The following is a 142,681-nucleotide window of genomic DNA, read 5'->3' on the forward strand; positions in this document are numbered from 1 at the left end:
AGCCTGTGTGACTGATAGGGTTTCCTAACACGGCAGATCAGACTGTGTCTCTGTTCTGGCTCAGTGTGTGTGTGTGTGTGTGTGTGTGTGTGTGTGTGTGTGTGTGTGTGTGTGTGTGTGTGTGCGTGTGTGTGCGTGTGTGTGCGTGCATGTGTGACATGCTGGTTTCTGCTCATTCAATCGTTTGATTTCTCTTTTTACCATTTCATTTCTTTCCTCTTTCCGTCTCTTTTGTTTATTCTTGACATTTTTTCTTCTTCTCATGTCTTATATTTGTTAGATCTCGCTTCTGTCTCTTTCCCCCCTCGTTTGTTCTTTCTCGTCCTTCTTTCCATCTCCTTCATCTCTCATTCGTTTTTTTCTTTCCTCCTCCGTTTCTTTCTTCCGTCATGTTTCCTTCCATCCTTTTCTTCTCTCGTCTCTAATCTCCCTTATTGCTTTTCCTGCTATCTGCCTCTCCCATTTACACCCCTCTCTCTTTCTGTCTGACAGTACACCTCTCTCCTCTTTCATGCTCCGTCTATCCCCCCACCTCCCTCCCTCCCTTCCTCCTTCCCTCCCTCTCTCCCTCCCTCATTATTCGGTATAATCGGTTGTCTAGACAGAAACTCCCCACACAGATCACACCTGAGAGAGAGAGAGATGGAGGGAGCAGAGAAAAAGAAGAGACAGAGGAGGAAATGAGATGGAAGAGACGGAGGAAAGAGGTGATAAAATCATTTGCCTCCAAGTGTGCAAAGCTGTCTGAGACATAAAACACAGATTGAAGGAGAGAGATAGAGAGAGACAGAAGAAAAAGGGAGAGTAGAAAAGAAGAATAAGAAAGACTTAAGAGTTTGACAAACACACACACACTCACACACACTCACAGGCCCTCAGAGACACTGCAGCTTGGCAATATGAAATACATTCATTAGTTTTCAGTCTAGACGGGTTGAGTGTTTGTGTTTGTGTGTGTGCGTGTGTGTGTGTGTGTGTGTGTGTGTGTGTGTGTGTGTGTGTGTGTGTGTGCACTTCTATCATTGAGGGGACCACTTTGCTGTCGGGACATTTTAAACCACGTTGACAGCTGATATTACCGCAACACACGTTCCGTATCTAGATATACGTATGTCGATAAAGAAAAATGCATGATAAAGGAATAGTTTGACATTTTAGAAAATATGCTTATTTGCTTTCTTGCCTTGAGTTAGATGAGAAGCACTGTCATGGTGCTGTTTTTTTGTGTATTGAGCTGGACCCAACAGGTGGAGAGACTCTAGTCTAGACAGACCAATGCCTCCTCCTGAGTTCATAGCATGTTCACTACTTTGGTGGTCTTTGGTGGAGGTGCCAGAGAGGAGGAAACTACACAGTATTTTTGGACAATACCTGGAGGAGCCATTAGTTATGTCTGTGTATTATATGTTTGAATTAGGAGCCTATCTCAGGTTGACCACGGGTGGCAGTGTGGAGTATTGCGGCAGGTAATTAATATATGGGGCACAGGTGCAACAGACAGGTGATGATGCATGGGTGACGGGGAGATCGCACGGTTTTTACCGCAAGCCAGACACACCAGAGGGAGACCAGGAAGATAAGTGGTATCCTATTGTATATGTGAACACTAATTAAATGGGAACCTCACCCAAAAGTGTGAAACGCCTGGAATCTCTTTGTTGTAGCGAGTAAAGAACAGGATCTTCTCCCGCACCCAGCCGAGTGGCTAGTTGCTGGAATCAGTCACTACAATACCTCTCATCCCCTGCACACCACACCAGAGCACCTTCAGCCGTAGACTGAGACCACCGAGGTGCACCACAGAACTCCACAGGGGTTCATTTCTACCAATGGCACGTGCAATACTTTGAGTATCATGTGCAATACTTTTAATATAATGTGCAATACTTTGAACAACATGTGCAATACTTTAATGTCACGTGCAATACTTTGAACATCATGTATACTTTGAGTATCATGTGCAATACTTTCAATATTATGTGGAATACTTTTAAGGATTCAAGGACTATTTATTGTCATTATGAAACACAGGGATGCAAAACGATATGCAGTATTAGCTCTTTTATAACATAAGAAAAGCATGACAAACAAAACAAAACAAAAACAGTAGTGCACTCCCGTAGGACATTTTTTGAATTTGCATCATAAGGATGTTGACAGAAGCAACAAAAACATTTCTCGAGGCAGATAATATGGCCGACATCCTAACGCCAACTACGGTCCGCCCGCCAATTCAATATTACCTTTCAATATAATATGCCATATTACTTTCTATTACTTTATCAATATCATTGCCAATACTACTTAGTATTCAATATTATGCACAATATTATTTTTTTTAATTTAAGTTTACTTTTTGTTCTAAATGTATCCTACTTTATTCTACCAGGCACTAATGTTAGAACAACTTCTTACACACTTTATATTTTTTACACCAGTGTTTATTCCTAAATTTTGTAATTTTGTAAAAATGTTATTTTATCGAATCTCTGACACAAAAACTTCCTTCAGAATGAATAAAGTTATATCTTATTTTATCGAATCTCGTCGTTCTGCTATCAATCCCAAAATCCAATGTGTTATAATTTATAGAAACTAAACTATTTGAAAGTTGTCCAAGTGCAAAAAAAAGCAGGCAATTTATTGTCGAAGACGACAACCTACAACTTCAAATATGAACTGCTGATCAACAGAGCAACTCAATGCAAATCATCCCACTTCTCTCTTCTTCTTTCTCAAACACACACACACACACACACACACACACACACACACACACACACACTTCCTGTTGACGTAACTCGCCCGTGTCTCTCTACACATCACATCTCTGCATCCAACTGATGCTTTGATGACTTTGACCGTCATCAGCCCAGTGTGAGCGTCTACATCAGTGTCCAGTGAAAGACATCTGACATGGGGCAGAAACTACAAGTGCACGTTGCCCCCTGATGGTCTTTAGAGGTACTGCACAAACATTTTCAACCTAAAAACCAACATCATTCTTTACTAAGATAAATCAGGCAACTTCTACATTTGTTACAAGAAATACACTCCCAATGCTGACCTTTTCATCTCCACTGAGAAGCTGTGTTGATTTAAGGAGTTGTTTTTTAGTAAGTCAATTAAATGTCCACAAGCATTTCTGTAAGAGGTTGATTTATATTTTAAGTATTTTATTTGTACTCAAGTACAGTTTAAATGTTTTCTTAAAAATGAATTTATTATTTCTGCTAAAAGCTGCTTCTACCAATCGCATTTACTTCTGCTTCTTACTTGTTTTTTCCCCCTCTTAAGACAACTTCCTGGTTAAGTCTCCGGCTACAAACATTCTACCCAGCAACATCGGTGTAATCGTATCTGACTGGCTGGTTGAAGCTCAACTGTTTGAGGTTCCTCTTTCAGACGTTTTTGTTCTCTGAGTCAAAGGGTTTGGATTGGAGATGACTCTGCCTGTGATCCTACTGATCGTATTCACTGGAGCTGTTTGTACTTCTGCAGCAAGTAAGACATGACCTGAGTCCATTTGGCTTTTTGTGAGTAACTCAACAAATGTAAAGTAAAGGTATGAAGGGAAGGGGTGTAGTCTACATTTTCTTTAGGAAGCAGGAGAAGCTTTTCTTTAAGTCTGACTCACGTCGGATTTATATTTTTATGTCAGTCACCTCTTGTGAGATGAATTGTAAAAATAAAATTGTTGGCTTTTGTGTGTTCCACGGATCTTAAAGATGCATATTTCCACATGCTTGCATTGTTGTTGTAGAGTTTTACCTCTCTGTGCCTGAAACAGTTCTTGTAGACATATTCCACTTTAGACCTCAGACACAGCTTCTTTCACCGGCCAAAAAGGTCGGGAACCATTGACCAGCTGTCTTTATACTTTCTGGTACAGGAATAAGTGGATTTCATATGAATTGATTTCGTGGGGTATCAAGACATTACAACGCATTCATTTCCATATAGCTTTAGCTACAAACTCTGTATGAGATCAGCCTGTGAAAACCTGCATATTATGGTGCATAGCATGCATGAACGTGCAGTAAACTTAAGGGTCCCCGTTTGACACAAGATTGATATCAATGTTGAGGTATATCTCAACAAGAAAGCAAATAAGGGTATTTCAGAAACCGCTGAACTATGCCTTCCACTATAAGTTGGATTTCATGTATCATTGGTTTCAATCAATCTTAGTACAATATGAGTCTTTAAACTGCTTCCATCTTGTTTCAGCTCCTGCTTTTTCAGCGCCCTCCCATGACTTCCACTACATCTATGGATGCTATGAATCCGGCGAGGTGCGGGTGGACGTCCTCATTGACGGGGACGTGGTCGCATATGCTGATTTCAGCAAGAAAGAAGTGGTGTTTTTGATACCTCGGCTGCCACAGTCTGTCAAAGACTTAAAGAAAAGGGCTTATGAAGTTGCCGAATCTAGCATTACTCACTGTCGGAGTGTTTTGGGCAAAGCGGAAAAGGTTTCTCCTGGTGTAACCATACCGCAAGGTATCGAGTTTATCCAACCATTTTTCAGACTAATGGAACAACATTTTAAATATCCCTTAAAAAAAGGCTCTCAGTCACTTGTCTATATTCTTTTCTGATGTATTTACTCATTGATCAGAGGCTCCAGACATCTCCATCTACAGCCGGCACGAGGGCCACAACGGTGTGGTGAACACGCTCTTCTGTTTGGCCGATCACTTCTACCCCCCCTCCATCAACTTCACGTGGACAAAGAACGGGGCGAAGGTCACAGACGGGGTATCGAACCTGTATTACAGCCACAACAGTGACGGGACGTTCCACAGAATTTCAACACTGAGTTTCACCCCTCGGGAGGGAGACGTTTACTCCTGTTCGGTGAAGCATCAAGCCTCACATCGGTCCCTCGCCAGCAGCTGGGGTAAGACAAAGGGCTGTTATAAGTATTATTATAAAGACAAGATGCTGTTCAAATCCAAAATATCTCTCTTTGAGACATTTTAGGAGGTTCAAGATGAATATCGGGCTGTGAGAACTACCCATCATGCACCTGTTATCTGCACCTGCAGCACCAGAACTGAATGATGTTTTGAGTCATCCCTGTCTCCTAGAAATTAGGTTCCCTTATAACGAAGTTGCTTTGTGAAATATGTTTCAAGGGAAATGTGTTTTGTCGTGGATTACGTTTGCGTTTGACGAATCGCAAATAAGTTTCAAATGAGAAGATAGAAGGTAGGGGTGGAGATCAAGATGGTGGATGGGTTGAAAAACACAGGTCTTAAGCCAAGGAGACCACTGTTGTGTCCCATGTAGACCATGTAGACTAAACATAAACAAGTAGTTTTGTTGAATAACATAACTAAGTGCTTTTGTTGTATTTTTGTTTTCAACTTCGTAGTAATTTTAAGCTAAACCACGATGTTTGACTAAACCTAACAACATTTTTGTTTCATTTTATACCGTTAACCACGTGTTTCAAACTGTTTCAAACTGCTCTGTGTATCAGTGGGGGCGGAGCTTAAGCTCTGCTGACTCATTCATTTCAGCCTTTACAGACTGCGGCTTATTGACTGCAGTTCACTGTTGCTGCTAGATGTTGGATATACGTTACAGCTAAACTCTTCTTCACTTCCCTGGAGTCAACGAGCAGTCTTGGACTTGTCTCGGTCTCGATCAGACAACAAGCCAATGCTGAAGTGCCTAAAACTTGAATTCTCTCTAATGGCCATCAGGGGGCGACTCCTCTGGTTGCAAAAAGAAGTCAGATTGTATAGAAGTCTATGACTCTATTTGTCTCTTGATTTATTACCTCAGTAAACATTGTAAACATGAGTTTATGGTCTCAATCTCTAGTTTCAAGCCTTCTTCAATACAGCATGATGTTCATTTATGGACCATTTAGAGTCAAATGGACCATAAAACAGGGCATGCTTTAGGGCGGGGCTACGTTGTGATTGACAGGTTGCTACCTCTACCAGTATACGGTGTCACTCTTCCCCAGTCCAATTATGGTAACTTCCATGCAGTAGTTGCAAGATGGAGACGACCAAAATCCAAGAAAGCATCAGCCAAAATGTCAAACTCGAGGCTTGAAAACCGCTGTCTATAAACCAGTTATGTCCATTTCTTACATACAGTCTATGGCAGAGGTCTTCAACAGGGGGTCCGCGGAAGTACTGCAGGGGGTCTGCGAAATTTTTGGTTGACTAGACAATTTTTTTTCTCTAAACATGAATCTGTCCATTATTTTAATAGTTCAGTATTGTCTGCAAGATAACAGGTATCTTTATGCATGGCAGTGGCACTAATAGGCCATCACTCATTTTTTGTTTCCACATTTATGTTTAAAATGAAAACGTCTATTTGAATAGCTTATATGCATGATTATCATGCAATGAACAGACAATGTTGATATTGGTATCAGTTGACAAGGTATGTTTATGAATGGCAGTAGTACGGCCTCCCTACTCACTGTACCTTGCACATGTTTAAAATAAAAACATGAATATATGAACCTGTGTATTATTTGAATAGCTTAGTGTTGAATGCACAATAAAGAGGTATACATGGCACTAGGCCCATTTAATATAAAACACATTTTTATACAATATATATAGTCGGGGGTCCCTGCTCCATCTCTCTATGAGTTTGGGGGTCCTTGGCCTGAAAAACATTGAAGACCCCTGGTCTATGGTCTCGATACACTCGGGTCTTGGTCAGGACTTGGTCCCGGTGTAGGTGGTCTTGGCTGCAACACTGGCTGCAGGTTTAAACAGTTCCCATACATGTTGTGCCTTAAAAAATGTGTTTGTTCCATCCACAGAGCTGAAGGAGAGTCCGAGCCGAGTGAGTCCAGCAGCTGGATTCTTCGGTGCGAGTCTCGTTTTGTGCCTGATCGGAATCGGGACCGGAGCCTATTTCTTCACCAAGCAGCCAGATTAATGCCTTCACATTAGGGGTTTTTACTGAGAGCAGCTCGATCAGCATTCAGCTAAGCACTTGTGTGTTTTATATATAACGCTTCTCTTTGATTTGTTTGTTTGCATTCTTAAACACAGACAGTTTTTTATTGTTATTTCAGCAGGTTTGTTAAAAATCTCAGCCTCCTCTCCTCAACGAGGGTGGTTTTCTATGTATGTTAAAGAGCTTCTAACTGGTTCTGAACCTGTCTCAGTTTAATCCTGATCCTCTATATGACCTACATAAGAAAACCATTGAGACCATCAGTGAGAAGATGGTCTATTTCCACATAGTTATTCTTAACGCTTGTCATCGGTGCCACCGTGTTAGATTCTGCGCAAAATCAGATGAAATCCTGCAGGTTCACCAGAAACTACTTCAGCTCAGACTTTAGCGGGGCCTCCAGCAGAGACCGGTCCACCGTGGACAGACCCAGATCCTCCAGCAGAGGCCGGTCCACCGTGGACAGACCCAGATCCTCCAGCAGAGGCCGGTCCACCGTGGACAGACTCAGATCCGGCTTCGCTACCGCCTTCAACCTGCAGTCGGATGCTCCGGCGGGAGGAAGAGAGCTCAGCTCCCGGCAGCAGAGCTTCACCTTGCTGCTCCTCCGGTCCCCGCTGGGAGCCAACACCGACACCACGCTGCTGGAGACCCAGGCCCTATTGCCGGATCTGCTGGAGGTAGTGAGGCCCGGGAGAACCAAAACCAGGACTACGCTTAGCAGACTGTCAGACCCTGCTACAGTAAAATTATAGGTTTTCTAAAGGGACCAGTTTTGTCCACAGGGGCCGCCAAAATCTACACAAAGGGAAAGTTCCTGTTAACTTTGAAATAATTTAAACCACAAAAACACTTGACCAAAATGTTTTAATTAAGTACATTGCACATATTACTTGTGTACAAACTACTGGACGTATAATCAGTGATTCACAGATGTGTATTTACTTTGCAACTTGTTGTATATTCTCTTTTCTTCACATGAATGACATCTCATTTATATTGTTTGGTGTTTAATAAAGAGATAATTATTGGATAATGTGCAACATTATATGTTTATGTAAGATGGAAGGATGATAATATACATACAGTCGGATAATATGGGCAACCCTTTACAGCTCAGTCAATTATCACAATCGATCAACTTGTGCTTTACGTTAAAATAAAGCAGACCTAGCATAACAAATACAGGGCTACTATTCACCAATACTTTATTGGTGATTAAACAAGAATCCTAAATCATAATCAGTTCTAACTCCCCTATCCTGCCAGCCCGGTTGATCCTGAATGTCTTTGGAAGGTGGGGGGGAACCGGAGCAGCCAACGGTATATATATATGTATATATATATGTATATATATATACATATATATATCTTAAATAAGATAAGCCCACAATCAATTATTTAATTATTTCAAGCACAGTAATTGATTCGGTCTCCACTTGTAATACTCTGTATTCACCACCAGGTGTCACTAAAACCCTTTACTGCAGTGTCGGTCCTTCCTTTATAATTGTCCCCGGCTCAACTTCCGGTTCTTCTGTAGTTCCACAACACGCATGTATCAAGCTGTTCAACTAACGTTGGTGTCATGAGTGCTGATAATTGTGGTGAAAACGTGTCTCTGCCTTTACGAAATCTCCTGAACTCCATCCAGTGTATCAGAGACCGAGTCAGAGGTATTTATGACGCATTAGGTGTGACGCCTTTAACCGAGATAACGTTGATATGTGTGCATGCTAGCGTGTGTCAAGCTCACGCTGAAAGTGCCAACTGTCGCTTTTTAACTGGCGTTAAACTACATTAGTTCAGCGGTTAACGTTGTTATTTTAAATGCACACTGGGTCCGGTTTGTCTGCTATGATTGTATTGTTTTGTTTTAATGAGTTGTATGCTTCAGTGTTGCCTTCCTGTTTGTTTTGCTGAACCAAATCTGAAGTCTCTGGAGCAGCTTCACGTAAACATTAAACCTCTCCAACTAAACCTGGCAACCGTTATTCAATCAATACTATTTAAATAGCTCCTTTTATGAAGGTTTTAATGTTCAGTTTTTCTAGATATTGTTTCAGGGACGTTTGGGATTTTAATTCATCGTCATTTTGGAGGCTGTGCTGTTAGTTTTTGGTGCTATTATTATTATTATTATTAAGTGTTTTTATATGCAGTCATTCCTCAGTGATTTAACTGGGATGGATAAAACCACCTGTTTTATTAAATACAGTTTAACAGCACAAACTAGTCTCAAACTTACTATAAAGTTGAATCAACACCTCTAAATATAGTTTGTGTTGAACTGTTTCTTTTAATTAGCTACTGAGTGTGTTTGACTGGATAAAATATGTACAGTACATGTGATTCATTTGTGAGGTTAATATATGTGTATATACACACACATACACATATAATAATAATATGTATTATAATCCAGTATGTTTTCTGGATAAAACATTTGACACACTGTTTATGGATAAAATAAGCAGGTGGTATGTCTGTTTTTGTTTATTTTTTAAGTGACGTAAACAAATGATGACACTGAAGTGCACCTCCACCAAGAAATATCATATAACTGGTACGATATGAGCAATGTGGCGATATATCTGACTATATACAAATTGGATGCAAAAGAACACAAAATGGACAAAAGCGTGCAATCATCATAATTATTACATATTTATTCAGAAACAGACAACAAAGGAAAACAGCCTACAAAAGACAAAGATGTTGGAGATTAATGTTCAATATTGCCAAACTGCCATAAACTATAAACGACGTACATGTTTCAAGTCTTTAGCACCGGAGCAGCCTGTAGGACTGCAACTAATGACTTGTTTTCATTAGTAATTAACGCTGATCTGTTTATTTTTTAACTATCGTCTATAAAATGTCAGAAAAAGTGACACGTGCGAATCAAAAGTTCCAGTTTTAATCGTCATAACTTAAGTATAAAAATACAAATTTGGAGACATTGCCTTTAAAAATGATAGAAGTTAATTTGTTCTTATTTTTCATACGTTTTAGACATTAACTTACTAAATCAGTGACCGAACAAGTCTTCTGTTTTTTACTCTGCATTTTAATGTTATTATTCCTGGAAGAGGGAACACGCGTCTAACCGAACGCTCATTTTCCGCCACAGATGGCGAATCCAACGAGTCAGACGGAGCGTTCAACCTCACCAACTTCTGGGACTCTCTGAGTTGAGTATAGTTCCTCATGATCGTCTTCTTCCTACTGGTGCCGATCTGCTTCTATGAAGGAACAGCAACGTGTCCCCCTAGATTCAGCACCACCCATCATCATCCTCATCATCCTCCTCTTCATTAAGTGGGTCCCTTTAATGTGACTGTCTCTTCTGTCCTCAGACCAGGCGGTGAAGGCCGTGTCCCATGAAGCCACTAAACTCAGCCTGGCCTTCTCCAAACCCCCGCTGCCTTCACAACAGGTCGGATTATTAGTGGCATCATCAGAGTTTATTTTGTACCAGTTATGATCCACAATAAGACACCTTTGTAAAAGCACCATGGTTAGAGCTGTGGAGGAGCGTGACAAACAACATAAGGACCCTCAAAGAGTTGATAAATATGGAGCCTGCTGGCCAATCACTGAGCCCAATCACTGCAGAACCTTTTTCATTTTTTCATTCTACAAAATTGAGCCCCAAAAATATTGATACGGTTCAAATCTACAATATATGACAGAAAATATAACCAGGTTAACGGTAAGGATCGTAGATATTTATGAGTTTGTAAGAAGTTGTTAAAGAAAGTATACTCACACAAACTTTCTGTTGAAATTCACAACATATTTATGTGTTTTCTTCGTCTCTGCAGGACGTAGAGAAGTTATCAGAGTCCACCCTGAAGAGTGTCCTGAGTCTGTCCACAGTGTATTACTGGCTACCTAAGAGCCAAGGTGAGGCCCCCACAACAGTCCAGGAACAGAGATGCACCGACCGAAACCAGGCGGCTTTCAGCCTGTTGACCCGCCGATCACTTTCATATCTTTATTTCATATATTTTATATAAAAAGAAAGGTAATCTGGAGCCTTGCTCTCAATTTTTGCCAATTTAAAGGAATTGTGATATCGTCAGGCTTTATGAATTAATTTATTATCAAATTGCAGAGTCAAACAGGATGATGTCAACGTAATTGTAAAGTGTAATTTATATTTGGCTTTCAGACTCAAAGTTGCTGAAAAGTATTGAAATAGACGCTCCGCTAGAGAGAAACGTAGGTTTGAATAACAGCAGACTGTTGTCACGTGACTCCCACGACCGGTCTGGACCGCTCGTACGTTGTGTTCTTACCTAAGAGAGGATTTAAAGGGACAGTGTTTAGGATTTAGTGGCATCTAGTGGTGGAGTTGAAGGTCTTATTCCAAGCTAATGAAAACCTGATTCCTAGTTTCAGGTGATGACACAATAATGAAGACATAGTTGTGAGTATTATATTCCATCTCTGCTAATAAATCCCCTAAAATGCTACAGTGTTCATTAAAAATACGATTAAAGTGGTGAATTCAGCTAATTCTCCTAAATCCCTCGAACAAGCAACTTAAGAATGTTGGTACGAGTTGTTCCAGTTTACACATTCAGTGAAATGTGGTTGGATGGATAGTTGGTATCAATAACTAGTAGAAGATGAAATGAATGGAAGTCAATGGCAGCAGCGTGACTTGTCGTCCCTCTCGGTGTCTCAGGTGTCAGTCTGCGTCGACACGTCAGAGACGCCACAGTCGAGGTTCTGGAGGGCGTCGCACAGCTGGTGGAGGTCATCCTGAGCTCACCGCTCCAGAGGTACACACACACACACACACACACACACACACACACTCTTCACTATCGTTATACTTATACTATAGAAAGTATTCGCCCCCTTAACTTATGCAAACATGTTTTTTGTTTGTTGTAAAGATCTGTTCACTTTGACGCTGAAAGATAATTTTCTGTTCATTAATGTCAAAACAGTGTCGCATTAAATCTACTTTGATTCAGATTTTGAACAATAATAAAACTTAGATGGAATAGATTGAATCAAATACAATAATAATGATTAAATATTAATTAAATCTTTTTTATAGGAACATGTTGTCCAGGAGTCTTTATGTTCACTGTATTGTGAGGTATCTCTCTCTCTCTCTCTCTCTCTCTCTCTCTCTCTCTCTCTCTCTCTCTCTCTCTCTCTTTTATTTTAATCTGACCTCCCCTCTTCTTCCTCCTCTTCTACCTCATCCTCTTCTTCCTCTGCTCCCCTCCAGTCTGTCCCAGGACCAGTTGACATCAACAGGAGGTGTGTGGTCAGCCTGCGACCACTTTGCCCGGTTGCCACGAGGTCAGTAGACTTTCTGTAGACACAGATTTGGATTTGATGAGTGGATTAGTTACTGGAGTCAGATACAATAACACACAAGTTAAAGTAGCAGTAGAGGTAGTAGAGTAAGGAGCTTCAGCAGTGGTGTTACTGGCAGCCTGCAGGTGGTGATGTTGAACTGAAAGTCTCATTATACATTTCTGTGTACAACATGAAGTGTAAAGTACAGTAATATATAGTTTCTTTACACTTTATTTTATTCAAACAAGTAGCAGTCAGATCATCCTCATTTAGTAAAGAGACTGTGTGTGAATGGGAGAGTTTACATTAGGCTATGTATATACATATATATATATATATATATATATATATATATATATATATGTATATACATATACATATATATATATATATGTATATATATATATATATATATATGTATATACATATACATATATATATATATATGTATATACATATATATATAGTATATGCGTAGACTCACGTACTCGCCGATTCCCGGTCCAACATGTTAGGCTATAATGGAGGCGTTTCTGATTGTGGTGTCAGAATAACTCTAATACAGGAAGTTGTTTAGTTATGTCAGGCTTTATAAACAAGTAAACTGACTTTAAAATCAGTTCTACAGTTGTAGTCGGGTTCATTCGGTTCTTCTTCACACTGACTTGTTACAAACGAACGAAGACGAGTAAATATGAAGCCAGACAGGCAACTCCTTGATGTCTATAATTATGCATTTTGATGAACACCTAATTAAAAGCATTATGTGGTACTAGACTGCGAATCAACCGCATGTGATGATTGACAACTAACCGGCAGAAACAAACAGGAGGCGTCCTGTACGGACATGATTCACGGCGTTTTATTGTGAAATCGCTGTCACTTATTGACTAAATCAACTTACACAGATTCATTGAGCAATTTTAACACCTGTGGACCTTTTGATCATGGATTAATTAGTAGCTTAGCTTCATGCTACAATCACACATCTGCTGTCATAAAGAAAAGGTTGATTTGTCTGCTTTCACACCACAAACCCGTCACTCTGGCTGCTGGACAAGTGGAGACGAAACATGCAGAGCTGCATGTGTGAGGAGGACCGGTTGATCCGGTTTAATGCATGAGAGTGTTTGACTCTTTCCAGAGCTGAATGTGGTCACAGTGAATCAACCCAAAATATAAGTTTTATTAGCGCTTTATAAAGGCTCGCAGAGAATCCTCAGATGTGGAAGCTTTACTGTTGTGAAGCAACATCATGTCAGACGACTGATATCAAGCAAAAATCCAAACATCAGCTTCTCAGATTTCACAGTTTTTGCTGCTTTTATCTGTTTATTTTAAATTGAGCGTCTTTGGCGTTTTGGACTGTTGTGATCAGGACTTTCCAGAAGGATGTGGAGCAGCCAGCCAGTTCCGTAATACTCCATCATATACACTGATTTTGATTATTGCATATTTTAATTTGCCTAAACGATTGTACACATGTAGTTAAATTATTGTGAAGGACAACTTGGTGTTTTGTGCGTTTGAGCCCACACAGTCTGTAAATAGCTCTTTATATTTAAAACCACGCCCTCTCCTGACTGATCAGAACTATTAAGAATCATTAGACATTATTCATTATTTATTTATTTATTTAATGATGCTGTCAGTTTATCAAGAGATTATAAAATGTAATTTAACGTTATTAAACACAATGAGTTTGCAGTTATTTCTAAGATGATTTGATACAGATGAGTCTGTATAAGTGAGAACTGTGAATATGATAATATATGATTATGTTTAAGTGTATTTTCATGTTATTTCTTTGTGTTTTGCAAGATTTTAATTATGGAAAAACCTGTGTGTGTGTGTGTGTGTGTGTGTGTGTGTGTGTGTGTGTGTGTGTGTGTGTGTGTGTGTGTGTGTGTGTGTGTGTGTGTGTGTGTGTGTGTGTGTGTGTGTGTGTGTGCGTGTGTGTGTGTGTGTGTGTGTGTGTTACAGATAATAAGGCGGCTGTGTTGATGGTTCTGTCTGATCAGATTGGAGTTGTGAAGGATGCCATAGAGGAAATAGAGCAGGTACACACACACACACACACGCACACACAGACTTGTATTAGAGAACTTAATGCCCCAATTAGCTCTGTTGTATAAGTTATTATCTCATCACGTTCTAGTGAGATCTTGATCTGCTCCTTCATTCCTCCATTGTTATTGTCAATAAATATCACCAGCCTTATGCTTTAATCCACACTGGATTTATTATTTATCAGCTGTCATAACATTCATTTTCACAATAATGCAGCTCTTACTTTATTTATGTGGATACGTATTACATCTTGACAGATTTACTGAATGTTGCCCCCCCCCCCCCCCCCCCCCCCCCCAGGCGTTGTCCGAGGACCAGGACCCGTTCAGTGACGTCCTCGACAACGACCAGGAGCCTCGAGGCAACCAGGACACCTACTGGTCAGAGAAGGACCGGCGCGTGATTGGTCCGTGCCAAGGGCTGATGAAGGCGGCGGCGGCGTGCCTGAGGAAGCTGACGCCGGCCGTCAAAGCCAACGGCGACGTCGCCACGTCTCAGAATCTCGCTCAGCTCGACGACCTGGCTGATGTCACCAAGGAAATCAGTCCTGGGTAGGAACACACACACACACACACACACACACACACACACGCACACACAAATGAGACGTTGGACGTTTTTATGGATCCATACTGATGTTCCTGCTGTTTGTGATTGGTTTCTGGTTTCAAAAAGCCAAGATGGCAAAAGATTAAAGAGAAAACATGTTGATTTAAAATATTGATGTCGACACATTTTCAGCTTCGACGTCATGGATAATGCCGACTAATTACAGCAGCCCTACATCGGACCCTCGCCAGCAATAAACTGTTTTTATTTTGTTTTCTTCATTATCAAAGTGGAATACAAATTTTGACAAAATTAAACACTCATGACAACAAATCTCTGTCTGTTGCTGTCTTTTAGTCTTGATGATCTGGCTCTGTGCCTCTACCCACCAATGGACTACAGCGGAGTGGAGAACAACGTAAGACACACCCTCGCACACACACACACACACACACACACACACACACACACACAGAAAAAGTTGCATGGGATGGTCTGATGAGCCCCTTTATGAAGCAAATCACTACAAATCACCTGCGGTCTCATTGATAACCGTTGCATACGCACTAAACGGGGTCTGAAAGAAATCTTCACCACCTGCACATAACGATTGTGTAAATGAGCAAAGTCTGGAAATAAAGCCAGTGACAGCTCTCCTACGATCACTGCATATCTTCATTATCAGTCTTAATCATAATGCTGTAAGAAAACATCAGAAAATAGATTGTGATATCCAGCGTGGTGGATACAATGATTGTCGCGATCATTTTGGACTCAAACAGTCTGACTGCTGTAAACATGTGAATACTACGGTGAGACTCGTGATGTGTTATGTCGCACGATAGGCAAGGTTTTATAAATCTGAATATTTTTTTGGCGTACGTGCATTTCCTCTTTGGAACGTACTCAAACATTTAGTTTGGTTCCCACGCACTGTTTTGTAAAACCGCTGAATTATTTTTAGTAATCAGTGAATATTTTCGAGATGCCTCATCTTGTTGTTGTGCATCACTCGAGGCCGCTTTAGCTTGAATGTGACGGCGTGTCGCCTGGAGCGACAGGTCTGCAGAGGAGTCCAAAGAAACTCACCTAGCTCAGACTAAGACACAGTAAAACACTGGAAGACAATCAAACGTGTGAATGTTAGACTCACAATACAAAATGCAATGAAATGTCTTTTTATTCATCAACCATGTAAATGATCAATCATTTATTAATCGTCATAATGCAATATTTAGACGATAGAGAGGGGCAGAATTACCCAAATGAACTAGGTACAGTGTTTGAGTCGCTCAATATTACTACTCCTGTTACTCATCAAACGACCAAACAAAAGTCTTAGATTTAGAAAGATTGAACGTAATGAATTTGTATTTGTTTAAAATGTAAAATAGGCTGCTATCTCCTGCAGCAGACCGGCACCTTACTAGTTGTTCTTTGATCATTTTGGCATTTCTCTTTGTTAGCTGGAACTCCTCTGTAATAAAAAACAAAACAAAAGAATTGGCAGATAAGTTTGTGCAGTTAGAAAGGGCAAAAACAGTAGATTTACCTCGCAGTACTCAGGCTGCCTCGGTCTGTTAGCTTGTGTTATTGTCTGACTTTAGGGTTTTTAAGGGGTTGGTTTGGATTCACCAAAAGTCACACAATAACACTAACTCACCAACCGACGCAGCAATAGACCAGCAACTTCTGTGTTCTGCAATGTAAAATCACTGGTTTGAAGAGAGCATGGAATGGATATAACTGCTTCTGTCCCCCGTCAGAACGGGCCGCCTGACAGCAAGGTAAAGCGGTGGAAACTGTCTAAATATAGCGCACACGTTTTTTCTGCATAGCTAGAAAATGTTTTGCTGCCGTCCTCGTCTACAGCAGTACTTTGCTTTGCCAGCGTGCTGGTACTCCTGACCGCTTCTCCAAACTGGGGACTATCCGACCGCCGTCTACTGTAGATAAAACACTGACTATAGATAAGTATCTCACACAACCCCACTTTAAAAAATACAAACTATCACTTTAAGCAAACTTCACAAACGTTTGCTGTGAGAATTTAATGCATTTCTCACGTTTGGGGGCCGGCTCTCCCTCTAAATGGCGGCGTCTTTGTCTTTTGGTTTAATTAAAGGCATTGATTTGAAAGGAATCTGCTGTGTTGTTTGCATTGTTCTTTATTATTATGGAATAAAACACATTTTCCATTTCATATGTTTTATTTCATGTTTGTAGTCCAGAGGGATAAAAAAAATTACATCAACGAAAATCAGAATCCCAACATTGAAAACCGAATACAAACCCAACGAACAAATAGTTGAATATTTGGGTTCAGCCCCAGTTGCAGCCATCACTTTTTTAAAATTATATTAAAGCTATTATTTCCCACCTGATCCAAATCATATTGTTTACTTCTGCACGGTGCTTTTTAATGTACCGGTAAATCTCAAAAAAATTACCTGCGCAAAAGTTTTCTTTTACAGGATCAATTCACCCCAAAATTAGAAAATGACGTCATCTCTTACTCTTTTCTAGTCGTACACAGAAACGCAGATCGTTTTGGTTTATTTGACGTGAATGGTATTTCATTTGTAGAACTTCTATTATTATATATCCAACAGGAGTCTCAGCTTTCAGAAACAATGTCCACAATGTTCAGGATAATCCACAAAATACACTGTCAGTGTTTTTCTACAGGGGACTATTTCTTCTGTAGAAAGTAGTTCCGGGGAAAAGCTGTTCACAGTGTTAGAATCATCCACAGCTCTCCGTGACCTTATTAAAGTCACACGGAGGCCAAAATGGTCCAACTCATGTTGAAGCAGAATCCGACGTGTGTTGCAGAAAGATGAAGTGGTGGTTGTGTGGATTCAGTGTCAAACAACATGAAGCAATTGTGCCAACTGCTAATGTAGTCACACGCCCCGACCTGTCTGGTTTCAATACAAGCCCTTGTAGGAAATGTAAATATGAAGGGATTACTTTTAGGGCAGCTGAAGGTAGGCATTAACGTTCTCTAAACATAACATATATGTATCTTTACAGGTGTCTAAATTGGCGTCATTGTTGAAGAAGGTTCTGGGGATCATCAGGTAAGATCGATTGATAATGACCATTCTCACACATCATAAAAACGTCAGACTAGGGTCGCGTAGTTCAGGGAATATTCACGGTGGAAACTTTGCAGTGGAATTAAGAGGAATTTATGGGAATAAAATCGAGATAGAGGGTTTATTTGCTCTGGTTTTATTTACCATGTCATAAGCAGATAGAAACAAACCTTTCACCGGATCATAAGCAGACATAATAGTCTCCTTATGACAGACAAGTACGTCTGCTTATGGGCTGTGGTTCAGAGGCAGAGCAGGTCGTCCTCCAGTTGGAAGGACGGCAGTTCGATCCCTGGCTCCATGTCGAAGTGTCCTTGGCCAAGACACTGAACCCCAAATTGAAGACTAGAGAGGGGCTATACAATTTATAGTCAATTTATCATTTTACCCTTTTAATACAAAAAACATCTACTATTTAGAAAAAAAACCTCCAAAATAAAAGTCTTTTCTCCAAAACAGAATGTTCCTCTCAGGCCTCCACATCCTCTCCATGACGTCCTGTGTGTGACTGAAGTGTGCAGCCCACTGCATGGTCACAATTAAATTGAATTGGCAATTTTTTAACCAAAACATGCCATAAGACCTGCTTTTGTTTTTTTATGTGTTTTATCCTCCTAAATAAGTTCACTATTAAAAGGTAGGATTTTTATATTGAAATTCCTAAACTTAACTTGAAATGGCTTCAAATCGACTCCGTCAGCCAATTCTGCTTCCAGCGATCAGTGAATTCTAAATTCCTGATGGGCGCACCTCTATCTGGAATCAGAGTGTGAGGAGCATGTGGGTGGTGTGTTTGTACATTGGCTCATCTTATCAGATCAGATTAAAAAAACAAGTTTCCTTCTGTGACTGATGGGAGCTGACGATGGTCGGCTTTTAAACTTTTTTTTTCAAATCACGGATGTCTTTATTGTCTTTATTCTTTATCTTTATCTTTTTCTCTACTTATTCCCACCTGAACAGGTCCAGTCATGTGTGTGGAGAATCACAGCTGACCTGGGTTCAGTTCTTAGATGGAGCCGTCGATCACAACCTGCAGAAAGCTAAAGACCTCATTCAGCAGGACAGCTAGTGTGTGTGTGTGTGTGTGTGTGTGTGTGTGTGTGTGTGTGTGTGTGTGTGTGTGTGTGTGTGTGTGTGTGTGTGTGTGTGTGTGTGTGTGACGTATATAAGACAAAAAGGAGAAGTTTAACATCCGTCCAATAAGTTGAAAACCTTCTTCTAAATATGGACAAAATCATTCGATTTTCATTCTAACCATATTTTTGTACGTTTGGGGAGGATGCCAAGGCATCGGTTGCGAAGAGTAACTACTTTAAAATTAATTACTACAAAGTTGCTACACGAAGTCCACCTGCAGTATCTCAAAATTAGAAAATGAAATGAAAGAGTAAATTAAATTTATGGACCAAATAACAGATACAATAACTTGAAAAAATGATGAGTAATCTATTAAAATCAAACCTCTATTTATTTACACAAACAGAAAGGAAACTCCAATAGAAACCAGGACAACATGTTCATGTTTTCTGCACTTAAAAACCTGCAGAGCTTCTTTTAAGGTGTAGGCTATATAATTTAATGTGACATCATAATGCCCACGCATAAACTGTCACCACCATCCAAGTGAGAACGCCGTTTAGTAAATGGGAACTTAATGTTGTAGGAGACGGGGCTTTTTACTGAATTGAAGTAATCAATAATGCAACTTACTGATCACACAAAAGGAACGGGTACCGTTGAAAACAATGTGACAGTGTGAAAGAGGTCGCTTTCAGTGATGACCCTACAAAGATGTATCACCTGAATCTGCAGCTCTCTTCTATTTCGAAAAAAACCCTCCAAAATAAAAGTCTTTTCTCCAAAACAGAATGTTCCTCTCAGGCCTCCACATCCTCTCCATGACGTCCTGTGTGTGACTGAAGTGTGCAGCCCACTGCATGGTCACAATTAAATTGAATTGGCAAATTTTTAACCAAAACATGCCATAAGACCTGCTTTTGTTTTTTTATGTTTTATCCTCCTAAATAAGTTCACTATTAAAAGGTAGGATTTTTTTATTGAAATTCCTAAACTTAACTTGAAATGGCTTCAAGTCGACTCCGTCAGCCAATTCTGCTTCCAGCGATCAGTGACTTCTAAATTCCTGATGGACGCACCTTTATCTGGAATCAGAGTGTGAGGAGCATGTGGGTGGTGTGTTTGTACATTGGCTCATCTTATCAGATCAGATTAAAAAAACAAGTTTCCTTCTGTGACTGATGGGAGCTGACGATGGTCGGCTTTAAACTTTTTTTTTCAAATCACGGATGTCTTTATTGTCTTTATTCTTTATCTTTATCTTTTTCTCTACTTATTCCCACCTGAACAGGTCCAGTCATGTGTGTGGAGAATCACAGCTGACCTGGGTTCAGTTCTTAGATGGAGCCGTCGATCACAACCTGCAGAAAGCTAAAGACCTCATTCAGCAGGACAGCTAGTGTGTGTGTGTGTGTGTGTGTGTGCGTGTGTGTGTGTGTGTGTGTGTGTGTGTGTGTGTGTGTGTGTGTGTGTGTGTGTGCGTGTGTGTGTGTGTGTGTGTGTGTGTGTGTGTGTGTGTGTGTGTGTGTGTGTGACGTATATAAGACAAAAAGGAGAAGTTTAACATCCGTCCAATAAGTTGAAAACCTTCTTCTAAATATGGACAAAATCATTCGATTTTCATTCTAACCATATTTTTGTACGTTTGGGGAGGATGCCAAGGCATCGGTTGCGAAGAGTAACTACTTTAAAATTAATTACTACAAAGTTGCTACACGAAGTCCACCTGCAGTATCTCAAAATTAGAAAATGAAATGAAAGAGTAAATTAAATTTATGGACCAAATAACAGATACAATAACTTGAAAAAATGATGAGTAATCTATTAAAATCAAACCTCTATTTATTTACACAAACAGAAAGGAAACTCCAATAGAAACCAGGACAACATGTTCATGTTTTCTGCACTTAAAAACCTGCAGAGCTTCTTTTAAGGTGTAGGCTATATAATTTAATGTGACATCATAATGCCCACGCATAAACTGTCACCACCATCCAAGTGAGAACGCCGTTTAGTAAATGGGAACTTAATGTTGTAGGAGACGGGGCTTTTTACTGAATTGAAGTAATCAATAATGCAACTTACTGATCACACAAAAGGAACGGGTACCGTTGAAAACAATGTGACAGTGTGAAAGAGGTCGCTTTCAGTGATGACCCTACAAAGATGTATCACCTGAATCTGCAGCTCTCTTCTATTTCGAAAAAAACCCTCCAAAATAAAAGTCTTTTCTCCAAAACAGAATGTTCCTCTCAGGCCTCCACATCCTCTCCATGACGTCCTGTGTGTGACTGAAGTGTGCAGCCCACTGCATGGTCACAATTAAATTGAATTGGCAAATTTTTAACCAAAACATGCCATAAGACCTGCTTTTGTTTTTTTATGTTTTATCCTCCTAAATAAGTTCACTATTAAAAGGTAGGATTTTTTTATTGAAATTCCTAAACTTAACTTGAAATGGCTTCAAGTCGACTCCGTCAGCCAATTCTGCTTCCAGCGATCAGTGACTTCTAAATTCCTGATGGACGCACCTTTATCTGGAATCAGAGTGTGAGGAGCATGTGGGTGGTGTGTTTGTACATTGGCTCATCTTATCAGATCAGATTAAAAAAAACAAGTTTCCTTCTGTGACTGATGGGAGCTGACGATGGTCGGCTTTAAACTTTTTTTTTCAAATCACGGATGTCTTTATTGTCTTTATTCTTTATCTTTATCTTTTTCTCTACTTATTCCCACCTGAACAGGTCCAGTCATGTGTGTGGAGAATCACAGCTGACCTGGGTTCAGTTCTTAGATGGAGCCGTCGATCACAACCTGCAGAAAGCTAAAGACCTCATTCAGCAGGACAGCTAGTGTGTGTGTGTGTGTGTGTGTGTGTGTGTGTGTGTGTGTGTGTGTGTGTGTGTGTGTGTGTGTGTGTGTGTGTGTGTGTGTGTGTGTGTGTGTGTGTGTGTGTGTGTGTGTGTGTGTGTGACGTATATGAGGTGAGGATTTCTAAAAGAGTGACTGCGTTTATAAGCACATGCATGTACAGCATATGAGAATTAAAAGGAAGGACTGCTGTCCTCACATGAACTCCTTGTGTCTCTTGTCTTCACAGTGAATCTACAGTCGACTGCTCGCTAAATGCAAACACAACCTGTTACAGTTTACCTATACGAGGGTTAGTTATAATAACAAGCAAATAGCTTTGAACTGTGCGTGAAGAATAACTGAACAGTAAGGAAACCATGTCACCAGATCTGGAGAGAGTCAGACCAGACATGGGTAGAACCAGACATAATAGATCTGGTAGAAGACGAGACTGATTATTGAGCTAAAGAGTTGCTGATGAAGATCAGCTCCTCCCAGTCCACTCACCATTGATAAATAGTCCATCCATCCATTTTCCTCCGCTTATCCGGGGTCGGGTCGCGGTGGCAACAGGCCAAGCAGGCTGACCCAGACCTCCCTCTCACCGGCAACATGTTCAAGCTCATTCTGGGGGATCCCGAGGCGTTCCCAGGCCAGCTGGGAGATGTAATCCCTCCAGCGTGTTCTGGGTCTTCCCCGGGGTCTCTTCCCAGTTGGACGTGCCTGGAAAACCTCCAGTGGGAGGCGTCCAGGAGGCATCCTAATTAGATGCCCGAACCACCTCAGCTGACTCCTTTCGACGCGAAGGAGTAGCGGCTCGACTCCAAGCTCCCTCCTGATGACCGAGCTCCTTACCCTATCTCTAAGGCTGAGCCCGGCCACCCTACGGAGGAAACTCATTTCGGCCGCTTGTAGCCGCGACCTTGTCCTTTCGGTCACGACCCAGAGTTCGTGACCATAGGTGAGGGTAGGAACGTAGACCGAGTGGTAAATTGAGAGCTTTGCCTTCCGGCTCAGCTCCCTCTTCACCAAGACGGTCCGGTGCAGCGCCTGCTTTACTGCTGCAGCCGCACCGATCCGTCTGTCGATCTCCCGCTCCATCTTACCCTCACTCGTGAACAAGACCCCGAGATACTTAAACTCCTTCGCTTGAGGTAGGCACTCCGTCCCCACCTGGAGGGAGCAATCCACCGGTTTCCGGCAGAGCACCATGGCCTCAGATTTGGAGGTGCTAACTCTCATCCCCGCTGCTTCACACTCGGCTGCAAACCGCCCCAGTGAATGCTGGAGGTCACGATCCGAGGAGGCTAACAGGACCACATCATCTGCAAACAGCAGAGAGGCGATCCCGAGACCCCCGAACCTGACGTTCTCCACCCCCCGGCTGCGCCTAGATATCCTGTCCATGAAAGTCACGAACAGGACCGGAGACAAAGGGCAGCCCTGGCGGAGGCCAACACCCACCGGGAACGTGTCTGACTTATTGCCGAGAATGCGGACACAGCTCCTACTGCAGTCGTACAGAGACCGGATCGCTCGTTGTAATGGGTCCGGCACCCCATACTCCCGCAGCACCCCCCACAAGAACCCCCGAGGGACCCGGTCGAAAGCCTTCTCCAAGTCCACAAAACACATGTAGACTGGTTGGGCAAACTCCCAGAACCCCTCCAGTAGTCTTGCGAGGGTAAAGAGCTGGTCCACTGTTCCACGGCCGGGACGGAATCCGCATTGCTCCTCTTGAATCTGAGGTTCGACAAACGGTCGGAGCCTCCTTTCCAGCACCCTGGCATAAGCCTTCCCCGGGAGGCTGAGTAGTGTGATACCCCGGTCACAGAAAATAAATAAATAGTCACAGAACATTGTTACCACTGGGAGTTTCCCAGTGACCAACAGTGCGGAACAAAGCATTTAATGTCATGTCATCACTAAAAAACGGTTGAAAACATTTCGGCAATGTTGCACAATTGAGGTAAGCGTCATTGTGGACATGAAGGAAATTAATGCAGAACAACAATCAAAAGCAATATTAGACAGATTCACATCCTACGTTTATATCAGCGTCGTAATCTTTTAAGTGGACTCCTAACCCTAACCTCACAGGCGGGGGGGGAGATTAACATAACTAAAAAATGATGCAAATCATTGCTGGAGACAAAAAGGAGAAGTTTAACATCCGTCCAATAAGTTGAAAACCTATTAAATTCTTCTAAATATGGACAAAATCATTCGATTTTCATTCTAACCATATTGTTGTACGTTTGGGGAGGATGCCAAGGCATCGGTTGCGAAGAGTAACTACTTTAAAATGAATTACTACAAAGTTGCTACACGAAGTCCACCTGCAGTATCTCAAAATTAGAAAATTAAATGAAAGAGTAAATTAAATTTATGGACCAAATAACAGATACAATAACTTGAAAAAATGATGAGTAATCTATTAAAATCAAACCTCTATTTATTTACACAAACAGATCAGAAACTCCAATAGAAACCAGGACAACATGTTCATGTTTTCTGCACTTAAAAACCTGCAGAGCTTCTTTTAAGGTGTAGGCTATATAATTTAATGTGACATCATATTGCCCACGCATAAACTGTCACCACCATCCAAGTGAGAACGCCGTTTAGTAAATGGGAACTTAATGTTGTAGGAGACGGGGCTTCTTACTGAATTGAAGTAATCAATAATGTAACTTACTGATCACCTGAATCTGCAGCTCTCTTCAGATTTAAAGAGCTGTTTAGTTTCAGTTCACTGTTTAGCTGTCAAGCCACAACTTCACTCTCAACGCTTTCATAGCGTCTTTCCGTTAAAACAGCAGGAAGCTGTTTTAAAAATATCTGTAACACAGCACACTTCCTGCTCAGCATCAAACAGCAGACAGACACAGTTAGAGACCAGCTGCTGAACATAATGGAGCATTTAGCAGCTAAAGAGACAGAAATCTCTCTCAAGAGTAGGTGGAGACCAAAAATGGAGCTAAAACAGAGTGAATATTGGACTCACGTTTATCAGGTCGACACAAACACGACTCCAAATGAAAGATCGTGTTGCTGGCTAACTGCTGGATGTGTAGATCAGCAAATGTTTGTTAACAAGTTCGGCATATCAGCTTAAAGGGGTTAGAGGTTAGAGGTTGAAATCTTCCCCTATGAACTGAAACTACCCTTCAAAATACTGATACGTTGTCAATTGCGATGTGCAAAAACAGACGTGACGAGCCACTTCATGACAGAACAGCGGTTCTCTGTCGGCTAGCAACCCCGCGTTCCTACCCTGCCAGAGGAGCGGTGACAAGTGCGGCGACTTCACTGCTGGACAAAAGTTAAATTTCGGGCGTCACATGCCATCGACGGGGGGGAAATGCGACATAGAAATATGTTAAATGCAGGACTGTGATGCACAAATCAGCCTTATTACAATGTTGTAACGTTAGCCAGCAGGAGCGTTTTGTTGTTTTCTTGCGTTTTTTATGCTTGTTATAAATAAAAGGTATATAATACATTAAAACGACATGAAACTAATATAATACTATGTTATCATAGTTTTTAAACCTTTGCTTTGGAGTGTACCTTTGAAAAATCCTCCATTTGGAGGCCGCTATCCCGATCACTTCGCCCTCAAGCCTATAACAGTAACAGGAATCGGGACATGCCCATGTGTGAACAAGCACAACGGTATGAAGCAGTTTAGACTCCTCTTTAAAAAAGTAAATGATGCATGCAAATGTACGGATACAAGACAATGTAATCCTTGTCATTCCTGTGGGAGTTTCCACTGCATAAGGATAAACCAGTTTAGTAAGGCTTGGCAGTAGTTTGGCAACCCCAGCATTACCATCTAAAATGCCATTTAGCAATGCAACGCTGCCAGGAAGTGATTAACAATGTAAGTCACGATACCTGTTGCGTTTATCTGATGTCTGTCTGATGTTTATCTGATGTCTGGGTTGGGCTTGTGAGGTCTTTTAAATACAGTGAAACCCTAGAGGTCACTTATCAGTGCGCCGCTGACTGTCTGCCAGAGTGCACTTCACCGTCTTCACACCTACTGTTCTCAGAGGGGAACTTTTGGAAAGATGACAGAGGAAACTAAAGAATCTAGTAAGTACACAAAGGTTATCTGTTTTGCCTAATTTATACTTTATATGCTTCCACAGAGATGATTTGCAGAGACGCACCTCCTTAAATAACTGTACGCTTCAGTACCTCACATCCTGTAAAACAACAACCCTACTTGTAGGCCCATGAGCTCCTCATCATCATCTAATGTTAACTCTTTCATATCTCGTTTTTTTTGCAGCCATGGAGTTGTGTTGTGCTAAACTTTTATGCAACTATTAAAACACTCTTATCACATTAATCAAACACCGCCTGACAGAGGATTTTGCAACCGCGGGTCCGAATCAAAAAGAAATGCGTCAGTTCTATATGTAGCTGTATTTAGGTTGTTGTTTTCTGCCTGAGGGACATGTTTGGTTCTTGAGCTGCTTGATTCTGCACCATGTTCAACACCTAGTTTGCGTCTGTGTTGTTTGGTACTGAGCAGGACACGTGCAGCAGGCTCATCAAAGTTTGTTTAATTGAAAACGTATGCTCCTGTGAGTATGCTTATGATGATGGTGAGACTGAAAGCCAAAAGAAAAAAGCAATGAGCTGAGGCTAAAATGCTCCATAGAAGTGAAAAGTGAGGTGATCATTATCTGTAGGTTCGTCACAGCAGAGCATCTGTCGTGTTAAACTTAGACTACATCCACACTAAACACTTTTTTTTTAAATGCTACAATCTCCATACGCACAAGTGTTTAAGCACCGTTTTAGAAATTAGCTCGGTCCATAACTATATATTGTATATATAAGTGGACGTTGTCATCGTGACGTCACCCATTGGTTTGTGGACTGCTGTTTTGAAGACTCGAGTTTGGCGATTTCACAGTGGCCATCTTGGCTTTTTTGCAACCGATGAACTGAGGTTACCATATTTGGAATGCGGAGGAGTGATGTAGAGACGGCGTATACGTCTCTGGTAGCGGTAGCAACCTGTCAATCACAGCAAGTCCGCCCTAAAGCATCCCCTGCTTTATGGTCTATTTGACTCTAAATGGACCATAATGTACTAAATGAACATCATGCTGTATTGAAGAAGACTTGAAACTAGAGATTGAGACCATAATCTCATGTTTACAATGTTTACTGAGGTAATAAATCAAGAGAGAAGTAGAGTCATTTTCTCATAGACTTCTATACAACCAGAGGAGTCGCCCCCTGCTGGTCAGTAGAGAGAATGCAAGTTTTAAGACACTTACATTGGCTTTACTCAGCAGAACCGGAGGTTGTCGCCTGATAAAAAGGTCCATACTAATGCCTGAAAAAGCTTATCGCATGACCATTCACGTTCACGACCATTCTAGTTTCAAGTCTTCTTCAATACAGCATGATGTTCATTTAGTAACTTATGGTCCATTTAGAGTCAAACAGACCATAAAGCAGGGGATGCTTTAGGGCGGGCTATCCTTGTGATTGACAGGTCTCTATCACGGTGTTATCTGGTCTGTGAGTTATCCGTGTTTTTGTCTTACAACTTCAATCCTTTCACAGTGTGTTTTCCGTAACATTTTGGTTCACTAAAATTGTCTTATTTAGCATTTGGTGTACTTGGTTCCATTTTTCATCAGTTGAGCGAATGCTACAGTGCTGAAAAATCATCACAAATTTCTGTTAACCTGTTCATGTTTGTGTGTTTTTATTTTCTTTCAGTCTTTGAAGGAGTGGACCTCCACCCTAAAGTCAACAACTCTGTGCACCACACCAGTGAAGTCTCACTGGATCAGCTGATTGTGCGGCGAGGCCAATCCTTCAAAGTGACCCTTCATCTGAGTCAACCTTTCAACCTAAACCTTTACCCACTCGCCATCTTTGCAGCAACAGGTCGGTCTTTCATGAAATGAGTTGTTTTTATTAGTTGTTGAAGCTTCCCATTAGCACAAAACTCATTTTGTTTGTCGATACTGTTTCCCCTGAACATTCATTCTTCAATACTTCTGTAATAATTTCCTGAAAATGTAACCATATTTGCACCTAACGTAATCGAAAAATCAAACAAAACCCAATAATGTAATAATTCTACCGATAATGTAATAAAATGGCCTGACTGATAACACAAAAACTTTATAGATGATGATGAAATATAATGTAATACCTTTCAGGTATATTTTGTTACTTTTATGAAGAAAAAAAAGTTATCCTTAACATTTAATTACATTTAAAATTAGAAACTTTTAGATTTTGACTTGTGTTGGGAAACGTACTGTCAGATTCCTGTGAGCGCACACCCTAGTTGTTTTGTCAAGTTCTGGAAAATGTAATTAGGTATTACATAATCAGTAAACATGTTATTAAAATATCAGTCGGGACATTCTGTTGCATTACTGGGTTTAATTACATTTTCGATCAAGTTAAATGCAAATGTGGGAATCATTACGTAAAGACAGGTCTTCTTTGGGCTAGCCGGAAAGCTTTACCCTGTTTTCTCTTTTTTTGGTATTTTCAAGGGATTTCTGTCCAGTACGTGAACTATTGCGTCAGTGTTTTAACTTGTATTGATTAGTTATAAATATATAGCAGTATTGTTACAACAGTGAATATATGTCTGACAGGAAAAGATCCGACCGAGAAGCAGGGGACGCTGTCGTTCTTCAGTATCCCAGGTCTCAAGAAACCTTCTCCATCAGCAAAGGCTGTGTGGAAGGTAGAGCTTCACAAGGAGGCCTCCCCGCCGAAAGGCCTCCTGGTCCTCACCATCACCCCGCCGGCTGACACCCCCATCGGGGCGTTCAACCTGGTTGTGAAACACCGGGACGAGGAGAAGCCGCTGCCAACGCTGGTGGTGCTCTACAACCCCTGGTGCTCCGGTAGGTCTAGTACTAAAAACCACACCGTTAAAACGCTCTGTTACAAGACAAAGCCCTGCATGGAAATGTTGTAAGTTGTAGTTAAACTTGAAACAAAGCATTATGTTTTATAAAATCATATCTTTTTTTGTAGAAAATCTTGATTCGTAAAGTAGCTAGTAATTAAAGAAAATGTATTGAAGTTAAAAGGTGCTATTAATATTTCCCTCTGAGATGTCGTTAAGAAGAAGTAGAATGTTGCATGAAAAGAAAACACTGAAGTCAAGTACAAGTACCTCAATTTTAAACGTAAGCACAGTACTTGCGTAAATGTAGTGTACTTTCTGTAGTTGCAGTCCAACACTGCTTGTCTGTTACTTTTGATACGTTAAGTACATTTTGCTGATAATGATCATGTCTTTTTTGCCTCAGTAAGATTTTAAAATGCAGAAGTTTTTGAATACTACTAACCCTGTAAACTGAATAATATCCGTCTGTATGAATTCACTCTCTCTGTAGATGACTGGGTGTATATGAAGGAAGAGAAGGAGATAAATGAGTATGTGATGAATGAAAGAGGAGTCATCTACAGAGGAAGTAGTAACTACATCTTCCCTCTTGACTGGGACTACGGGCAGGTACTCTTAAACACACACACACACACACAGTCGTGTTTCCATCACTTCAGAGGACGTTCCATTGACTTACATTAATTTCCCGGAGATTTTGCCTAACCCTAACCATAAACGCTACTTGCCTAATCCTAACCCTAAACCTAACGTTTACCTTAACCTAACCCTAAACCAAGTCTTCACCTAAATGTAATGATTTATGTTATGGGGACATCCATTTAGTCCCCAAAGGGAAGGTGAGTCCCCACAATGTGACTGTGTAAACAGATGTATGTCCTCACAACATTAGTAATACATGCACACACACACACACACGGATACTTTTCATGGAAGCAATGGCCAAAAATATGTAATCACTACCGAATGCTTAATGTTGAAATTTAAATATCACTGAATTCATGGCCCTGAATTATTTTGTATATAATATACAATATTTCAGAATTCATAAATCTAGATTTAAAATTCCGATACTGAACAGTAAGTACTCAACATTCAGGGTTATCTTTGGTACCTTGGATGTTGAGTTTTGAATTCTGTATCCTAAACTTTAATCTTATTGTACTGTACTGCCAAGAGCAGATGATGTCTCTTGTAAAGTTTAAATCATATTCCCATCTGTACCGACGTAAAGAAGATACAATTCAAGAGCGTCTCCTCTCATTCCTTCTGTTCAGTTTGAGGACAAGATGGTGGACATTTGTTTGAAGATGTTGGACCTCAACCACAAACACTTCATTGACCCAGCTGACGACGTCTCTGCTCGCTGTAACCCCATCTACGTCGGCCGCGTGATCAGCGCCATGGTAGGACGCGCTCTCTGTGTCCACACACCTTTATAGCAGCAAAGCATTTATGGGCGGACACTTACCAAAATCCAGAGATGTTTTAGTTTTTAAAAATCTTTTTTTGCTTATTAGAAAGTTAGAAACTAATGACCCTGTGTGACTGACATTCACAGCTTAACGCAGACTTAATCGATTTTTAGAAAGAAACCATAAACCATTATTTTCTCACTTTATAATTAACCATCAGGTCAATTTTTGCAAAGCCGTCAGTTTAACTTTGAAATCAAATAGAATTTCCTTGTTTTCTTTCAGATCAACAGTCACGATGACAGCGGAGTCCTGGTGGGACGCTGGGACGGTTCATATCATGACGGGTTCAGACCGACTCACTGGACCGGCAGTCACGCCATCCTTAAGCGCTGGTTCGACAACAGCTGCCAGAGAGTCAAGTACGGGCAATGCTGGGTGTTCGCCGGTGTGATGTGTTCAGGTAACGTCTGTCTTTGCAGGTTCTCACACCTGAAACAACATCTGTAAAGTAGAATAGTAGCTCTGAAACAATTGATCGATTTGTCTGTCAGAGAACATTTTTGATACGTCAGCAAATAGCCCTCTAGTGAATTTTGAAGGTTTCACGTCTTAAAAAAAGTCAACAAGTGACTACTAATATTGTCTGTTCATGCTTCAAAAATCATAAAAATGCTGTTCATTTGTGAAGATTAACTTCCTGAAGAAAACATACAGGTATCATAAACGTTTGTTTGTCACACAACTTATTTTCTGCAATATTCCAAAACCCTAAATAAAAATTCCCATTGGCTTTTTGTGGAGGGAAGCATGAGTGAGGCCACCTTAAATACTTCATACCTGCAGCACTCTATATTGTAACGAACGACGGAGAGCTGCAATAAAAAATATCTTCTGACTCATAATGTTGACACAGATCACGTGACTCTTTTGGAGGATTTCTGGATATAGTAGCTAAATCCCATTAATAACAGCCGCCTCCCGAGTGTCTCTGACAACTCTATTTTTCCCCTCATTAGGCGTGTTAGCTCTGAAGCAGTGTTCTCTGTGGTTCAATGAAGCATGCTGTTGAATCTTTGTCAGTTCATGATCTTGTGCGTGTGTGTGTGTGTGTGTGTGTGTGTGTGTGTTTCGAGTAAAGCACACTTGCCGAGCAGGAAAAAAACTGTATCTGAATGTGTCTTTGTTGCTTTGACAGTAAATGGTCATGATTCCGGCACTGTGGCAGCTTAGCAAAGAGGTTACAACATGCAACAACAAAGAGAAAACTAAACTAGTTTATATTTAGGTAAATGTCTAGTTAGGTTTAAACAAAAGAAGGGCATTGTTTCTCTACCAGAAAGGTGTCATGTTGCTTGTTTGAGTGACTCAAATCTTCATGTTTGGTTTCAGTGATGCGCCTGCTGGGCATTCCGTGCCGCGTGGTCAGCAACTTCCAGTCCGCCCACGACACCGACAAGAATCTGAGCATCGACGTTTATCACGCCGACTACGGAGTCCGAGAGAGGCCATCCCCCGACAGTGTTTGGTGAGACACAGAGGCTTCAATATCTTAAGCCCCTTAAAGTTAAAACACGTCACACAACTCTTACCCAGTACACCACAATATCCCTTTAACATTGTGGCCATGCAGTTGGTGTTGTAGGATTTTGAAATTGGGTGGTTTTGCACCAGAGATAGTAGTAGCTGTCTGAGGGCGAAATAAAACGCATTTTTCCCATTCCAAAATTTTACTAGAATAACACAGTTCAAATTTAAACAAAAAAAAAGCAAATTTTAATTTGACTTTAAACCTTCAATAACTCACTTTTTTTGGCCATTTTAGTTAACAGAAACTGATATTTTATGATCTTTTCAGTCAATATGGCACATCCAGCAGTTACATATCAAAGTGATCATTCATTTTGGAGGAGTTGTGTTTTAACCTGATGAATCTACGAACAATATTCACTTTATTTTTAGCTCCGTTTTGTTCTTGCTCTGCCTGCTGCAGCTGAAAAACAAGGCTATAAAAGAGCTCAGGTGAAAATTCTCGGTGTGTTTTTGACATAAAACTGGTCATGTGATCTGTTGTTAAGATATTGACTAAAGTCGTGCAAAGAATAAATAGATTTCGTGAACTGATTATGCCAACGGTCAAATGGCGACCTGCCAACTTGTGAACTGAAAGGAGAAGCCAGTTTTATTTGATCAGGTAAGATATTAAACCCATTCTCAGGCCTATCATCACGCCAACATCTCGGCTCATTATAACTGCAACTACAATAACAGTCTGGTGTTGTTTGGGTGTGGCGACTCGCCCTGAGAGCTTTTTATCCGCCAATAATAGAATGATGTTATGTGTTTCACTTTTAGACTGTGATCTGTGTCCTTTAACTTCTATCTTCTTTATGAAGCTTTTACAGTATATACCTCAAAACATGAGTCAAAGAGTGACACACTGTGGTCTATCGGGACTAGATGCTAACATCGAGAACTTCATCTTTTAACAAAAAGAAGAACATATCAGTCCAGTGCTGCAGAATGAATCCAGTGTTCTAGTTTGAGTGGTTTATCTTTATTCCAGGAAGAACTTGATATTTGTTTTTACAAAATCAAAATTCTAAAAATTTTCTTTGTTTTCCATATTTCAGAATCAACCTGTTAAACCATTTACATAACTTATTATTGTACATTTTAGTTACTTAATTAAAGACATTTTTAACAAGGAAATAGAACCATAGACAGATTATTATTATTATGTATTTGTATGTCTTAAAACATGTCCAAAAGGGATCTTAAAAGAATATTCCAGACTATTATTGTTTAATATAATACTCCAGTGGTGTGTTTCAGATCTACTGCACTGCTGCAGATTCTGAATGTTGTTTTGTGTTTTAGGAACTTCCACGTGTGGGTGGAGGCGTGGATGAGGAGACCAGACCTGGCAGAAGACGGCAAATATGACGGCTGGCAAGTTCTGGATCCAACACCACAAGAGACAAGCGGCGGTACAGACTCTCTTGTTTAAACCGGATTTGCTGGTTTCTATTTTATCTCCTGCACCTGCAGCAACACACACACATATCCAAATGTGAAATCCTCAAATGTTTAGGTTTGTTCCACCAACAGTCCGAACTCTAAAGATATTTAGCTTACTAACACATATGACAAAGAAAACACACTCACATGTTAGAAGCTGGAACCAACAAATGTTTGGCATTTCACTAAAACACGTATATCAAAATAGTTGCAGATCAATTTTCTGTCGATTAATCAACTTATTGTTTTAGTTCTGCACATGCATGCAACGCAGCCCCTTCAATTCATTGATTTTGTTGTGAAAGCCCCTTTAAACTACTATATGCATGTATACAAGCATACATTTTAGTTGTGATAGAAATGAAACATTTCCTTGTTGCTTTCATCGCGGTGTCTGTCAACGAACAGATGGCATTTTAAAATCCTACAGATGTCTTTAAATCGCATTATACCAAACTACTCTGTGTGAGTTGAGAAGTTTGTTACTTTATTTTAATATTTTAACGTCTCTCCTCCTGTAGGTGTATACTGCTGCGGTCCAGCTCCAGTCACAGCCGTCCGGAGCGGACAGACAGACCTCAAATATGACATCCCGTTTGTCTTCGCTGAGGTCAATGCCGACTGTATTCGCTGGCGGGTCAGTAAGCAGATTTACAGCCAAATCTCAACGTCACATTTAGTGATTTAGTGTAAAAAAAAAAAGAGGGCCAGCCGAAGCCTAATGTATTTTTGTTGTTTCTATTGTCTGTGTTTGTGTGTTGTATCAGGTGAAAGCTGACGATTCAATGGTGAAAATCTTTTCTGACACCTCGAAAGTCGGTCAGAATATCTCCACCAAGACTGTCGGCTCAGACAAGAGGAATAACATCACCGACAACTACAAACACAGAGAGGGTTGGTTCACCTGTCAAACACCTGTTTATGCTGCACTATAGACCTCTGCTCTGTTAGGAAACACGATGTAGTATTTTTGATTCTCTGAGCATGTTAGTTAAGCAAGTTTTATTGGCTTGTTATTTTGTAGTCACTCAAGAAAATACCAGTCTGGGCTCACTTTCTACAAGCAGTGTATAGTTAGCATGAAAGCATGGTGGAATTAGCATGGTAGCTAGGTAACTAGCCAGCCGTTAAAAAGGCGGAATTTGCAAGCTAGCTAAGTAGCCAGCTGTCCGCTAGTTAGCGTGGTAATTCCACCATGCTTTAATGCTACACTGGTTAGGCCAAGTTCACACTTTATGACTTTCAAAGTCATCCGATAGCTCTACTGTTCACACTACATATTTTGCTGTCTTGTAATTGGGAGTCATGAAGTCGTCGTGGTTTTCCCTGATGAGGTCTCTGAAATAAGTTTTGTAATGAAAACACATGCTAGAAGTGACACGGGCGTAGCATAGCCTTCTGCGTGAGTGTGCTGTGGTACAGCCATGTCGGCTGAGGAGGTTAGCAGAAGGCTATGCTAAACTATGAGCAGCATTTTGACGCTGGCTGTAAAGGGTGTCTATAGTAGCTTAGGAAATTGATTGAATCCCCATAATTACAGGATCAGATAAGGAGAGGTCTGTCTTTGAAATCGCCATCACCAGAGACTACTCCAGTGTTGATGAAGAGAAGGAGGAGGAGGACGACGAGAATGAAGAGATGGAAGAAAAAGGCGAGAATGAGGAGAGCGGGGAGAACATTAAGGTTGAAGAGACGGAGGAGGGCTCAGAGAATGAAGAGACGGACGAAGAAAATGAGAGTGCTGACGAGGCGGAGAATGAGACCACAGTACCCTGCGTCAGCCCCCTACAGCCAACTCTGCCACCACAAGTGTTTATGCATTTTGAAGAGGTGCGTCACAGAAACTAAAGTTTCCCTTTAGACTATTGAATAGGATGTCTTGTATGTTATTTTGATTTTTGGCTATTTTGATTTAAAACAAAACTTAGACGAGGTCCTGGTAGGGTTTAAGTTTGAGCATGAACTGCAACATCCACACTTCGAAACCCGTTGGGGACCTTTGTTGCTGTTTCCAATCTTCCACATGTCTATTGCCTTTTCCTAATGAAAGCAAAAATGGCAAAAATACTAACCATCGAAATATCAACTTTCTTTTTTTCTGCTTTGTTGTGAATAAGTCACACCTCAATTATCACCCCTAAAAAAACTGCACCTTGGGAAAAGTCACAATACTCGATTTTAGGGCCACTGCTCTTCAGAATATATCAATCAATATATCAATGATCTGTTATCCGTGTGCAATGATGTCGAAATCATGATGTTTGGAGATGACACCATATTATACACTCACAGGACAAACGCATCAGAAGTCACCATGAAATTAAATCAGGAAATGTCTCACTCTAAAGACAGTAACTACTTTTCCAACAGATACAAGCTTTGGGATTATCCTGACATCTGCATAAATAGCAAAAATAAATAAAAATCGTATGTGGAAGAAGTACAACAAAAAGACAAAATACCAAAAAATGATCTGCTTTTACCTTTGATTGCGGTGGCAGTCATCACTTTATCCTCTTTTAATCAAACCATAATTTATTTTTCTTTGATTTTAAATGGCCACATTTTTTTATTTTATTCAAAATATAATCAGTAATGGCAAGGTTAAACTTCAACAACCCAGATATTTTAAACCTAAACAAACACATATCTTGTAACTGTTGTTACCTGTTATTAACTACTTGATCAAAGACTAATTCCTTTGGATTTCTTTCAATACGTTTATTTTGGTCTTTTATCAATGTCTCATTGTGTGGTGCTGCAGGTGACCCCACCGACGAACGGTAAGAACGTGAGATTGAAGCTGGTGCTGCAGAGTAAGAGCACTGCTGCCAGGCCGTTGTCCATCAACATCAGGGTCCAAGCCATGAGGTACAACGGTGAATCGGGTGTGAACATCCGGAATGAGGTGAAGGAGAAGACGCTGCAGCCTGGGATAGGTGAATCTTCTTCTGTGAACATGTAACTGTTGAATTTTGGAGGCAGATACCTCAAAAGGTTCACAAATATAACCAAAACTATGTGTATGGAAAACCGTATGTTTTTGTTGAATTTGTTGTGAACCGACTCTTCTCTTCCTCTGTCTCTTGGAGATCTGGTCATCCCTATCCGGATCCCGTTCTCGGACTACCGTAAACCCATGTTGGAGTGCGACAGCATTAAGGTTTCAGCTGTGGTCACGGACAAAGAGAAGCCAGACTACTCATACCTGGCTGAGGATGATGTCGTGCTGCTTGACCCTCCCATCACCATCAACGTCAGTAAAAACAAATCTCAAATCATAAAGACATGTCGTCCAGCTTTGTTCAGCTGTCTGTCACACAGCTGTTTGTGTCTCTTTTCACATTCAAAGTCTAGCATTAAAGTTCCAAAATGAACAAAATGATAAAAGTATATATAACGAGACTCCAGCCAAGCTATCGGTACTGTGACGCCGTACATAGGCCCAGTGGTGCTTTGGGCTAAATACTCATGTCAGCATGGTAACATGCTCACAATGACAAATTTAACATATATGTGTTTACCATCTTAGTGTAGTGTGTTAGCATGCAAACGTTCCCTAATTGGCAATAAACTACAGCTGATGGAAATGTCATGAGCAGGTATTTAAGTAATAAATGTAGTAAACGCTCGTCCAAATCACTGCTGACGCCGCACCAAACTGCCTGTCTATCTCTGGGCGTTAAAAATGATATGTAAATAAATATATTATATGTATTATTAATATATAAATACAATTTTTAAATCTATATTGTGTGTCAAATTATTGATTTCTTTAATAAGCAGCCGTGTAATAAGCAGGATAATGTCATTATTGTGCAATAATAACCACCTCAATGTACATTATTACTTACGTAAAACAACGACAGGAAACATTTTATTGCACAATAAGTGCAGGACGTTCGGTTGTCGAGGAGCATTTTAAGTGCAGAATAAGTACTTTTACTTAAATAAAAGATATAATTATTAGTTCCTCCACCTCTGCCTTTATGTGGGATATTATTATTTGAGCCATTGTCATGTCATTACATGGATAGAGTCTGGGAGACAATAAAATTACTATTACATTAATACAATTTGTTTACAGTCATGTGTAAAAAGTTGTAACCTTACATTTTAAACTCCTTGGCATAAAAACTTACAAACCTTTTTATTTTGCCTTTTCTTTCCTCTCTTGGTGCATGATGGGTAGTTGTTTCAACAAGTTCAGTTGCCTGACTGAATGTATTTGAATAATCTGTTCAAATGTGTGTTTCAGATTCCCAAAAAGGGCAGACTGTACCGTCAGGTAATAGTGGAGGTGATTTTCAAGAACCCAGTCAACGAGACGCTGACGCAGTGCTCTCTGACTCTCACTGGAAGCGGCCTACTGCGTGACGAGGTTAAACTCGAGTGAGTATGTGTGTGTGTGTGTGTGTGTGTGTGTGTGTGTGTGTGTGTGTGTGTGTGTGTGATTGTGTGTGTGTGTGTGTTTGTCTAACATAGCCTGGCTGGGATGATGAATGCTTTTCATGGTGTTAGGCTGGTTACAGTAAAGGTGAAAATAACAAATAGTTATTTTATTACAATATGTATTAACAATAGTTTTGATTGTCAATCACAAAATACTATAGAGCACAAAAAATATGCATAATCTTAGTTTGATATATGCAACCACACATTTATAGTATTCTTAGAAAGTATTCTTAACGATATGAAAACAAATTAAAGCTGCAACCAGCAAGTTTCAGGCATTTTTATTGATAAATGTCAAATGCAATTAAGATCAAAATACATTTATACGATTTGTTTTAGTGATGCGTGTGTTTGTGATTAAGCCTTAGAGTTGAGATGTTTCAATACCAATCTGAAATATAAACCGACACCAAAACGTTTTGGTCACCATACCTAAAATATAAAAAAAACTTTTTTTATTGAACAAAATGTTAAAATGTTGTCCAAACACAAGCAGTGCACAACAACATTATCTCAATAAAACTCATATCAGCAACATTTTGACCTAAATCAGGAACTGTCTGATCAAAGGATAAGATTGAGATTATGAACCCGATGAGGCATTTGATGCCAACATACTTGATGGTTTTTAATACTTTTAATATTTATTTTCTGCACCAAAAGGGTGCTTCGAATACCCAGGCCTAGTCTGGTACGTTTTAATGCACAACACTGCATCAGTTAAAAGAAATGTCGCCTATCATAACACCAGGCAACGTAAATATACCCACAAACGTCACTCTTTGTTACCCCACAGGATTCCAGATCTTAAGAAAAACAACCAAATGCGCGTGCACTTCCCGCTCACTCCCTACAAGATCGGTAAGAAGACTCTCGTGGCCGACTTCGACTGCTCCACCTTCAGAGACATCAAGGGCCACTGCACCATCAATGTCAAGCCGTCCATTTATTGAGCGCTTAGTAAGAGTTACATACCTTCACTCAGAAACGAAAGTGTCGGAGTTAAAACTCTTAATGTGCCATTTTCTAAAAGAAAGACTATAAGGTTGTTGTTTTCAATCAAATGTGGTGGTGGTGTATAATAACAGCTGCTGCATTTTTTTCTGCCACTATACTCCTACTCCTGTGTGGTGTTGTGTAATATGAGGGCTGTAGAAAGAAGCCATTGTGCCACATTTAATGAAAGCAGGGTATTTTACACTTTAACCAAACACATATTCTTTGATGAATCACCAATATCTACTCAGTTGTGACGCTGCACAACAAACTCGTTTGCCGCAGTGATTTCCAGCTGACAGTGGAACCTGCTGGAGAAACGTTGTGTTGCCGATGCTTTTAGCTTTAGCTGCAACCAAACAAAAATCAATCCGTTGATTCTCTTTACATGCTTGGTGCTGCTTCTTGGAGGAGGTGAGCTGCTGCTAAAGTTTCTCCGTGTGCTTAAAAAAAAGAATGAGACCAAATGATGTGTAAGCTGGACTGTCTTTGTCTTTATTTACACGTTTTTATGGTTTTATTGAAAATGTCAGTAATATGCACAAATAAAGTGTTACTGAAAGCCATGTGGCCTTTGTGTCTTTAATGGTGACGCTGCAGATCATTATACTGTATAATCATACTGTGATAATTAAATGTGTTGCTTCAGGGAGAAGAAAGACAAAAATGATTCATGTAACACAATATCACGTCTATTCATACAGACTTGTGTATCGTTTTTGCATTTGTCATGTCAAATATTAGATAGTTTTAGCTCTTTGTCCACAGTAAGATCCCAACATGATGAGGTTAACACAAATCCAAAAAGACAAATCTAAAGTCCCTGATACACAATATAAAACCTTTACAGCATGGTCGGATGATAAGACAATGGGCCCCTATGCACAGACATGCAAAAGGCCCCGCCACTACTCCTATATAGGAGCACAACACACAGACTTTATAGTTGTTTATCCTCTTTTTGTAGTTCTTTTAAGTCTCTTTGTAGTTGTTATACATCTCTCTTTGTAGTTGTTCTGTTTCATTTTGGAATTGGTTTCATTTTTGTAGCTATTTTTTGTCTGAGGTTGTTTAGCTTTTTTTGTAGTTGTGTGTCTCTCTGTAGTCATTTTAAGCCTCTTTGTAGACGTTTTGCATCTCTTTGTAGTCATTTTGAGCCTCTGTAGTTTGTTTGCCCTTTTTCACAGTCATTGTGAGTCAATTTGTGGTGTCTTTGTGTCTCTTTGCAGCTGCTTTGCATCCATTTGTTGTTGTTTTGGTCTCTGTGGAGTCTTTTTGAGTCTCTTTGCAGTCGATTAAACAAAGGACACTAAGAAATGACACAAAATAAATTCATTACTAATTCAGGTGAAACAGCAGTTTTGCTTTAGATTTGAAAAAAAGCGAGATTTGCTTGTAAACACCAGAAGAAACTCCCTTTTCTCTGAAATAGAAACCAAACACATGCTGCTCTCAGTCTGATGATGCGTTCACTGCTGTGGGAAAGATGGATGTTTGCTCCTAATGAAATAGCTGATTGCTGACACCAAAAATATTAATACCAAAGTATATTATTAGCTACTCCACCAGTGGACTGCAGCTCAGTGCATTTAGTTAAGTAAGAGGACTTAAGTTTATATTTCATGCTATTTTGTTTCTGCTCCGCAACATTTTAGTGGGAGATTTTACACACAAAACTTAAGATCAGTTTACCACAAATGATGCACAAGTATGTGAACACATACAAGGAAATTGACTCCAGTTTTGAGTTACTCTCCATATACTTACACATAGTTCCAAGTACAGTAAGATAAAAACATATACTGTATACATAAGGACAAAAAAGCTGAACAAAGATAAATATATTAAAATTAAAATAAGTATAAACGTATGCAAGCCAAGTGTTTCTAACAAATCATAGACACATATAAACAGTGCAAAATAATACATATTGGGTATTTTAATATATATATATGTAATTATATAATATATAGAGTGTGCAGGATTTATAGTCAACAACGCTGGATGATATGTAGAATACAACAGAGTGTATATTAAACTGTAAATATTATTCTGTAGGTAGTGGATCTTTTAGTATTACAGGCTTATTGACACTATGTGACTGATTTAACTGTTTGTTGTTGTGACGGCCTGTGGAAAGAAAAGGTTCTTATGTCTGGTTGTTTGGGCTCTATAGCGCCCACCAGAGGGGGAGAGAACAATCCAATAACCTAATAATGACTTCTGTATTTTTTGGAATCATTAATCAGGTTTAAGGTCCAGGGACAGAGTGTCCAATGCTGTACAGGTTATAAAGCCCTCTTAGGCAGTTTTGTGATTAGTGATATTGGGCTATATGAATACAAATGACTTGACAGGTAAGTTATCACATTCAGGGAATTTGATTTGATGTTTTGGTGCAAAATAAACATAGCGAGAGAAAAGTGAAATGCTTATACTGTTGTATTCTGACATTGTATTATTTCTCCTTTAACTTCTTTGTAAATATATATTTTTATTCATCCTTTAACTAGCCAGGAAGGTCTCATTGAGATACAAAATCTCTTCTTCCAGGGACACAAGCAATACATGAGGCATACAGTCCATACCATAACACACTCCAACTGAGTCAAGGATTATATGAAACAGCATCATGTTTTCATTTTCCCTCCAGTCTGTCCCAGGACCAGTTGACATCAACAGGAGGTGTGTGGTCAGCCTGCGACCACTTTGCCCGGTTGCCACGAGGTCAGTAGACTTTCTGTAGACACAGATTTGGATTTGATGAGTGGATTAGTTACTGGAGTCAGATACAATAACAGGCGCTTGTATTTTCAAGTTAAAGTAACAGTAGAGTAAGAAGCAGCAGCAGCAGTGGTGTTACTGGCAGCCTGCAGGTGGGGATGTTGAACTGAAAGTCTCATTATACATTTCTGCGTATGTGTGTTTCAGGTACACACACACACACACACACACACACAGACACACACACACACACACACACACACACACACACACACACACACAGACACACACCCTCACTTGTCAGTGGCTTTATTGATCTCAACTGCTCAGATTCATGACTTGATCTGCTCCTTTATTCATACCTGCAAACGTGTCACCGTTTTGAATCAAAAATATGTCATCCACGTGAATCGTGTAGATCCGTAGAGTTTTGTTTCTTTTGGAGGGGAGGGGGGGGGGGGGGGGTCAACTGGCCAGCCAGCGTTTCTCAGATTGGAGTGGACTGAATTTGGGATTTTCCTTAGTTGTCAGTTATAATCATCAAAATTAAAAGAAATAAACATTTGAAATATATCAGTCTGTGTGTAATGAATGAATATAATAGACAAGTTTCACTTTTTGAATGGAATTAGTGAAATAAATCAACTTTTTGATGATATTCTAATTATATGACCAGCACCTGTATATATATATGTGTATATATATATGTGTATATATATATGTATATATATATATATGTATATATATATATATATCTTAAATAAGATAAGCCCACAATGTCCATATCAATTATTTAATTATTTCAAGCACAGTAATTGATTCGGTCTCCACTTGTAATACTCTGTATTCACCACCAGGTGTCACTAAAACCCTTTACTGCAGTGTCGGTCCTTCCTTTATAATTGTCCCCGGCTCAACTTCCGGTTCTTCTGTAGTTCCACAACACGCATGTATCAAGCTGTTCAACTAACGTTGGTGTCATGAGTGCTGATAATTGTGGTGAAAACGTGTCTCTGCCTTTACGAAATCTCCTGAACTCCATCCAGTGTATCAGAGACCGAGTCAGAGGTATTTATGACGCATTAGGTGTGACGCCTTTAACCGAGATAACGTTGATATGTGTGCATGCTAGCGTGTGTCAAGCTCACGCTGAAAGTGCCAACTGTCGCTTTTTAACTGGCGTTAAACTACATTAGTTCAGCGGTTAACGTTGTTATTTTAAATGCACACTGGGTCCGGTTTGTCTGCTATGATTGTATTGTTTTGTTTTAATGAGTTGTATGCTTCAGTGTTGCCTTCCTGTTTGTTTTGCTGAACCAAATCTGAAGTCTCTGGAGCAGCTTCACGTAAACATTAAACCTCTCCAACTAAACCTGGCAACCGTTATTCAATCAATACTATTTAAATAGCTCCTTTTATGAAGGTTTTAATGTTCAGTTTTTCTAGATATTGTTTCAGGGACGTTTGGGATTTTAATTCATCGTCATTTTGGAGGCTGTGCTGTTAGTTTTTGGTGCTATTATTATTATTATTATTATTATTAAGTGTTTTTATATGCAGTCATTCCTCAGTGATTTAACTGGGATGGATAAAACCACCTGTTTTATTAAATACAGTTTAACAGCACAAACTAGTCTCAAACTTACTATAAAGTTGAATCAACACCTCTAAATATAGTTTGTGTTGAACTGTTTCTTTTAATTAGCTACTGAGTGTGTTTGACTGGATAAAATATGTACAGTACATGTGATTCATTTGTGAGGTTAATATATGTGTATATACACACACATACACATATAATAATAATATGTATTATAATCCAGTATGTTTTCTGGATAAAACATTTGACACACTGTTTATGGATAAAATAAGCAGGTGGTATGTCTGTTTTTGTTTATTTTTTAAGTGACGTAAACAAATGATGACACTGAAGTGCACCTCCACCAAGAAATATCATATAACTGGTACGATATGAGCAATGTGGCGATATATCTGACTATATACAAATTGGATGCAAAAGAACACAAAATGGACAAAAGCGTGCAATCATCATAATTATTACATATTTATTCAGAAACAGACAACAAAGGAAAACAGCCTACAAAAGACAAAGATGTTGGAGATTAATGTTCAATATTGCCAAACTGCCATAAACTATAAACGACGTACATGTTTCAAGTCTTTAGCACCGGAGCAGCCTGTAGGACTGCAACTAATGACTTGTTTTCATTAGTAATTAACGCTGATCTGTTTATTTTTTAACTATCGTCTATAAAATGTCAGAAAAAGTGACACGTGCGAATCAAAAGTTCCAGTTTTAATCGTCATAACTTAAGTATAAAAATACAAATTTGGAGACATTGCCTTTAAAAATGATAGAAGTTAATTTGTTCTTATTTTTCATACGTTTTAGACATTAACTTACTAAATCAGTGACCGAACAAGTCTTCTGTTTTTTACTCTGCATTTTAATGTTATTATTCCTGGAAGAGGGAACACGCGTCTAACCGAACGCTCATTTTCCGCCACAGATGGCGAATCCAACGAGTCAGACGGAGCGTTCAACCTCACCAACTTCTGGGACTCTCTGAGTTGAGTATAGTTCCTCATGATCGTCTTCTTCCTACTGGTGCCGATCTGCTTCTATGAAGGAACAGCAACGTGTCCCCCTAGATTCAGCACCACCCATCATCATCCTCATCATCCTCCTCTTCATTAAGTGGGTCCCTTTAATGTGACTGTCTCTTCTGTCCTCAGACCAGGCGGTGAAGGCCGTGTCCCATGAAGCCACTAAACTCAGCCTGGCCTTCTCCAAACCCCCGCTGCCTTCACAACAGGTCGGATTATTAGTGGCATCATCAGAGTTTATTTTGTACCAGTTATGATCCACAATAAGACACCTTTGTAAAAGCACCATGGTTAGAGCTGTGGAGGAGCGTGACAAACAACATAAGGACCCTCAAAGAGTTGATAAATATGGAGCCTGCTGGCCAATCACTGAGCCCAATCACTGCAGAACCTTTTTCATTTTTTCATTCTACAAAATTGAGCCCCAAAAATATTGATACGGTTCAAATCTACAATATATGACAGAAAATATAACCAGGTTAACGGTAAGGATCGTAGATATTTATGAGTTTGTAAGAAGTTGTTAAAGAAAGTATACTCACACAAACTTTCTGTTGTAATTCACAACATATTTATGTGTTTTCTTCGTCTCTGCAGGACGTAGAGAAGTTATCAGAGTCCACCCTGAAGAGTGTCCTGAGTCTGTCCACAGTGTATTACTGGCTACCTAAGAGCCAAGGTGAGGCCCCCACAACAGTCCAGGAACAGAGATGCACCGACCGAAACCAGGCGGCTTTCAGCCTGTTGACCCGCCGATCACTTTCATATCTTTATTTCATATATTTTATATAAAAAGAAAGGTAATCTGGAGCCTTGCTCTCAATTTTTGCCAATTTAAAGGAATTGTGATATCGTCAGGCTTTATGAATTAATTTATTATCAAATTGCAGAGTCAAACAGGATGATGTCAACGTAATTGTAAAGTGTAATTTATATTTGGCTTTCAGACTCAAAGTTGCTGAAAAGTATTGAAATAGACGCTCCGCTAGAGAGAAACGTAGGTTTGAATAACAGCAGACTGTTGTCACGTGACTCCCACGACCGGTCTGGACCGCTCGTACGTTGTGTTCTTACCTAAGAGAGGATTTAAAGGGACAGTGTTTAGGATTTAGTGGCATCTAGTGGTGGAGTTGAAGGTCTTATTCCAAGCTAATGAAAACCTGATTCCTAGTTTCAGGTGATGACACAATAATGAAGACATAGTTGTGAGTATTATATTCCATCTCTGCTAATAAATCCCCTAAAATGCTACAGTGTTCATTAAAAATACGATTAAAGTGGTGAATTCAGCTAATTCTCCTAAATCCCTCGAACAAGCAACTTAAGAATGTTGGTACGAGTTGTTCCAGTTTACACATTCAGTGAAATGTGGTTGGATGGATAGTTGGTATCAATAACTAGTAGAAGATGAAATGAATGGAAGTCAATGGCAGCAGCGTGACTTGTCGTCCCTCTCGGTGTCTCAGGTGTCAGTCTGCGTCGACACGTCAGAGACGCCACAGTCGAGGTTCTGGAGGGCGTCGCACAGCTGGTGGAGGTCATCCTGAGCTCACCGCTCCAGAGGTACACACACACACACACACACACACACACACACTCTTCACTATCGTTATACTTATACTATAGAAAGTATTCGCCCCCTTAACTTATGCAAACATGTTTTTTGTTTGTTGTAAAGATCTGTTCACTTTGACGCTGAAAGATAATTTTCTGTTCATTAATGTCAAAACAGTGTCGCATTAAATCTACTTTGATTCAGATTTTGAACAATAATAAAACTTAGATGGAATAGATTGAATCAAATACAATAATAATGATTAAATATTAATTAAATCTTTTTTATAGGAACATGTTGTCCAGGAGTCTTTATGTTCACTGTATTGTGAGGTATCTCTCTCTCTCTCTCTCTCTCTCTCTCTCTCTCTCTCTCTCTCTCTCTCTCTCTCTCTCTCTCTCTTTTATTTTAATCTGACCTCCCCTCTTCTTCCTCCTCTTCTACCTCATCCTCTTCTTCCTCTGCTCCCCTCCAGTCTGTCCCAGGACCAGTTGACATCAACAGGAGGTGTGTGGTCAGCCTGCGACCACTTTGCCCGGTTGCCACGAGGTCAGTAGACTTTCTGTAGACACAGATTTGGATTTGATGAGTGGATTAGTTACTGGAGTCAGATACAATAACACACAAGTTAAAGTAGCAGTAGAGGTAGTAGAGTAAGGAGCTTCAGCAGTGGTGTTACTGGCAGCCTGCAGGTGGTGATGTTGAACTGAAAGTCTCATTATACATTTCTGTGTACAACATGAAGTGTAAAGTACAGTAATATATAGTTTCTTTACACTTTATTTTATTCAAACAAGTAGCAGTCAGATCATCCTCATTTAGTAAAGAGACTGTGTGTGAATGGGAGAGTTTACATTAGGCTATGTATATACATATATATATATATATATATATATATATATATGTATATACATATACATATATATATATATATGTATATACATATATATATAGTATATGCGTAGACTCACGTACTCGCCGATTCCCGGTCCAACATGTTAGGCTATAATGGAGGCGTTTCTGATTGTGGTGTCAGAATAACTCTAATACAGGAAGTTGTTTAGTTATGTCAGGCTTTATAAACAAGTAAACTGACTTTAAAATCAGTTCTACAGTTGTAGTCGGGTTCATTCGGTTCTTCTTCACACTGACTTGTTACAAACGAACGAAGACGAGTAAATATGAAGCCAGACAGGCAACTCCTTGATGTCTATAATTATGCATTTTGATGAACACCTAATTAAAAGCATTATGTGGTACTAGACTGCGAATCAACCGCATGTGATGATTGACAACTAACCGGCAGAAACAAACAGGAGGCGTCCTGTACGGACATGATTCACGGCGTTTTATTGTGAAATCGCTGTCACTTATTGACTAAATCAACTTACACAGATTCATTGAGCAATTTTAACACCTGTGGACCTTTTGATCATGGATTAATTAGTAGCTTAGCTTCATGCTACAATCACACATCTGCTGTCATAAAGAAAAGGTTGATTTGTCTGCTTTCACACCACAAACCCGTCACTCTGGCTGCTGGACAAGTGGAGACGAAACATGCAGAGCTGCATGTGTGAGGAGGACCGGTTGATCCGGTTTAATGCATGAGAGTGTTTGACTCTTTCCAGAGCTGAATGTGGTCACAGTGAATCAACCCAAAATATAAGTTTTATTAGCGCTTTATAAAGGCTCGCAGAGAATCCTCAGATGTGGAAGCTTTACTGTTGTGAAGCAACATCATGTCAGACGACTGATATCAAGCAAAAATCCAAACATCAGCTTCTTCCAGCTTCTCAGATTTCACAGTTTTTGCTGCTTTTATCTGTTTATTTTAAATTGAGCGTCTTTGGCGTTTTGGACTGTTGTGATCAGGACTTTCCAGAAGGATGTGGAGCAGCCAGCCAGTTCCGTAATACTCCATCATATACACTGATTTTGATTATTGCATATTTTAATTTGCCTAAACGATTGTACACATGTAGTTAAATTATTGTGAAGGACAACTTGGTGTTTTGTGCGTTTGAGCCCACACAGTCTGTAAATAGCTCTTTATATTTAAAACCACGCCCTCTCCTGACTGATCAGAACTATTAAGAATCATTAGACATTATTCATTATTTATTTATTTATTTAATGATGCTGTCAGTTTATCAAGAGATTATAAAATGTAATTTAACGTTATTAAACACAATGAGTTTGCAGTTATTTCTAAGATGATTTGATACAGATGAGTCTGTATAAGTGAGAACTGTGAATATGATAATATATGATTATGTTTAAGTGTATTTTTATGTTATTTCTTTGTGTTTTGCAAGATTTTAATTATGGAAAAACCTGTGTGTGTGTGTGTGTGTGTGTGTGTGTGTGTGTGTGTGTGTGTGTGTGTGTGTGTGTGTGTGTGTGTGTGTGTGTGTGTGTGTGTGTGTGTGTGTGTGTGTGTGTTACAGATAATAAGGCGGCTGTGTTGATGGTTCTGTCTGATCAGATTGGAGTTGTGAAGGATGCCATAGAGGAAATAGAGCAGGTACACACACACACACACACGCACACACAGACTTGTATTAGAGAACTTAATGCCCCAATTAGCTCTGTTGTATAAGTTATTATCTCATCACGTTCTAGTGAGATCTTGATCTGCTCCTTCATTCCTCCATTGTTATTGTCAATAAATATCACCAGCCTTATGCTTTAATCCACACTGGATTTATTATTTATCAGCTGTCATAACATTCATTTTCACAATAATGCAGCTCTTACTTTATTTATGTGGATACGTATTACATCTTGACAGATTTACTGAATGTTGCCCCCCCCCCCCCCCCCCAGGCGTTGTCCGAGGACCAGGACCCGTTCAGTGACGTCCTCGACAACGACCAGGAGCCTCGAGGCAACCAGGACACCTACTGGTCAGAGAAGGACCGGCGCGTGATTGGTCCGTGCCAAGGGCTGATGAAGGCGGCGGCGGCGTGCCTGAGGAAGCTGACGCCGGCCGTCAAAGCCAACGGCGACGTCGCCACGTCTCAGAATCTCGCTCAGCTCGACGACCTGGCTGATGTCACCAAGGAAATCAGTCCTGGGTAGGAGCACACACGCACACACACGCACACACACGCACACACACGCACACACACACACACGCACACACAAATGAGACGTTGGACGTTTTTATGGATCCATACTGATGTTCCTGCTGTTTGTGATTGGTTTCTGGTTTCAAAAAGCCAAGATGGCAAAAGATTAAAGAGAAAACATGTTGATTTAAAATATTGACGTCGACACATTTTCAGCTTCGACGTCATGGATAATGCCGACTAATTACAGCAGCCCTACATCGGACCCTCGCCAGCAATAAACTGTTTTTATTTTGTTTTCTTCATTATCAAAGTGGAATACAAATTTTGACAAAATTAAACACTCATGACAACAAATCTCTGTCTGTTGCTGTCTTTTAGTCTTGATGATCTGGCTCTGTGCCTCTACCCACCAATGGACTACAGCGGAGTGGAGAACAACGTAAGACACACCCTCGCACACACACACACACACACACACACACACACAGAAAAAGTTGCATGGGATGGTCTGATGAGCCCCTTTATGAAGCAAATCACTACAAATCACCTGCGGTCTCATTGATAACCGTTGCATACGCACTAAACGGGGTCTGAAAGAAATCTTCACCACCTGCACATAACGATTGTGTAAATGAGCAAAGTCTGGAAATAAAGCCAGTGACAGCTCTCCTACGATCACTGCATATCTTCATTATCAGTCTTAATCATAATGCTGTAAGAAAACATCAGAAAATAGATTGTGATATCCAGCGTGGTGGATACAATGATTGTCGCGATCATTTTGGACTCAAACAGTCTGACTGCTGTAAACATGTGAATACTACGGTGAGACTCGTGATGTGTTATGTCGCACGATAGGCAAGGTTTTATAAATCTGAATATTTTTTTGGCGTACGTGCATTTCCTCTTTGGAACGTACTCAAACATTTAGTTTGGTTCCCACGCACTGTTTTGTAAAACCGCTGAATTATTTTTAGTAATCAGTGAATATTTTCGAGATGCCTCATCTTGTTGTTGTGCATCACTCGAGGCCGCTTTAGCTTGAATGTGACGGCGTGTCGCCTGGAGCGACAGGTCTGCAGAGGAGTCCAAAGAAACTCACCTAGCTCAGACTAAGACACAGTAAAACACTGGAAGACAATCAAACGTGTGAATGTTAGACTCACAATACAAAATGCAATGAAATGTCTTTTTATTCATCAACCATGTAAATGATCAATCATTTATTAATCGTCATAATGCAATATTTAGACGATAGAGAGGGGCAGAATTACCCAAATGAACTAGGTACAGTGTTTGAGTCGCTCAATATTACTACTCCTGTTACTCATCAAACGACCAAACAAAAGTCTTAGATTTAGAAAGATTGAACGTAATGAATTTGTATTTGTTTAAAATGTAAAATAGGCTGCTATCTCCTGCAGCAGACCGGCACCTTACTAGTTGTTCTTTGATCATTTTGGCATTTCTCTTTGTTAGCTGGAACTCCTCTGTAATAAAAAACAAAACAAAAGAATTGGCAGATAAGTTTGTGCAGTTAGAAAGGGCAAAAACAGTAGATTTACCTCGCAGTACTCAGGCTGCCTCGGTCTGTTAGCTTGTGTTATTGTCTGACTTTAGGGTTTTTAAGGGGTTGGTTTGGATTCACCAAAAGTCACACAATAACACTAACTCACCAACCGACGCAGCAATAGACCAGCAACTTCTGTGTTCTGCAATGTAAAATCACTGGTTTGAAGAGAGCATGGAATGGATATAACTGCTTCTGTCCCCCGTCAGAACGGGCCGCCTGACAGCAAGGTAAAGCGGTGGAAACTGTCTAAATATAGCGCACACGTTTTTTCTGCATAGCTAGAAAATGTTTTGCTGCCGTCCTCGTCTACAGCAGTACTTTGCTTTGCCAGCGTGCTGGTACTCCTGACCGCTTCTCCAAACTGGGGACTATCCGACCGCCGTCTACTGTAGATAAAACACTGACTATAGATAAGTATCTCACACAACCCCACTTTAAAAAATACAAACTATCACTTTAAGCAAACTTCACAAACGTTTGCTGTGAGAATTTAATGCATTTCTCACGTTTGGGGGCCGGCTCTCCCTCTAAATGGCGGCGTCTTTGTCTTTTGGTTTAATTAAAGGCATTGATTTGAAAGGAATCTGCTGTGTTGTTTGCATTGTTCTTTATTATTATGGAATAAAACACATTTTCCATTTCATATGTTTTATTTCATGTTTGTAGTCCAGAGGGATAAAAAAAATTACATCAACGAAAATCAGAATCCCAACATTGAAAACCGAATACAAACCCAACGAACAAATAGTTGAATATTTGGGTTCAGCCCGTTGCAGCCATCACTTTTTTTTAATTACATTAAAGCTATTATTTCCCACCTGATCCAAATCATATTGTTTACTTCTGCACGGTGCTTTTTTAATGTACCGGTAAATCTCAAAAAAATTACCTGCGCAAAAGTTTTCTTTTACAGGATCAATTCACCCCAAAATTAGAAAATGACGTCATCTCTTACTCTTTTCTAGTCGTACACAGAAACGCAGATCGTTTTGGTTTATTTGACGTGAATGGTATTTCATTTGTAGAACTTCTATTATTATATATCCAACAGGAGTCTCAGCTTTCAGAAACAATGTCCACAATGTTCAGGATAATCCACAAAATACACTGTCAGTGTTTTTCTACAGGGGACTATTTCTTCTGTAGAAAGTAGTTCCGGGGAAAAGCTGTTCACAGTGTTAGAATCATCCACAGCTCTCCGTGACCTTATTAAAGTCACACAGAGGCCAAAATGGTCCAACTCATGTTGAAGCAGAATCCGACGTGTGTTGCAGAAAGATGAAGTGGTGGTTGTGTGGATTCAGTGTCAAACAACATGAAGCGATTGTGCCAACTGCTAATGTAGTCACACGCCCCGACCTGTCTGGTTTCAATACAAGCCCTTGTAGGAAATGTAAATATGAAGGGATTACTTTTAGGGCAGCTGAAGGTAGGCATTAACGTTCTCTAAACATAACATATATGTATCTTTACAGGTGTCTAAATTGGCGTCATTGTTGAAGAAGGTTCTGGGGATCATCAGGTAAGATCGATTGATAATGACCATTCTCACACATCAGAAAAACGTCAGACTAGGGTCGCGTAGTTCAGGGAATATTCACGGTGGAAACTTTGCAGTGGAATTAAGAGGAATTTATGGGAATAAAATCGAGATAGAGGGTTTATTTGCTCTGGTTTTATTTACCATGTCATAAGCAGATAGAAACAAACCTTTCACCGGATCATAAGCAGACATAATAGTCTCCTTATGACAGACAAGTACGTCTGCTTATGGGCTGTGGTTCAGAGGCAGAGCAGGTCGTCCTCCAGTTGGAAGGACGGCAGTTCGATCCCTGGCTCCATGTCGAAGTGTCCTTGGCCAAGACACTGAACCCCAAATTGAAGACTAGAGAGGGGCTATACAATTTATAGTCAATTTATCATTTTACCCTTTTAATACAAAAAAAATCTACTATTTAGGAAAAAAAACTCCAAAATAAAACGCTTTTCTCCAAAACAGAATGTTCCTCTCAGGCCTCCACATCCTCTCCATGACGTCCTGTGTGTGACTGAAGTGTGCAGCCCACTGCATGGTCACAATTAAATTGAATTGGCAATTTTTTAACCAAAACGTGCCATAAGACCTGCTTTTGTTTTTTTATGTGTTTTATCCTCCTAAATAAGTTCACTATTAAAAGGTAGGATTTTTATATTGAAATTCCTAAACTTAACTTGAAATGGCTTCAAATCGACTCCGTCAGCCAATTCTGCTTCCAGCGATCAGTGACTTCTAAATTCCTGATGGGCGCACCTTTATCTGGAATCAGAGTGTGAGGAGCATGTGGGTGGTGTGTTTGTACATTGGCTCATCTGATCAGATCAGATTAAAAAAAACAAGTTTCCTTCTGTGACTGATGGGAGCTGACGATGGTCGGCTTTTAAACTTTTTTTTTCAAATCACGGATGTCTTTATTGTCTTTGTTCTTTATCTTTATCTTTTTCTCTACTTATTCCCACCTGAACAGGTCCAGTCATGTGTGTGGAGAATCACAGCTGACCTGGGTTCAGTTCTTAGATGGAGCCGTCGATCACAACCTGCAGAAAGCTAAAGACCTCATTCAGCAGGACAGCTAGTGTGTGTGTGTGTGTGTGTGTGTGTGTGTGTGTGTGTGTGTGTGTGTGTGTGTGTGTGTGTGTGTGTGTGTGTGTGTGTGTGTGTGTGTGTGTGTGTGTGTGTGTGTGTGTGTGTGTGTGTGTGTGTGACGTATATGAGGTGAGGATTTCTAAAAGAGTGACTGCGTTTATAAGCACATGCATGTACAGCATATGAGAATTAAAAGGAAGGACTGCTGTCCTCACATGAACTCCTTGTGTCTCTTGTCTTCACAGTGAATCTACAGTCGACTGCTCGCTAAATGCAAACACAACCTGTTACAGTTTACCTATACGAGGGTTAGTTATAATAACAAGCAAATAGCTTTGAACTGTGCGTGAAGAATAACTGAACAGTAAGGAAACCATGTCACCAGATCTGGAGAGAGTCAGACCAGACATGGGTAGAACCAGACATAATAGATCTGGTAGAAGACGAGACTGATTATTGAGCTAAAGAGTTGCTGATGAAGATCAGCTCCTCCCAGTCCACTCACCATTGATAAATAGTCACAGAACATTGTTACCACTGGGAGTTTCCCAGTGACCAACAGTGCGGAACAAAGCATTTAATGTCATGTCATCACTAAAAAACGGTTGAAAACATTTCGGCAATGTTGCACAATTGAGGTAAGTGTCATTGTGGACAAGAAGGAAATTAATGCAGAACAACAATCAAAAGCAATATTAGACAGATTCACATCCTACGTTTATATCAGCGTCGTAATCTTTTAAGTGGACTCCTAACCCTAACCTCACAGGCGGGGGGGGGGGGGGGGGGGGGGGGGGGGGGGGATTAACATAACTAAAAAATGATGCAAATCATTGCTGGAGACAAAAAGAAGAAGTTTAACATCCGTCCAATAAGTTGAAAACCTATTAAATTCTTCTAAATATGGACAAAATCATTCGATTTTCATTCTAACCATATTTTTGTACGTTTGGGGAGGATGCCAAGGCATCGGTTGCGAAGAGTAACTACTTTAAAATTAATTACTACAAAGTTGCTACACGAAGTCCACCTGCAGTATCTCAAAATTAGAAAATTAAATGAAAGAGTAAATTAAATTTATGGACCAAATAACAGATACAATAACTTGAAAAAATGATGAGTAATCTATTAAAATCAAACCTCTATTTACACAAACAGAAAGGAAACTCCAATAGAAACCAGGACAACATGTTCATGTTTTCTGCACTTAAAAACCTGCAGAGCTTCTTTTAAGGTGTAGGCTATATAATTTAATGTGACATCATAATGCCCACGCATAAACTGTCACCACCATCCAAGTGAGAACGCCGTTTAGTAAATGGGAACTTAATGTTGTAGGAGACGGGGCTTCTTACTGAATTGAAGTAATCAATAATGTAACTTACTGATCACCTGAATCTGCAGCTCTCTTCAGATTTAAAGAGCTGTTTAGTTTCAGTTCACTGTTTAGCTGTCAAGCCACAACTTCACTCTCAACGCTTTCATAGCGTCTTTCCGTTAAAACAGCAGGAAGCTGTTTTAAAAATATCTGTAACACAGCACACTTCCTGCTCAGCATCAAACAGCAGACAGACACAGTTAGAGACCAGCTGCTGAACATAATGGAGCATTTAGCAGCTAAAGAGACAGAAATCTCTCTCAAGAGTAGGTGGAGACCAAAAATGGAGCTAAAACAGAGTGAATATTGGACTCACGTTTATCAGGTCGACACAAACACGACTCCAAATGAAAGATCGTGTTGCTGGCTAACTGCTGGATGTGTAGATCAGCAAATGTTTGTTAACAAGTTCGGCATATCAGCTTAAAGGGGTTAGAGGTTAGAGGTTGAAATCTTCCCCTATGAACTGAAACTACCCTTCAAAATACTGATACGTTGTCAATTGCGATGTGCAAAAACAGACGTGACGAGCCACTTCATGACAGAACAGCGGTTCTCTGTCGGCTAGCAACCCCGCGTTCCTACCCTGCCAGAGGAGCGGTGACAAGTGCGGCGACTTCACTGCTGGACAAAAGTTAAATTTCGGGCGTCACATGCCATCGACGGGGGGGAAATGCGACATAGAAATATGTTAAATGCAGGACTGTGATGCACAAATCAGCCTTATTACAATGTTGTAACGTTAGCCAGCAGGAGCGTTTTGTTGTTTTCTTGCGTTTTTTATGCTTGTTATAAATAAAAGGTATATAATACATTAAAACGACATGAAACTAAGATAATACTATGTTATCATAGTTTTTAAACCTTTGCTTTGGAGTGTACCTTTGAAAAATTGGAGGCCGCTATCCCGATCACTTCGCCCTGAAGCCTTTAACAGTAACAGGAATCGGGACATGCCCATGTGTGAACAAGCACAACGGTTTGAAGCAGTTTAGACTCCTCTTTAAAAAAGTAAATGATGCATGCAAATGTACGGATACAAGACAATGTAATCCTTGTCAATCCTGTGGGAGTTTCCACTGCATAAGGATAAACCAGTTTAGTAAGGCTTGGCAGTAGTTTGGCAACCCCAGCATTACCATCTAAAATGCCATTTAGCAATGCAACGCTGCCAAGAAGTGATTAACATTGTAAGTCACGATACCTGTTGCGTGTTTAACTGATGTCTGGGTTGGGCTTGTGAGGTCTTTTAAATACAGTGAAACCCTAGAGGTCACTTATCAGTGCGCCGCTGACTGTCTGCCAGAGTGCACTTCACCGTCTTCACACCTACTGTTCTCAGAGGGGAACTTTTGGAAAGATGACAGAGGAAACTAAAAAATCTAGTAAGTACACAAAGGTTATCTGTTTTGCCTAATTTATACTTTATATGCTTCCACAGAGATGATTTGCAGAGACGCACCTCCTTAAATAACTGTACGCTTCAGTACCTCACATCCTGTAAAACAACAACCCTACTTGTAGGCCCATGAGCTCCTCATCATCTAATGTTAACTCTTTCATATCTCGTTTTTTTTCCAGCCATGGAGTTGTGTTGTGCTAAACTTTTATGCAACTATTAAAACACTCTTATCACATTAATCAAACACCGCCTGACAGAGGATTTTGCAACCGCGGGTCCGAATCAAAAAGAAATGCGTCAGTTCTATATGTAGCTGTATTTAGGTTGTTGTTTTCTGCCTGAGGGACATGTTTGGTTCTTGAGCTGCTTGATTCTGCACCATGTTCAACACCTAGTTTGCGTCTGTGTTGTTTGGTACTGAGCAGGACACGTGCAGCAGGCTCATCAAAGTTTGTTTAATTGAAAACGTATGCTCCTGTGAGTATGCTTATGATGATGGTGAGACTGAAAGCCAAAAGAAAAAAGCAATGAGCTGAGGCTAAAATGCTCCATAGAAGTGAAAAGTGAGGTGATCATTATCTGTAGGTTCGTCACAGCAGAGCATCTGTCGTGTTAAACTTAGACTACATCCACACTAAACACTTTTTAAAAAATGCTACAATCTCCTTACGCACAAGTGTTTAAGCACCGTTTTAGAAATTAGCTCGGTCCATAACTATATATTGTATATATAAGTGGACGTTGTCATCGTGACATCACCCATTGGTTTATGGACTGCTGTTTTGAAGACTCGAGTTTGGCAATTTCACAGTGGCCATCTTGGCTTTTTTGCAACCGATGAACTGAGGTTACCATATTTGGAATGCGGAGGAGTGATGTAGAGACGGCGTATACGTCTCTGGTAGCGGTAGCAACCTGTCAATCACAGCAAGTCCGCCCTAAAGCATCCCCTGCTTTATGGTCTATTTGACTCTAAATGGACCATAATTTACTAAATGAACATCATGCTGTATTGAAGAAGACTTGAAACTAGAGATTGAGACCATAAACTCCTCTGGTTGTATAGAAGTCTATGAGAAAATGACTCTACTTCTCTCTTGATTTATTACCTCAGTAAACATTGTAAACATGAGTTTATGGTCTCAATCTCTAGTTTCAAGTCTTCTTCAATACAGCATGATGTTCATTTAGTAACTTATGGTCCATTTAGAGTCAAACAGACCATAAAGCAGGGGATGCTTTAGGGCGGGCTATCCTTGTGATTGACAGGTCTCTATCACGGTGTTATCTGGTCTGTGAGTTATCCGTGTTTTTGACTTACAACTTCAATCCTTTCACAGTGTGTTTTCCGAAACATTTTGGTTCACTAAAATTGTCTTATTTAGCATTTGGTGTACTTAGTTCCATTTTTCATCAGTTTCATCAGTTTCATCAAATGCTACAGTGCTGAAAAATCATCACAAATTTCTGTTAACCTGTTCATGTTTGTGTGTATTTATTTTCTTTCAGTCTTTGAAGGAGTGGACCTCCACCCTAAAGTCAACAACGTTGTGCATCACACCAGTGAAGTCTCACTGGATCAGCTGATTGTGCGGCGAGGCCAACCCTTCAAAGTGACCCTTCATCTGAGTCAACCTTTCAACCTAAACCTTTACCCACTCGCCATCTGGGCAGCGACAGGTCGGTCTTTCATGAAATGAGTTGTTTTTATTAGTTGTTGAAGCTTCCCATTAGCACAAAACTCATTTTGTTTGTCGATACTGTTTCCCCTGAACATTCATTCTTCAATACTTCTGTAATAATTTCCTGAAAATGTAACCATATTTGCACCTAACGTAATCGAAAAATCAAACAAAACCCAATAATGTAATAATTCTACCGATAATGTAATAAAATGGCCTGACTGATAATACAAAAACTTTATAGATGATGATGAAATATAATGTAATACCTTTCAGGTATATTTTGTTACTTTTATGAAGAAAAAAAAGTTATCCTTAACATTTAATTACATTTAAAATTAGAAACTTTTAGATTTTGACTTGTGTTGGGAAACGTACTGTCAGATTCCTGTGAGCGCACACCCTAGTTGTTTTGTCAAGTTCTGGAAAATGTAATTAGGTATTACATAATCAGTAAACATGTTATTAAAATATTAGTCGGGACATTCTGTTGCATTACTGGGTTTAATTACATTTTCGATCAAGTTAAATGCAAATGTGGGAATCATTACGTAAAGACAGGTCTTCTTTGGGCTAGCCGGAAAGCTTTACCCTGTTTTCTCTTTTTTTGGTATTTTCAAGGGATTTCTGTCCAGAACTATTGCGTCAGTGTTTTAACTTGTATTGATTAGTTATAAATATATAGCAGTATTGTTACAACAGTGAATATATGTCTGACAGGAAAAGATCCGACCGAGAAGCAGGGGACGCTGTCGTTCTTCAGTATCCCAGGTCTCAAGAAATCTTCTCCATCAGCAAAGGCTGTGTGGAAGGTAGAGCTTCACAAGGAGGCCTCCCCGCCGAAAGGCCTCCTGGTCCTCACCATCACCCCGCCGGCTGACACCCCCATCGGGGCGTTCAACCTGGTTGTGAAACACCGGGACGAGGAGAAGCCGCTGCCAACGCTGGTGGTGCTCTACAACCCCTGGTGCTCCGGTAGGTCTAGTACTAAAAACCACACCGTTAAAACGCTCTGTTACAAGACAAAGCCCTGCATGGAAATGTTGTAAGTTGTAGTTAAACTTGAAACAAAGCATTATGTTTTATAAAATCATATCTTTTTTTGTAGAAAATCTTGATTCGTAAAGTAGCTAGTAATTAAAGAAAATGTATTGAAGTTAAAAGGTGCTATTAATATTTCCCTCTGAGATGTCGTTAAGAAGAAGTAGAATGTTGCATGAAAAGAAAACACTGAAGTAAAGTACAAGTACCTCAATTTTAAATGTAAGCACAGTACTTGCGTAAATGTAGTGTACTTTCTGTAGTTGCAGTCCAACCCTGCTTGTCTGTTACTTTTGATACGTTAAGTACATTTTGCTGATAATGATCATGTCTTTTTTGCCTCAGTAAGATTTTAAAATGCAGAAGTTTTTGAATACTACTAACCCTGTAAACTGAATAATATCCGTCTGTATGAATTCACTCTCTCTGTAGATGACTGGGTGTATATGAAGGAAGAGAAGGAGATAAATGAGTATGTGATGAATGAAAGAGGAGTCATCTACACAGGAAGTAATAACTACATCTTCCCTCTTGACTGGGACTACGGGCAGGTACTCTTAAACACACACACACACACAGTCGTGTTTCCTTCACTTCAGAGGACGTTCCATTGACTTACATTAATTTCCCGGAGATTTTGCCTAACCCTAACCATAAACGCTACTTGCCTAATCCTAACCCTAAACCTAACGTTTACCTTAACCTAACCCTAAACCAAGTCTTCACCTAAATGTAATGATTTATGTTATGGGGACATCCATTTAGTCCCCAAAGGGAAGGTGAGTCCCCACAATGTGACTGTGTAAACAGATGTATGTCCTCACAACATTAGTAATACATGCACACACACACACACACACACACACACACACACACACGGATACTTTTCATGGAAGCAATGGCCAAAAATATGTAATCACTACCGAATGCTTAATGTTGAAATTTAAATATCACTGAATTCATGGCCCTGAATTATTTTGTATATAATATACAATATTTCAGAATTCATAAATCTAGATTTAAAATTCCGATACTGAACAGTAAGTACTCAACATTCAGGGTTATCTTTGGTACCTTGGATGTTGAGTTTTGAATTCTGTATCCTAAACTTTAATCTTATTGTACTGTACTGCCAAGAGCAGATGATGTCTCTTGTAAAGTTTAAATCATATTCCCATCTGTACCGATGTAAAGAAGATACGATTCAAGAGCGTCTCCTCTCATTCCTTCTGTTCAGTTTGAGGACAAGATGGTGGACATTTGTTTGAAGATGTTGGACCTCAACCACAAACACTTCATTGACTCAGCTGACGACGTCTCTGCTCGCTGTAACCCCATCTACGTCGGCCGCGTGATCAGCGCCATGGTAGGACGCGCTCTCTGTGTCCACACACCTTTATAGCAGCAAAGCATTTATGGGCGGACACTTACCAAAATCCAGAGATGTTTTAGTTTTTAAAAATCTTTTTTTGCTTATTAGAAAGTTAGAAACTAATGACCCGGTGTGACTGACATTCACAGCTTAACGCAGACTTAATCGATTTTTAGAAAGAAACCATAAACCATTATTTTCTCACTTTATAATTAACCATCAGGTCAATTTTTGCAAAGCCGTCAGTTTAACTTTGAAATCAAATAGTCGTACTGTCAAACGAACAGCTCTACGGCATCATTGGGCTTCATGCAGTTCCTCATATTGAAAGTTGAAATATTAGTTCTGTAAACATTTTTGCCAATAAAGAGCTCAAGAAGAAGACAGTGGATGTACAGTATATTATGTAGTTTTCAAATGATAAAAAAGACAAATGGCAAATGTGTCCAAATCTTGCAGGAAAAAAAAGCTACAAGAATGAGAATTTCCTTGTTTTCTTCCAGATCAACAGTCAAGATGACAGCGGAGTCCTGGTGGGACGCTGGGACGGTTCATATCATTATGGGTTCAAACCGTCTCACTGGACCGGCAGTCACGCCATCCTTAAGCGCTGGCATGACAATGGCTGCCAGAGAGTCAAGTACGGGCAATGCTGGGTGTTCGCCGGTGTGATGTGTTCAGGTAACGTCTGTCTTTGCAGGTACTCACACCTGAAACAACATCTGTAAAGTAGAATAGTAGCTCTGAAACAATTGATCGATTTGTCTGTCAGAGAACATTTTTGATACGTCAGCAAATAGCCCTCTAGTGAATTTTGAAGGTTTCACGTCTTAAAAAAAGTCAACAAGTGACTACTAATAAATCAAAAATTGTCTCTTCAAAAATCATAAAAATGCTGTTCATTTGTGAAGATTAACTTCCTGAAGAAAACATACAGGTATCATAAACGTTTGTTTGTCACACAACTTATTTTCTGCAATATTCCAAAACCCTAAATATAAATTCCCATTGGCTTTTTGTGGAGGGAAGCATGAGTGAGGCCACCTTAAATACTTCATACCTGCAGCACTCTATATTGTAACGAACGACGGAGAGCTGCAATAAAAAATATCTTCTGACTCATAATGTTGACACAGATCACGTGACTCTTTTGGAGGATTTCTGGATATAGTAGCTAAATCCTATTAATAACAGCCGCCTCCCGAGTGTCTCTGACAACTCTATTTTTCCCCTCATTAGGCGTGTTAGCTCTGAAGCAGTGTTCTCTGTAGTTCAATGAAGCATGCTGTTGAATCTTTGTTAGTTCATGATCTTGTGCGTGTGTGTGTGTGTGTGTGTGTGTTTCGAGTAAAGCACACTTGCCGAGCAGGAAAAAAACTGTATCTGAATGTGTCTTTGTTGCTTTGACAGTAAATGGTCATGATTTCGGCACTGTGGCAGCTTAGCAAAGAGGTTACAACATGCAACAACAAAGAGAAAACTAAACTAGTTTATATTTAGGTAAATGTCTAGTTAGGTTTAAACAAAAGAAGGGCATTGTTTCTCTACCAGAAAGGTGTCATGTTGCTTGTTTGAGTGACTTAAATCTTCATGTTTGGTTTCAGTGATGCGCCTGCTGGGCATTCCGTGCCGCGTGGTCAGCAACTTCCAGTCCGCCCACGACAACGACAAGAATCTGAGCATCGACGTTTATCACGCCGACTACGGAGTCCGAGAGAGGCCATCCCCCGACAGTGTTTGGTGAGACACAGAGGCTTCAATATCTTAAGCCCCTTAAAGTTAAAACACGTCACACAACTCTTACCCAGTACACCACAATATCCCTTTAACATTGTGGCCATGCAGTTGGTGTTGTAGGATTTTGAAATTGGGTGGTTTTGCACCAGAGATAGTAGTAGCTGTCTGAGGGCGAAATAAAACGCATTTTTCCCATTCCAAAATTTTACTAGAATAACACAGTTCAAATTTAAACAAAAAAAAAGCAAATTTTAATTTGACTTTAAACCTTCAATAACTCACTTTTTTTGGCCATTTTAGTTAACAGAAACTGATATTTTATGATCTTTTCAGTCAATATGGCACATCCAGCAGTTACATATCAAAGTGATCATTCATTTTGGAGGAGTTGTGTTTTAACCTGATGAATCTACGAACAATATTCACTTTATTTTTAGCTCCGTTTTGTTCTTGCTCTGCCTGCTGCAGCTGAAAAACAAGGCTATAAAAGAGCTCAGGTGAAAATTCTCGGTGTGTTTTTGACATAAAACTGGTCATGTGATCTGTTGTTAAGATATTGACTAAAGTCGTGCAAAGAATAAATAGATTTCGTGAACTGATTATGCCAACGGTCAAATGGCGACCTGCCAACTTGTGAACTGAAAGGAGAAGCCAGTTTTATTTGATCAGGTAAGATATTAAACCCATTCTCAGGCCTATCATCACGCCAACATCTCGGCTCATTATAACTGCAACTACAATAACAGTCTGGTGTTGTTTGGGTGTGGCGACTCGCCCTGAGAGCTTTTTATCCGCCAATAATAGAATGATGTTATGTGTTTCACTTTTAGACTGTGATCTGTGTCCTTTAACTTCTATCTTCTTTATGAAGCTTTTACAGTATATACCTCAAAACATGAGTCAAAGAGTGACACACTGTGGTCTATCGGGACTAGATGCTAACATCGAGAACTTCATCTTTTAACAAAAAGAAGAACATATCAGTCCAGTGCTGCAGAATGAATCCAGTGTTCTAGTTTGAGTGGTTTATCTTTATTCCAGGAAGAACTTGATATTTGTTTTTACAAAATCAAAATTCTAAAAATTTTCTTTGTTTTCCGTATTTCAGAATCAACCTGTTGTGGAAACTCGGTTTCCAAAGACCTTTAAACCATTTACATAACTTATTATTGTACATTTTAGTTACTTAATTAAAGACATTTTTAACAAGGAAATAGAATCATAGACAGATTATTATTATTATGTATTTGTATGTCTTAAAACATGTCCAAAAGGGATCTTAAAAGAATATTCCAGACTATTATTGTTTAATATAATACTCCAGTGGTGTGTTTCAGATCTACTGCACTGCTGCAGATTCTGAATGTTGTTTTGTGTTTTAGGAACTTCCACGTGTGGGTGGAGGCGTGGATGAGGAGACCAGACCTGGCAGAAGACGGCAAATATGACGGCTGGCAAGTTCTGGATCCAACACCACAAGAGAGAAGCGGCGGTACAGACTCTCTTGTTTAAACCGGATTTGCTGGTTTCTATTTTATCTCCTGCACCTGCAGCAACACACACACATATCCAAATGTGAAATCCTCAAATGTTTAGGTTTGTTCCACCAACAGTCCGAACTCTAAAGATATTTAGCTTACTAACACATATGACAAAGAAAACACACTCACATGTTAGAAGCTGGAACCAACAAATGTTTGGCATTTCACTAAAACACGTATATCAAAATAGTTGCAGATCAATTTTCTGTCGATTAATCAACTTATTGTTTCAGTTCTGCACATGCATGCAACGCAGCCCCTTCAATTCATTGATTTTGTTGTGAAAGCCCCTTTAAACTACTATATGCATGTATACAAGCATACATTTTAGTTGTGATAGAAATGAAACATTTCCTTGTTGCTTTCATCGCGGTGTCTGTCAACGAACAGATGGCATTTTAAAATCCTACAGATGTCTTTAAATCGCATTATACCAAACTACTCTGTGTGAGTTGAGAAGTTTGTTACTTTATTTTAATATTTTAACGTCTCTCCTCCTGTAGGTGTATACTGCTGCGGTCCAGCTCCAGTCACAGCCGTCCGGAGCGGACAGACAGACCTCAAATATGACATCCCGTTTGTCTTCGCTGAGGTCAATGCCGACTGTATTCACTGGCTGGTCAGTAAGCAGATTTACAGCCAAATCTCAACGTCACATTTAGTGATTTAGTGTAAAAAAAAAAGAGGGCCAGCCGAAGCCTAATGTATTTTTGTTGTTTCTATTGTCTGTGTTTGTGTGTTGTATCAGGTGAAAGCTAACGGTTCAAAGGTGATAATCTTTTCTGACACCTCGAAAGTCGGTCAGAATATCTCCACCAAGACTGTCGGCTCAGACAAGAGGAATAACATCACCGACAACTACAAACCCAGAGAGGGTTGGTTCACCTGTCAAACACCTGTTTATGCTGCACTATAGACCTCTGCTCTGTTAGGAACACAATGTAGTATTTTTGTGGGCGAAACGTAGGACGAGGAAGAACGATTCTCTGAGCATGTTAGTTAAGCAAGTTTTATTGGCTTGTTATTTTGTAGTCACTCAAGAAAATACCAGTCTGGGCTCACTTTCTACAAGCAGTGTATAGTTAGCATGAAAGCATGGTGGAATTAGCATGGTAGCTAGGTAACTAGCCAGCTGTTAAAAAGGCGGAATTTGCAAGCTAGCTAAGTAGCCAGCTGTCCGCTAGTTAGCGTGGTAATTCCACCATGCTTTAATGCTACACTGGTTAGGCCAAGTTCACACTTTATGACTTTCAAAGTCATCCGATAGCTCTACTGTTCACACTACATATTTTGCTGTCTTGTAATTGGAAGTCATGAAGTCGTCGTGGTTTTCCCTGATGAGGTCTCTGAAATAAGTTTTGTAATGAAAACACATGCTAGAAGTGACACGGGACACATAGCCTTCTGCATGAGTGTGCTGTGGTACAACAGCCATTTCGGCTGAGGAGGTTAGCAGAAGGCTATGCTTAACTATTAGCAGCATTTTGACGCTGGCTGTAAAGGGTGTCTATAGTAGCTTAGGAAATTGATTGAATCCCCATAATTACAGGATCAGATAAGGAGAGGTCTGTCTTTGAATACGCCATCACCAGAGACTACTCCAGTGTTGATGAAGAGATGGAGGAGGACGACGACGAGGACGACGAGAATGAAGAGATGGAAGAAAACGGCGAGAATGAGGAGAGCGGGGAGAACATTGAGGTTGAAGAGACGGAGGAGGGCTCAGAGAATGAAGAGACGGACGAAGAAAATGAGAGTGCTGACGAGGCGGAGAATGAGACCACAGAAAGTACGGGGAATGAACCAACTCCGCCACCACAAGTGCTTATGCGTTTTGAAGAGGTGCGTCACAGAAACTAAAGTTTCCCTTTAGACTATTGAATAGGATGTCTTGTATGTTATTTTGATTTTTGGCTATTTTGATTTAAAACAAAACTTAGACGAGGTCCTGGTAGGGTTTAAGTTTGAGCATGGACTGCAACATCCACACTTCGAAACCCGTTGGGGACCTTTGTTGCTGTTTCCAATCTTCCACATGTCTATTGCCTTTTCCTAATGAAAGCAAAAATGCCAAAAAAAACTAACCGTCGAAATATCAACTTTCTTTTTTTCTGCTTTGTTGTGAATAAGTCACACCTCAATTATCACCCCTAAAAAAACTGCACCTTGGGAAAAGTCACAATACTCGATTTTAGGGCCACTGCTCTTCAGAATATATCAATCAATATATCAATGATCTGTTATCCGTGTGCAATGATGTCGAAATCATGATGTTTGCAGATGACACCATATTATACACTCACAGGACAAACGCATCAGAAGTCACCATGAAATTAAATCAGGAAATGTCTCACTCTAAAGACAGTAACTACTTTTCCAACAGATACAAGCTTTGGGATTATCCTGACATCTGCATAAATAGCAAAACAAATAAAAAATCGTATGTGGAAGAAGTACAACAAAAAGACAAAATACCAAAAAATGATCTGCTTTTACCTTTGATTGCGGTGGCAGTCATCACTTTATCCTCTCTTAATCAAACCATAATTTATTTTTCTTTGATTTTAAATGGCCACATTTTTTTATTTTATTCAAAATATAATCAGTAATGGCAAGGTTAAACTTCAACAACCCAGATATTTTAAACCTAAACAAACACATATCTTGTAACTGTTGTTACCTGTTATTAACTACTTGATCAAAGACTAATTCCTTTGGATTTCTTTCAATACGTTTATTTTGGTCTTTTATCAATGTCTCATTGTGTGGTGCTGCAGGTGACCCCACCGACGAACGGTAAGAACGTGAGATTGAAGCTGGTGCTGCAGAGTAAGAGCACTGCTGCCAGGCCGTTGTCCATCAACATCAGGGTCCAAGCCATGAGGTACAACGGTGAATCGGGTGTGAACATCCGGAATGAGGTGAAGGAGAAGACGCTGCAGCCTGGGATAGGTGAATCTTCTTCTGTGAACATGTAACTGTTGAATTTTGGAGGCAGATACCTCAAAAGGTTCACAAATATAACCAAAACTATGTGTATGGAAAACCGTATGTTTTTGTTGAATTTGTTGTGAACCGACTCTTCTCTTCCTCTGTCTCTTGGAGATCTGGTCATCCCTATCCGGATCCCGTTCTCGGACTACCGTAAACCCATGTTGGAGTGCGACAGCATTAAGGTTTCAGCTGTGGTCACGGACAAAGAGAAGCCAGACTACTCATACCTGGCTGAGGATGATGTCGTGCTGCTTGACCCTCCCATCACCATCAACGTCAGTAAAAACAAATCTCAAATCATAAAGACATGTCGTCCAGCTTTGTTCAGCTGTCTGTCACACAGCTGTTTGTGTCTCTTTTCACATTCAAAGTCTAGCATTAAAGTTCCAAAATGAACAAAATGATAAAAGTATATATAACGAGACTCCAGCCAAGCTATCGGTACTGTGACGCCGTACATAGGCCCAGTGGTGCTTTGGGCTAAATACTCATGTCAGCATGGTAACATGCTCACAATGACAAATTTAACATATATGTGTTTACCATCTTAGTGTAGTGTGTTAGCATGCAAACGTTCCCTAATTGGCAATAAACTACAGCTGATGGAAATGTCATGAGCAGGTATTTAAGTAATAAATGTAGTAAACGCTCGTCCAAATCACTGCTGACGCCGCATCAAACTGCCTGTCTATCTCTGGGCGTTAAAAATGATATGTAAATAAATATATTATAATATATTATATGTATTATTAATATATAAATACAATTTTTAAATCAATATTTTGTGTCAAATTATTGATTTCTTTAATAAGCAGCCGTGTAATAAGCAGGATAATGTCATTATTGTGCAATAATAACCACCTCAATGTACATTATTACTTACGTAAAACAACGACAGGAAATATTTATTTTTATTGTGCAGGACGTTCGGTTGTCGTGGAGCATTTTAAGTGCAGAATAAGTACTTTTACTTAAATAAAAGATATAATTATTAGTTCCTCCACCTCTGCCTTTATGTGGGATATTATTATTTGAGCCATTGTCATGTCATTACATGGATAGAGTCTGGGAGACAATAAAATTACTATTACATTAATACAATTTTTTGTTGTGTTTACAGTCATGTGTAAAAAGTTGTAACCTTACATTTTAAACTCCTTGGCATAAAAACTTACAAACCTTTTTATTTTGCCTTTTCTTTCCTCTCTTGGTGCATGATGGGTAGTTGTTTCAACAAGTTCAGTTGCCTGACTGAATGTATTTGAATAATCTGTTCAAATGTGTGTTTCAGATTCCCAAAAAGGGCAGACTGTACCGTCAGGTAATAGTGGAGGTGATTTTCAAGAACCCAGTCAACGAGACGCTGACGCAGTGCTCTCTGACTCTCACTGGAAGCGGCCTACTGCGTGACGAGGTTAAACTCGAGTGAGTATGTGTGTGTGTGTGTGTGTGTGTGTGTGTGTGTGTGTGTGTGTGTGTGTGTGTGTGTGTGTGTGTGTGTGTGTGTGTGTGTGTGTGATTGTGTGTGTGTGTGTGTGTGTGTGTGTGTGTGTGTGTGTGTGTGTGTGTGTTTGTCTAACATAGCCTGGCTGGGATGATGAATGCTTTTCATGGTGTTAGGCTGGTTACAGTAAAGGTGAAAATAACAAATAGTTATTTTATTACAATATGTATTAACAATAGTTTTGATTGTCAATCACAAAATACTATAGAGCACAAAAAATATGCATAATCTTAGTTTGATATATGCAACCACACATTTATAGTATTCTTAGAAAGTATTCTTAACGATATGAAAACAAATTAAAGCTGCAACCAGCAAGTTTCAGGCATTTTTATTGATAAATGTCAAATGCAATTAAGATCAAAATACATTTATACGATTTGTTTTAGTGATGCGTGTGTTTGTGATTAAGCCTTAGAGTTGAGATGTTTCAATACCAATCTGAAATATAAACCGACACCAAAACGTTTTGGTCACCATACCTAAAATATAAAAAAAACTTTTTTTATTGAACAAAATGTTAAAATGTTGTCCAAACACAAGCAGTGCACAACAACATTATCTCAATAAAACTCATATCAGCAACATTTTGACCTAAATCAGGAACTGTCTGATCAAAGGATAAGATTGAGATTATGAACCCGATGAGGCATTTGATGCCAACATACTTGATGGTTTTTAATACTTTTAATATTTATTTTCTGCACCAAAAGGGTGCTTCGAATACCCAGGCCTAGTCTGGTACGTTTTAATGCACAACACTGCATCAGTTAAAAGAAATGTCGCCTATCATAACACCAGGCAACGTAAATATACCCACAAACGTCACTCTTTGTTACCCCACAGGATTCCAGATCTTAAGAAAAACAACCAAATGCGCGTGCACTTCCCGCTCACTCCCTACAAGATCGGTAAGAAGACTCTCGTGGCCAACTTCGACTGCTCCACCTTCAGAGACATCAAGGGCCACTGCACCATCAATGTCAAGCCGTCCATTTATTGAGCGCTTAGTAAGAGTTACATACCTTCACTCAGAAACGAAAGTGTCGGAGTTAAAACTCTTAATGTGCCATGTTCTAAAAGAAAGACTATAAGGTTGTTGTTTTCAATCAAATGTGGTGGTGGTGTATAATAACAGCTGCTGCATTTTTTTCTGCCACTATACTCCTACTCCTGTGTGGTGTTGTGTAATATGAGGGCTGTAGAAAGAAGCCATTGTGCCACATTTAATGAAAGCAGGGTATTTTACACTTTAACCAAACACATATTCTTTGATGAATCACCAATATCTACTCAGTTGTGACGCTGCACAACAAACTCGTTTGCCGCAGTGATTTCCAGCTGACAGTGGAACCTGCTGGAGAAACGTTGTGTTGCCGATGCTGAAAGTATATGACACACTTTTTGCTCCACATCCACTGAAATGAGAATATGTGATGCACCCAGTATTACCCTGCTGTACATTTAGACTGGTGGTGACGCTTCAGGTACGAGCTCTTGTCAGGAAATCATGTCAAGTTGAAAGTTTACGTGAATGCCGCTAAACCTCATGCACAGACACACAAAAGTATATTTCAGGCTCCACTTCATCCTGCAGTCTTCTGAACTTTTGGCTTTAGCTGCAACCAAACAAAAATCAATCCGTTGATTCTCTTTACATGCTTGGTGCTGCTTCTTGGAGGAGGTGAGCTGCTGCTAAAGTGTTTCCTCGTGCTTAAAAAAAGATTGAGACCAAATGATGTGTAAGCTGGACTGTCTTTGTCTTTATTTACACGTTTTTATGGTTTTATTGAAAATGTCAGTAATATGCACAAATAAAGTGTTACTGAAAGCCATGTGGCCTTTGTGTCTTTAATGGTGACGCTGCAGATCATTATACTGTATAATCATACTGTGATAATTAAATGTGTTGCTTCAGGGAGAAGAAAGACAAAAATGATTCATGTAACACAATATCACGTCTATTCATACAGACTTGTGTATCGTTTTTGCATTTGTCATGTCAAATATTAGATAGTTTTAGCTCTTTGTCCACAGTAAGATCCCAACATGATGAGGTTAACACAAATCCAAAAAGACAAATCTAAAGTCCCTGATACACAGTATAAAACCTTTACAGCATGGTCGGATGATAAGACAATGGGCCCCTATGCACAGACATGCAAAAGGCCCCGCCACTACTCCTATATAGGAGCACAACACACAGACTTTATAGTTGTTTATCCTCTTTTTGTAGTTCTTTTAAGTCTCTTTGTAGTTGTTATACATCTCTCTTTGTAGTTGTTCTGTTTCATTTTGGAATTGGTTTCATTTTTGTAGCTATTTTTTGTCTGAGGTTGTTTAGCTTTTTTTGTAGTTGTTTTGTGTCTCTCTGTAGTCATTTTAAGCCTCTTTGTAGACGTTTTGCATCTCTTTGTAGTCATTTTGAGCCTCTGTAGTTTGTTTGCCCTTTTTCACAGTCATTGTGAGTCAATTTGTGGTGTCTTTGTGTCTCTTTGCAGCTGCTTTGCATCCATTTGTTGTTGTTTTGGTCTCTGTGGAGTCTTTTTGAGTCTCTTTGCAGTCGATTAAACAAAGGACACTAAGAAATGACACAAAATAAATTCATTACTAATTCAGGTGAAACAGCAGTTTTGCTTTAGATTTGAAAAAAAGCGAGATTTGCTTGTAAACACCAGAAGAAACTCCCTTTTCTCTGAAATAGAAACCAAACACATGCTGCTCTCAGTCTGATGATGCGTTCACTGCTGTGGGAAAGATGGATGTTTGCTCCTAATGAAATAGCTGATTGCTGACACCAAAAATATTAATACCAAAGTATATTATTAGCTACTCCACCAGTGGACTGCAGCTCAGTGCATTTAGTTAAGTAAGAGGACTTAAGTTTATATTTCATGCTATTTTGTTTCTGCTCCGCAACATTTTAGTGGGAGATTTTACACACAAAACTTAAGATCAGTTTACCACAAATGATGCACAAGTATGTGAACACATACAAGGAAATTGACTCCAGTTTTGAGTTACTCTCCATATACTTACACATAGTTCCAAGTACAGTAAGATAAAAACATATACTGTATACATAAGGACAAAAAAGCTGAACAAAGATAAATATATTAAAATTAAAATAAGTATAAACGTATGCAAGCCAAGTGTTTCTAACAAATCATAGACACATATAAACAGTGCAAAATAATACATATTGGGTATTTTAATATATATATATGTAATTATATAATATATAGAGTGTGCAGGATTTATAGTCAACAACGCTGGATGATATGTAGAATACAACAGAGTGTATATTAAACTGTAAATATTATTCTGTAGGTAGTGGATCTTTTAGTATTACAGGCTTATTGACACTATGTGACTGATTTAACTGTTTGTTGTTGTGACGGCCTGTGGAAAGAAAAGGTTCTTATGTCTGGTTGTTTGGGCTCTATAGCGCCCACCAGAGGGGGAGAGAACAATCCAATAACCTAATAATGACTTCTGTATTTTTTGGAATCATTAATCAGGTTTAAGGTCCAGGGACAGAGTGTCCAATGCTGTACAGGTTATAAAGCCCTCTTAGGCAGTTTTGTGATTAGTGATATTGGGCTATATGAATACAAATGACTTGACAGGTAAGTTATCACATTCAGGGAATTTGATTTGATGTTTTGGTGCAAAATAAACATAGCGAGAGAAAAGTGAAATGCTTATACTGTTGTATTCTGACATTGTATTATTTCTCCTTTAACTTCTTTGTAAATATATATTTTTATTCATCCTTTAACTAGCCAGGAAGGTCTCATTGAGATACAAAATCTCTTCTTCCAGGGACACAAGCAATACATGAGGCATACAGTCCATACCATAACACACTCCAACTGAGTCAAGGATTATATGAAACAGCATCATGTTTTCATTTTCCCTCCAGTCTGTCCCAGGACCAGTTGACATCAACAGGAGGTGTGTGGTCAGCCTGCGACCACTTTGCCCGGTTGCCACGAGGTCAGTAGACTTTCTGTAGACACAGATTTGGATTTGATGAGTGGATTAGTTACTGGAGTCAGATACAATAACAGGCGCTAGTATTTTCAAGTTAAAGTAACAGTAGAGTAAGAAGCAGCAGCAGCAGTGGTGTTACTGGCAGCCTGCAGGTGGGGATGTTGAACTGAAAGTCTCATTATACATTTCTGTGTACGTGTGTTTCAGGTACACACACACACACACACACACACACACACACACACACACACACACACACACACACACACACACCCTCACTTGTCAGTGGCTTTATTGATCTCAACTGCTCAGATTCATGACTTGATCTGCTCCTTTATTCATACCTGCAAACGTGTCACCGTTTTGAATCAAAAATATGTCATCCACGTGAATCGTGTAGATCCGTAGAGTTTTGTTTCTTTTGGGGGGGGGGGGGGGGTCAACTGGCCAGCCAGCGTTTCTCAGATTGGAGTGAGACGAGGAGAAAAGGTGATGTCGTGATCTTCGCAATAGAACATCTTTGACGTGTCGAGTCTTGGCCAATCAGCGTTCAGATGTCTACAGCGTCTTCATTTCCCTCCGTTACAGTTTAAGTTCCGTTATGTTCCGTTACCGTTCAGACTTGCTGGGTTAAGTTAACGTCCACTGCATGCAAAACGTTATCGACTGTTAACGTTCGTCATTATCGCGATTTAGGAGGAAAAAACGTAACGTGATGAAACATGCAGCCCCAAGTGTTCCGGTTCAGTTCACGCGGTCACTCATTAACGTTGAGTTAATCTGCTGGCAGGTTTGTTTTTTTAACTCAAAGTAGAATGAGATGATTTCATGGTCAGAATGACGTTTAAGATAAGATAACGAAACATGAGGCCCAGATACTGATGAGATGATGAGGTCGAAGAGCTTCAGGGAGAGCAGGCTGTCTCTAGCGCAGCTTGATGCAGGGCTGAGATATGAGTGGAGCTGGGCCTGGATAAAGGTGGAGCTGGGCCTGGATAAAGGTGGAGCTGGGCCTGGATAAAGGTGGAGGTGGGCCTAGATAAAGGTGGAGCTGGGCCTGGATAAAGGTGGAGCTGGGCCTGGATAAAGGTGGAGGTGGGCCTAGATAAAGGTGGAGCTGGGCCTGGATAAAGGTGGAGCTGGGCCTGGATAAAGGTGGAGCTGGGCCTGGATAAAGGTGGAGGTGGGCCTGGATAAAGGTGGAGCTGGGCCTGGATAAAGGTGGAGGTCTAAACAGACGTGAGTACAGCTTCCTGCTGTCAGTATTTTAAATACATTGATAAGGCAGGGTATGCTACATGCAGCCTCTGCTCCAAGGAGATGAACTACAGCAACAAGGGCTCACGTGTCCTCTCATCACACTGTTCACTGTGATGACCACAGCCAGTGCACCAACAGTCCCAACAGTCCCACGTTGCTCCCAAGGGCCCTGAAGTAATGAGAGGGTTAAGGGGCCTGTACCTTCATTTCAGCAGGTTGCTAATGCAGAGGTGTGTATAGATCACAGATATTATTTTACTCTTGATAAACTACTTTAGCCAGAGTAGATTATCATTTTCATTTAAATAATTTAACTGGATTGAATGCATATTAATTGCAAATAGAAGATAGGCCACAAGTCTAACAGCTTTACAGTGACAGTAGAAGTTAATATTAAGCCGTACAGTAACCGGGTTCAATGAAAATGAATCACTTCATTTTGTATAGGCGATGGTTCTCGCTACTCTTGCTATCTTTGTTTTTATACTAAAACTTTTGAAAATGAGACCTCGGTCTCAATTGATTTTGTCTAAATAAAGGTTATAATAATAATAATAATATAGATTTTTTTTAAAAGCCAACTAGCCAGCTGTTCAACTAGAGCTGAAATACTGATTAATCACTGAATAATACATTTGTCTTTTGCTTAAAGTAAATATTGTCTTATCACTTAATTTTATTCTGAGTACACCAGAATCCTACATTTTAAAGCTCATATTTAAAATAAAATTCACGGCACCTTGTTGATTCTGACTGGCTAACAGTGCTGTCAGTCTTTTTCACGTGGGTGTAGCTCAACTCTCTAGCCTCTGACGCATCGAAAGAGATGTGAATCTCTGAAATCGACCACTGATTGGCTAAAATACAGCTCTGCGAATTGGGAGAGTGTCTGGATTCAGAAAAAAACTGCTGAGGCAGAGAGGACTCAGAGGATTCTGGCCTTCCAAAGAAAGCCAAACTGCTGTATTTGGATGTATTGAGCACCATTAGTGATATACAAGTGAAATATATAGTTTGGTACATGAGAAAATTCAAATGGCACACATTTTGCCAAAATTACCATTTTGGAGACCTCGCCTGAATTCTCTGTACTAAAACCTCTCTAATTCTGTTCTACTTCACTTTATCAAAGTCAAACTTTGCAGAGCGACTGGTCACATATTGTGCTATGATTTGGGAGAGGTTTAGACTTTCAGCTGCATCATTCAAAAGAGATAATCATCCTGAAAGTGCTTTTTTTTCGAACCTGAAACTTTTCAATTTGTGCCGTGTGCCATCATCATTTACTCTTAACCAGTAACATATATACTGATATTTACACATCTGAACAAATCTCACAAGTGTTCCCTTTATTATTCAAATAGACCTTGTAGTTGCAGAGATAGTCTTTTTAGTATGTGCATGCAATTTTCGAGCAGAGGCCTAAAAAATAGGGTTAGGGTTCAAGAGGGTGTTTGTGAGTGAAATCACTTCAGTGAACACGACTTTATTGATTCATTCATGGTTTATTCTATAGTGACGGATACAGCATAAACTGAGACAAACTGAAAACAGCTATATGATGTATCAGAGCTCACTGGAGCAGAGGAGTCACCGCAGTGACTGACACTCACCTTCTTTAGTCACCTCACATTGTGTAAATTAGCAACGTATGGAAATAAAGCGTGTGACATCTCTCGTACGATCACTCCATATCTTCATTATCAGTCCTAATCATGATGTCATATATAAACATAAGAAAATAGATTGTGTTCACCTATCAAACTTCCTCTTTTCATATGAGTAGTGGATACCACCGATTGTCGCGATCATTTTGGAATCAATCGGTCCCACTGCTGTAAACATATGAATACTACGGTGAGACTCGTGATGTGTTATGTTGCACGAGATACTCTGACACTGTTAGGACTGCGTCAATGGAAGAATTGGGAGTGAACGGTAGAGAGAAACTACCTTTCTCTCGGTAGTCTCCGTGATTCCCCGTAAAATAACCTATTGATCAGCAGCTCATTTCTATGCATCAACATTCATAAAGTGCTTTGCATTGAACATTTATGGTTGAATGTGGCCGTGTACATGCGAGGCTGAACCAGCTGCGCACGTTCACAGGTTGATTTAGGATTTATGAAAGGAAATAGCTCACTGGCAGGCGTAAATAAGGTTTTATAAATCTGAATATTTTTGGCATACGTGCATTTCCTCTTTGGAACGTACTCAAACATTTAGTTTGGTTCCCACGCACTGTTTTGTAAAACTCCTGGATCCTTTTTAATAATCAGTGAATATTTTCGAGATGCCTCATCTTGTTGTTGTGTATCACTCGAGGCCGTTTTGGCTTGAATGTGACGGTGTTGCTCCGGGCAACAGTTCTGCAGAACTTCCAAAGAAACTCAACTAGCTCAGACTAAGACACAGTAAAACACTGGAACACAATCAAAAGTGTGAATGTTAGACTCACAACAACACTTGCTCGCACTTTACACCATGCGTCTTTACGAGGGATTTTAGAAGTGCATTACCGAGATCTAGTGTCAACCATGTAAATAATCAATGATGCAATATTTAGATGACGGAGACGGGCAGAATTACCCAAATAAACTAGGTACAGTATTCAAATCGCTCAATATTACTACTCCTGTTATTCATCAAACGACCAAACAACAATCTTAGATTTAGAAAGATTGAACATAATTAATTTGTATTTGTTTGAAAAGTAAAATAGGCTGCTATCTCCTGCAGCAGACCGGCATCTTACTAGTTGTTCTTTGATCATTTTGCCATTTCTTTTGGTCAGGGAGGAGTTGTGTTAGCTGGAACTCCTTTGTGATAAAAAATAATAATAATAATTAGCAGATAGGTTTTTGTAATTAGAAGGGCAAAAACATGCAGCAACCATAGTGATATGTGGTAAGAGCCTGGGACGACGGTTACTTTTTTTAATAGGTCGGCACGCCCCCCTCCCCCAGGTTTGGCGAACAGACAGAGTACCAGCATGGCAGCAAAGCTTCATGCTGACTCCCAAGAGGTTCAACACAGTGACAAATAAGAAGAAAGCAGTCGACATGGAGGGAGAGGTGATAAACGATTGTTCAGACTCGGGCAGCTTTCGTTCACAAAACGATGTCAAGAAGTGGAAAGACCTCCAGAGCAAGATAAAGAAAGAAGTTTGGTCCAAAAACAATAGTCCCATCATTGTCACCGCTTTTCCTTTTCGTCAGACAGCTTTTCCCAACGAGGAACGAAGCCGTTATATTTGCAACAAATATAAAGCGACAAGACTCCTTTGATAAAAAACATAGTTTTACCTCGCAGACCTCAGGCTGCCTCGGTCTGTTAGCTTGTGTTATTGTCTGAGTTTAGTGTTTTTAAGGGGTTAGTTTGGATTCACCAGTTGCAGACAGTCTTTATAGCAGGGGTATTCAATTAAAATTCCAAAAGGTCCAGATTGAGAAAATGTCCTCGGGCAAAGGTCCGAGGACATTACAATAATATCTAACTTGCGCTATTTAGTGCTATATATATATATATATATATATATATATATATATATATATATATATATATATATATATATATACACATATATACATATATTGAAGTAGCCTAGTAGTAGTAACGTCTCTGTGTAGTCAACAACTGTCAAATCAAATAAAGAAAGTACACATCAATTATATTTTAACAATTATTATTCTCAGTTTTCAAATTTAACTGGATGAATTATAAATAATACATAGAAATACATCAATAAATGTTCTTCTCATTTCAAGTACAATAAGAGGTGGATTAAAGAATAACTGATATAACAGAAAGCTTTTCAAAAATATGCATCTTAAAATAAAGTACTTCATTTTAGAAATAATAATTTCACTAAATTGCCCTGCAGCTTTAAATTCAGTTCATTCAGGTGTGAAGTGATGTCATCAAAAAAGCCAAAATATTATATTTTTGTCATCTAAAAAGAGAAATGTTTGTGCATGGACTTTATCTGTGGTTATTAAACAGATTGTTTCAGCTCTATTCTCTGTTAACATCATTGTTGGGCAGTGAATTCATGTGTTAGGATTCTGATCATTTTGGGCTCTTAGGTTTATTTTCTGTCTTCATTCAGATGTGAGAGGGAACGTTTGCTCAAAAGAGTTGTGCTTTGTCTCGTAGTGTCGCTTCATTTACCGCTTTTAATAATCGTCATGGTCTCTAAACATATGAGACACACTGGTTATAAACTGTCCGTGTGAAGAATGAACCTATAAGAGTCTGTTCATTCTTGGTTAAAGACTCTAGTCTCTCTGACCACTTTTCTCTTTTTGGAGAACGTCATGTGAAATAACTTCTCTGACTCACGTATTATTCTCCTGCTCTTCCTTCTCTTTCCTCGTCTCTCCCCCAGTGTGTGTACATCTCAGAATACCCATATTTGATTGGCTGAGCTGCATCACGTGATGTGATTTACAACGCATTGGTCGGTAAGTTTCCTGCACCGCTGAACAAGTGCCGTAAAGGCTGAAAAAGCTGCGCCGGTTAAAATAGAAGCGCTCTGTCAAAATAAAATCGATTTTAGGTGCTGGGTCCTGATACAACGGTGTCTGGATCCGGACCGCGGTCCGCCAATTGGCGACCCCTGCTTTTTAGTATGTGCATGCAATTTTCGAGCAGAGGCCTAAAAGATAGGGTTAGGGTTCAAGAGGGTGTTTGTGAGTGAAATCACTTCAGTGAACACGACTTTATTGATTCATTTATGGTTTATTCTATAGTGACGGATACAGCATAAACTGAGACAAACTGGAAACAGCTATATGATGTATCAGAGCTCACTGGAGCAGAGGAGTCACCGCAGTGACTGACACTCACCTTCTTTAGTCACCTCACCTGGCAAATCTTCATCACCTGCACATAACGATTGTGTAAATTAGCAACGTATGGAAATAAAGCGTGTGACATCTCTCGTACGATCACTCCATATCTTCATTATCAGTCCTAATCATGATGTCATATATAAACATAAGAAAATAGATTGTGTTCACCTATCAAACTTCCTCTTTTTATATGAGTAGTGGATACCACCGATTGTCGCGATCATTTTGGAATCAATCGGTCCCACTGCTGTAAACATATGAATACTACGGTGAGACTCGTGATGTGTTATGTTGCACGAGATACTCTGACACTGTTAGGACTGCGTCAATGGAAGAATTGGGAGTGAACGGTAGAGAGAAACTACCTTTCTCTCGGTAGTCTCTGTGATTCCCCGTAAAAGAACCTATTGATCAGCAGCTCATTTCTATGCATCAACATTCATAAAGTGCTTTGCATTGAACATTTATGGTTGAATGTGGCCGTGTACATGCGAGGCTGAACCAGCTGCGCACATTCACAGGTTGATTTAGGATTTATGAAAGGAAATAGCTCACTGGCAGGCGTAAATAAGGTTTTATAAATCGGAATATTTTTGGCGTACATGCATTTCCTCTTTGGAACGTACTCAAACATTTAGTTTGGTTCCCACGCACTGTTTTGTCAAACTCCTGGATCCTTTTTAGTAATCAGTGAATATTTTCGAGATGCCTCATCTTGTTGTTGTGTATCACTCGAGCCCGTTTTGGCTTGAATGTGACGGTGTGTTGCCCCGAGCGACAGTTCTGCAGAACTTCCAAAGAAACTCAACTAGCTCAGACTAAGACACAGTAAAACACTGGAACACAATCAAAAGTGTGAATGTTAGACTCATTACATTACATTACATTACAGTCATTTAGCAGACGCTTTTATCCAAAGCGACTTACAATAAGTGTATTCAACATCGGTTTTCGAGAGAACAACTAGTCACCAGAAGTAATAAGTGCATGTCCCTACCTCAAACAAGCATCTAAGAGCATAAACCAGAGCCAACGTACAGTGCAGAAACAAAGGAATGCAATAAGTGCCACAAGCTAATATAAAAACAATAAGTGCAATAAGCTAGTATGAATACAGTAGATGCTAGGTAAGTGCTAAGCGGAAGGGTAGGCCTTCTTGAAGAGGTGAGTTTTCAGCCTGCGCCGAAAGATGGGCAGCGACTCTGCCGTCCTGACGTCAGTGGGGAGTTCATTCCACCGCTGTGGGGCCAGGACAGAAAACAGCCGCGACCGGGTCGATCGGCCGCAGGGACCTCTGAGCGACGGGGCAACCAGTCGCCCCGAGGTAGCAGAGCGAAGTGGTCGGGCGGGGGTGTAGGGCTTGACCATGGCCTGGAGATAGGAAGGAGCTGTTCCTTTCACTGCCCTGTAGACTAGCACCAGAGTCTTAAACTGGATGCGGGCTCTTACAGGTAGCCAGTGTAGAGAACGGAGACTCACAACAACACCTGCTCGCACTTTACACCATGCGTCTTTACGAGGGATTTTAGAAGTGCATTACCGAGATCTAGTGTCAACCATGTAAATAATCAATGATGCAATATTTAGACGATATAGACAAGACTCCTTTGATAAAAAAAATGTCGTTTTACCTCGCAGACCTCAGGCTGCCTCGGTCTGTTAGTTTGTGTTATTGTCTGAGTTTAGTGTTTTCAAGGCCGGGGTTAGTTTGGATTCACCAAAGTCACACAATAACACTAACTAACAAACCGATGCAGAGCTAGACCAGCAACGTCCGTGTTCTGCAATGTAAAATTACTTTCCAGTGGAATTAAGAGGAAGTTATAGGAATTAATGGGAAATAATAGGAAGAATATTGAGATAACGGGGTTATATGCTCGGGTTTTATTTACCATGTCATAAGCACATAGAAATAAACCTTTCACCAGATCATAAGCAGACATGATCGTCTCCTTGTGACAGACAAGTACGTCTGCTTATGGGCTGTGGTTCAGAGGCAGAGCAGGTCGTCCTCCAGTCGGAAGGACGGCAGTTCATTCCCTGGCTCCATGTCGAAGTGTCCTTGGCCAAGACACTGAACCCCAAATGGAGTGGTCGTAAGACCAGAAAGGCGCTATACAAATTCAAGTCCATTTACCATTCAACCCTTTTAATAGATGTGTAAAAAAAAAATCAAATCGACTCCGTCAGCCAATACTGCTTCCAGCGGTCAATGATCGGTGACCCAAATTCCTGATGGAAGCACCTTTATCTGGAATCAGAGTCTGAGAAACATGTGGGTGGTGTGTCTGTCTTATCAGATCAGATTAAAAAAAAAAGTTTCCTTCTGTGACTGATGGGAGCTGACGATGGGCGGCTTTTAAACTTAACAGAATATGATTTTGTTTCTTTTTTTTTCAATCACAATGCAATATTTAGACGACGGAGACGGGCAGAATTACCCAAATAAACTAGGTACAGTATTCAAATCGCTCAATATTACTACTCCTGTTATTCATCAAACGACCAAACAACAATCTTAGATTTAGAAAGATTGAACATAATTAATTTGTATTTGTTTGAAAAGTAAAATAGGCTGCTATCTCCTGCAGCAGACCGGCATCTTACTCATTGTTCTTTGATCATTTTGCCATTTCTTTTTGGTCAGGGAGGAGTTGTGTTAGCTGGAACTCCTCTGTGATTAAAAAATAATAATAATAATAATTGGCAGATAGGTTTTTGTAATTAGAAGGGCAAAAACATGCAGCAACCATAGTGATATGTGGTAAGAGCCTGGAACGACAGGTACTTTTTTTAATAGGTCGGCACGCCCCCCTCTCCCAGGTTTGGCGAACAGACAGAGTACCAGCATGGCAGCAAAGCTTCATGCTGACTCCCAAGAGGTTCAACACAGTGACAAATAAGAAGAAAGCAGTCGACATGGAGGGAGAGGTGATAAACGATTGTTCAGACTCGGGCAGCTTTCGTTCACAAAACGATGTCAAGAAGTGGAAAGACCTCCAGAGCAAGATAAAGAAAGAAGTTTGGTCCAAAAACAATAGTCCCATCATTGTCACCGCTTTTCCTTTACGTCAGACAGCTTTTCCCAACGAGGAACGAAGCCGTTATATTTGCAATAAATATAAAGCGACAAGACTCCTTTGATAAAAAACATAGTTTTACCTCGCAGACCTCAGGCTGCCTCGGTCTGTTAGTTTGTGTTATTGTCTGAGTTTAGTGTTTTTAAGGGGTTAGTTTGGATTCACCAGTTGCAGAGATAGTCTTTTTAGTATGTGCATGCAATTTTCGAGCAGAGGCCTAAAAAATAGGGTTAGGGTTCAAGAGGGTGTTTGTGAGTGAAATCACTTCAGTGAACACGACTTTATTGATTCATTCATGGTTTATTCTATAGTGACGGATACAGCATAAACTGAGACAAACTGGAAACAGCTATATGATGTATCAGAGCTCACTGGAGCAGAGGAGTCACCGCAGTGACTGACACTCACCTTCTTTAGTCACCTCACCTGGCAAATCTTCATCACCTGCACATAACGATTGTGTAAATTAGCAACGTATGGAAATAAAGCGTGTGACATCTCTCGTACGATCACTCCATATCTTCATTATCAGTCCTAATCATGATGTCATATATAAACATAAGAAAATAGATTGTGTTCACCTATCAAACTTCCTCTTTTTATATGAGTAGTGGATACCACCGATTGTCGCGATCATTTTGGAATCAATCGGTCCCACTGCTGTAAACATATGAATACTACGGTGAGACTCGTGATGTGTTATGTTGCACGAGATACTCTGACACTGTTAGGACTGCGTCAATGGAAGAATTGGGAGTGAACGGTAGAGAGAAACTACCTTTCTCTCGGTAGTCTCCGTGATTCCCCGTAAAAGAACCTATTGATCAGCAGCTCATTTCTATGCATCAACATTCATAAAGTGCTTTGCATTGAACATTTATGGTTGAATGTGGCCGTGTACATGCGAGGCTGAACCAGCTGCGCACATTCACAGGTTGATTTAGGATTTATGAAAGGAAATAGCTCACTGGCAGGCGTAAATAAGGTTTTATAAATCGGAATATTTTTGGCGTACGTGCATTTCCTCTTTGGAACATACATTTAGTTTGGTTCCCACGCACTGTTTTGTCAAACTCCTGGATCCTTTTTAATAATCAGTGAATATTTTCGAGATGCCTCATCTTGTTGTTGTGTATCACTCGAGGCCGTTTTGGCTTGAATGTGACGGTGTGTTGCCCCGAGCGACAGTTCTGCAGAACTTCCAAAGAAACTCAACTAGCTCAGACTAAGACACAGTAAAACACTGGAACACAATCAAAAGTGTGAATGTTAGACTCATTACATTACATTACATTACAGTCATTTAGCAGACGCTTTTATCCAAAGCGACTTACAATAAGTGTATTCAACATCGGTTTTCGAGAGAACAACTAGTCACCAGAAGTAATAAGTGCATGTCCCTACCTCAAACAAGCATCTAAGAGCATAAACCAGAGCCAACGTACAGTGCAGAAACAAAGGAATGCAATAAGTGCCACAAGCTAATATAAAAACAATAAGTGCAATAAGCTAGTATGAATACAGTAGATGCTAGGTAAGTGCTAAGCGGAAGGGTAGGCCTTCTTGAAGAGGTGAGTTTTCAGCCTGCGCCGAAAGATGGGCAGCGACTCTGCCGTCCTGACGTCAGTGGGGAGTTCATTCCACCACTGTGGGGCCAGGACAGAAAACAGCCGCGACCGGGTCGATCGGCCGCAGGGACCTCTGAGCGACGGGGCAACCAGTCGCCCCGAGGTAGCAGAGCGAAGTGGTCGGGCGGGGGTGTAGGGCTTGACCATGGCCTGGAGATAGGAAGGAGCTGTTCCTTTCACTGCCCTGTAGACTAGCACCAGAGTCTTAAACTGGATGCGGGCTCTTACAGGTAGCCAGTGTAGAGAACGGAGACTCACAACAACACCTGCTCGCACTTTACACCATGCGTCTTTACGAGGGATTTTAGAAGTGCATTACCGAGATCTAGTGTCAACCATGTAAATAATCAATGATGCAATATTTAGACGATATAGACAAGACTCCTTTGATAAAAAAAATGTCGTTTTACCTCGCAGACCTCAGGCTGCCTCGGTCTGTTAGTTTGTGTTATTGTCTGAGTTTAGTGTTTTCAAGGCCAGGGTTAGTTTGGATTCACCAAAGTCACACAATAACACTAACTAACAAACCGATGCAGAGCTAGACCAGCAACGTCCGTGTTCTGCAATGTAAAATTACTTTCCAGTGGAATTAAGAGGAAGTTATAGGAATTAATGGGAAATAATAGGAAGAATATTGAGATAACGGGGTTATATGCTCGGGTTTTATTTACCATGTCATAAGCACATAGAAATAAACCTTTCACCAGATCATAAGCAGACATGATCGTCTCCTTGTGACAGACAAGTACGTCTGCTTATGGGCTGTGGTTCAGAGGCAGAGCAGGTCGTCCTCCAGTCGGAAGGACGGCAGTTCATTCCCTGGCTCCATGTCGAAGTGTCCTTGGCCAAGACACTGAACCCCAAATGGAGTGGTCGTAAGACCAGAAAGGCGCTATACAAATTCAAGTCCATTTACCATTCAACCCTTTTAATAGATGTGTAAAAAAAAAATCAAATCGACTCCGTCAGCCAATACTGCTTCCAGCGGTCAATGATCGGTGACCCAAATTCCTGATGGAAGCACCTTTATCTGGAATCAGAGTCTGAGAAACATGTGGGTGGTGTGTCTGTCTTATCAGATCAGATTAAAAAAAAAAGTTTCCTTCTGTGACTGATGGGAGCTGACGATGGGCGGCTTTTAAACTTAACAGAATATGATTTTGTTTCTTTTTTTTTCAATCACAATGCAATATTTAGACAACGGAGACGGGCAGAATTACCCAAATAAACTAGGTACAGTATTCAAATCGCTCAATATTACTACTCCTGTTATTCATCAAACGACCAAACAACAATCTTAGATTTAGAAAGATTGAACATAATTAATTTGTATTTGTTTGAAAAGTAAAATAGGCTGCTATCTCCTGCAGCAGACCGGCATCTTACTCATTGTTCTTTGATCATTTTGCCATTTCTTTTTGGTCAGGGAGGAGTTGTGTTAGCTGGAACTCCTCTGTGATTAAAAAATAATAATAATAATAATTGGCAGATAGGTTTTTGTAATTAGAAGGGCAAAAACATGCAGCAACCATAGTGATATGTGGTAAGAGCCTGGAACGACGGGTCCTTTTTTTAATAGGTCGGCACGCCCCCCTCTCCCAGGTTTGGCGAACAGACAGAGTACCAGCATGGCAGCAAAGCTTCATGCTGACTCCCAAGAGGTTCAACACAGTGACAAATAAGAAGAAAGCAGTCGACATGGAGGGAGAGGTGATAAACGATTGTTCAGACTCGGGCAGCTTTCGTTCACAAAACGATGTCAAGAAGTGGAAAGACCTCCAGAGCAAGATAAAGAAAGAAGTTTGGTCCAAAAACAATAGTCCCATCATTGTCACCGCTTTTCCTTTACGTCAGACAGCTTTTCCCAACGAGGAACTGAAGCCGTTATATTTGCAACAAATATAAAGCGACAAGACTCCTTTGATAAAAAACATAGTTTTACCTCGCAGACCTCAGGCTGCCTCGGTCTGTTAGTTTGTGTTATTGTCTGAGTTTAGTGTTTTTAAGGGGTTAGTTTGGATTCACCAGTTGCAGAGATAGTCTTTTTAGTATGTGCATGCAATTTTCGAGCAGAGGCCTAAAAAATAGGGTTAGGGTTCAAGAGGGTGTTTGTGAGTGAAATCACTTCAGTGAACACGACTTTATTGATTCATTTATGGTTTATTCTATAGTGACGGATACAGCATAAACTGAGACAAACTGGAAACAGCTATATGATGTATCAGAGCTCACTGGAGCAGAGGAGTCACCGCAGTGACTGACACTCACCTTCTTTAGTCACCTCACCTGGCAAATCTTCATCACCTGCACATAACGATTGTGTAAATTAGCAACGTATGGAAATAAAGCGTGTGACATCTCTCGTACGATCACTCCATATCTTCATTATCAGTCCTAATCATGATGTCATATATAAACATAAGAAAATAGATTGTGTTCACCTATCAAACTTCCTCTTTTTATATGAGTAGTGGATACCACCGATTGTCGCGATCATTTTGGAATCAATCGGTCCCACTGCTGTAAACATATGAATACTACGGTGAGACTCGTGATGTGTTATGTTGCACGAGATACTCTGACACTGTTAGGACTGCGTCAATGGAAGAATTGGGAGTGAACGGTAGAGAGAAACTACCTTTCTCTCGGTAGTCTCCGTGATTCCCCGTAAAAGAACCTATTGATCAGCAGCTCATTTCTATGCATCAACATTCATAAAGTGCTTTGCATTGAACATTTATGGTTGAATGTGGCCGTGTACATGCGAGGCTGAACCAGCTGCGCACATTCACAGGTTGATTTAGGATTTATGAAAGGAAATAGCTCACTGGCAGGCGTAAATAAGGTTTTATAAATCGGAATATTTTTGGCGTACATGCATTTCCTCTTTGGAACGTACTCAAACATTTAGTTTGGTTCCCACGCACTGTTTTGTCAAACTCCTGGATCCTTTTTAGTAATCAGTGAATATTTTCGAGATGCCTCATCTTGTTGTTGTGTATCACTCGAGGCCGTTTTGGCTTGAATGTGACGGTGTGTTGCCCCGAGCGACAGTTCTGCAGAACTTCCAAAGAAACTCAACTAGCTCAGACTAAGACACAGTAAAACACTGGAACACAATCAAAAGTGTGAATGTTAGACTCATTACATTACATTACATTACAGTCATTTAGCAGACGCTTTTATCCAAAGCGACTTACAATAAGTGTATTCAACATCGGTTTTCGAGAGAACAACTAGTCACCAGAAGTAATAAGTGCATGTCCCTACCTCAAACAAGCATCTAAGAGCATAAACCAGAGCCAACGTACAGTGCAGAAACAAAGGAATGCAATAAGTGCCACAAGCTAATATAAAAACAATAAGTGCAATAAGCTAGTATGAATACAGTAGATGCTAGGTAAGTGCTAAGCGGAAGGGTAGGCCTTCTTGAAGAGGTGAGTTTTCAGCCTGCGCCGAAAGATGGGCAGCGACTCTGCCGTCCTGACGTCAGTGGGGAGTTCATTCCACCACTGTGGGGCCAGGACAGAAAACAGCCGCGACCGGGTCGATCGGCCGCAGGGACCTCTGAGCGACGGGGCAACCAGTCGCCCCGAGGTAGCAGAGCGAAGTGGTCGGGCGGGGGTGTAGGGCTTGACCATGGCCTGGAGATAGGAAGGAGCTGTTCCTTTCACTGCCCTGTAGACTAGCACCAGAGTCTTAAACTGGATGCGGGCTCTTACAGGTAGCCAGTGTAGAGAACGGAGACTCACAACAACACCTGCTCGCACTTTACACCATGCGTCTTTACGAGGGATTTTAGAAGTGCATTACCGAGATCTAGTGTCAACCATGTAAATAATCAATGATGCAATATTTAGACGATATAGACAAGACTCCTTTGATAAAAAAAAAACGTCGTTTTACCTCGCAGACCTCAGGCTGCCTCGGTCTGTTAGTTTGTGTTATTGTCTGAGTTTAGTGTTTTCAAGGCCGGGGTTAGTTTGGATTCACCAAAGTCACACAATAACACTAACTAACAAACCGATGCAGAGCTAGACCAGCAACGTCCGTGTTCTGCAATGTAAAATTACTTTCCAGTGGAATTAAGAGGAAGTTATAGGAATTAATGGGAAATAATAGGAAGAATATGGAGATAACGGGGTTATATGCTCGGGTTTTATTTACCATGTCATAAGCACATAGAAATAAACCTTTCACCAGATCATAAGCAGACATGATCGTCTCCTTGTGACAGACAAGTACGTCTGCTTATGGGCTGTGGTTCAGAGGCAGAGCAGCTTGTCCTCCAGTCGGAAGGACGGCAGTTCATTCCCTGGCTCCATGTCGAAGTGTCCTTGGCCAAGACACTGAACCCCAAATGGAGTGGTCGTAAGACCAGAAAGGCGCTATACAAATTCAAGTCCATTTACCATTCAACCCTTTTAATAGATGTGTAAAAAAAAATCAAATCGACTCCGTCAGCCAATACTGCTTCCAGCGGTCAATGATCGGTGACCCAAATTCCTGATGGAAGCACCTTTATCTGGAATCAGAGTCTGAGAAACATGTGGGTGGTGTGTCTGTCTTATCAGATCAGATAAAAAAAAAAAAGTTTCCTTCTGTGACTGATGGGAGCTGACGATGGGCGGCTTTTAAACTTAACGGAATATGATTTTGTTTCTTTTTTTTTCAATCACAATGCAATATTTAGACGACGGAGACGGGCAGAATTACCCAAATAAACTAGATACAGTATTCAAATCGCTCAATATTACTACTCCTGTTATTCATCAAACGACCAAACAACAATCTTAGATTTAGAAAGATTGAACATAATTAATTTGTATTTGTTTGAAAAGTAAAATAGGCTGCTATCTCCTGCAGCAGACCGGCATCTTACTCATTGTTCTTTGATCATTTTGCCATTTCTTTTTGGTCAGGGAGGAGTTGTGTTAGCTGGAACTCCTCTGTGATTAAAAAATAATAATAATAATAATTGGCAGATAGGTTTTTGTAATTAGAAGGGCAAAAACATGCAGCAACCATAGTGATATGTGGTAAGAGCCTGGAACGACAGGTACTTTTTTTAATAGGTCGGCACGCCCCCCTCCCCCAGGTTTGGCGAACAGACAGAGTACCAGCATGGCAGCAAAGCTTCATGCTGACTCCCAAGAGGTTCAACACAGTGACAAATAAGAAGAAAGCAGTCGACATGGAGGGAGAGGTGATAAACGATTGTTCAGACTCGGGCAGCTTTCGTTCACAAAACGATGTCAAGAAGTGGAAAGACCTCCAGAGCAAGATAAAGAAAGAAGTTTGGTCCAAAAACAATAGTCCCATCATTGTCACCGCTTTTCCTTTACGTCAGACAGCTTTTCCCAACGAGGAACGAAGCCGTTATATTTGCAATAAATATAAAGCGACAAGACTCCTTTGATAAAAAACATAGTTTTACCTCGCAGACCTCAGGCTGCCTCGGTCTGTTAGTTTGTGTTATTGTCTGAGTTTAGTGTTTTTAAGGGGTTAGTTTGGATTCACCAGTTGCAGAGATAGTCTTTTTAGTATGTGCATGCAATTTTCGAGCAGAGGCCTAAAAAATAGGGTTAGGGTTCAAGAGGGTGTTTGTGAGTGAAATCACTTCAGTGAACACGACTTTATTGATTCATTTATGGTTTATTCTATAGTGACGGATACAGCATAAACTGAGACAAACTGGAAACAGCTATATGATGTATCAGAGCTCACTGGAGCAGAGGAGTCACCGCAGTGACTGACACTCACCTTCTTTAGTCACCTCACCTGGCAAATCTTCATCACCTGCACATAACGATTGTGTAAATTAGCAACGTATGGAAATAAAGCGTGTGACATCTCTCGTACGATCACTCCATATCTTCATTATCAGTCCTAATCATGATGTCATATATAAACATAAGAAAATAGATTGTGTTCACCTATCAAACTTCCTCTTTTTATATGAGTAGTGGATACCACCGATTGTCGCGATCATTTTGGAATCAATCGGTCCCACTGCTGTAAACATATGAATACTACGGTGAGACTCGTGATGTGTTATGTTGCACGAGATACTCTGACACTGTTAGGACTGCGTCAATGGAAGAATTGGGAGTGAACGGTAGAGAGAAACTACCTTTCTCTCGGTAGTCTCTGTGATTCCCCGTAAAAGAACCTATTGATCAGCAGCTCATTTCTATGCATCAACATTCATAAAGTGCTTTGCATTGAACATTTATGGTTGAATGTGGCCGTGTACATGCGAGGCTGAACCAGCTGCGCACATTCACAGGTTGATTTAGGATTTATGAAAGGAAATAGCTCACTGGCAGGCGTAAATAAGGTTTTATTAATCGGAATATTTTTGGCGTACGTGCATTTCCTCTTTGGAACATACATTTAGTTTGGTTCCCACGCACTGTTTTGTCAAACTCCTGGATCCTTTTTAGTAATCAGTGAATATTTTCGAGATGCCTCATCTTGTTGTTGTGTATCACTCGAGGCCGTTTTGGCTTGAATGTGACAGTGTGTTGCCCCGAGCGACAGTTCTGCAGAATTTCCAAAGAAACTCAACTAGCTCAGACTAAGACACAGTAAAACACTGGAACACAATCAAAAGTGTGAATGTTAGACTCACAACAACACCTGCTCGCACTTTACACCATGCGTCTTTACGAGGGATTTTAGAAGTGCATTACCGAGATCTAGTGTCAACCATGTAAATAATCAATAATGCAATATTTAGACGATATAGACAAGACTCCTTTGATTAAAAAAACGTAGTTTTACCTCGCAGACCTCAGGCTGCCTCGGTCTGTTAGTTTGTGTTATTGTCTGAGTTTAGTGTTTTTAAGGGGTTAGTTTGGATTCACCAGTTGCAGACAGTCTTTATAGCAGGGGTATTCAATTAAAATTCCAAAAGGTCCAGATTGAGAAAATGTCCTCGGGCAAAGGTCCGAGGACAAGGTACCGCAAAGGTCTTTTTCATCAATAGCATTTACGGTTGCACAATATGAGCTGAGTAAACGCCCACACACATCACAAAACAGGGATGGCCAAACTTTTTGGATTGTAGGTCGATAGACAGAAAGATATAAGAAGAATGAAAAATGTTTTTCAGTTTTCAACCAGCTACACTGCAAGAAAATCTGCGTTAAAGTGTGAAATTACAATCTTTAATTGTTGTGCCCACATATTCAAATATAAATTTTTTAAAACCTTTTAAAACCTTTTAAAACCTAAATGAGCACAAACACTCGTTATCATGCAAATGTAAAAGATGTAAAAATGTCTAATATTAAGATATAACAAACAGAACATATAGAAACGGTAAAATATAAAGTTTCTGTTCCCAGACATATTTCACTAAATTTAGTCGAGGAAGTGCAATGTACAGAGCTCAAGCCACACTGTAGTTTATTTTTTTTTCAATTCACCACGGACCATTTTAAAAATGGGCGGGGGATCGCAGTTGGCCCGCGGGCTGTAGTTTGGCAACCCCCGCATTATCATCTAAAATGCCATTTTACATTGTTTATCTGATATGGGGGTTGGGCTTGTGAGGTGTTATAAATACAGTAAAACCCTGTAGTTCACCTGTCAGTGCGCTGCTGACTGTCTGCCAGTGCACACTTCACTGTCTTCACACCTACTGTTCTAAGAGGGGAACTCTCGGAAAGATGATGCAGGAAACTAAAAAATCTAGTAAGTACACAAAGGTTATCTGTTTTGCCTAATTTATACTTCTGCTTCCACAGAGATGATTTGCAGAGACGCGCCGCGCGCACCTCCAGAAATAACTGTAAATACGCTTAAGTACCTCACATCCTGTAAAACAAAAGACCTACTTGCAGGCACACGAGCTTTTCCTCATCATTTTCCATATATAATTTTTTTGCAGCCATGGAGTTGTGTTATGCTAAACTTTTATGCAACTATTAAAACACTCTTATCACATTAATCAAACACCGCCTGACAGAGGATTTTGCAACCGCGGGTCCGAATCAAAAAGAAATGCACTTCAGTTCTATATGTAGCTGTATTTAGGTTGTTGTTTTCTGCCTGAGGGACATGTTTGGTTCTTGAGCTGCTTGATTCTGCACCATGTTCAACACCTAGTTTGCGTCTGTGTTGTTTGGTACTGAGCAGGACACGTGCAGCAGGCTCATCAAAGTTTGTTTAATTGAAAACGTATGCTCCTGTGAGTATGCTTATGATGATGGTGAGACTGAAAGCCAAAAGAAAATAAAAGAAAAAAGCAATGAGCCGAAGCTAAAATGCTCCATAGAACTGAAGAGTGAGGTGATAATTATCTGTAGGTTCGTCACAACAAAGCATCATCTTTCATGTTAAACTTAGACTACATCCACACTTCTTCTTTTTTTAAACGTTAAGATCTCCGTACGCACAAGCGTTTCTGCACCGTTTTCAATGGCCGTCAATCACAGTAGCCCCGCCCTAAAGCATACCCTGCTTTATGGTCTGTTTGACTCTAAATGGATCATAATTTACAAAATAAACATCATGCTGTATTGAAGAAGACTTGAAACTAGATATTAAGACCATAAACTCATGTTTACAATGTTTACTGAGGTAATAAATCAAGAGAGAATTAGATTTCGCTATCACGATCCGGTCTGAGTTATCCGTGTTTTTGTCTTACAACTTCAACCCTTTCACAGTGTTTTCCATAACATTTTGGTTTCCTAAAAATGTCTTATTCAGCATTTGGTTGTACTTCTGGTTGCAAAAACAATCTAGATAGCGAAAGCCGAATTCGAGGCTTCGACCTGCAGCGTTTCTTCATTTGCTTTCCGTATTTGCGGTGCGTTTATGTTACATATGCGTTGTGAAATTGTTTTTTGGTTGTGTAAACTTTAAGAATTATATTTGATCGATGCAAATTATTTAAATAATGGTCGCTATCTTTTTGTTTGTCACGGATGAACGACTACTTGGAGATTTGCTCTTTATAAAAAGTGGATAATAATGAAGTTAAATATCAGCGACATCAAATAAATCAATAAAGATATTTTTAAAAACAGTTTCTCGCCATCTCTTTTAACCTGAAGTTCAGAGATGCTGTTAACTTGTTCATGTTTGTATGTTTTTATTTTCTTTCAGTCTTTGAAGGAGTGGACCTCCACCTTAAAGCCAACAACTCCGTCCACCACACCAGTGAAATCTCACTGGATCAGCTGATTGTGCGTCGAGGCCAACCCTTCAAACTGACCGTGAATCTGAATAAACCTTTCAACCTAAACCTTTACCCACTCGCCATCTGTGCAGCAACAGGTCGGTCTTTCATTAAATTAGTTGTTTTTATTAGTTGTTGACGCTTCCCATTAGCAAAAAACTAATTTTGTTTGTAGATACTGTTTCAAAACCATGTGGCTTATCATCACGAAATCTGTAGCATATGTTCACATTGTGTCCTGTAACATACCCTCAAATTTGTATTCCATACAACCACTAGGGGGCGATGCAGTAATACTCCCATTTCTTTGCATTTTTAGGCATTTTTCATAGTTTTCAGGTATTGTACTTTAACGAACTCCTCCCACAGAATTTATACGATCAATTAAAAATTTGGTCAAGATGATCTAAAGACATTAATCATTAAAAGTTGCTAAAATGGTCTACTGACATTGAACGACCTTCGTTTTATGTGACGCCCATATCACTCACATTTCGTGCCATTCGCCATGAAAGAGGAAGTTATTGTAACTACAAGGTACTTTATTGAATCTGCCCCAAATTTGTTATGCATGATGCTGGTCCAGGCCTGAGCACATTTCCATGCCAACATTTTCACAAAGTCATAGCGCCACCTACTGGCAAAAGGAAATGACAAGTTTTATACTTTGATGTACTCCGACTAGGAAGTTGCCCAGATCAGTCTCAAATTTGGTAAGGTAATTTGTAAGACATTGATAATGCTTCATCATCAATGTTGTGAGTTGTCATTAAACGCTGTTGCCGTGGCAAGGCGTCATTCGCCATGAAATATTAAGCTTATTTTTCTGTGACTTAGGATACTCAACAAGCCTTGGAACTTTGCACAGGTGTCATAGGGGATGGAAATAAATATTTCATATAGTTAGATAACAGTGGTTCTCAAACCATTTCAGTGGGCATTAGTATAAATGATCTGTCCAGAGCTTCTACATGAGAATCAGGTTAAATGTTACAATGAATGCTTCACACTACAATCTAGAGTTACAGAAGAACTTAAAATGAAAACTGTGTTAAATTAAAGTGTTCAAGTAACAGCAAATGACACTACTGTTCTGTTAACTTTCATGTAAGTCCAAATACAATCAGCAGGACACTGCAGGGAGTTCAACCCCATCCCAGTAAACTGACAGTCTGTTATGTTACAAACACTGAAGCACATTCACACACATTCATTTTCTTAATGATCTTTAAAGGCTTACATTTATGATTGTATCGGATGTACACTCAAAACATTTGAGGCTTAAGACCTGGCAACATGATCTTGCTATGCTGCTGGTCGACTCAGGAAATATCATCTAACTCGTGCAAGCAGTGTATGATGGTCACAGAAATGCATGGCTGCGTCAACCAGAGTCCTGCCAGTACCCTCGACGTGTGTGAAGTTGTGAGGGCCCGATCAATGCTACTTGCAGCTTTAATTTGTTTAAAGTGTTTGCAAACCAAATGTTATTGCACTTTTGTTCATATAGCAGTACTTTTAAAATAAAAGTGCGCAATACACTACTTTTGAATTCATTATTGAATTTTGAGCTTAATCGCGATTAAAAATTGTAATCGTTGCCCAGCACTAGTTTAATTACATTGTCGGTCAAGTTAAATGCAAATGTGGGAATCATTACGTAAAGACAGGTCTACTTTAGGCTAGCCGGAAAACTTTACCCTATTTTCTCTCAATTTCACTACTTCAAAGTATTCTTGGTTTTTGGTCTTTTCAAGGGATTTCTGTCCAGTACGTGAACTATTACATCGGTGTTTTAACTTGTATTGATTAGTTATAAATATATAACAGTATTGTTACAACAGTGAATATATGTCTGACAGGAAAAGATCCGACCGAGAAGCAGGGGACGCTGTCGTTCTTCAGTATCCCAGGTCTCAAGAAACCTTCTCCATCAGCAAAGGCTGTGTGGAAGGTAGAGCTTCACAGGGAGGCCTCCCCGCCAAAAGGCCTCCTGGTCCTCACCATCACCCCGCCGGCTGACACCCCCATCGGGGCGTTCAACCTGGTTGTGAAACACCGGGACGAGGAGAAGGCGCTGCCAACGCTGGTGGTGCTCTACAACCCCTGGTGCTCCGGTAGGTCTAGTACTAAAAACCACACCGTTAAAACGCTCTGTTACAAGACAAAGCCCTGCATGGAAATGTTAACTTAAGTATTATCAGGAAAATGTGCTTTACGTACTAAGTACTAAATGCAGAAATAACGTATATTATTATATATTTAGATCATTATTTCTCTCTTTTTGATCAATTAACTAATTATTATTTTCATAATTTTTGTATCTGCTGATTTTTTTTTTTTCATTTTTCGATTGATTGATTGTTAATCAACTCGACTGTTTCATCTGTACTTGTAGTTAAACTTGAAACAAAGCATCGTGTTTTATAAAATCATATCTTTTTTTGGCAAAATCTTGATTCGTAAAGTAGCTAGTAATTAAAGCTGATGAAAATGTATTGAAGTTAAAAGGTGCTATTAATATTTCCCTCTGAGATGTCGTTAAGAAGAAGTAGAATGTTGCATGAAAAGAAAACACTGAAGTAAAGTACAAGTACCTTTTGTACGTAAGCACAGTACTTCTGTAAATATAGCGTATTTTCTGTAGTTGCAGTTCAACACTGATTTCTGATTGTTACTTTTGACATTTTGTACATTTTTGAATACTATTCATACTGTAAACTGAATAATATCCGTCTGTATGAATTCACTCTCTCTGTAGATGACTGGGTGTATATGAAGGAAGAGAAGGAGATAAATGAGTATGTGATGAATGAAAGAGGAATCATCTACAGAGGAAATAGTAACTACATCGTCCCTCTTGACTGGGACTACGGGCAGGTACTCTTAAACACACACACACACACAGTCGTGTTTCCATCACTTCAGAGGACGTTCCATTGACTTACATTAATTTCCCGGAGATTTTGCCTAACCCTAACCATAAACGCTACTTGCCTAATCCTAACCCTAAACCTAACGTTTACCTTAACCTAACCTTAAACCAAGTCTTCACCTAAATGTAATGATTTATGTTTTGGGGACATCCATTTAGTCCCCAAAGGGAAGGTGAGTCCCCACAATGTGACTGTGTAAACAGATGTATGTCCTCACAACATTAGTAATTAGTTCTTATGGGGTTCGATCCTTGACTGGAACGTGTCATGTGTCGAAGTGTCCCTGAGCAAGACACTGCTCCCCGGGCGCCTGCATGGGCAGCCCACTGCTCCCTATATATACAGGGATGGGTCAAATGCAGAGAATAATTTCCCCACTGTGGGACTAATAAAGGAATGCTTCTTTAATACATGCACACATACACACGGATACAAGTTTCATGGAAGCAAAAAATAGCTCAATTTTTTTTATCACTACCGAATGCTTAATGTTGAAATTTAAATATCACTGAATTTATGACCCTGAATTATTTTATGTATAATCTATACAATATTTCAGAATTCATGAATCTAGATTTAAATGTTTAAATGTTCGGTTTTGAATTCTGTATCCTAAACTTTAATCTCTGAATATGAGGAAATTGAACATATTGTACTGTACTGCCAAGAGCAGATGATGTCTCTTGTAAAGTTTAAATCATATTCCCATCTGTACCGATGTAAAGAAGATACGATTCAAGAGCGTCTCCTCTCATTCCTTCTGTTCAGTTTGAGGACAAGATGGTGGACATTTGTTTGAAGATTTTGGATCTCAACAAAAAACACTTCATTGACCCGGGTGACGACATCTCTGCTCGCTGTAACCCCATCTACGTCGGCCGCGTGATCAGCGCCATGGTAGGACGCGCTCTCTGTGTCCACACACCTTTATAGCAGCAAAGCATTTATGGGCGGACACTTATCAATATAAAGTTAGAAACTAATGACCCTGTGTGACTGGCATTCCCAACTTAATGCAGACTTAATAGATTTTTAGAAGGAAACCATAAACCATTATTTTCTCACTTTATAATTAACCATTAGATCAATTAAATGTTTGCAAAGCCGGCAGTTTAACTTTGAAATCAAATAGTCGTACTGTCAAAAGAACAGCTCTATGGCATCATTGGACTTCATGAAGTTCAACATATTTAAAGTTGAAATAATAGTTCTGTAAACATTTTTTTGCCAATAAAGAGCTCAAGAAGAAGACGAAAAAAGAAAAAAAGAATGAGAATTTCCTTGTTTTCTTCCAGATCAACAGTCAAAATAACAGTGGAGTCCTGGTGGGACGCTGGGACGGTTCATATCATGACGGGTTCAGACCGTCTCACTGGACCGGCAGTCACGCCATCCTTAAGCGCTGGCATGACAATGGCTGCCAGAGAGTCAAGTACGGGCAATGCTGGGTGTTCGCCGGTGTGATGTGTTCAGGTAACGTCTGTCTTTGCAGGTACTCACACCTGAAACATCTGTAAAGGCGAAGAGTTGCTTTGAAACAATTGATCGAAATTGTCTGTCAGAGAACATTTTTGATACTCTGTTAATTGTTTGTTAAGGACAAACAAACACTGGTGGGTGCCAGCAACTCAAATGTTAGGATGTGCATTTTGTAAAACAAACAAATGACATTTTCAGACTGTGAGCTACAGGTCTCTGACTGACGAGGTGCAGAGGCATTCCTCAAAACTGAGGCGAGGGATTGACCCCCACTGCTTCATAGCTACCATGGAGCCCACACTGTCCCTAACTGCACTCCTTAAATACATTTTTGAATAAATATTATTATTCAAATAATATCATGAGGTAACACAAGCTTGAAAGATTTAAAAGTTTGCTGATGATATAAAATACGTCAGCAAATAGCCCTCTAGTGAATTTTGAAGGTTTCACGTGTCTTAAAAAAAGTTGGTTGCTAACAAGTGGCTAAACGAGACTGCTAATATTGTCTGTTCACGCCTCAAAAATCATTCAAATGGTGTCCATTTGTGAAGATTATCTTGCTGAAGAAAACATGCAGGTATCATAACATATCAAACTTATTTTCTGCAATATTCCAAAACCCTAAAGAAAAATTCCCATTGGCTTTTTGTGGAGGGAAGCATGAGTGAGGCCACCTTAAATACTTCATACCTGCAGCACTCTATATTGTAACGAGCGAACGGAGAAGAGCAATCAAAAATATCATCTGACTCATAATGTTGACACAGATCACGTGACTCTTTTGGAGGATTTCTGGATATAGTAGCTAAATCCTATTAATAACAGCCGCCTCCCGAGTGTCTCTGACAACTCTATTTTTCCCCTCATTAGGCGTGTTAGCTCTGAAGCAGTGTTCTCTGTGGTTCAATGAAGCATGCTGTTGAATCTTTGTCAGTTCATGATCTTGTGCGTGTGTGTGTGTGTGTTTCGAGTAAAGCACACTTGCCGAGCAGGAACAGAACTGTATGGAGATCAGGGAAAAAAACCTGCATGTGATTTGTATTTAAGTCTGAATGTGTCTTTGTTGCTTTGACAGTAAATGGTCATGATTTCGGCACTGTGGCAGCTTAGCAAAGAGGTTACAACATGCAACAACAAAGAGAAAACTAAACTAGTTTTTATTTAGGTAAATGTCTAGTTAGGTTTAAACAAAAGAAGGGCATTGTTTCTCTACCAGAAAGGTGTCATGTTGCTTGTTTGAGTGACTCAAATCTTCATGTTTGGTTTCAGTGATGCGCCTGCTGGGCATTCCGTGCCGCGTGGTCAGCAACTTCCAGTCCGCCCACGACAACAACAAGAATCTGAGCATCGACGTTTATTACGCCGACTACGGAGCCCCAGAGAGGCCATCCCCCGACAGTGTTTGGTGAGACACAGAGGCTTCAATAGCTTACACATAGTGCTCAATGCCAGTCTCTTAAAGTTAAAGCACAAACTTTTACCCAGTACACCACAATACCCCTTTAACATTGTGGCCAGTTTGTGTTGTAGGATTTTGAAATTTGGTGGTTTTGCAACAGAGATAGTAGTAGCTGTCTGAGGGCAAAGTTTTACCTAAATAACAGTTCAAATTTAAGAATCATTTACTTTAATCCTTCAATAACTCACTTTTTTTGGCCATTTGGGGTTAACAGAAACTGTCTTTTCAGTCGATCCAGCAGTTACATATCAAAGTGAACATTCATTTTGGAGGAGTTGTGTTTTAACCTGATGAATCTACGACCAATAATCACTTTATTTTTAGCTCCGTTTTGTTCTTGTTCTGTCTGCTGCAGCTAAAAAAACAAGGCTATAAAAGCCTTGAAAATTAAAGAAAACAATGAGCTGAAAGAGACTAAGTCATAGAGCTCAGGTGATAATTCGCTGTGTTTTTGACATAAAAGTGGTCATGTGATCTGTTGTTTAGATATTGGTTGAAGTCATGCAAAGAATAAATATTTCCTGCCAACGAATTATCAGGTCAAATGGCTTCAAGGCATGAACACGTTCACACTAACCAGAGTGACGTGCCAACGTTTTAAGCCAGTTTTATCAGGTCAGATCGGAGTAAAGAGGTATGATATTAAACCCATTTTCTTTTTTTGCCGATAATCATGTTAACATCTCGGCTCCTGCTCACCGCAGCTATAATAACAGTCTGGTGTTGTTTGGGTGTGGCAACTCGCCCTGAGAGCTTTTAATCCGCCAATAATAGAATGATGTTATGTGGTTCACTTTTAGACTGTGATCTGTGGGCTTTAACTTCAATCTTTATCTTTTTAACCTACTGTATTTTCACTGCTGAATCAGTTTGACATCCTGGATATATATCCTTCAAACTCATATTGTAGACCTTTCTGTCTGCTTCTCTCCGAAATTTCGTTTTTTTGTTTTTTCCACAAATCAGTTCAGTGAGTGCAGTTAATGACAGTGTGGGCTCCATTTGAGGAATGCCTCTGCACCTCGTCAGTCAGAACTTGTAGCTCGCAGTCTGAAAATTTAATTTTTATATTTTCTCTCTGCCATTGTTCTGCTGACTGTGTTCTTGGTGCAAATGCAACATTTATACTTTGCGACATGCATAATTTACGTCTTTATGGCCGTTATTGTGCTGTAATATCATTAGCACAGTGGTGGGCCGTCAGAGCCAGCAAAACCTTCTCTGCTGGCCTAAACAGAATCACAAAGTTATAGCTATTTTATAATTTAATAATTTTTCATAAATACACTACATCTATTGTAATTATTTTTCCCATTAGCTTATTTTCTCATTGCACAGCTACTGTCTTCCTCAGTTGCTCTGCTTCCAGCACAGCTTGTTTTAAGTAGAGCTTTTATCCAATCAGATTTCTCCCCTATTTCTCTAGGTAAGAAGAAAGGCCCGTGGCCTGCAGAAATCCATTTGCAGTTTAAAAAAAATGGATATGCCAACAAAAAATGTTGACATATCCATAGGCTCTTGGTTTCTCAATGAGGGAGAAGGAGTAGATAACAAGGAAATAGAAGTATTTGTATGTCTTAAAACATCTTATCTTTTCTTTAAAGAATATTCCAGACTATTATTGTTTAATATAATACTCCAGTGGTGTGTTTCAGATCTACTGCACTGCTGCAGATTCTGAATGTTGTTTTGTGTTTTAGGAACTTCCACGTGTGGGTGGAGGCGTGGATGAGGAGACCAGACCTGGCAGAAGACGGCAAATATGACGGCTGGCAAGTTCTGGATCCAACACCACAAGAGAAAAGCAGCGGTACAGACTCTCTTGTTTATCTCCATAACATTTGTTTCTGCTATGAGAATTTGTCCTCTGGGGTTCATAAATGTGTTCAGAAGGATTTTCCTATTGTGGTCAGGAGGAAATTTTGACATGAAGTTTTCTAGCAAGATAAAGAGTATCAGACACCAAGGGCCTTGACAAAGCATTGGTTTGACGACCTGGGAATGAGACCAGGCTGAATATGCACAAGCACATATAAAAGGAAAACAAATTAATTCTCTAAGATGGTGGAAAACATTATTGATGTTATGATTAAATGTCCAGGGTTGTGCAATCTAGTCTCAAAGGAGCATAAAGCATCATATGTTGTCCTGATGCTTAAACCGTTCCTAATTCAACGAACAGATGGCACTTTGAAATCCTACAGATAAGTGTCTTTAAATTGCATTACACCAAACTACTTTATTTCAATATTTTAACGTCTCTCCTTTTGTAGGTGTATACTGCTGCGGTCCAGCTCCGGTCACAGCCATCCGAAGCGGACAGACGGACCTCAAATATGACATCCCGTTTGTCTTCGCTGAGGTCAATGCCGACCGTAATGACTGGCTGGTCAGTAAGCAGATTTAGAGCCAAATCTCAACGTCACATTTAGTGATTTAGTGTAAAAATAAAGAAAAGAGGGCCAGCCGAAGCCTAATGTATTTTTGTTGTTTCTATTGTCTGTTTGTGTGTTCTATCAGGTGAAAGCTGACGGTTCAAAGGTGATAATCTTTTCTGACACCTCGAATATCGGTCAGAATATCTCCACCAAGACTGTCGGCTCAGACAAGAGGAATAACATCACCCTCAACTACAAACCCAGAGAGGGTTGGTTCACCTGACTAACACCTGTTTATGTTATGTTTGAGCATGTTGGTTAAGCAAGTTTTGTTGGCTTGTTTTTCTATAGTGACTCAAGAAAACACGAGTTTCTCTCAAAATGTAAAAGTCACTCACTCTCTGGGGGCCATGAGTGTTACTTGAGAAAGTTAACATTAACAAACGAGACCATATTAGCAAACCCACGGCTAGCAGACTACTTTGCTGGGAGTAGAGCAGACGGGAGTCCTGGAGAAGACAGTTGGCTAGTTAGCTAGCAAGCTTGTCCATCCCCATAGGTGGCTAGTTAGCTAGCTAGTCTGCGGAGCTCCTGCCCGCTCTCCTCTCGGCGAAGTAGTCTCCTAGTGGCGAGGAATGAGGCAGAGGGACCATAGACTGAGGGCTGCCACTGGCCACCAGCCCGCATTTGGGCTCACTTTCTATAAGCAGTTTAATGTTAACATGAAAGCATGGTGGAATTAGCAAGGTAGCTAGGTAACTAGCCAGCCGTTAAAAATGAGTAGAATTCAACAAGTTAATGCTTCATCCACACACTCTTGTCTCAGCTGGATAAGCACTTTGCTATCACCAGACAAGTGACAACTTCACTCAGATCATTTTCCTGTAACCAGTGTTGCATGAAAACATGGCGGAATTTGCAAGCTAGCTAAGTAGCCAGCTGTCCGCTAATTTTAATGCTACGCTGGTTAGGCCAAGTTCACACTTTATGACTTTCAAAGTCATCCGATAGCTCTACTGTTCACACTACATATGTTGCTGTCTTGTAATTGGAAGTCATGAATCGTCGTGGTTTTCCCTGATGAGGTCTCTGAAATAAGTTTTGTAATGAAAACACATGCCAGAAGTGACACGGGCGTAGCATAGCCTTCTGCGTGAGAGTGCTGTGGTACAGCCGTGTCGGCTGAGGAGGTTAGCAGAAGGCTATGCTAAACTATTAGCAGCATTTAGACGTTGGCTGTAAAGGGTGTCTATAGTAGCTTAGGAAATTGATTGAATCCCCATATTTACAGGATCAATAGATGAGAGGCTTGTCGTTTTACGCGCCATAACCATAAACGCCGGCAAACTTGATGAAGAGGTGGAGGAGGACGACGAGGAGGACGACGAGAATGAAGAGATGGAAGAAAAAGGCGAGAATGAGGAGAGCGGGGAGACCATTAAGGTTGAAGAGACGGAGGGCTCAGAGAATGAAGAGACGGACGAAGAAAATGAGAGTGCTGACGAGGTGGAGAATGAGATCATAGTACACTGCGTCAGCCCCCCACAGCCAACTCTGCCACCGCAAGTGTTGATGCATTTTGAAGAGGTGCGTCACAGAAACTAAAGTTTCCCTTTAGACTATTGAATAGGATGTTTTGTATGTTATTTTGATTTTTGGCTATTTTGATTTAAAACAAAACTTGGACGAGGTCCTGGTAGGGTTTAAGTTTGAGCATGAATTGCAACGTCCACATTTCGAAACCCGTTGGGGACCTTTGTTGCTGTTTCCAATCTTCCACATGTCTATTGCCTTTTTCCTAATGAAAGCAAAAATGCCAAAAAAAAAACTAACCATCGAAATATCAACTTTCTTTTTTTCTGCTTAAAGTCACACCTCAATTATCACCCCTAAAAAATACTGCACCTTGGGAAAAGTCACAATACTCGATTTTAGGGCCACTGCTCTTCAGAATATATCAATCAATATATCAATGATCTGTTATCCGTGTGCAATGATATCGAAATCATGATGTTTGCAGATGACACCATATTATACACTCACAGGACAAACGCATCAGAAGTCACCATGAAATTAAATCAGGAAATGTCTCACTCTAAAGTAACTACTTTAAAAGTAACTAAAGTAACTACTTTTCCAACAGATACAAGCTTTGGGACTGTCCTGACATCTGCATAAATGGGCAAAATATTTTAAATGCGGAAGAAGTACAACAAAATTACCAAAAAATTATCTGCTTTTACCTTTGATTGACATGGCAGTCATCACTTTATCCTCTAATTATCTTAATCAAACCATTATTTATTTTCTTTGATTTAAAAAGGCCAAATTTTTAAATATAGTTTCATTTCATTCAAAATAGAATCAGTAATGGCAAGGTTAAACTTCAATGACCCAGATCTTTTAAACATAAACAAACACACATATTACATATTGTATGTATGTTTTTTACATCAACTTAATCAAAGACTAAACTAACTGGATTTCTTTCAATACGTGTATTTTGGCCTTTTATCAATGTCTCATTGTGTGGTGCTGCAGGTGACCCCACCGACGAACGGTAAGAACGTGAGAATGAAGCTGGTGCTGCATAGTAAGAGCACTGCTGCCAGGCCGTTGTCCATCTACATCAGGGTCCAAGCCATGATGTACCACGGCAAAGCGGCTATGAGCATCCGGAATGAGATGAAGGAGAAGACGCTGCAGCCTGGGATAGGTGAATCTTCTTCTGTGAACATGTAACTGTTGAATTTTGGAGGCAGATACCTCAAAAGGTTCACAAATATAACCAAAACTATCTGTGTGCCTGGATACCAGAAGGGTTATGTGAAAAAACACCGTATGTTTTTGTTGAATTTGTTGTGAACCGACTCTTCTCTTCCTCTGTCTCTTGGAGATCTGGTCATCCCTATCCGGATCCCGTTCTCGGACTACCATAAACCCATGTTGGAGTGCGACAGCATTAGGTTTTCAGCTGTGGTCACGGACAAAGAGAAGCCAGATTACTCATACCTGGCTGAGGGAGATGTCGTGCTGCTTGACCCTCCCATCACCATCAACGTCAGTAAAAAAAAATCTTGTCTCTAAAATCATAAAGACATGTCATTCAGCTTTGTTCAGCTGTCTGTCACACAGCTGTTTGTGTCTCTTTTCAACTCAAAGTCTAGGATTAAAGTTTAAAAATGAACAAAATGATAAAAGTATATATAACAAGACTCCAGCCAAGCTATCGGTACTGTGACGCCGTACATAGGCCCAGTGGTGCGTTGGGCTAAATACTCATGTCAGCATGGTAACATGCTCACAATGACAAATTTAACATATATGTGTTTACCATCTTAGTGTAGTGTGTTAGCATGCAAACATTTCCTAGTTGGCAATAAACTACAGCTGATGGAAATGTCATGAGCAGGTATTTAAGCAATAAATGTAGTATTGGTACAATGCTTGCTGATGCCGCACCGAACCGCCTGTCTATCTCCGGGTGTTGAAAAGCATCAGATAAAACACAAACTAAAAAGAATTCTGTTTGGTTACTGTAAAAAAGCTTTTATTCCTTTTCGTCACATTTTTATTATTAAGCTGAGATATATATGCATAGTATCTAAGTTGCTCAAAATACAACCATATTTTCAGTTTTGGCAAAGGTTAAGCTGATGACTTGTTTACCATTTTTAAAAGATAGTTTTGAACCCTGACAGGAAAACCTTTGACCTACCTGTGGCGCTAAAGTTAATGGATGGATTATGCTGTAACATTAATCCAGAAACATCATATATAATATTATTACACAGCTTTGTTCAATACTCGATTCTGATTGGTCCATTAATAGTCTGTTATTTCTTTATAGCAGAAATAAATAATTTTACTTAAGTAAAAGATCTAATTATTAGTTCCTCTGCCTTTATGTGGGATATTATTATGTGGGCCATTATCATGTCATTACATGATAATGGCCCACATTATCATGTAATGACATGAATGATTGTCTGGGAGACAATAAAATTACTATTACATTACTACAATTTTTTTGTTGTGTTTACAGTCATGATATAAAAAGTTGTAACCTTACATTTTAAACTCCTTGGCATAAAAACATACAAACCTTTTTATTTTGGCTTTTTTATATCCTCTCTCATCTTGGTGCATGTTTCAACATGTTGCCGTTTTGTTGCCTGACTGAATGTATTTGAATAATCGTTCAAATCTGTCTTCCAGCTTTCCAAAACGGCCAAAATGAACCGTATGGTGAGAGGAGAGGTGATTTTCAAGAACCCAGTCTACGAGACGCTGATGAATTGCAGTCTGACTCTCTCTGGAAGCGGCCTACTGCGTGATGAGTATAAAATCGAGTGAGTGTGTGTGTGTGTGTGTGTGTGTGTGTGTGTGTGTGTGTGTGTGTGTGTGTGTTTGTGTAACCCTAAAAAATGTTTTTTTATTTAACAAAATGTTCAATGTTGTCCAAACACAACATTATCTCAATAAAACTCATATCAGCAACATTTTGACCTAAATCAGGAACTGTCTGATCAAAGGATAAGATTAAGATTATGAATCCGATGAGGCATTTGATGCCAACATTTGGTATACTTGATGGTTTTTAATACTTATGGACATATATTAATATTTATTTTCTGCACCAAAAGGGTGCTTCGAAAACCCAGGCCTAGTCTGATACGTTTTAATGCACAACACTGCATCAGTCTAAAATCTGGATAACACCAGGCAACGTAAATATACCCACAAACGTCACTCTTTGTTACCCCACAGGATTCCAGATCTTAAGAAAAACAACCAAATACGCGTGCACTTCACTCTCCTTCCCTACAAGATCGGTAAGAAGACTCTCGTGGCCGACTTCGACTGCTCCACCTTCAGAGACATCAAGGGCCGCCGCACCATCACTATCAAGCCGTCTATGTAGCGCTCAGTAAGAGTTACATACATTCACTCAGAAACGAAAATGTCAGATTCAATACACTTAATGTGCCATTTTCAAAAAAAGAAAATATGAGCATATTGTTTTTAATCAAATATGGTGGTGGTATATAGTAACAGCTGCTGTGAATTTGATTCAAAAAAAAAAATTCTTGCTGCACTGCATTTTTTCTGCTACTACTGTGTGGGGTTAAATGTGTGTAATGTAAGGGCTGTGGAAAGAAGCCATTGTGCCTTTAAAGTCAAGACCATATATACCTGGCAGGGACGAAAAAAATGAAAAACTTATGAGCAATGCCTCGTAGAAGAGGATAAAGAAATACGTTTCACTCCTACTGTTTTCTTGGTTCCCAAGAAAAGTGGAGATATGAAACCCCATCCCCCAGTACGTCTTCAATAACCTCAAGATTGGCATGCAATCGAGTAAATTTAAAGGAAGACAAACTTATGAATATTAAACAGTGACGGCCTGTAGACTTGAAAGATGGAGCTGAAAGTTTTGTTTCATGCTCCTTCACAGATGAGGGCATCTACAGTCAGTCATAATTCTTATTGTCTGTTTGTGAAATTGATAATGTGAAATTTGTCCAATAAAAAAAAAAGAAAAACATCCTAATTTGCATAAAGTTAGGGGCGTTCAGCGCTACTAGCTGCCTCTGGAAACTCCCGGAAAACTTTTAAACTAACCGTTGTCCGTCTAAAATGAAGACAGATATATATTCAGAAACCGCACAGCTTATTGTTCCATGTTGCCATGTTGTTCCGGACACACCACGACTGAAAGTGTTCGTCCAATGAGGTGCTTAGTAACTTTTGGCATGTCATTGAAGTGTTCAATGCTATTTTCTTTTACATTTTGAGGCACAGATTGGATATTATTGAGGATGTTATCAAGTGTGGCTGTTTCTTTAAGGTCTGAGCCAAACTCACATCCAATGGTGGAGGTATAACCAAACACATATTCTATGTAGAGCGGTCACCAATATCTACTCTGTTGTGACGTTGCACCGCAAACTCTGACAGTGGAAACTGCTGGAGAAAGGTTGTGTTGCCGATGCTGAAAGTATATGACACACTTTTTGCTCCACATCCACTGAAATGAGAATATGTGATGCACCCAGTATTACCCTGCTGTACATTTAGACTGGTGGTGACGCTTCAGGTACGAGCTCTTATCAGGAAATCATGTCAAGTTGAAAGTTTACGTGAATGCCGCTAAACCTCATGCACAGACACACAACAGTTTGTGAGGGGTTATTTCAGGCTCCACTTCAACCTGCAGTCTTCTGAACTTTTAGCTTTAGCTGCAACCAAACAAAATCAATCCGTTGATTCTCTTTACATGCTTGGTGCTGCTTCTTGGAGGAGGTGAGCTGCTGCTAAAGTGTTTCCTCGTGCTTAAAAAAAAGATTGAGACCAAATGATGTGTAAGCTGGACTGTCTTTGTCTTTATTTACACGTTTTTATGGTTTTATTGAAAATGTCAGTAATATGCACAAATAAAGTGTTACTGAAAGCCATGTGGCCTTTGTGTCTTTAATGGTGACGCTACAGATCATTATACTGTATAATCATACTGTGATAATTAAATGTGTTGCTTCAGGGAGAAGAAAGACAAAAATGATTCATGTAACACAATATCACGTCTATTCATACAGACTTGTGTATCGTTTTTGCATTTGTCATGTCAAATATTAGATAGTTTTAGCTCTTTGTCCACAGTAAGATCCCAACATGATGAGGTTAACACAAATCCAAAAAGACAAATCTAAAGTCCCTGATACACAATATAAAACCTTTACAGCATGGTCGGATGATAAAACAATGGGCCCCTATGCACAGACATGTAAAAGATACATTGTTTTGAATTTCAGGAAACACATGTAATGGCACTTCAATGAAATACAACTATTTGATTTATGGCAGTATTTAAAAACACAATTAAGAATAAAATAACCTTAAAGTAGATGCAGCACATTAGGCAATAGCAATAGACAGGAAATGCAGTGTTAGTGCAATCAGAAGTTGCCCCAGATTTAACAAAGGACACAAAGAAATGACACAAAATAAATTCATTACTAATTCAGATGACACAGCAGTTTTGCTTTCGATTTGAAACAAAGCGAGATTTGCTTGTAAACACCAGAAGAAACTCCCTTTTCTCTGAAATAGAAACCAAACACCTGCTGCTCTCAGTCTGATGATGCGTTCACTGCTGTGGGAAAGATGGATGTTTGGGAAAGCATTGCTCCTAATGAAATAGCTGATTGCTGACACCAAAAATATTAATACCAAAGTATATTATTAGCTACTCCACCTGCATTTTTTACACACACATTTTAAGATCAGTTTACCACAAAGTATGTATCGTATATAAGAGTGATTTTCCTTTATTATCACTTTTACTTTTCAGGAACAGAATTTGCTTTATTGCCCAAGTACCGCATGTGAACACAAACAAAGAATTTGACGCAAGTTTTGAGTTACTCTCTATGTACAGTAAGATAAAACATATACATAAGGACAAAAAAGCTGAACAAAGATAAATATATTAAAATAAAAAAATAAAAATAGGTATATATGTACAAAGCAACAACATACTGTGTCTATATGCAAGCTAAGTGTTTCTGTAAATCATAAACACATATAAACAGTGCAAAATAATACATATTGGGTAATTTAATATATATATATGTAATTATATAATATATAGAGTGTGCAGGATTTATAGTCAACAACGCTGGATGATATGTAGAATACAACAGAGTGTATATTAAACTGTAAATATTATTCTGTAGGTAGTGGATCTTTTAGTATTACAGGCTTATTGACACTATGTGACTGATTTAACTGTTTGTTGTTGTGACGGCCTGTGGAAAGAAAAGGTTCTTATGTCTGGTTGTTTGGGCTCTATAGCGCCCACCAGAGGGGGAGAGAACAATCCAATAACCTAATAATGACTTCTGTATTTTTTGGAATCATTAATCAGGTTTAAGGTCCAGGGACAGAGTGTCCAATGCTGTACAGGTTATAAAGCCCTCTTAGGCAGTTTTGTGATTAGTGATATTGGGCTATATGAATACAAATGACTTGACAGGTAAGTTATCACATTCAGGGAATTTCATTTGATGTTTTGGTGCCAAATAAACAGTGAGAGAAAAGTAAACAAATGTGTAATCTTAAATTTAAAAAAACTGAAATTTACAACACAAAAAGTGAAGAAATAAATATCTGTTCAACGCGCTGTACAGAATTTAAAATATGGAGGATGGTATGGAGAATAATGTGAAAACTCCACCCCACAAATTAAAATACACGTACATTTAATAATACTTTAACTTCTTTGGAAATAATTTTTTTTTCCATCCTTTATTTAGCCATGAAGGTCTCATTGAGATACAAGCTCTCTTCTTCCAGGGAGTCCTATATATATAGATATATATATATATCTATATATATATATATACTCCACTATGCTGCTGTAATCCTGTGAATTTCCCCAGTGCGGGACTAAAGGATTATTTTATTTTATCTTATTTGATGTTACATCCAATATAGCCACCAGAGGGCTCACTACGATTGTCCAAAGTCCTACAATTTTCAAAGGACTCGAACGCAGCGTGTAAAGGGGAAGCGAAGCGGATACAGTAAAGTACGGAAGCCTCAACAATCAAACTGACTGAGAAGTACGAAGCTACAGCTAGCCGGCAAGTTCCTGAACCACAAAGTACGCAGAGTAATGTCAGTATTAACAACGAGTACAAATAATTTCAGGTAACGTTTCAGTTTCAGCCGTTTCGACCAAGTCGTTTTCTGTCGTGAGGAGGACGAACATCCTTGTTGCCTCATCGCAGAACCGTTTTGCCCGGCAGCCCCGGTAAGAAGTGTGCGAGAGCTTTCTTTACATTAAGCTAACAGCTAGCTTAGCTTAGCCGTGACAGAGTGATTAGCTCGCTAAGCTAATTTAGCTAACTGAAAACTCTACTCGAATTAGCAAATTTTTAGCTAGCGAGCTAATGTAGCAATGAGATAATTGTGAGGTGACGCCAGTTAAAACCAAAAAAGACAAACTGTATGTCGGTAAACCGGGCTGAATAAGACTCAGCTGGTAAATTAGTCATATGTTTGTGCATTATATACAATTATTATTGAAGTCTTTATATTGTATAACATTCCTGGCTAACAGCCCTGCAGTAAACTGTCGTCATTTAATTCCGTTGTGTTGAAACTGCGTCAGAGAGGTGTTGATTTATTTATATTAAAGAGTGTGTGTGATTTAGGTGTACTTCTCAGTAACGCAATGCAATATAATGGACCATTAGCTTCGAATTACAGGCTTCAAAAATTACAATAAAGGTGAAATTAACACCTAAACCGTGAGCTAGGGATACCTAATTATCTGGTGTGTTGTGTTAACTGCATATCTTTGTTCAGGAATCCAGGTTTTCCTCAACAACCATTGCTTATCTTAAGGAATGACTTGCATTTACAACGTTGAGATGCAGGTAGTAACAGTTTAAACCCAGAGCAGTCTAAACTGAGTGAGCAGGTTTTGGGTTCAGTGTGGAGATCTGAGAGCACACATTGCATTTCATATTTTGATATTTGTCACAGCTGAAGTTATAAATTGAAGAATCAGGGGTCTGTTAGTATCATAACAGTTTACGTACCATGCCAATTCAAGCAGGTACATCCAGATGGAATATAGTATAAACTTATTGTAATTTCAGTTTATTGGAATCAGTGCCAGCCAGGGGATAAAAAGTCAAGCTGACGCATTCCTAGAATACATTATTCCTGCACAGTTTGGTTCAGTGTATGGATAAGAAAGGAGGATATCGGATTAGGAGATTTGGTGCCATGGTCAACAATTCTCCACCATTGAGAATGAATCTTTGACCTAGAAGAAGATCACACGTCCTCTTTGCTGGCAGCCAGAACAAATCTCTTCATCTGTCATTGAGTAATTGTTGTAGAGACACTGAGTTAAACAATACCACAGTAAACATTGATACAGTGGACAAGGACATATTTTGAACAATAGATTACAAATACCCAGACTGTTGGACTGTTTAGAGGAGATATATGAAGTTTCCTCTGCTAAATGTTTGGATGTTCAGAGATGTAACCGGTGTTTCATCTTTCAGTAAAGAAGCAGAGATGCCTCAGAAACAAAGGTCCAAGTCCTGGACGGAGTTGAAACAAGTTGGAAATGAATGTTTCAAGGCGGGCCAGTATGGAGACGCCACCAATTTCTACAGCCAGGCGATCAAAGAGCTGGAGAAGTCCAGTAAGTGTTTGCTTGAATATATGAGTATAAACACAATGTTTGTTTACAATAAGAAGGGTGTACAACATGTACAATAGGCAAATGAAAAATGACATCAATGGAAAAGGGTCATTTCAGCATGCCGATTTAAATGACACGTTTATTTAAATTGGGATTAGGATTCCAGCCTGGTCTTTGTCAGAACAAAAATGTCTGGCAGGTCCTTGCTGAGCCAATTTCCAAATGTTACTTAAGTAAAAGCACAAAAGTACTGGCTTCAAAATATACAAGTAAAATAACTCATTATGCAGAATAATATACATGTTGTTCGACTATAATTTTTTATGCATTAATGTGTTCTTCACTTAAATATTGCAGCTGTTAAAGGTGGAACTTTAAATACTTAATGATACACTACTTGATAATACATCATCAGTTATTATTAGTTTATTTATATTTTTATTATGAATCTGCAAGGTTGCTAGTAACTAATATTGTCAAATAAATATAGTAAAAAAAAAAATAAAAAATGTACGACATTTCCCTCTGAGATGTAGAGGACGAGAAGCATAAAGTTTCATATGTAAAGTACTTGTACCTCATTGTATTTAAAGGGATAGTTTGGTTGTGGTATGTTATGAGGTACTCAATCATAGTCGGTGTATTTTTTGACGGTAGATGACTGTTTTCCCGGTTTGGAGAGACGAATCAATGTACTGCTGTGGACGTGGGCAGCAGCAAAACTTATATCGGACACCTAAAAGAAATGCCCTCCTTAATAAGTCAATACCCGTTTAAGTGTTCACTATATTTAGGGTGTTTTCTGACAGAGAACTGAAAGTGAAACTTGTGAATTCTTGGTGGAGTCTGGTTGCTCTGAAGAGAGCATAGATAACTTTCACCTTCAGCTCGGTTTTCATCAGAAAGAGCTGTCCAACAGCAAGACAGCCCTCTGGCAGTGAGCCTAATACAAATGTAGTGTTTGGCAGACTGTTGTATTTTGTACTAGTTTTAGGCTCAGAGTCTCAGGATCTCTGCAGTGGTCTTCCTGTCCTGACCCTTTAAATCAATGTTGTGTCCACATCAGTACCTCTCTGTTATTATAATGACTATCCTTTGTGTCAGTTGGCCTTTACTCTTCCTTCTCTTCATGTGTAAAGGATGTTTGGCTGAATGCTCCTCTTTAAACGGTCTTATTTCTCTTTTAAGATAAGAGGAACCCCGAGGATTTGGGCATTTTGCACTCAAACCGTGCAGCGAGCTACCTGAAAGAGGGCAACTGTGCCGAATGTGTGAAAGACTGCAACATGTAAGTGTTTGTATTACACTGTGTTGTCTGATTCTGTGCAGTTGTCTTAATGTTTTTTGTATTAGTTATACCACATTTTAATCTTTCAGGGTTTTTGTTCTTGTCACTTGGCTTTTATCTTCTAATGTCGCTTCGATAAGTTAAACCTATGGAAAAAAAGATGGACGAACATATACACACACTTCAGCTCCATTTTATTTAATAAAGTGATGATCAATCATGTGTTAGTACGGATGTTTTTTAGGCATCGTGTCTTGCAGCTTTGACTCTTTATAAGTAGAGTTGAGGCCTTCTCTGCCGTCTCGCTCAATGCAGGTGATCTGAATGAGTGTCTTAACTCGTGAAATGTACGTCTTTTCTCTCAGGTCTCTGGAGTTTTTCCCGTTCAACGTGAAGTCCCTGCTTCGTCGTGCTGCTGCCTACGAAGCTCTGGAGCGTTACAGGCAGGCGTACGTAGACTACAAGACGGCTCTGCAGATCGACTGCAACATCGCAGCTGCTCACGACGGCACCAACAGGTACCTGAGCTGCAGAAGACTTAACCTCTGTGACGTGTATTTAAACAAATATACAGAGATATGTATTGTGGTCAATTGTATAATCTATTCTCAACCCACCTGTAATCACAACCAGGTGTGTGCACCAGCAGATCTGTAGTTCTGGTTGTTTATAATCGACCTGTTGTTGGAGTTAACACGAGCTGACTAGAAATATGCATGACTTCAAAAACAGATCATCCTTTAAACTCTAGTGTCTGACGGGGGAAGCACAGAGAATGTTTGGGATTAAACTATTTACATTTCATGAGGATTATAGACTTTTTCAAGCTCTGGAAGCTCGATGTTGATGCCGCCGATAGATGGATTTATCTTTCACTACATTTAAAGTACTAAACAAGGTGTCGGCTCACTATGTTTTCTTTATTGTGTCTCAGGATGACGAAGGCGCTCACAGAGGCAGACGGTCCGTCATGGAGGGAAAAGCTTCCTCCCATCCCCACCATCTCTCTGTCTGATAGAGAGAAACTAGCCCAGAAAACCACAGCCAACGCTGCACAACCGAACCCTTCACCCAAACAGAACGGCACCAGACAAACCAACAAACCTGGTAAGAGGGTTCATTTACTGTTGTTTTCTACTCGTGTAATTTTAACTATTACAAACCGAACTAGGCATTTATTAAAGTTATTAAAGTTAAGGTTGATTCAGATATAAATCCATCTTTTCCATCTCGTTCTTCTTCTATCCTCCCCGTCAGCTCCCAGTGATAAAGACATGAAGAAAGGACAAACCCTGAAAGAAGAAGGCAATGCTCTGGTGAAGAAAGGAGAGCACAAGAAGGCCATAGAGAAGTACAGCCAGAGCATCAAACTCAACCCCACTGAGATCACAACCTACACCAACCGGTGGGTCACGTCTTCATTCCTCCATATTGTTATCCCTTTAATGGGAAGAACGCTGGTTAAAAGGATATTTGGATGTTTGTAAGTGGGGTCGTATGAGGTACGGATACGACGTATACTATTTAAACAGTTTAACCTACACCTGTGAGCCAATTACAGTTTACATAAATGTATCAGATTTAATACATGAATCTGCCAATACCATTTTTCTGGAATGTGATGATTTAACTGACTTTGTCTCAGGGGTGAGCATGTGAAAGAAGTTGTAAACGTCACACTCGCTCTCTTTTCTCTCCCTTTTGAGAATACGGCAGGTGGCGCAGGTCCTTGATGAAGCTCTTGTAAAGCTAATGCGTGGTCAAGTTAGCGCACGGCTACATTGATCCGTCACAAAACGGAGAGAAAATCGACGGAAGATTTTTCCGTTTGTAAATTAACCTTGAATCGTTCATTTGTCCGTCAAACAGATGTTATTTAACACCAACTAGCTGAAATTAGGTCGGAAAGAGAATAAATTAATAATAAAGAAGCGTCAACATTCCAAATGTGTCGCTGTTCCAGTTTGCCTTCATGGCTTCCTGCCACAGACAACTTATTTTAACCCAAACCAGGAACTATTCCTAAACCTAACCAATGCTGTTGAAACTGTTTATAATGTAACTTTATGGAGTTTTTGGGAATATTTCTTGTCGTCAGTCTAAAGTGAATCCTTTATTTCTTCACGACTGAAACTTGAGCAACATTGGATCACTTATAATGCTCATAATAAACTTTATTGATGAAACGCTTTTTAAAGCTCAAAGTGCTTAAAAATAGTCGACGGTTGCAACTCTACATGCAAAATAAGAGAGCGAAGCTGCGCAGCATTCAAATGTTTATTCATAATTCAAATGTCAACATTATGAATGAAGCTTTGAAGTATTCGGTGCAGCCCTTTGATGAACAAAAAATGATCTGGCATTCATCCACATGGACAATATTTATACAGGATCATATAGAAACATTACTGAGAGCCATTTAGGTATTGATTGATTTGCATTGAGTTCAGTTTCGTTGGGTTGATTGTTCAGACTTGTAGGTTTTGTCCTAGAACATCCTTTGCACAAGCCGTCTGGTGTTTTGACTCTATTTCCTGTGTCTGTGCGATCAGGGCGCTGTGTTACCTGTCTGTGCAGCAGTACCGAGACGCCGTCAGAGACTGTGACGAGGCTCTGATCATCGACAGCAGCAACATCAAGGCGCTCTACAGGAGGGCTCAGGCTCACCTGGAGCTCAAGGTGAGAGCGGGAATCCTCCTCACTGCGCTTCACTTCCTCATTCACACACACGAGAGTAATCAGATGTGTCTGTCTGCAGGATTTCTGTACGGTGGACAAAATAAAAGTATTTCCCGTCTTGATAATTGCTGCCGTTTCCCCTCCGGCATTCTCTCCTCATCGGTATTCATCACACACGGAGGGGACACGGTTAGCTCGGCACTCACAGCTCCGTACAGTTGCAACTGTCGATTGTTTTGGAGGTTTGACTTGTGGTAAAGATAGAAATTGTTCATTCTGCATAGTGAATATATATATATATACTTTTACTCTTGGTAGCTTACGTTAAGTATATTTTGATAAGTGAGATGTGTATGTGTGGAGCCACCGTCCTCTGTTTCTCCATAGCGTGCTACATTCTAGGCCCGCCCACTTTTTAATTGTCCAAGGATTTGATTTAAATCCCTCTTTGCACCGCTCAAAAATTCCATTTCAGGGGTAAATATGTCTGAGTACAGAAGCTAAAGACGCTCTAACTTCTGTTCACCTGGTTTAAAACCACTAGAGCGAAACGCCTGCACTCCTCAGATCAGCCTGCAGGTTTACTTCAATGTCACCGCTCTCCTCAAACTTGTTTAGTTTCTAACTCTTTTAATTCTCGTCGCCGTTTCCTGCAGGACATCAAAGGCTGTGAGGACGACCTGAACAGCCTCCTCAAAGTGGAACCAAAGAACGTGGCCGCCCTGAAGATGCTGCAGGATGTGCAGGATAAGAAGTGATGACGCGTCCGGGACTCGCGTCCGGGACTCGCGGAGGCGACGGTGAGGATCGGTCCCTGCACTGCGTACAGACGGGGAGGAAAAGAAAACGCAAAAAAAAAAAAAAAAAACAGCAGAGCAGTGACACGATTCAGCCGCCTGACCTGTGTTTCCCAAAAGCTTCGTTCACGCCGAACATGTGTTTGATCCGTTTACTCACTGGAACAAACACGAGCTTGGTTTCGAGACGCTTCTGGAAAACGCAGCTCCGGTCGATTAGAACTGAGGAAGAAGCCTTGATAATGTTTGTAGTTCTACCGGTTTTAGTGTCACTGAGTATTTATGGTTATTTATGTAAGAGCTGAGATCTTTGACGTGCATCACAATTCTGACTGATGACAACCCTTTACCATTAAACACCATTTGTAAAAGTGAGGTCATGTGGAGCTTCTGCTGGACGCCGAAACTTAAGCGTCGAGGTCCACTTACTGGCTTTTGCTGAGCTTCCCCCACACCCGGGCTCGTCTTCATCAATGGATGGGACGTTAACGTGCAACACCAAAGATCATCTCTTAAGAGACCGGTTATCACACGGCGTCGGGTCACGTGATCCAGTTCCATTGGCTGATGAAGATAATGGCATCATTAGAAAGCTTCCATTAATCAAATGGTTAGGTTCCCGTTAGGACCGGGTGATCTGGATGAATACCTTCCATCATGGTGTATATCATTATATACGTCTATCGATGTATACTGTGATGCGGTACGGGTTAGGAATGTAAATGAATAAGGGCCTAATACAACAGTAGATATCAAAAGTACAGCAACGTTTCTACACCTTGAAGCATTTACATTGTCTCAATATATATACCGTCATAATATTCAGCAACCCAAATTCTCTCTGCAATCAGGCTAATTGTTTGTTTTATTTTAAAATGTCAACACTTTCATCACAAAATGTTTTTTTTACACATTGCTAGTTGAATAAATTTTCCGAAGCCCAAAGATATTAATTTTAGTGTCACAAAAAAGATCAAAGTTACATTTAAGAAGTTGGAATCGGAAACTTCTGGAGGTTTTTGCTGGATAAATTATCGGATTAGTTCCAGATTACCGTTTCTTCCTTTTTTCAGTCGACCTGTCGTTGCAGCTGCACTCCTGTTTAGAATGTAAAGTCCATATTGAAGCTTCTCGATCGGACCATCCGACCAACTTGTGAAGGTTTATTCTGCGTTTGAATTACAAGTAAACAACCATTTTTAACATGCTGTTCTACACTCAGTGGTTCAACTATTTATCCCACGAGTTCTTGTGTGTGTGAATGTTTCTTTCTCAGTGGATTGATGCTCATGTTGCTCACGTCACGTGGTAGAGAGGACCATGTTTTTGACTTGGCAACTGCAGAGTTGGTCATATTAGGATTATTAATACTATGCGATGACAGTATAGCACGATATACATTACATTTGTGTTTGAAGGGACAGTTCACCCCAAAATCTTAGGGACATATTATTCATTTTAGCTGTAGTGCTATTTGTCCGTCTAGATTGTTTTGGGGTGAGTTACTAAATGTTGGAGGTATCTAACTATAAACTTTGAGCTTATGAGTACAATGATGCGTAATACGGTTGGCGGGGGAAGTTCGGCGGAAGGACGTCTCTACTCGTCTGAAAAACTAAGCAACTCGCATCAAAACAATCTAAAGTATAAATAGCACCAAAGTTTTCCATATTTCCTTTTCATGCACTTCAGGACCAGTGAACATATGTCTGTTTTGAAGCTTCGCCCTCCAAACGTTTCAGTGAGCTTTGGTCACAACGAAGCCAAACTCAAATCCAGAGCCTGTTGAGTACAAAACATTCTCACCTTCTGTCCTCGTTTCAGACGGAGACACATCTGTGTCCCTCCACTCGGGAGTTATATTTCTGTTTACAACCTTTAGGATCAGTTTGCTCACTTTACTTCTTGAATGACAAACATGTGAACCAAGTAGAAGTGTCCTCAAACGGGTCGTCACGTACAAAATACCGTCTCATTCTGTGATCAAATGTTTTCTGTTTAATCTTATTTTTGTGAAACAAGTAAAATCTCTCATTGGTGGTCCTGCTGTAGCTCGGCAATCTCCATCGTGCCCGAAGTGCCTGTCTACGTCCTCCGTCTATTGCTCTGCATTTGTTTTCACCTCGAATGGAACCTTTCAGTTCCAGTTTCATGCCAGGAAGGTTTGTGAACCACATGTAAACGTCTTCACGTCTGCTCAGTGTGGCTACAGCGCGACTCCATTGGAAACTGAGATCCGTTTGTTTCATCATATTTCTGCTGTTTCTGTAACTTTCTATTTTGTTTATCGACCTGTTTTAACTGCAAATAAAAGTAAGAAATGAACAGACCCAGAACGACCATGGCTTCCTATGATTTTACATCTAAAAGTGCTACATTTATTTGTAGAATAAGCTTATTCACTTCCTGCTGGCGAGATAGATGAGAAGTGTGAGACCACTCCTGTGTGTGCGGTTAATATCAAAGATGCAGACGGTGTTGGTTAGCTGACATGGCTAGCCTGGCTCTGTCTGTTGTTAAATAAAGACCATAAGTCATAGGACAATATGTCAAGAGTGTCATGAAAAAGTCATCGTATATATCAGAAGGAAATATAGAATTGTATGTCTTGTATTGTATAGCATGGCATGTCACTGAAAAGTCATATTCCAATAAAATGTCATTAAAAAGTAATAGTATATGCCTCAAGGAAATATTTAAAAGTCAGAGTATAGTGTGCCATGATGTCATAGTAATGAATGGCATGAAAAATCATAAAGCCATATGGATGCCATAAAAACATTTTGCTATTGAATTACCGGTACTATTTTATTTATCAACCCTAACCCATAAAAGTGCCATCAAAATTGTATTAAGTCCTTATAAAATTAAAATGTCATCAAGAGTATAGGATGCCATATAAATATGAAGTTTAAAGTGAAGTATGTCAACAATTCATAGTATAGCATATCGTGAAAAACTAATGGAAAAAGGAAGAGCATGTCATAAGAAAGTGAAAAGAAATCATAGTAAAATACGTCATACAAATGTCATATAATTATATTATAAAAGGTAAACAAAGACATAGTATTGTATGTCATGAAAAAAGCCAAAGTTTTGAACGTCAAGTCATAATATAGTAATATGAAGTATTTGTGTATTACAGTATTTGTGTAGATTGAAATGTGTCCCATATTACTACCTAAGACACCCGTCACTCACCCATTACCCGGATCACCGGACCTCCATTTCTCACTCTGATTCTCCCGTTTGCTTTTGTCCCCGTCTTACTTTGTATAATTTCTTGGGTTGTATATGTTTTCATGTACTTGTTTTGTACCCACTTTTTTTCTTTAAAGAAAGTGATTCATTCTAATGGAGGTCCTTACTAAAGTTAAATGTGTAGCAAAAGATTTCAGTAACTGAAAGAAATCCAGAAGACCAAAGTCAATGTCCTTAATTCCAGTTGATTTTAATTGTCAAATGTACATCGTCTCAGGGTTTAGTTTCATATTAAAACACCCATTCCTTAATACAAAATGAGAAGTTATTTATCCCCCATGCAAACATCCTCTCATCCCTTAAGTATCAAAAGTAGCAGTGATTAGGCAACAACATCCAGGTGAGATATGAAGACAGATTCATCCAGATTCTTACAGGATTCACACAAATAAAAAAACTATCTGACCTCATTTTCCAGCTCTACAAAGTTACATCAGATCTATTCATGTGCAAAGTACAGCTGAGGAGAACAGCGACGAACCCAAAACTACAACACATACTTAAGTAGTCAGTTGTACAGTGCAGGAAACAGTAGCGTGAAGAAGCAGCTTTTAACAGTCACTGATTAGTTGTGGCGACATTCTGTACTCGTGGGATTCTGGGAGCTAAGAAATCAATAATCAACATCAGTAGTCGCGTACAGTTTGAGTGCAGTCCGTCCGCACGTTAAAGAGCCATCGTTACCGAAACACAGAGACTTCCAGCTTTCTGCTTTGTAATTGAGATGTTAAGTCGTTTGTTTCGTTCACAGCGCTTCATCATTTTGTTGTGAAAAGGCAACTGGCTGAGCAGAGACAAGTGGAAGATTCCGGAAGGATTCAGAAGCTGGTCATTGAGCCTCCTCAACCCTTCAAAGTTTGTCTCGGTCCAAACCTTTTCCAAATCCAGTTTGGACGTGCAGAGACACCGAGCTGTTACATTGGGACATTCTCACGACGAGCAATCTCTAATTTACCAATCAAGTATAAAAACTATCGTCAAGTGCAAAATGTCTCAACAATCAACATACGAGATCTTTCTTTCCCAGTCAGATCATTTTCTTTACAGCTCCAGCTTTATGCCAGAATTTTATCATTTTGTCTCCCCGATTCCCTGCAGAAAATATGTCCAACTAACAGAGGACAGATTTAATTCTTTTTAATTAGTGTTTTAAATGAGTGTTTTGTTTCTATTTTTTAAGGGGGCAGTTTGGCTGATTGAGACATCTGAAAGCAAAATGTACACAACTTTATTAAGCACCTTGTTCATTGGACAGTAATTTGCAATGCAACTAATGTTGTCCACTCAAACGGGAATGCAAAATGGTTCAGGAGGATTTGGCGGCGGGTTTCCTGGTGCATCACGGGACGCTGACGTTGAAGGGGGAGCCTGGGATGTGGTCTTCGCCCCACTTGACCACCAGGATGTAGTTGCCCCGCTCCTTCAGCATGTAGCTAACGTTGTACTGCAGGTTGCCCAAGTGTTTGATCAGGACCTCCTCGCAGGGGGTCAGAGGACCGAGGACACCCACCAGGAGCATGTTCTTACCTGGGAGGAGGATCAAAAGATGACAGGTGAAGTATCCGAACATCAATGTTGTTAAATATTATGATGGATGTCCTTTTGAAACACTTATGATTTAAAGAAAAAGGTAATATTTATCAAAACAAGATATTCAATATCTTATTTCTTAAGCAGTTCGCCGCATCTCTCACTGCTGCCGAGTGGGTGGAGTCTTCCTTACCGGCCTTGCTGCAGTCGACTGAGAAGTTGCCTCTCTGGCCCACGAAGGCCTTGCTGAGGCCGAGACCTCGGCTCGACACCTTGCTGGCGTCAGAGTCGGTCGGCCAGGGCATGGCACTCTGGGTGAAGCTGCTGCTGGACGCCCTCAACGCCGGATCCACTGTCAGGGTCGACGTCTCGCTGGCGTTGGTTACATTCACCAGCCGGGGACCTGAGAGAGGGAAATAAATCAGACGTGATAATTTTTAGTAAATCTTATTGTGGTCAAAGTTTTTCAGAGCAGGAGAGCAAAAGGTCGCTGAGTCAACAAGAACATTGAAGGCTGCCTCGTATGCTCCTACTTTAGTTAGTGCGCTCCTTGATTATTAAAATTAGACTGATTCATAACCAGTTAAAAGTTCTTCACAGTAACTTTAATATAATGTTACACATATTAAGATACATTTCTGCTGTAAACTACTGAATTGGAGCTTGTAAAAACATATTTCATACCAGTTATCCACAGAAAGAACAGTGCAGCAAACGACTAAACAGAGATTTTACATCCATCACCAACAGCTGGTTTGTAGTTTAAGGTTAAGGTGGCACAGTGCAGCGAAGTGCAGCAGAGTGACGTCCACCACTTCACCTGTGACTTTGGCCTTGAAGGGACTGCCACTGATGTGGTGCGGTCCTCCGTATTTGATGCTGATCAGGTAGTTTCCAGGCGCCATGGGGGTGTACAGCACCTTGTAGCCCTCTGGGACCTCCTTGCAGTCCATCTTTACCTTGGACGGCCCCTCTATGGTCACGGCCAAGGCCCCGGGGCCCGCCTTAGTGTTGTTAATGGTGAACTCTGACTGGCTACCTGCAAGATAGATTAAAAAAAAAAAAAATAGCAGTGGTTGTCACGGTGTTGTGGTCCTTTTGGTAAATTTGAATTAATTATTTGGTCTTTAATAAGAATATTCTCATTTTGTTATGTATTATTAACAGACAGACAGGTAACCCACCTGTCGTGCCTCTCTCCAGTCCAGCTCCATAGGCCGAGACCAGACCGGGCTCTCCCGTCTGTCCTGGTTCTCCGACTCGGACCTGGAAAGGACTTCCTGGGATGTGAGAGCCGTTGAACTTCACGTCGATGGTGTGGACACCGTTCTCTCTGGGGATGAACCGGATAGCGTACTTGTCTGGGGGACAAGACGGAGGATTTGGTTACCTGAAGTCCAGATATCTGGTGAAGTCGCCTTGAAAACAGTTACACACACACACACACCTTGTTCCAGCTCCGTGACGACACACTCCTCCAGAGCTCCAGAGGGGCTGTGGACTTTGGCTTCCATCTTGCCTTGCGCTCCGTTCAGACGCACTGCAAAGGATGCTGGGTGATTCACCTTCAGACCAGACTCCTAACGAGGTCACACACACACAGTCAGTGTGCAGGGAACGGACAGTTTAGACGATGAGGTAACACTTCAAAACACAATCACACTTTTGAGGAGGAGAGTGAACTAAAAACGGTTTTCTGTGCTCTCATCCTCTCCAGGTTTCTTATTTACCGTCTTCTCTTCTCACCTGAGCTCCTGTTGGTGCAGCTTCAGCAGACAGAGGCAGACAGAGTTAAACACATCGACACTACAGTCTTTAAAAGGGTTTAAACTCCAGGTCAACTCAGTGCTTTTTGTGTTTGTTATGTTATTACTGTGAACATATATAGTATTTTCATTATTGTGTTATTGTTTTCTCTTCTCTGCATTTAGATATTTCTCACTCTGCATTTCCATCATTTACTTAGATATCCGACTACTGACTAAGTGTAAAAAACATGAAAAGGAGTCTGGATTGCTGAAGTAAATTGTATGTGAAAAATAAATGTTCAATAAATAAATATTTCACATAAAAGGTTTAGAGTTTCAAAAAGTAAGTAAGTTGGCTGCAATCTGCAACCTCCCCACTAGATGGCTCTAAATCCTTCACACTGCACCTTTAAGACAGCACTACCGACTCTGGCGACTGTGCGATAAGACTCAGATCTAACCATCACACCAGAGCGCTGCAGACTGAACAGAGAAGAGGTTCGTCTACAGACAAGAAACTAACGACAGTCAGCAGGAGGTCTGCTGTGGCACGCCTCGGTCTGCTGGAACTAGGCAACCCAGGAGCCGACGACGGTGATGATGATTCTGATGAAGGTGATGCTGCTGTTAAAAAGCCTTTAAATGAAACACAAGAGAAACACCAGCAGTTCCACACCAGACAGAGGAGGGATGACCAGAGCCAGGCAAAGCAGTCCAGAGAGGGAAGAGTTCCTGACCAAATTTAAAACCAGTGTTTCTGGATGAAATCGTCTTATTAAATTACATGTTGTCTGTAGGAGCTATTTTATCTGATACGCACCATGCCGTCAACTCTCTCCAATCAGACGGAGCCCTCGCTGTTTGGGCATCGTCTGATTGGTCAGAATCCACGCGCATAGAGTGAGGTTAATAAGACTTGTGCTGCCGTAACACTCTGCACTTTAAACTGTCACGATCATCACTTTAGTTTTTTATTATTGGTGCTTTTTGTAGTCAGTTCAATGTTCATTTTATTCATAATTCCACAACCAGTTTGTTGAATTTTAACAGTATACTGAAAGCAGCAGGAGTACACTTTAATATCCGTTTAAAGTATCATTAATGAGATATTCAACAACCGTATCACATATTTTCCTGATATCATGCAGCCCTAATGACAAGTATCTAAATAATAAATGATTTAATAAATATTAATGGATGAAATATGTTGTCCAAATGGAAAGGGTTCATTGTAGATTAAAAACAATTACCCCATTCAATTATTAGTCGACTAAAACGATTCTTAAAAACTAAAATAATCAGTTAATTGTTTATTTATCAAACAAAAACATCGATTAATCTTCAGTTCCAGCTTCTTAAATGTGAGGATTTCCAGCTTTTTTATTTTCTACAGGATTGTAAATTGAATTTCTTTGAGGGTTTTTGGTTGGTTCGACAATTTAAGACATCACTTTTATGTATTTTTGTTTTACAGTTTCCTGACATATTATATAATAAATTACATAATTCGTCAATAATGAAAATGGCTGTTGGACAGAGCCCTAGTTCATCCTTAAGAATGTGTCCATAAAAGGACGAAGGACGAATCCTTTCCCTTCACGGTTCCCTTTAGAGCCTCTCTCAGACCAAAGTGTGAACTTCACACAGAGTCGGTGTGTTTGCCTGGCTGTGGTCACATCCATGAGGCCAGTTGCATAAAGAAAATGTAAATACTTTTACATGATTATCTGTACGAATGCAAGGGTTCGACTGATGTGGGCTATTTAAGGGCGACGCTTAGCCTGATGTCAAATATCCTAATGTTTATATTAAAATGACAAACTCAGTTAAAAAGTATTGAGTTCCAGAAGTTTCTTTTTGTTCTGAAAACATGTTTGGACTCATTAATTCATATTACAGCTCACTGATTAACTGTGTTGAGTCAGTTCTGATCCTTCAAGTGGATTTCAGGACAGTATTGGGTTTAAGCTCGCCATAAGTTTGCGCCCAATGTCAATAAACCAAACCAGTCGAACCATCACACCCTGATCATCTTCTCCGCACTGGAGTGAAATCGATCTTTGCCCATTTTTATGCAACTGTGCCCCAGAGCCCTTTAGCAAGGCAGGGCCCGGCTGGGTGTGGAGGTGTCTCCTCGTGCCTCACCTGAAGACCGGCAACAGTGAGGCGGCGGGCGTCGTTCGCTGGAGCAACAACAGGAACGAGGTAAGGGCTGTCGGGGATGTGCTGCTCGTTGAACTTCACCGAAACCTCGTAGTCACCTGGAGAGGAGGAGGAGACAGCGTCATCGATGAACAATCATCAGGGCGAACTCTGTGTGTGTGTGTGTGTGTGTGTGTGTGTGTGTGTGTGTGTTTTCTCTACCGGGGTCCTGAGCGATGTAAGAGACGCCGCAGGAGCCGTCTTTGCGGTCGTCGAAGGAGATCTCCGCCCTGCTGGGTCCCTCCACAGCGATGGACAGACCGCCGGCGCCGGCCTCCCTCGTCCAGATACTGAACTCAGCTGAAGAGAGAGAGAGAGAGAGAGAGAGAGAGAGAGAGAGAGAGAGAGAGAGACGGAAAGCTGAAGAAAAATCCAAATCCACAACAGAGCTTTTTCTTACAGATCGGGTCAGCCCGTCTCTACATTTGATTTGTCATCCTAAATGTAGTGAAAAAATTATATTATTAAAGCAGATAATACAAGATGTAGGACAGAGCAATGCCTTTATATATATATATATATACACATACACACACATAGTATACACATACATACAGGCAATATGAAAAATATGCGTTTTGAGTTGATGTTTAAAACTGTCCACCGAGTCAGTAAGTCTAATATTCAATGGCTGAAGTATAAGATTTTAAATATAAATCTTTAAAAACAACAATTTTTAAAAAGCTCATTAATTACCTAAAACACCCGGACACAGTTTTAGCAAACATTACTCTACCAGGATGGTGTGTGTGTGTGCGTGTGTGTGTGTGTGTGTGTACCTGGCTCTCCTGCCTGTGCTCCCTCCAGTCCCGGACCTCCCGCTCTCACCTTGGCGGCGCCGCCCTCTCCCAGGGGCCCCACAGTAAACTGGAAGGGGCTGCCCGGCACGTGCACACCCCTGTACCTCACGCTCACGCTGTGCACGCCCATCTCCGTGGGCACGAAGCGCACGCAGTAGGTGTCGTTACCCGCTGCCACCAGCTCAGCAGGCTGACGGGCGCCGGAGGGGGACGTGACCTCGGCAGTGACGTCCTGCATGTCGATTGCTGCAAAAGACAGGCCGACAGTTTTGATACCTTTCTGTGTGTTCATACATATGTTTAGGCTAAAATTTGGGGTGGTAGTGATGAGAAAGAAGGAGACGACGAGGAGAGAAAAAAGTAGCAGCCGCAACTTAATAAAGCATGTCATGTTGCAAACCTTGTGCTGCCAAGCCAGCTTTCTTTATTTATTTTTTTCCTCGGGCTACAACGCACCCTCCACCCTGGCACTGCCTGCCGAGCAGCGGGCATCAACGACCCAAACACCCCTCGCTGCCCTCGTCCCCCCCGCCAGCACCACACCGGAGAGGCCGGAGATGAGGCGCACGTGCCCAGGGGAGAGGCTCCGATCCCGGGCAACCGCAGAGCAACGAATCCTGCAACTGCTGGATCTGCCAGACCACCGGAGGGAGCAGTAGGAGCGGAAGGAGGTGTGAGAAAGGAGCTGCCGAGACAAGGCGAGGAGGAACCAGCTCACTGGAGGGAGAAGAGGATGAAAAAGGAGGACACAAGGAGAGAAGGAAGAGAGAGGGATAGAAGGCAGAGGAGAAGATAAGGAGATGCTGAGGAGGAAAAGAGGGAGACACGATGGAAGAAAAGAAAGTGGATTATGACAAAAGAAAAGAAAGAAACAAGACAGACAAAAAAAAAGGACAGAAAGAAAGAAGAACAATGAGATAGAAGGAGAACAATACAGATAAAAGGCAGAAGTGTAAAAATAGAGAAGTAAAAGACAGAAGGAGGCAGATTGAGACAAAGGGAAGGATGGAAAAAGAGGGAAAGAAAGAAAAGAGATCAAGAAAGGACAAAAGACAAAGCTGACAGATTACAGTCGATACAGAACAGCAGTGAGAAACGAAGAGAAACCACAGAAATGTCAGAGCTTCAGAGAGGAAACAGTTTGAGAAACAAAGGAGGAGCAGCTCTGATGACGCAGGATGTTTTCAGTCCGAACGTCGTCTTCAGATGTCAGACGGTCCGTGACACATCGAGGCTTAACGAGTTCAGGACCCGCTCACTTTAACCTGAAGGGTTTTTTAATTGACGGAACAACCAAACACTCACTGCTGTTAATGTCCGAGACGTTTACAGGTGATGGATGAGACCAAAGCCACAGCGGTCCAATTGTTCGCTTCAAGATTAGCCAGGTTAGAAAGTGTGTGTGTGTGTGTGTGTGTGCTGTACCTGGTATCTTCAGACTGAGGTCACACACACTCCCCACGCTGGAAACAGACGCCGCCTTCTGTCGTCGGGTGATGCTCTCCCGGATACGACCCTCTCCCGTCACCCGCACTGTGAACGGACTTCCTGTTGATGAACACACGCACACCTTAAATTATCCGTCTGAAACGACGTATCCCATTATGGTTCATTAAAAACCTACTCCAGAATGTGGAAACTCCAAAAGTGTCAAATATTTTGTTTACTTTTAAGTTTAACTGCTGGATGCGATATCTGTTCGTTTTGATAATTTAGTTTTACCAACAGCCCAACTTGCTTTTATTTATTTTTTTGCAGATGATCCGACTCTGAAGGGTCTTCATTAAAATGTCACACAGAACAGCAACATTAGATTTAATCCTATAAATACGGTTTTCTGGAAAAAACCTGCACTTCAAATACCACCAATATGATTTTACCTCGAAGTGACTTTGAATCAATAACTTGTTTTCTAGAGGAAGAATCTACAATAATTGTATCATTTCTTTTTTTTACCTGGTACGTGTTCCTCTGCAAAGCGGATTGAGACGATGTAGTTTCCTGGTTCAGTGGGACAGTAGGTGACTCTACACGTCCCGTCCTCAACGTCATCCGTCTGGATGTCCACCTTACTGGGACCTTCGATGGCCAGAGCCAGGCCGCCATAACCTGCACACACACACACACAGAGACGTGAAGCTAACACTGGACGACTAATCAATAGAATAAAAGCCAAATACTTATTTTATATGTTTATTTTTATTATAATTATTTCTTATAATTAGATCTGCTTATATACAGTGTCTTATGTGTTTTTATATTTATACACAGTTCTCATTTTATTTCGCTCCAATTTGACTTTTTTACCATTTTAACATGATCAATTTATTGCGTGTTGTATTTTATATATTTACTTATTTGTTCTTTACTTTGTTTGGTGTGCATTAGTCTCTTCATTCCATTTTCGTCTTGTTTTCATATTGTCAATTGTTTGTAAGGCACTTTGAATTGCATTTGATTAGTTAAATAAAACTTGATTGATTGATCGAACACAAGACAGTCTGCAGCCACGCTAGCAGCTCTGTGAGATTGTAGACGCAGTATAATGTCTACCACGTTCCACATCTTAGCGTGCTAACACGCTAATGTTTAGTAAATAACACTGAACACAAAGTGGCGCTGACGATGGCGCAAGATGAAACAATTTCAGAGGAGCATCAAAGTTATTATAATTAATCCAGAGATGAACATGAATGTCTGAACCAAATTTTCATGATAATTCATCCAAAGGAGACATTTCAATCTTAACCACAAATGTCAACCTCATGGTGGCGCTACAGGACAGTGAGGGGATCTCTAAAGTCAGAGGGATTCATCCTCTGGGGAACGTGAATGAAAATACCAGATTTCCTGGCAATGCATCAAATAACTATCTGAAGTAGAACTAGACTGAATTATCAGTCTGCCAATGATAGTTTAACTTCAAATATAGTCACAAGTCATGTCGTAGCATTTAAATAATACAGCTGTTGGAAGCCCTCCATACTGACCGGCATCCCGCGTGTCGACCGCGAAGCTGGAGTTGTTGAAGGTGGTTCCCTGGACGAGGCCGTCGCCGTGAGCTTTGACTTGGCTGGCGTCGCCGATCTCAGACTGGACGACCATGATGGTGATGGGACTGTTGGCGACGTGATGGCCGTTCTTCAGGATGCTGACTCGGTGTTCACCCACCTCACGGGGGATGAAGGAGATACCTGGGAGGAGGAGGAGGAAGAGGGAGGAGATTGATCATTTTACCAAGGAGATGAAAGGTGGAAGAGGAAGAGATGGGGCAAACATGGAGAGACAGGAAACAGAAGGGGGAGGAAGAATAGAGAAAGGGATGAGGAAGAGAAGAGGAAGGAAGGAAGGAGAGAAAGGAAACAATAAGGGGGGAGAGAAGTGGAAGGAAGGAGAGTGACAAAGCAGGAGGAGGAAGAAGGGAGAGAAAGAGGAGAAAGGAAGGAAGGAGACAAAGAAAACAGTAAGAGGGGAAGTGAAGTGGAAGGAAGGATGGAAGGAGAGAGAGGAAACAAGGGGGAGGACGAAAAGAGGGTGATGAGGAAGAGAAAGGGAAGGAAGGAAAGTGACAAAACAGGAGCAGGAGGAAGAAAAGACGAGGTGAGGAAGAGATGAAGAAGGAAGGAGAGAGTGGAAGTAAAAAGCAAGAATATGGAGAAGGAAAAGTACAAAGAGGAGGAAGAAAAAGGGGATAAATAAAAGGAAGAAGAGGAAGTAGAGAAATTGAAGACAGGGAGGAGAGAGCGAGAAATTTGAAAATGAAGAACCAGGTTAAGAGAACAGATTCAAATGAATGTTTTCATGTTTTTATTTGTGTGCGTATGTATTTGCGTGTGCGTGTTACCGATGTGGTTGTTGGCCATCCTCTTCAGCAGGCAGGGCTCGTCGCGGCCGGACGGCGACACGATGCTGGCCGTCAGCAGGCTCAGGTCCGTCTCGTTGATGTCCAGAGAGAAATCTGCCGCCGAGCCCAGTTTGACCTGAGAGCGCCGCTGGTTGTCCTCTGAAAACATTTCACACAGAAGGTGAGACGCCGCCGTTCACCGGGACATCAAACATTACGTCTGTTAGGAACTTAAAGTGAACCAATTTCACCTCCTTCCTGAGTACAAGAATACGTTTGGAGGGTAGAAATGAGAATAAATTACTTCTCATTAAGGATGTATTTGCTCCTGTAAAGGCTTTGGAGTATTGATCATTAATAATCAGTCTGCTCATGTGTCTGTGTGTCGGCATGGACTCTGACCGGTGATCCTGGCGGTGAACGGGCTGCCGGCGATGTGCTTGTTGTTGTATTTGACCAGAATGTTGTAGTCTCCGGGCAGAGTGGGCATGTAGCTGACGCTGCACGTCCCGTCCTTGTTGTCCACACAGCTGATGTCCGCTTTGGACGGCCCCTCGATGGCCAAGTCCAGACCCCCTGGAGGGACAGACAGACAGACAAGACAGTCAGTCACACACACAGACAGATAAATAGACAGAAACAGGATTAAAGATTTACAAAGAGAATAAACTCCTTGTGCCAAAACACTGAGACAGTTCATCCTCCTCTTACCGTCACTTTATAACCATTACAAACACTAGTATCTTATTATTGCAGCCTCTACAATGTATGGATTTGCCGTTTTTCTCTGTTTTATGCCGGTTGTTCTCAACCAGGGAACCATAAGAGGGACTTTTCTGATCATAGGTTTTACTTCCTCCACAAGTATCTCCTAAAATGTAAGAATACTGGTCTTAATCATATCTAATAACCAACATCTTTTCAGATGACTGAGCTCTGCTCCCTCGTAGCTAACGTACCTTCAGAGGCGTCCTCCGTGAAGACGGTGAACGTGGCCACCTTGTTGGCGACGCCGTAGCTCAGACCTGGACCGTAGGCTGTGACATTGGGACTGCTGGCGTGGTTCACATAGAACTGGAGGGGAGACTCTGCAACACACAAAGATCAGTACAACAAAAAGCATTGAAATTACAGGTAAAGTAATCTTCAGACCACAGACTTCAGTGTACTCTGGGTCTGGTATTACTGGTTCGGATGAAAGGAAATCTTAATGCTTCAACATACAATATTTCAGACAAGCTTTCTAACTTTTGGTGAAGGTCCTTTTCTCCGTTTCAACATGTGTGCACAAAGCCGGCTCCATAAAGAAATGGATTCTCCAGTTTGATGTGGAAGAACCAGACTGGTCTACAAAGAGCCTGGAGCTCAACCACAGCCAACACCTTTGGGATGAACTATGAGCCGGAACTTATCATCCAACATCAGCGTAGGACGTCACTAGTGCTCTCTCTTGTTCAACATCTGGTGGAAAACCTTCCCAGATGAGTGGAGGCTGTTATAGCAGGTGGGACGTTTTATACATGAACTCCTCAATGTCTCAAGTCTGGGATCCAAAATGGGGGATTGCTCTCTTAATCACTGCACTTCTCCTTCTGGAAACCTAGTGTCTATATTTCACCTCTCTAACTAAACCCCAGTGTGTGTGTGTGTGTGTGTGTGTGTGTGTGTGTGTGTGTGTGCTGACCTGGGATGTGAGTGCCGTTGTATTTGATGTGCATCTCGTGCAGGCCGGCCTCGGTGGGCGAGTACTGCACTGTGACCGTCCCGTCCTGGTTGTCTGAGATCACCGGTTGAGCCGATTTACCTGAAGGCATCAGCACCTCACCTGAGGGAGGGAGGGAGGGAGGGAGGAGAGAGTTAGAGACAAAAATTCTGTTCATATTTCTATTTGACTTTTCTGTTAAACTCTGTTACTCATTATTAGAGTTGACAAAGGAGATATCTGCACACTTAAATCTATGCAGTGTGCACTTTATTTGATTTTTCTGAGCTTGTGGTCGTTTCTCTTTTATGAATTTGTATTTTTTTTTTCTTAAGGTGGAGCGGTTGGTATCTTGCATTATCCACTTATTGTTAGGTTAAAAAGGGTTTTGTTTTCTGAATGTTTGCAGCACGGCTCATGTATATCTCTCTCTCTCTGTCGCTGAAATATCTCATCAACTAATGGACGCATTGCCAAAATCTTTTCATGGTTCCCAGGGGATGAATCTCAAAGACTTTGGTGATTCACCTACTTTTCCTAGATCATCACCATGAGCTGACATTTGTGGTTTTAAGTGAATTGTCTCGACAACTATTGGATGTATTGTATACATTTTGTTCATGTGTCCCTTCAGGATGAAGAACGACATCGTGAACTTAAATCTCGCTGCATCATCGGGTCAAAATGTTAATTTGTTCTATAGTTGTTCAAACCTTAATAACTACTGAAGTTCCCATCAGCCTCAGCTGTGCTTCTGCACTGATGCTTCACTCTCACCTGTGATTTCTCCCTTCTTGAAGGAGAAAGGAATCACCATGTCGAACGGTCTGAAGCCGCTTCCATTGATGCTGCTGCTGTTTGGCTCGTAGTTGTCTGAGGTCACCTGGAGAAGACAGACGCAGACAGAGATTAACGAATCTATCCAACACTGAAAACAACTTCCTGTGCTTCTCCGCGACCTGCGTTAGAAAACATGCTGCTGCTGCTGCATCCAAGCCCCGCCCACACGAGCGGCATCCTGGGAAGTGTAGTGCGAAGGAGCAGAGAAACAGAAGGAGGATGATGACTGTGATGCAGCCACAGCGATGAAGAGTGCACTGAGAAAGATGAGAGAGCGAAACCACCACAACAAAGCCTGGAGGAAAAAATAAATAAAGTCCTCAAACACAAGAAGCAACACAATAGCAACATAGCAACACCTTCCGCAAAACACATCTCGCAGACACAAAAGTTGTTAGAGGTTTGCTGCGATCCCATTGGCTGAGACAAGAGAAGCAATGACATGGAGGAGAAGCGGGCGAGCGAGAGAGAGAGAGAGGCGAAGCTTTAACCCGAAGCCACCTGCAAGAGAGGAGCAGTGTGTGTGTGCGTGCGTGCGTAGGTGTGCGTGTGTAGGTGTGTTTACCATGTGTTATCTTAAAGGGATAATTCACCCAAATCACAAATACAGCATGTTCAACGAGGTAAACTTCAGTGTGTTTGAAAGTGTGCGTGTACGTATGTGTGCGTGTGTGTACGTATGTGTGTGTGTGTGTGTGTACGTATGTGTGCGTATGTGTGTGTTGGGGGTACCCAGGGCTGGGAGCCAGCTCCGGGAGTGGTCAGTTGTCCAGGCATCCGCTCTTGGATTATGGGTACCTCATCAGTAGCCTGAAGACACGACAATAAGGGTTAAAATCTGCACACACACACACACACACACACACACACACACACACACACACACACACACACACACACACACACACACACACAGGTTTTGATGGCAAACACTGCTGTGGCATTGTGGGTAAATCTGTAAACTGAAGGCATGAGGTCAAAAAGTTAATCTTCAACAAACTCAATTATTAAACTTAAACTGCATCAGATGATTTTTTTGGCCACTTTTCGCTATCATTGTGTGGTGATGCAGTTTATGTTCACAGTTATGGATTACACAACTCATGCAGGTTTTTAGAGTCGGCATATTTGTGTTTCATGATGTTGACATGAATAAAAACCAGCAGCTGCCTGGAGAGACAAGAAAAATACACTTTTCAAACATTTAAAACCCCTAGAGAAAGTAAGATGTGTTGTTAATAGAGGTGTCTTCCGTTCAAAGCTGCAACAGATGACAGATGGGGCGACCGCCAATCAGAGGATCGGCGGTTCGATTCCCCGGCTCCGCTAGTCGTATGTCGATGTGTCCTTGAGCAAGACACTTTAACCCAAAACAAAATTGCTCCCGTAGCTGTGCCTACGGCCTAATGTGATAGAATCTGAATTGTAAGTCGCTTTGGATAAAAGCGTCTGCTAAATGACTGTAATGTAATGTAATGACATGAACCCATTTTGGATCCCTAATCAGAGGGCAATAAACCCCACGATGAACACGATTCTGCCTCCCTCACCATGACTTTGAAGGGGCTGCGTGGGACGTTTTCCCCTCCGAAGCGGACGTAGATGACGTAGTTCCCGGGCGCCGGCGCCGTGTAGAAGATGTCGAAGGTGCCGTCCTCGTTCTCCAGCACCTCGGCCTCCACCTCGCTGCCATCGGGCTGAACCACGACGCAGCTCACCTTCCCTTTCCCAGCAGCCTTTGCGTTCACCACCAGGCCCAGCTCCTCGCCGATGGTCACCGTGGGACCCACGCCTGGACCTGGGGCCGGGAGGAGGACTTGTTATCAGATTTGATTTATTGCCCCCAAATCTTTTTTAAATTGTATTTATTCATTCATATATTTATTTATGCTCTCTGGGAAACATCGTCATCCGAGGTCACGTACCCGTGACGCTGCACTTGCTGGCGTCTCCGGTTGCCGTGGCGCGGACTCTATAGGGCGAGGCGGGGATGTCGTCACCGCCGTACTTTATGACGATGGTGTACCGGCCGGCGCGGTCGGGGATGTAAGACGCGTCGTATGTACCGTCGCCGTTGTCATGAATACTGGGCTGCTTAGGTTTACCATCCTGGTCCTGGAGTGGAAGGAGGACAGACAGTTTAAATGAGACGTCCTGTTTTTCCCCATTTGTGCATACAATAAAGTGTGTGTGTGTGTGTGTGTGTGTGTGTGTGTTACTGACGGTGATGAGCACGCTCAGTTGGCCCTGGCCGGCGTCCTTGGCGTCGATGTTGAACTCGACGGGGAAGCTGGCGGGGACGCCACTGGTCAGCCCAGGGCCGCTGGCTCGCACTTTACTGGCATCGTGAGTGGGCAGAACCCGAAACTTGAAGGGACTGAAGAGACCACAGACAGTTACTACAGACACTGATCCTCGGGGACAACAGCACTGTGCTGACGTGCTCCTGAGCAAGGCACTCACAAACACGTGGATTTCCTGTTTGTCAGTTGTCTTTAGTTGACAAACTATTTGACTTGATCGTAACGTAAATAGAAATATTCTTTTTCCTACAGACTTGAATTTCAAGAATCACTGCTCAGAAATACTAAATATTTTCCTCTCAAATTTCCCCCACTACAGTTTGAGTTTTCAATAAAAAGTCTAAATATAGCTTAAAGTCAGAATGTAAAAATCTTTGAGACACCTTCTGCCATCTCAAAGAAATGTATACAACAAAAAATAAACGCATACGAATTCCTACAAAACTTTTCCACACACTTCCCAGATTTTCTCCTGAACTTTAGTACTTCTGTACTGCAGTACTGCTCAGTACCTGCGGGGGACGTCCTCCTCTGCGTACTTGACGGCCACAAAGTACGGTCCCTCCACAGACGGAGTGTAGGACACCAGGTGAGTCCCGTCCCCGTTGTCCGTCACCTCCACGGGCTCTGCCATGCCTTTAGGAGCGGAGACGGCCACGGCCAGCGGGGCCACGCCGGCCTTCCTGCAATCCACAGTGAAGGATTGTGGGATATTGGCCCTGACCCCAGACCCCACACCCGGACCAGACACCTTGACCTTACTGGAGTCCACTGCATCCTTTACTGGGACTTTGAATGGACTTCCTGGAAGTAACAGGAAGAGGAATTATTAGCCTAACTATCGGCTAATTGCAGTTGCTCTTGAAAGTTTATGGTGCTGTTCCAGTCTTGACGTGGTTTCTGGATAATGTGGTTTGTGCATCCTGAAGCTCTGTGTGCCTCCAGCTGCCTTCACACAGCCCAAACCACACAGCAACAGCTGTCAATGCAAGGCGTCGAACAAGGGAACACACCGAGCTATTTCCTGAACAAAGTCAATTAAACAGAGCTGCGGCTTTTTTGAAACTTCAACCACATCTTTAAAACATTAAACAGAAACACTCTCCGCTTCTTTTATCAGCCAATAACATCGCCGACACCTTTTTAACATGAACTGAAAAACTCTCAGCACATGTTTTAAATGTTATATGGGAATCAGCATTAAGGGGCCTTCTTTAGGAAATACAGACATGTGAGGGACAATTTTCATGACAGTCTATCAATATTTAAAGAATATGTATGTTTATATTATACATTAAGATATTTCACTTCAAACCAACCGATTTAAAAAGGGCTTTTAATAATCTAATCTCTCACCGGGGATGTGCTCTCCTCCGTAGGTGATGTTGACGTCGTAGAGGCCGGGGGTGAGGGGAACGTACTCCACGCTGCAGCTGCCATCTTTGTTGTCTTTGCAGGACATCTTCGACTCCGATGGACCCTCCACAGTGATGCCGAGACCACCTACACCTGCCCCTCTGGTGAAGGATCAATACACCCAGAAATCAGCAATAGTTTGACCCGAAGTTCGAGACTTTTTCATTGCAACAAAAACGCCACACGAATCAAACCTAGCAACAGTACCTGGTGACGATGTTGAAGTTGTTGGGCTTCTCAGTCAGGGCTTGCTGGAGGCCGGGGCCAGTGGCCACCACCCTGCTGGGGTCACATCCCTCCGTCACAGACACCCTGAACGGGCTGTTAGGAACCGGTGTGTCGTCGTACAGAACTTGGACGCTGTGGACGCCTGAAATACACACCGGGACAGACAGCAGCTGAGGATCACGACTTGGTACGTCGCTGTAGGTTACAGTAAATTAGAAAAGGTTACAGCTTTATGATGAGCGTTTTTCAGTCTCCAGTTACCGTTCTCAAAAGGAGTGTAATCCACGTTGTAGATCCCGGTGGCATTGTCTGTAATCAGACAGTCTGTCAGCTGTCCAGACGGGTTCCTGACCTCCGCCTTCACGTGGTCTCCTCCTCGCCGGGTCAGAGGTCGGGCGTCCACCGTGAACGACGTGGTGGCTTCTCTGAAAATGGCTGCAGGAGAGAGGAGGAAGGAAGCGTATGTTTGAAGGGGCACTCACACGAAGTTCAGTTTGCTCGTCATGGTTAGCTTACTCAGCATGTCAGAATAGATTAATGAAAGGAACCCAAAAGATGTGGGCAGATACGGTCAGCGAATGTCTCATGAAAGACTCACTTGAGGTGCATTATGGGAAATGTAGGATTCTGTGTTTTTGGAGCTTGAACCAAATTAGGGATCACAAGTCCCCCAAATGTAAACTAATGTCCGCCTTTAAACTGTCAAATTACTAAGTGTGTATTTGCTGCTGAAAAAATAGTTTTCATCAGTTACTCATGATGAGTAAGTACAGTGAAGTTGTCAATATTGTGTTTTGTAAACATTGTGTTTCAAACAAAGAAAACAAAATCAAAATAAGCTGCTTGGATCTAATGAAGTGGATTTACTTTGGATTCAGGGCGTTAAGCAATTTTGTGTTGTCTTCTAAAATGTTATATAACTATCGTTTAACGGGATGTTTTTGGTATTTTGAGAAGACAAAAAAAGTAATTTGCCACCAAAAGCAAACGGAGCTACACAGACTGTTAGACGGACCACACCGCACCTTGTCCTTCCACTCCGGGTCCGAACACTTTGACCTTGGAGGTGTCGACGGCAGGATCCACCATCACCTTGGCGGGGAAGCCGGGGACGGCCTTGCCTCCGTACTTCAGCAGCAGGGTGTACATGCCGGAGGTCAGGGGGACGTAGGTCACCGCGTAGGTCCCGTCTTTGTTGTCCACCACCTCCGTCTTCGCCTTAACACCTGCAACAAAACAGTCCAGTTCCCACATTTATGTCACAGAACTGAAGACTGTCTGAATATCTTTAAACAGAAGAAATGTCACAAATTCAACATTACTTTGTGACCCTTCAGTCCCAACAAAAGACTATATACGAAAGACTACAGTACGTTATATTTATGGTAAATTTATTTTGTAGAACTTGATGTTTTTTGCCTTTTGTTTCAGTTAATTTCAGTAAAATATGAGACTGAGAAACCATTTGATTATTAGACGCACTGACACAGACTTGAGACCCGCAAGAAATAAAACAAGACCTGATTGGACTGAAGATCATTTGGACCTGCCTCGAATGAAAGGTCAGATTGTGGCCAACTGGCTGCTTAAATGCTTTGTGTTGATGAATTAATGAACTACAGATAATGAAATCCCTTAATTTAGTTATTTCTAGCAGTATCTGCTTATGGCTGCTGGACCGTACAGAAGCATCACTGTCCCAAAATATATTAAGAATATTATTTATTTGCTTTCTGAAGGAGACTTGGATGAGAAGATTGATCTCAGTCATGCCGGTCTGTTAGATATCAGATAACAGTAGCCAGTTAGCTTAGCTTAGCATAAAGGCTGTGATCAGGGGGAAACTGCTAGCCTGGCTCTGAAATCCACCTACCAGCACCTCTAAAGCTCTCTAATTAACACTTTGAATCTTGTTTATTCAATCCTTCCATTCCATTCGGGTGATTATGTGTCAGACAGGTTCTTAGTCCGGCATATAGCCCCTGGTGCAACTTAAACAAACAAGACAAAACATGCTCATTAATGAGCTTTAAAAGGGCTGATAGAGGAGAACCGTTTCCCTCTGGTTCCAGTCTTGTGCAAGTTTTCAAGTCTCTGCTTTAAAACCAAACGGCTTCTGGACTACAGATGAAAAAGACCCTCTTGACTAACTCTGGTGCATTTACAGCAATGTTTTTATTAATGTGCACGGTCCCTTATTAAATAAACCGATAGATAAATAAGGAAGGACCTATATCTCACAGCTAACAGACAGCCTCGAACCAGTATGTACAGCTAACCGTGTGTATACTGGTTACTGGTGAATGACAACAGTGCTGGCGTTACCAGAGGCTGGTGCGGAGCCAGTCGGACTGGCCGGCGAGGAGTCTGGTACGGCCTCCAGGCTGAGTTGACCCGGTCCGGCCCGAGAGCAGTCCACATTCACCACACTGGTCTCTCCAACCTGCACAGACACAACAAGCTGGTTCAGACTTTATACTGCGAGAGTCAGAGGCTCAAATCAGATCAGCTGGAGTAAATTCAGAAGCTTTGCTGTTGCAGTTCGGATCAAAACGCATCCACAAAAATCTAATTTAAACTGCAGAATGTTTTATCAGGTTTCTAAAAAGCGTGATCTTTAGCTTCCATCTTCCTCTCCAGACGCTCACCTTGGCTCTTTCCAGGCCCGACCCGGACGCCACCACCTTTGAGGGGTCAAAGGGCATTTGGACTTCGGCTTTGAACGGGGAGCCGGGGATGTGCACCTCCTCGAACAGGATGTTAACCAGGTATTCTCCGGGCTCGGTGGGCAGGTAGGAGACGGAGCAGGTCCCGTCGCCGTTATCAGAACATTCGATCTTGGCCTCGGTCGGGCCCTCCACCGTCAGACCCAGACCTCCGGTGCCGGCGCCCTTGGTGTCGATACTGAACTCTGCCGGGTTTCCCACCAGGCCTCCCTTCAGACCGGGACCGAACGCCTTCACCTGGAGGGGAGACGGTGATGGTGCCATGCAGATATCTTCTTATTACTCATTCTATTTTTTGTTACAATTTGTTTATCTTGGTCCTTTTTAACAACAAGCAAGTAAACAATGAAAGGTACAATTTCACAGTGTGTCATTTTAAAAAACACGTACATTCTTATAAATGTTTTTATTTTTACTTCCTCTGTATTCTACTTAAATACATATATATAGTGGGAAACTTATACTTTACTATTTTATAAAAATGTATTAAAATGCCATCGAGACACAGAGGACAAGGTGTATTGTGTTCAACAGGTATGCATGAAAAACAAAATTAGAAAAATTTAAATACGTTATTTTTTCTTTGGCAACAAAAGAGAAAATAAAATGACCAGAGAGTGTTCGAACTTTAAGGAATAGAAAATAAAATAAATATGAAATAGAGTTGGATCTTTAAGGTTGTTCTTAAGGACGTAAGGAAACATGTTTATAGAGAGAGATGCTGATGTTACCTTGCTCGGGTCTGGAGGCAGCTGGGCCTCCACGGGAAAGGGGCTCCCAGGGACCGGGTGTCCGTCGTAGGTCACGTTGACAGCGTGGACCCCTTCCTCTGTGGGGGTGTAATAGACCTGACTGATGCCTGCTTTAGCCGGCTGAGGCTCAATTATACACCTGACCGCCTGCTGACTGGGACTCAGCTAGTGACAAACACAGGAACACAATGAATGAAGTAACACCACAGTCTCTAATCCTGTGAAAAGACCAAGAACAACAATTGATCCCTGTTGTCAGATGATAGTGAGATAAACACTCACCACTTTCACATCCAGAAGACCTTGACCTCCTGCACCTTTGGTGTCCACCATGAACTGCTGCTCCTGATCGACCTCCGCTCCTAGAAAGACATTTATTCATTTTGTAAATGAACAAAACAACTTGTTTGTCCTCTGGTGTCTCCAGTGCACTTGAGAAAAATTATTCACAGAGAGAAATCTTTACATTTTAAATGTTTAACGAGTCACTTTACAGCTGGAGCTGCTTAGCTGGACGCACAGACAGACAGACTTTCTTACTTCCTTCCAGGTTGTCAACTATGACTTTGCTCAGATCCAGCGGGGCGGCGACGCCGACCGTGAAAGGGCTCTTTGAGATGGGATCTCCTCCAAACTTCACCGTGATCGTCTGCTCCCCCTGCACACGCATGCAACATGCAGATCCAACAGTTCAACACTTGTCATATTGTAAAAGTACAACCCGAGTACACAGAGGCGATGCAACGGCCATGTAGACTTTTTAAATTGACTGAAAATGTGGAGAATTTGCACGTTTGCTGTGTATTTAAAGCTGGGGCGTGTCGGACGTATTTATTATACAACCTCACGTGCTGCTATTTATTTGATGTACAGGTGGGTCTATAATGAGTGGGCATTTGGCGTACCTGTTGCACAGGTGTGTATTTGACAGTCTGGGAGTAGTCGTAGTTGTCGATGATGTCAAAGTCATTGACGGGGGAGGAGAAGGAAACGTCCAGCGGTGCTTTACCGGCTCCTTTAGTCAGCACTGTGAAATGAGTCGGCTTACCGCTCTCTACACCTGCACAGGGAGAGACAGAGAGAGATGGAGAGAGACAGAAGAAGAGAGGGAAGGAGTAAGAGAGAGAGAGAAAAAGTTAGAGAGGGACGGAGAGAAAGAGACAGAAAAATTGTTTTGTAGAAATTAGTAATTGGGCTACCGTGTGAGTGAGTGAGTGAGTGAGTGAGTGAGTGAGTGTCTCACCAGTACGAGCCAGTCCAGGACCCTCGGCCTTGACCTTCGATGCATCGTGAGAAGGATCGACTTTGATGCTAAACGGGCTCTGTGGAACTTCCTGTGTGGAAAAATTCACTCAAAATCATCAGAACAAAACCACCAACTCATCTTCACCGATCTGTCCAGAGATTTTCTGTGTGTGTGTCTGTACCTTGTCAGAGAACAGGACTTTAACGGTGAGTCTTCCAGCTGCAGGAGGCATGTATTTGACAGTGAAGGTGTCGTTGGCGTTGGGAATGATGTCAAAGTCCACGTCGGCCTCTTTGTCACCAACCATGTTGGCGTCACACTTGATCCCCACGCTGACGTCACCTGGGTGAACACACACACATTATTTGAACCGCAAAGAACAGAATAGCAGATTTCGAGCAAAATGCAGGTTCAGCCCGCGATGTCGCAACCACAATCTGATCACTAGATTTATGAATTAGAAGGAACACAATATATATTCTTTCAGTGTAAACAGCTGATGAGCTTTTTCTCTCTTTCTTTGACTGCCACAGGGGGGTGCTAGACGGTTTCTCCTCACTGCTGCTCTTTCATTTTATTAACTCATGTCCTAAACATTTTGCCCCAGGATGTTGCACTGCTCTAGACTCTCCAACGTAAACAATGAACCAACCATGCAGCACAAAGAAAGCAGAACCGAGCCATCAATCACAGCAGAAGGAATTCAAAGTATGAGAGGAATGAAGCAGTAAACTGTGTCAGACAAGAGAAACAGGTCAGATTCTTCAACCACCAGCAATCTGAAAACTCCTCTCTTCAGCATTCGCCCTGTTACCCCATAGCTTGTTCACCCAGGAGAAGCAACGTCAGCAGGTGTGTTCATACAGTTCTACCTCATGCAGGGCACACATTATTACTTCTTTTTATATCTGTTACTTATTTAGTCTATTACTCAAACTCTCAAAACAGAGTTGGTGATTATTGGAACAGTGCAAACACTAACAAAGCCGCTTTTGATGAGTTTGATTTTGTTTGTCGAGTATGAATGAGGTGTGTTTTACGATAGTTCCGCGAGGTAAAATGACCGTTTCTGTCAATGGACTCTGGTAGCTGTGAGGAGACATCTAACTCTGTGTATTAAGGTTTTATTTCAACCAAACCAGAGTTTGTGATTGTTGGAACAGTGAAAAGGCTAACAAAGACGGTTCTGTTTAGTTGTATTTTGTTTTGTTTGCGTTTGAATAAACTGCGATACAACGATCAGCGAGGTGAAATTACTGTTGTCTGATGGAGTCTGCTGGCTTTGAGGAGATCATATTAATTGTAGGTTTTGTACATTAATAAATGATAACTGCCAAAATTCCTGTTGATTCGATCTATTATTAGACATTAAAACAAGAGTTAGTATGTAACTACAATTCTATGAATTATATATGTCCTCAATATTTATTATCTTGGCATTAACACAAATACGTTTGAAATGCATTAACATGTAAAGGGGGCACGTGAAAGCTATAATGGGGTTTGCAACGTTGCTCTTAAATGTATTTTCGTACTTTTGTGCATGTAGGTGATGAAGTGTGATCTTGTGTGTGTGTGTGTGTGTGTGTGTGTGTGTGTGTGTGTGTGTGTGTGTGTGTGTGTTTTGCTCAGGAAAGTCAAAGTGATGGATTTCCCGTCAGGATGTTTCTGCCTTGAGATCATTGCCAACACATACCAGGGAGAAACGTGTGTGTGTGTGTGTGTGTGAGAGAGAGAGACAATTACTCACATGATATGAAGGTTAATGTTTGTCTTCACATTTAAGTGTGTGTTTTTCTGACAGATGGAAACTGCTTTAACACCAAATAAAACTGTCTGTGGGGGATTTCCTGTCTTAATTATCAGTGTGTGTGCGCGTTTCTTACCGTCTCCGGCTCCTGAGCAGTCCACGGTGAAGTGTGTTGGCTCGTTGGCCTTCAGCCCGGTTCTCTCCACTCCAGGACCGAACACCTTCACCATCTTGGGGTGGCTGCCTTTACCCACGTTCACCTACAAGCATCACCACAACAGGAAAGCACATCACTTATTTCAAAAAGGTTATTTAAGGAGATTTCCTTCCTCAGATCCTGCTGCGATGTCTAAAGTATCACAGCAGTTGATTTGTTTTTTGGTATTTTAATTATTACAGAGAATGAACACTTAATATGGAGTGCCACAGGGCTCCATCATGGATCCCCTACTTTTCAGTCTTTATACATCACAGTATGTTTCACTGGAGCGCTTATATACGTCAGATGGGTTAATTGTACAATACCTAATTAAAACAGAAGAGACACGACATCGTAGTTTAGCTAACAATAGGGACATTTTTTACTTTAAAGGTTCAGCTGTCTGTCCCGACTGACAGCTGAACCTCATCTTCATATTAACAAGTTTGTACTTTTTCAATTCAAAATAATTTGGGGGGGGGGGGGGGCGCCTATATTTAAACAAGAGCCGCAAGACAGACCAAGAATAATAGATATCACGTCTCTAGGAGGCCCTGAAAGTGCCACGAGGCTTGTGGTACTTTGAACCTAAGATACGTATTGTATTGGCAGCTATTGTTTGTCAAAAGTGTTCAAAGTGAACAGATCTGCTTTAGTTTCTACTGCAGCAAAACGATTAAGCTACACAACGTTAGCTCACTTTCCAGCAGCAGCTTCAGAGGCTGCAATAAAGAAGTGATAGTAGATAGTCAAACTACTAAGTTGTATGCCTAAATAACAGTTTGTAAGAGTGATCACTTCATAATAAATCAGAAAGTGCTCTAGGTTTTCTTTCATATTTGCTCAAGACACGTTTTGCAGCACACTGGCTGAAAAACATGCAGCAAGAGGTTAATTGTATAAAACAGGGGATTCAAGTCCAGACAAACCCTGTAGGGTGGAGTCAGTAAGCCAGTTTTACCCAAAAAACATTAGAAATTGAGCTTTATCGTATTTTAATTTAAAGAAAAACAGTTAAACACAATTAAACATAATTATCACTTACTTAACACAGTTACACAATGTTTTATGTACACATGTAGTGATATTTATGGTCAGTGTGGTGTGTTTATTTAAAGTGATGGTGAGATCCTGATGAGCATTGTAGTCACTTATTTTTCCTCACAAACAAAAAGGCACGAAAATAAGTCTAACAAAGAAAGCCAAAAAGCTTTATGCAGTTTTTGTATCTACTTCTACATTTTCGGCAAGTTTTAAACGTGTTTCAAAACGACTTCCATTTGCAACACTACAATTGAAACTATATTGAGGATT

General features: G+C 40.6%; 8 protein-coding genes across 11 annotated transcripts in view; 7 read left to right on the top strand and 1 right to left on the bottom strand.

Annotated features, from left to right (window-relative positions):
• The first annotated feature begins 3,345 nt into the window (after positions 1–3,345).
• LOC142954976 (H-2 class II histocompatibility antigen, A-U alpha chain-like) lies at positions 3,346–7,981 on the top strand. The gene is made up of 4 exons (XM_076096355.1): positions 3,346–3,504; positions 4,231–4,503; positions 4,622–4,903; positions 6,806–7,981. The coding sequence occupies exons 1-4, from the start codon at positions 3,444–3,446 to the stop codon at positions 6,922–6,924; spliced, it is 735 nt and encodes a 244-aa protein (XP_075952470.1). The 5' UTR covers positions 3,346–3,443; the 3' UTR covers positions 6,925–7,981.
• Positions 7,982–8,462: 481 nt separating this feature from the next.
• LOC142954975 (cyclin-D1-binding protein 1 homolog) lies at positions 8,463–22,148 on the top strand. Of its 2 annotated transcripts, XM_076096354.1 has the most exons (12): positions 8,482–8,621; positions 9,454–9,511; positions 10,079–10,138; positions 10,305–10,384; positions 10,773–10,854; positions 11,642–11,738; positions 12,200–12,273; positions 14,257–14,333; positions 14,644–14,894; positions 15,250–15,310; positions 17,929–17,975; positions 18,957–22,148. In XM_076096354.1, exons 2-12 carry the CDS (start codon positions 9,466–9,468, stop codon positions 19,063–19,065), a joined length of 984 nt encoding a protein of 327 aa, XP_075952469.1. In that variant the 5' UTR covers positions 8,482–8,621; positions 9,454–9,465; the 3' UTR covers positions 19,066–22,148. The 2 variants fall into 2 exon arrangements, with proteins under 2 accessions (XP_075952468.1, XP_075952469.1); XM_076096353.1 differs by lacking the exon at positions 9,454–9,511 and having other exon boundaries at positions 8,463–8,621.
• Positions 22,149–22,286: 138 nt separating this feature from the next.
• Positions 22,287–39,298, top strand: LOC142954974 (protein-glutamine gamma-glutamyltransferase E-like). Its single transcript, XM_076096352.1, has 15 exons — positions 22,287–26,030; positions 27,684–27,854; positions 28,583–28,837; positions 29,336–29,454; positions 30,123–30,251; positions 30,546–30,723; positions 31,653–31,788; positions 33,141–33,250; positions 33,803–33,918; positions 34,049–34,175; positions 34,822–35,111; positions 36,046–36,220; positions 36,374–36,537; positions 37,540–37,673; positions 38,533–39,298. The coding sequence occupies exons 1-15, from the start codon at positions 26,006–26,008 to the stop codon at positions 38,687–38,689; spliced, it is 2,286 nt and encodes a 761-aa protein (XP_075952467.1). The 5' UTR covers positions 22,287–26,005; the 3' UTR covers positions 38,690–39,298.
• A 3,067-nt stretch (positions 39,299–42,365) lies between these two features.
• LOC142954780 (cyclin-D1-binding protein 1 homolog) lies at positions 42,366–53,132 on the top strand. 2 transcript variants are annotated; one of them, XM_076096005.1, is made up of 12 exons: positions 42,387–42,524; positions 43,363–43,420; positions 43,988–44,047; positions 44,214–44,293; positions 44,682–44,763; positions 45,551–45,647; positions 46,115–46,188; positions 48,090–48,166; positions 48,469–48,719; positions 49,095–49,155; positions 51,765–51,811; positions 52,794–53,132. In XM_076096005.1, the coding sequence occupies exons 2-12, from the start codon at positions 43,375–43,377 to the stop codon at positions 52,900–52,902; spliced, it is 984 nt and encodes a 327-aa protein (XP_075952120.1). In that variant the 5' UTR covers positions 42,387–42,524; positions 43,363–43,374; the 3' UTR covers positions 52,903–53,132. The 2 variants fall into 2 exon arrangements, with proteins under 2 accessions (XP_075952119.1, XP_075952120.1); XM_076096004.1 differs by lacking the exon at positions 43,363–43,420 and having other exon boundaries at positions 42,366–42,524.
• Positions 53,133–53,287: 155 nt separating this feature from the next.
• Positions 53,288–69,394, top strand: LOC142954997 (protein-glutamine gamma-glutamyltransferase 2-like). The gene is made up of 15 exons (XM_076096381.1): positions 53,288–53,324; positions 57,202–57,372; positions 58,095–58,349; positions 58,848–58,966; positions 59,653–59,781; positions 60,291–60,468; positions 61,392–61,527; positions 62,907–63,016; positions 63,569–63,684; positions 63,814–63,940; positions 64,615–64,907; positions 65,843–66,017; positions 66,171–66,334; positions 67,351–67,484; positions 68,410–69,394. The coding sequence occupies exons 1-15, from the start codon at positions 53,288–53,290 to the stop codon at positions 68,564–68,566; spliced, it is 2,301 nt and encodes a 766-aa protein (XP_075952496.1). The 3' UTR covers positions 68,567–69,394.
• A 22,078-nt stretch (positions 69,395–91,472) lies between these two features.
• LOC142954999 (protein-glutamine gamma-glutamyltransferase 2-like) lies at positions 91,473–104,752 on the top strand. The gene is made up of 14 exons (XM_076096382.1): positions 91,473–91,671; positions 93,436–93,690; positions 94,335–94,453; positions 95,278–95,406; positions 95,805–95,982; positions 97,261–97,396; positions 99,151–99,260; positions 99,724–99,839; positions 99,971–100,097; positions 101,120–101,415; positions 102,370–102,544; positions 102,725–102,888; positions 104,047–104,180; positions 104,599–104,752. Exons 1-14 carry the CDS (start codon positions 91,473–91,475, stop codon positions 104,750–104,752), a joined length of 2,292 nt encoding a protein of 763 aa, XP_075952497.1.
• A 3,671-nt stretch (positions 104,753–108,423) lies between these two features.
• tomm34 (translocase of outer mitochondrial membrane 34) lies at positions 108,424–117,150 on the top strand. Of its 2 annotated transcripts, none has more exons than XM_076095607.1 (8): positions 108,424–108,643; positions 109,914–110,056; positions 111,245–111,344; positions 111,710–111,862; positions 112,279–112,451; positions 112,602–112,749; positions 113,897–114,023; positions 114,680–117,150. In XM_076095607.1, the coding sequence occupies exons 2-8, from the start codon at positions 109,927–109,929 to the stop codon at positions 114,779–114,781; spliced, it is 933 nt and encodes a 310-aa protein (XP_075951722.1). In that variant the 5' UTR covers positions 108,424–108,643; positions 109,914–109,926; the 3' UTR covers positions 114,782–117,150. The 2 variants fall into 2 exon arrangements, with proteins under 2 accessions (XP_075951722.1, XP_075951723.1); XM_076095608.1 differs by having other exon boundaries at positions 108,484–108,507.
• A 1,102-nt stretch (positions 117,151–118,252) lies between these two features.
• Positions 118,253–142,681, bottom strand: part of flnba (filamin B a) — a 59,661-nt gene continuing 35,232 nt past the window's right edge. The window contains exons 16-49 of the mRNA XM_076095610.1: positions 141,305–141,428; positions 139,600–139,760; positions 139,416–139,506; positions 139,078–139,232; positions 138,713–138,830; positions 138,455–138,534; positions 138,152–138,337; positions 137,343–137,657; positions 137,020–137,137; positions 135,720–135,920; positions 134,956–135,129; positions 134,674–134,836; positions 134,407–134,567; positions 133,563–133,854; positions 132,971–133,124; positions 132,673–132,862; positions 132,298–132,545; positions 131,480–131,557; positions 130,685–130,790; positions 129,890–130,030; positions 129,165–129,293; positions 128,608–128,781; positions 128,206–128,364; positions 127,352–127,555; positions 126,318–126,470; positions 125,787–125,909; positions 124,341–124,607; positions 123,724–123,861; positions 123,505–123,620; positions 121,059–121,191; positions 120,796–120,972; positions 120,432–120,650; positions 119,805–120,014; positions 118,253–119,608 (exon numbers count right to left, since the gene is read on the bottom strand). Of these exons, the coding sequence (XP_075951725.1) occupies positions 119,421–119,608; positions 119,805–120,014; positions 120,432–120,650; positions 120,796–120,972; positions 121,059–121,191; positions 123,505–123,620; positions 123,724–123,861; positions 124,341–124,607; positions 125,787–125,909; positions 126,318–126,470; positions 127,352–127,555; positions 128,206–128,364; positions 128,608–128,781; positions 129,165–129,293; positions 129,890–130,030; positions 130,685–130,790; positions 131,480–131,557; positions 132,298–132,545; positions 132,673–132,862; positions 132,971–133,124; positions 133,563–133,854; positions 134,407–134,567; positions 134,674–134,836; positions 134,956–135,129; positions 135,720–135,920; positions 137,020–137,137; positions 137,343–137,657; positions 138,152–138,337; positions 138,455–138,534; positions 138,713–138,830; positions 139,078–139,232; positions 139,416–139,506; positions 139,600–139,760; positions 141,305–141,428 (5,646 nt within the window). The 3' untranslated portion in view covers positions 118,253–119,420. The remainder of the gene's footprint in view (positions 119,609–119,804; positions 120,015–120,431; positions 120,651–120,795; positions 120,973–121,058; positions 121,192–123,504; positions 123,621–123,723; positions 123,862–124,340; positions 124,608–125,786; positions 125,910–126,317; positions 126,471–127,351; positions 127,556–128,205; positions 128,365–128,607; positions 128,782–129,164; positions 129,294–129,889; positions 130,031–130,684; positions 130,791–131,479; positions 131,558–132,297; positions 132,546–132,672; positions 132,863–132,970; positions 133,125–133,562; positions 133,855–134,406; positions 134,568–134,673; positions 134,837–134,955; positions 135,130–135,719; positions 135,921–137,019; positions 137,138–137,342; positions 137,658–138,151; positions 138,338–138,454; positions 138,535–138,712; positions 138,831–139,077; positions 139,233–139,415; positions 139,507–139,599; positions 139,761–141,304; positions 141,429–142,681) is intronic.

Source organism: Anarhichas minor, unplaced genomic scaffold, assembly GCF_050575085.1.
Source record: "Anarhichas minor isolate MPS153535 unplaced genomic scaffold, ASM5057508v1 ptg000021l, whole genome shotgun sequence".
In the NCBI taxonomy this organism is placed as follows: domain Eukaryota; kingdom Metazoa; phylum Chordata; class Actinopteri; order Perciformes; family Anarhichadidae; genus Anarhichas; species Anarhichas minor.

Bases quoted from the DNA above. Each gene is read 5' to 3' on its own strand.
- LOC142954976 (XM_076096355.1), top strand. From the start codon at position 3,444: ATGACTCTGCCTGTGATCCTACTGATCGTATTCACTGGAGCTGTTTGT. The intron at 3,505-4,230 runs GTAAGACATGAC...ATCTTGTTTCAG, and splicing joins TGTTTGTACTTCTGCAGCAA to CTCCTGCTTTTTCAGCGCCC. The intron at 4,504-4,621 runs GTATCGAGTTTA...CTCATTGATCAG, and splicing joins TGGTGTAACCATACCGCAAG to AGGCTCCAGACATCTCCATC.
- LOC142954975 (XM_076096353.1), top strand. From the start codon at position 8,534: ATGAGTGCTGATAATTGTGGTGAAAACGTGTCTCTGCCTTTACGAAAT. The intron at 10,139-10,304 runs GTTGAGTATAGT...TTCTGTCCTCAG, and splicing joins CAACTTCTGGGACTCTCTGA to ACCAGGCGGTGAAGGCCGTG. The intron at 17,976-18,956 runs GTAAGATCGATT...CCACCTGAACAG, and splicing joins AAGGTTCTGGGGATCATCAG to GTCCAGTCATGTGTGTGGAG.
- LOC142954974 (XM_076096352.1), top strand. From the start codon at position 26,006: ATGACAGAGGAAACTAAAGAATCTA. The intron at 28,838-29,335 runs GTAGGTCTAGTA...CTCTCTCTGTAG, and splicing joins CTACAACCCCTGGTGCTCCG to ATGACTGGGTGTATATGAAG. The intron at 33,919-34,048 runs GTCAGTAAGCAG...GTGTTGTATCAG, and splicing joins CCGACTGTATTCGCTGGCGG to GTGAAAGCTGACGATTCAAT.
- LOC142954780 (XM_076096004.1), top strand. From the start codon at position 42,437: ATGAGTGCTGATAATTGTGGTGAAAACGTGTCTCTGCCTTTACGAAAT. The intron at 44,764-45,550 runs GTGAGGCCCCCA...TCGGTGTCTCAG, and splicing joins CTGGCTACCTAAGAGCCAAG to GTGTCAGTCTGCGTCGACAC. The intron at 49,156-51,764 runs GTAAGACACACC...GTATCTTTACAG, and splicing joins ACAGCGGAGTGGAGAACAAC to GTGTCTAAATTGGCGTCATT.
- LOC142954997 (XM_076096381.1), top strand. From the start codon at position 53,288: ATGTCACCAGATCTGGAGAGAGTCAGACCAGACATGG. The intron at 53,325-57,201 runs GTAGAACCAGAC...ATTTTCTTTCAG, and splicing joins GAGAGTCAGACCAGACATGG to TCTTTGAAGGAGTGGACCTC. The intron at 67,485-68,409 runs GTGAGTATGTGT...GTTACCCCACAG, and splicing joins CGTGACGAGGTTAAACTCGA to GATTCCAGATCTTAAGAAAA.
- LOC142954999 (XM_076096382.1), top strand. From the start codon at position 91,473: ATGTTTGTATGTTTTTATTTTCTTTCAGTCTTTGAAGGAGTGGACCTC. The intron at 95,407-95,804 runs GTAGGACGCGCT...GTTTTCTTCCAG, and splicing joins GCCGCGTGATCAGCGCCATG to ATCAACAGTCAAAATAACAG. The intron at 101,416-102,369 runs GTGCGTCACAGA...GTGGTGCTGCAG, and splicing joins TGTTGATGCATTTTGAAGAG to GTGACCCCACCGACGAACGG.
- tomm34 (XM_076095607.1), top strand. From the start codon at position 109,927: ATGCCTCAGAAACAAAGGTCCAAGTCCTGGACGGAGTTGAAACAAGTT. The intron at 111,345-111,709 runs GTAAGTGTTTGT...CTTTTCTCTCAG, and splicing joins TGTGTGAAAGACTGCAACAT to GTCTCTGGAGTTTTTCCCGT. The intron at 114,024-114,679 runs GTGAGAGCGGGA...CGTTTCCTGCAG, and splicing joins AGGCTCACCTGGAGCTCAAG to GACATCAAAGGCTGTGAGGA.